The sequence below is a fragment of the Trachemys scripta genome, chromosome 2 (genome assembly GCF_013100865.1).
Source record: "Trachemys scripta elegans isolate TJP31775 chromosome 2, CAS_Tse_1.0, whole genome shotgun sequence".
Classification (NCBI taxonomy): Eukaryota; Metazoa; Chordata; order Testudines; family Emydidae; genus Trachemys; species Trachemys scripta.
The window spans coordinates 46390742-46534920 of NC_048299.1; the positions used below are offsets into that span (position 1 = coordinate 46390742).

General features: G+C 44.4%; 3 protein-coding genes across 6 annotated transcripts; 2 read left to right on the top strand and 1 right to left on the bottom strand.

The window, feature by feature from the left end:
• Positions 1-22795: 22795 nt before the first annotated feature.
• On the top strand, positions 22796-44819 carry ASB4 (ankyrin repeat and SOCS box containing 4). Its single transcript, XM_034759368.1, has 5 exons — positions 22796-23004; positions 27940-28239; positions 36116-36606; positions 38574-38687; positions 44261-44819. Exons 1-5 carry the CDS (start codon positions 22827-22829, stop codon positions 44447-44449), a joined length of 1272 nt encoding a protein of 423 aa, XP_034615259.1. The 5' UTR covers positions 22796-22826; the 3' UTR covers positions 44450-44819.
• Positions 44820-73626: 28807 nt separating this feature from the next.
• Positions 73627-85486, bottom strand: PDK4 (pyruvate dehydrogenase kinase 4). Of its 2 annotated transcripts, XM_034760487.1 has the most exons (11): positions 85260-85485; positions 83947-84088; positions 82633-82704; positions 81170-81354; positions 79673-79762; positions 79007-79084; positions 78162-78238; positions 77042-77140; positions 76647-76757; positions 75289-75402; positions 73629-74169 (listed from the first exon to the last, which is right to left on the bottom strand). In XM_034760487.1, exons 1-11 carry the CDS (start codon positions 85396-85398, stop codon positions 74029-74031), a joined length of 1248 nt encoding a protein of 415 aa, XP_034616378.1. In that variant the 5' UTR covers positions 85399-85485; the 3' UTR covers positions 73629-74028. The 2 variants fall into 2 exon arrangements, with proteins under 2 accessions (XP_034616379.1, XP_034616378.1); XM_034760488.1 differs by lacking the exon at positions 76647-76757 and having other exon boundaries at positions 73627-74169; positions 85260-85486.
• A 29282-nt stretch (positions 85487-114768) lies between these two features.
• On the top strand, positions 114769-131212 carry LOC117872232 (protein ANTAGONIST OF LIKE HETEROCHROMATIN PROTEIN 1-like). 3 transcript variants are annotated; one of them, XR_004644432.1, is made up of 3 exons: positions 114769-115371; positions 118750-118825; positions 129803-131212. XR_004644432.1 is itself a non-coding variant. In XM_034760491.1 (2 exons), the coding sequence occupies exon 2, from the start codon at positions 130098-130100 to the stop codon at positions 130884-130886; it is 789 nt and encodes a 262-aa protein (XP_034616382.1). In that variant the 5' UTR covers positions 118348-118825; positions 129803-130097; the 3' UTR covers positions 130887-131212. The 3 variants fall into 3 exon arrangements, 1 of the variants encoding a protein (XP_034616382.1); XR_004644433.1 differs by lacking the exon at positions 129803-131212 and adding an exon at positions 119617-120085; XM_034760491.1 differs by lacking the exon at positions 114769-115371 and having other exon boundaries at positions 118348-118825.
• Positions 131213-144179: the final 12967 nt, after the last annotated feature.

The window sequence follows — 144179 nt, forward strand, 5'->3', positions numbered from 1 at the left end:
TTGTCTTGGAGGAACTGGTTTGGGTGCTCTCCAGACTTGGACTATGTCTTGGTAACACCATACAGAGGGATCTTATAACTTTATATAGAATGTTGACACACATATTTTATCAGGACAATATTGACCAGTGAGTTATGAGTTTTCAAATGATACCTCACAAGGCACACTTGTACAAAGTTTATTATAATAGTGTGCAAGGGATGAAGAGAGGGGTACAGACCATCATAGTATGGAAATATAGTGCTTGGAAAAACTCAGAAAGGATTTTGCACAGATCAGAAAGAAATGTGCAGCATGATCACTCCATAGAGGAGACCAAGGATTTGAGATTCCATGGGTAGGGACATTCATCCCCTGAAAAATGTTTAGTGAAAATCAGTACAATGTACTTCATATCTTTTCAATCACCTTATCCTTGTGGGACAGCTTTATTACTAATAATTCCTGATCATATTGTACATTTACAACACAAGAAATAATTATTTAGAAAGGTTTTTATAATGTATCGTTTTACTAGTACAAAACAAAATCAGATAGAAGAGTATTGAGAAAATAATTAGAACATCATGTATCAGTAAAAACATGGTATGAGATTTAAAAAAACAACAAACTTCATAATATCACAAGTGACAGATGCAAAATAGTCCCTGGATTCACAAAATACTACAGTAAAAATGGGGAAAAGCAATATATATATGTCATGCCAAAAATATATCCCCAGGCTCAGACTTTTAGATATACACAATTCATTTATTAAACTTTGGATTCTTAAACAGGAAGGCTCACTAAGTTTGATTCCCAGCTTTCAACTGTCTAGATAACAAAGAGGACAGGTCACTGATATAGAGTGAACTGGATCACTTGGTAAACTAGGCACAAGCAAACAATATGCCTGTTAATACGGCCAAATGTAAATGTATACATCCAGGGACAAAGAGTGTAGGCCATACTTACATGATGGGGGACTTAATTCTGGGAAGTGGTGACTCTGAAAAAGATTTCAGAGTCATGATGGATAATTAGCTGAACATGAGATCCCAGTGTGACATGTGGCCAAAAGGGCTAATGCAATCCTTGGATGCATAAACAAGGAAATCTCAAGTAGGAATAAAGAGGCTATTTTATCTCAGTATTTGGCACTGATCTGACTGCTGCTGGAATACTGTGTCCAGTACTGTGCACATATTAAGAAGGATGTTTATAAATCGGACAGGGTCAGAGAAGAGCCATGAGATTGATTAAAGGATCAGAAAACAGGCCTAATAGTGATACACTCAAGGAGCTCCATCTATTTAGCTTCCAAAGAGAAGGTTAGTGGGTTACTTGATTAAAGTCTATAAGTACTTACATAGGGAACAAAAATATTTAATAATGAGCTCTTCAGTCTAGCTGTGAAAGGTATAACATGATCCAATGACTGGAAATTGAAGATCGACAAATTCAGGCTGGAAATAAGGTGTACATTTTAACAGTGATGGTAATTACCCATTGGAACAATTTACTGGTGGTCATTGATTCTCCATCATTAGTAATTACTAAATCAAGATTGGATGTTTTTCTAAAAGATAGACTCTAGGAATTATTTTGAGAACTTTTCACATGAAAAAAGGGGGAATCCACGAAGCAGAGTATGACTTTGAAAGCCAGTCTGCTTCCCACACCTCTCTACACAGAGCACAGCATGCTGCCCTTTGCTTGGGGTTTCATGGCAAAGGCATGATTTAGCCCTCTGCCAGCAAAGTCTGCTGCACTCTGTGGGGATGAGTTAGGGATTCACCGCCAGAGGAAGGGCAGGATGTGTTTCCATCACTGCCCTTCCTCAGGGTTCTACCAGAGGAGGGCAGCCTTAGTTTTCACCAGGTGTTCAATAGAAGTCCCACTGGCATCCTGGCCATGCCCCACTTCCTCCCCTGCCCCACACTTTTCAGGCTGTGCTGATGTCTTGTGGGCTCTTGATGGAGGGGAGCTGACAGTCATCACATGCTGCCACAACCTTTCTCTTGCAAGTTTTCTACCTCCAGGGATCATGTGCCCATGATGAACAGCAAGTCAGTGGCAGAACTAGGAACAGACTGAGAACTTCTGACTTATAAAGAGCAAAACATGGGATTGGGCCATGCTGCTTCCCTATGCAGCCAGTTAATACACTGGTCTGTAATTACCATTTTATTCTTTATAACTCCATCCAGAGGACTCCTTTTAAAACATAATGGCCTCATTTGATTGCAAGCTCTTTGACTAGGGTCTCTCACTTTGGACCGCCCACAGCTTCTGGCAATTACCAAGATGCAAATAATAAATAATAATCATTAGGCATAGGGGCTGAATTGATAATTAAAATGAGCAAGAGTTAAACTTCATTTAAAAATGTGCAGTGATTAAAATAAGGAAACATCCTTTAGCCTAAGGCAGTTGCAACAACTGAAATTCTAGAGATGATGGTTGTACAGTTTCTTCTACTGATCCACACCCCAGGAATTAGCTGGTTTTGTGAGGTAATTAACTCTTTTTCAGTGGCAGACTTTGTTGGCTTAGTAGCGGCAGATCAGATGGCATGGCTGATGAGCAAAAGATTTCTCTAATGTTGACTGGTGAAAGACCAAAAGGTACGTTCAGTTTGGTATTATTATTTTACCACTTTCATCACGAGCTTGATTAAGCTGTTATAAAAATGAGGAATTCAAAGATAATTTCTCAAGGAACTCTAAAATGGTGTGTATCATCCAGCTTACTAGATATTTAACTTTTTTATAGTTGTATATACTCATGGAAACAAGCATGTTTATAAAACAAAAGTTTCAATAAGCTTTTTGACTGCTGAATCATGGACTAGGAACCCATTGTGCTGGGTGCTGAACATACAGAGAAAAAACAATTGCCCCTGCCCCAAACAGCTTACAATCTACTGTATAAACTCGATCATAAGCCGGTTCATGTATAAGCCAACCCCCCCCCAAGATGGATAAGTAAAAATGGAAAATGTTTATGACCCATTCATAAGCTGACCCTATAATTCAGGAGTTGGCAAACTTTGGCTCCCGGCCATCAGGATAAGCTGCTGGCGGCTGAGATGGTTTGTTTACCTCAAGAGTCCGCAGGCACGGAGGTAAACCTAAGTAAACAAAGTGTCCCAGCGTGGCAGCTGCTTACCCTGATGGGCCGGGACTGCAACTGGTGGGGAAATTTTTTGGGGGGGCAGAAGCTGGGGGTCAGGGGAGTAACCCCTGTGACAATCCCCCACATGACCCCACCCCTAGCCTGGGACCCCCACACTCTCCCCATCCCATCCCTTCCCACCTTATCTGGGGAGGGCCAGGGGAGGATGTCTCTGGCCTGGCCGAAGCTGCTCCAGCAGGCTGGGCAGCATGGCCGCAGCCTGCTCTGGCAGGCCAGACCAGGCAGCATGGCCGCAGCCTGTTCCAGCAGGCTGGGCCGGGTGGCATGGCTGCAGCGTGCCAGCCCCGGAGCTGCAGCTGCTTTGGAAGCTGCGGGGAGAGCAGCCTGGCCAGAAGCTGAGAGACTCTGGCCCCACCTCTTCCCTTCTGGCCCTGCTCGCTGTGCTGCCTCTCCTTGCTTCCTCTGTTTGGGGGAGGGGCTGTGGCCCACCTCTCCCTCTTTATACCCGTTCATAAGCCGACACCCTTCTCTGGTGCTTCCGTTTTTTACTAAAAAAATTTGGCTTCTGAACGAGTATATACAGTAAGTAAGCTACTAAGCTTTTCATAGAATCATAGAATATTAGGGTTGGAAGAGACCTCAAGAGGTCATCTAGTCCAACCCCCTGCTTAAAGCAGGAGCAACACCAACTAAGTCATCCCAGCCAGGGCTTTGTCAAGCGGACCTTAAAAACCTCTAAGGATGGAGATTCCACCACCTCCCTAGGTAACTAATTCCAGTGCTTCACCACCCTCCTAGTGAAATAGTGTTTCCTAATATCCAACTTAGACCTTCCCCACTGCAACTTGAGACCATTGCTCTTTGTTCTGTCATCTGCCACCACTGACAACAGCCTAGATCCATCCTCTTTGGAACCCCCACTTCAGGTAGTTGAAGGCTGCTATCAAATCCCCCCTCACGCTTCTCTTCTGCAAACTAAACAAGCCCAGTTCCCTCAGCCTCTCCTCGTAAGTTATGTGCCCCAGCCCCCTGATCATTTTCATTGGCCTCCGCTGGAGTCTCGAAAACTGGACGCAATACTCCAGATGTGGCCTCACCAGTGCCGAATAGAGGGGAATAATCACTTCCCTCGATCTGCTGGCAATGTTCATACTAATGCAGCCCAATTTGTCATTAGCCATCTTGGCAACAAGGGCATACTGCTGACTCATATCCAGCTTCTCATCCACTGTAATCTCCAGGTCCTTTTCTGCAGAACTGCTGCTTCGCCAGTTGGTCCCCAGCCTGTAGTGGTGCATGGGATTCTTCCTTCCTAAGTACAGAACTCTGCACTTGTCCTTGTTGAACATCATCTGATTTCTTTTGGCCTAATCCTCCAATTTGTCTAGGTCACTCTGGACCCTATCCCTACCCTCCAGCATATCTACCTCTCCCCCAGCTTAGTGTCATCTGCCAACTTGCTGAGGGTGCAATCCATCCCATCATCCAGATCATTAATAAAGCTGTTGAACAAAACCGGCCCCAGGACCGACCCCTGGGGTACTCCGCTTGATACTGGCTCCCAATTAGACATCGAGACTTTGATCACTACCTGTTGAGCCTGACAATCTAGCCAGCTTTCTATCCACCTTATAGTCCATTCATCCAATCCATACTTTTTTTACTTGCTGGCAAGAATACTGTCCGTTTTCTATAGATTAGTATATGTATGATGTTACCCTATTAGCATACATGTCAATTTGTTGTCATGGCACCTTTGTGGTCAGACATTCTGTCTAGAACCTTCCGGATGCTGGTGGCAACTATGTTCTGTGGGTGGCTGATGTCAGTATTGTGGACAAAATTCCCCGTCTTGCATGCTACTTTCAGTTCCCTATAACTTATGAGTTAACTTAAATTTCTCTATGCCAAAAGTTATAGGCCTCAAGCCTCACGCCATCTGCTAAAGCCAAATCTTACAGGATAAAAGCCTGTAGGTTCCTTGCATTACTACTAAATATAATAAAACAGAATAACAAAGCAATTAATATAATACAGGTGTGCTGGCCCACTGGGCTACAGGCCCCCCCTTGATAGGGTGATTGCTAATGAACCCGATCACATAAATTTTAGGGCCTTACTATATGTTTAAAGCCTGTGCCTTACATACATTAGATGACTGATGGAAGCACCACCTGCCCAATCAAGATGTGGGTATAAATGCCTGTGGGGTGCAACAAAATTTAATGTGACCTTACACTCCAATTGACCATAAAAATATATCGATATTTGGTCATTGCCATACTGGCCACTCCCGATATATGTCACCCTATATATATACTTGGCTAACCAGGTAGGTTACCAATGATGAAGATGACGACGGATCCCATTGGTACCTTCCTTCTGGCCACACCGCGGTGTGTTCACTTCAAACATTACTTTTATACTGATGTACTGATCCCTTGTTAGAGCACCAGGCCATCAGTGAAATGTTTCACATTGGGAGGTATACCAGCAGAGGAGGTACATTGCTGTGATAGTTGTAGACATTATCTTTGAGGTGACCTACTGAGTGGAGCTGCCAAGTGACCAAATACATCCCCATCTGAATTGGCCCAGTTAAGGAGGTACCATAATGTAATCTTAGTTAAATAAGAGTCTTAATTAGGGTGTAGTGTCACAGACCCCATTTCTGAGCTGCCCTCAGTAGAGACCAGTGGTATTCCTCAATAAGGATTAGAGCAAGTGGCTCTTCCTGTTTCATTTTAAAACAATTTTAATACCACTATTTTGCAACTATATATATTTTTGATTAAATGTGGGGCTTTTTCAATTCATAATTATGCTATATATGTATACTGTATGCAGAAATGGATATATGACATATGGTTTTCATTATACCTTTGATATAAGTGTAGCCACCTCCCACCCTGGAGTTATTGATGAGAGGATGGGCCTTTCTTCCAGGTTAGTACAGGTGACATGGTTACATTTGTTAGCTGAGGGTTACACCTCTACCTGTTATACCCTTTTACAATATGTTCAGTTTTCATACATATTATGTTCCAATACATAGATATATACATTGATATCATTAATTCAGGCAATAAACTTAATACTGTTTGTTTTGATTTTTAATTTCCCCCAAGTTTGGTATACTGAGGATGAGATCATATGGCTTCAAGGAAGGCACCAATGTACCAAAGAGTGTCCTTGCATCAGAGCAACAAAAAGTGTCTCTTATATCGGGCTGCTGCCATTGACTCCAGTTACTTTAGCATTAAGAGTTCATCATTTGGAGGTTTACTACAAAATCTATTTTTCTTTGCTTTCTTCACATGGTTCAAAGGCTGGAGCTTGTGAGTTTGCCTCTTTGAACAAACTGCTAGGACCTCAAGACTGCTGCAGAGGAGGAACAATGCTGTCAGCATAGTGCTGTAAACTGGATTTGGGTCCTCTCTGAGGGTCTTGTCTTATTGCTGAGTACCTGCAAAGACATATCTCTCCCCTGGTACAGCAGACTGAGATTTGATATATAGCATTTACTAATTTAGCAATTTAGTTTCTTTTGCTATTCCTAAACAAAAACACCAACATATTTTACAAGGGCAAATTCACAAATAACAAATAGCTAAATGGTTAACAAGATTACTTTTCACTGGACATATGCACCCCCCCCCTTGTTGGGGTGATAACCCTGATGGTTATTTTAATACCAGGTTACATTAGCTATATTATGAGAACCAAGCAAAATATATGAGATTATAAAGCACTATAGCTATAATATAGCTATTAATCTTACATTAATAGGATGGTGGTTTGCTTAAGAAACTTTTGAATTGTAATTTGGAGTTTGCCAAACTGGCCACATTGCCTGACAAATTCCAAATCAAAGCTAATAATATATATATATGAGTTAGGTCCACATAAATTGTTCATTGAGACAAACATACCTATATCTTTGACTGATTTTTGCAAAGATTGAACCACCCCAGGTGCCATAGAAGGACAAACACCATGGTGGTTAGATTCTAATTTTACTACTGAAATGGTGGGGTACCACAAAGAAAAAATATTTTACTACTAATTGTGCAGAAAATTATTGTTGCAACAAAAACTTCCACAACATGTGAGGAGAAAAAAAATGGTTTAGTCATGTGACACAAAACATAAAAATAAATTCAAAAGATAAATAAGTTCAGAAGAAGTTTAAACAAGTAATTCCAACATACCACCAATGGATTAAACATTGTTATTTAGAGCAGGTCCAGGAATCCTCAGAGTTGAAATTATTAATTTGTTCTAGGTATATAGCTTGGTTTGCCTATAATACAAGTATGATTATTAAGCCAGGAACCTGCTTTTCTTGAATCTTTAGACCCTAGATTAAAACAGAAGTGGGTGGAAAAAAAGAATTAAAGTAGGCGCTAATATTTTTCAGGAAATATGAAGGCAAAACTGTAATTAGATTAATTCCATATTTTACATTGATGAATTAGGACCTATAATGATAAGCACGATTTATCTTGCAGGTAGCAAAGTTTGCTACATGTTGAAGAAGCTTCAGCACTTTCTTAAAATAATGTTTCCGCATAAAGCAAAAAGATTATATGTTGCTGGCTTTCTTTCTCGTATTGGGTAAGTCTGGAGTTGCAACTAACCTCATACCTATTTATGGAATAATAATACACAACTGATTAGTTAAATTTAGAAAGTATGTAGAATACAAACATGCAAGTAACAAGTACTGAATGCTTGAACTTGTTCTAAAGGCATAACCTTGCTTCCATTAGGTTTTAAAGGTTTTATTTACCTTGTACATGTACATTAGACATATTAGACATAACCTTTTTGTTTAAAAGGAATCTTCTTCACTCTCCGCCTCTACAATATCCAATTGCTTATTTCCTAAGATGAAAGTATCTGGCTTACTCAACTCCTCCTCTAGCACTGTCGCCGGAGGACTTCCCATATATGATTAGATGTTTAGGGGGTTTTAATTTTAATTATTTTGCTAAACTTCGAGTTAGGCAAAGCAAACAGCTTCTATTTCCCTTTTTTCTCCCAAGCACAGAGTACAAAAAAAGCACTTCTCCTTTTTAGCAACATGATAGCTGCTGGTCAAAGCCTCAACTATTTTTGCGGCTGAGGATTTCTTTGACATTACAAGTTAAAGGCACAGAAACTGTTGGCTTGGTGGATTACATGATATGGAATAAAGGCATGGTTACAAGGTCTTTATGACTTGTGGAGGAACAAATCTTTTGGTACCTTCTGGTAAGGGTTTTCCCTGGTTCCTTTAATATCTCTTAATCAACCATTTTTACATTATTATTTAATTTAGTCTTCTAGGATTTTAACACCCTGCTTAGGTGGAAGTTGGACTTACACTTACAGCTGTGCTCAGACAGTCCTGTTGCTTTTTATTTATTTATTTATTTTGAGTTATTACTCACCAACAAGCATTAGTTGGTACATTACTTTAGACGTATGATCATATGACGTATTAGACATATAAGACGTATGATTATATACTACCAGTCAGGGTGATTGAAAATAGCCTGGCTATGGTGATGTTGCATTCGAACAACATGCATGATCTTCTGTATTTGTATGTTATGTCTTTGGTCGACCACAGAATTCTCAGCAGACTACTTCACTTTTTTCAACTCCTACTTAAATAAGCTCAAGTACATTATATTTACTAACTTTATTCTAAATCTACATAAAAACACTAACACTACACACACATACATATATGTATAGGGATGTCCCTCCTTAAATAATTAACCCCTTGACTGGTTCAACAATTACTTAAACAAGTCCCAAGAAAACAGAGGGGAGGGGGTTCTGCTCCCTCTCTCTTCCCTCGATGGATTAACTCAGGTAAGCTGGCCCACCGGGCTACATCTTCCTCTCGTCCAAGTGCTTCAATATGATTTCCTTGAGAACCTGCTTCATGATTTTTCCAGGGACTGTGGTGAGGATGACTGGCCTGTAGTTCCCTAGATTCTCCTTCTTCCCTTTTTTAAAGGGACTATATTTGCCTTTTTCCAATTGTCCGGGGCCTTCCCCAATTGCCACGAGTTTTCAAAGATAATGGCCAATGGCTCTGCAATCACATCAGACAATTCCGTCAGCACCCTCGGGTGCATTAGATTTGGCCCCATGGACTTGTGCATGTCCAGCTTTTCTAAATAGTCCTTAACCTGTTCTTTCACCACTGAGGGCTGCTCACCTCCTCCCCATACTGTGTTGCCCAGTGCAGCAGTGTGGGAGCTGACCTTGTCTGTGAAGATGGAGGCAAAAAAATCATTGAGTACTTCAGCTTTTTCCACATCATCATTTAATATGTCTTGTGAAAAATAAACTGTTGCACTGTACAATCTTTATAGCTATTAGGCTGTTAATTGGCATCTATCAAAGATGTGCTACTAAAAGTTAGCATTCTCCATCTCTTGCACTTTAATCTTCAAATAAATGAACATTAGACATTCTTAAGATGCTGAAACTTCTCAAAAAGGAATATTTTCCAACCATGAAATGTTGGCCCATGTGTCCTACCCCTGTATCGGCCAGGGGAATGCCGAAGTCAGCCAAGGAGCTTGAACCTATGTGACATGACTTGGCCTCAGTCCCATTGTCCACATCACCAAGTCACCAGCACAGCTGGCCTCTTGCTGGCAAAGAAGTCAAGGACAGACTAGGCATAGGTTTTACTCTTACGCCCCTTTTCCCTCAGCAAGAGTGAATCTGGCCCCTTGTTTGAACAGTATAACATTTATTCTGCTTCCTCCCAATTAAGTTCCCTTCTTGTTAATGGGAGTTGTGCACACATATTAAGAAAACTGAGATGCCTAATATATATGTACAGAGAGAGAGGTAGAACAGTTGGGGCCAAACTTTTCTATGGGAAGCAGAGTTAAAGCAATATTACATGAGTTTAGATTATTTTAATTTATATTGTAGTGATTAGTATTTTGCACCCTAATAACTACCTTGAGCATGGCTCACTTCGGTTTTCCTCTGAATTGCAGGAATCTCTACAGTAGTAGAACTACATTGCTTTTGGGGACATTACAGTGCACAGTCTTTCCCTTCTAGTTGAATAGCAGAACTTTCACACTTGTACCAGTCTGTCTGTCCATAATCAACTCAGCTCAGCAATCAGATTGTTGTTTTCACATTTCATGAATATTTGGCAGTGTGCCACCCACTACTGTGGAAGAATGTTGAAATGTTTTCGTCCTGCCATTGTTACAGCCCTGTTGGGTTTCTCTAATTCTATCTGGCTACCTTCCAGCACTGCTCCATTTGATTCAAAATGTTTCAGCCTGGGTTTTAATCTAGATGGCACTCTCCTCTTACATTTCTGCTCTACCAAAGAGAGGCTATTCTGGCTCATTGCAAACTATCATTAATTCGTTTTTGAAATTGAAAGCACATCATCAAGTTTCTGTCCCTTGCTTTAGTGCAGATCCCTGCATTCGGATTAGCTACTAATCAGTATACTACTAGTATGCTGCATGGCTGTTGAGAAATAACCATACATTTATTATGCAAATTAGTACTCCTCAGACAATCAGAATACAGAGCTTTGCAACACAAACATGACCACACTACTGTAAATCATTTACAGTACAACTGTACTCCAATTGCCTCAGACAATTCAGTTTGGGCAAATTTATTTTATATTCCAGGATTTTTTTAAAAATGAATAGCTTCTTGTTGGTCACTCATATCCAGAATCAGCATGTTTCCCCATTTCTCTGGTCTCCTTCCATCTGGGTTTTTCCCCAGGCTAATTTCATGTACCTATCCTGTGTGCCTAATTTGCTTATGTCCCTGCTGGACTGCTCCACTCAGCCATGATCATCACTGGCATGAAGGAGAATGAGCCCTCCTCAGAGGGAAGGTGGTACAACTTATCAAGCAGAAAAAGAACACAAGGGGAGCAGAGAACTTAAAACCAGACCAAATGACTTGGGCTGTTAGGATCAGACACCAATGTCATATCAGAGAATCAAGCTTTAGATGAAAGGCATCTAAGTGCTTCTCTGCTCAGCTGGAGCTAAGAAAATCGGTCTTTATCTTCTGAGGCTCAAAGCATGTGCAACTTCCAGTCTAATCACTATGGCCCAAATCCTCAAAAGTATTTAGATGCTTAGGATGGGATCCATGAAGGGACTTAGGCATTGCATGCTGAAAGTCACAGCACCTAACTTTTAGGCACCTGGAAAATAACAGGAACAACACTATTCCACAAAGCTGAGTTAGGTGTCTAGGCCCCCTATACAATGAACAGGGAGAAACAGGCGCCTAAGAATGCAACCCACAAAGCCAGCTAGGCCTGGAGCTGTCTGAGTTAGCCAATGGGAGATGACAACTAGCGGGCTAAACACCACATCTCTTTCTGAGATAAGCACCTAAGTCATGTGCCTCCTTGCAGCCCAATCTCTGTTTAGCAATCCCTGAATGGGAACTACCCACCTGGAGTCAGGCAGCTCTGGTGCCTCTTGGGGGGAGAAAGTGGTGCAGATATAACTTTTAGCCCAGTGGTTAGAACACTTACCTAACATGTGGGAGACCCAGGTTCAATTCCCCCTGTCTGCCAGAGAGGGAAAAGGATTTGAAGAGGGGTCTCCTACCTCTCAGGTGAGTGCGCTAACCACTGAGCTATGGGATATTCTAATGGGGGGAAAGGGCCCTCCCTCGGTGTCTCCTGATGAAGCTAATAAATAATGAAAGAATGATTGGAGCAGGGGGACAGGAACGGGGGTCTCCACATAGAATCATAGAATATCAGGGTTGGAAGGGACCTCAGGAGGTCATCTAGTTCAACCCCGTGTTCAAAGCAGGACCAATCCCCAATTAAATCATCCCAGCTAGGGCTTTGTCAAGCCTGACCTTAAAAAAAATCTAAGGAAGGAGATTCCACCGCCTCCCTAGGTAACCCATTCCAGTGCTTTACCACCCTCCTAGTGAAAAAGTTTTTCCTAATATCCAACCTAAACCTCCCCCACTGCAACTTGAGAACATTACTCCTTGTTCTGTCATCTGCTACCACTGAGAACAGTCTAGATCCATCCTCTTTGGAACCCCCTTTCAGGTAGTTGAAAGCAGCTATCAAATCCCCCCTCATTCTTCTCTTCTACAGACTAAATAATTCCAGATCCCTCAGCCTCTCTTCATAAATCATCCCAGATGGGTGCCCCAGCCACTGGACTATAGAGTAAAAATAACATAAAAACAAGACAAAAAAAAAGGTAGTCAAAAAAGTTTTGGAAAATGTTTAGGTAACAGTTCTAAACTGAAAAAGCTATTTCTGTTGTGCCTGGTTGAGCCCTAATAAAGGCAAAGAAAATTCAGACTGCACAGGGTTGTGTTTTTCCAGTTCCTGCATTATTATTGCAATGGAAAGGCCAAGTCATGTGATCTTTATTCATTTTATTACTTAGTCAAAACTCCTGCTGACTTCTTTGAGAATAAGCCGGAGTGTGGACAGAGATAAAATTAGAATGAAAACTGAGTTAAGGTCCTGGAAGATTTGGCCCATGGAATATAGAAAAAATTAAAACAAAGTAACAACAAAACCTACATGTAGTTCCTTATGTAAAGAATTTCTTATGCTTCTGAAAAAGCTGTGATTGGTTACTATGGCAACTGACATGAAATGGAAATAAAATGCTTTTAATACATCAAGCTGACTTCTCCCCACAAATTTAGAAACTAATCAAAACAGGCTGGAGCAAATGTGTCCTTAAAATATGTACTTTTTAATATTCAAAAAAGGAAATACAAGCACAACCAGCATACAGAGAACTTTGTGTCATTAAAATGGTAAAATACATTGACATTTCAATCATCCAAAAATCAGAAAAGGCATTTTTAAAGGAATCTCTTTTAATAACCCTGACTTAACTTATGAAGAATTTAAGCTTTACATGGAAAAGGTTCCTTTCTGTTTTCCTGAAATTTGCCATAACTTTAAGTGCTCATGAAAGGCACCAGATTGACAGACCTGGACACTGAAATCCTCTCTGGGGAATCGAAGAATCAACTGAATTCAATGATTAATTGTAGTGTAGAGTATCAACTGATAGTCAATGCAAGTGCAATAGTTCACAGGTAAGCCTTGCCTCCAGTCCTCATGCAAAACTCCCATTTCTAGCAATTGTAATTTTTCCATGAGCAATGCAAGCAGGATTTGGCCTGCAGTACACCCTACTGAAACAGTATAGTGCCTAATACTACAAACTCTTATTCAGCTCAGCATTTGTCACATCATTACTTCATAGTATTTCTCACATGAGTAAGCATTTGCATGATTACATCCACAGAAAGTAGAACGGTAGTAATCTCAGTGAAAAGAATCCATTTAACTACAGGTGTAACCTAGGCAGGCAGTGGGACTGTTCTCTGTTAGGCTAGGGCTATACTACCCACCTGAATCGGCGGGTAGAAATCGATCTCTTGGGGATCAAATGATCGCGTCTCGTCGGGACGCGACAATCGATCCCCGAATCGACGCGCTTACTCCACCAGCAGAGGTAGGAGTAAGCGCCGTCGACGTGGAGCCGCGGAGGTCGATTTTGCTGCCGTCCTCACAGCGGGGTAAGTCGGCTCCGATACGTCGAATTCAGCTAGGCTATTCGCGTAGCTGAATTTGCGTATCTTAAATCGACCCCCCCCTGTAGTGAAGACCTGCCCTTAGGCATAACATGTCTATTTATTATTACTTCATCTTCTATCCTGTCCTCATCTTTTGGGGGTTTCTTTCACCTATTGCATCTTGTCATTATTCTAGACAGAGTTCTCTAGGGCAGGGACTATCTTGTTTACATGTTTGTAAATGCCTAGCATAATGCACATTATGCACCATTGACGGGGGCAGGGTCACCCAGGAGTAGGGTGACCAGACGTCCCATTTTTAAAGGGACAGTCTCATTTTTTGGGACTTTTTCTTATATAGCCACCTATTACCCCCCACCCCATCCCATTTTTTCACGGTTGCTATCTGGTCACCCTACCCAGGAGAGCAGTTTGCTCTGTCCCCCTCTCCCCCCATTTGAGAAGGCCCCCAAATTGAGTGGTGCTGCAATCTGGCACACTGGATCACAGTGCTACTCACTGAATTTTGGTCTGACAACAGAGGGGTTGCTGTGCCAAACCTGAGTGCCGCCATGGTAAGTTAAAGTAAGAGTGGTTCAGTTGTGTGTACCATGTGAAAAATTTCTGGGAAAGCCCCGTTTCTTATATATATTTATTAGGAAAAGTCTCTCATACACCGGTTCAATTTTTCATAAATGTAATTTTCACAGCCCAGACTAAAGTTCCTAGGAATAGCTGGTTATGAACTCCTCTTCCTCAGTCAAACTTTAAGACTCCTGTTTAAGACTTCTGTTGTGAAGGTTGGTGTAGTGAAGCCAGGCAGCTGGTGGTTGCACTTGGGAAAAGGGATGACTGAGACATTCCCTGTTGCAGGGTCCTTTAAAAAACAAGGAATTCTGTTCATCTTGTTACTATGAGAAGACACTTGTTTATGAAGAATCACCTTTTAATGGCTTCTCTCGAAATGGAGTCCTTTGCCTCATGTAAGTAGAACACGATGAAAGAGTTGTAAAAGAAGCTCCAACTCAGGAATGTCACATCACAAGTTCAATTGCAAGAACCCCATGATATTTTAAATAATGCAAAATGCTGTGGCAAAGCTGCAGAAAGGTGAGGGACTGCTCTTAACAGAACTATTCCATAGGTAAGATTTTTATGGAGCCTTCATGATACTGGCAGGAGTTTTTTGGTTCTTGCATTTATAAATCCAAAACTAAGTTATCCTCTAGCATATGGTAATGTCCATTGAAGCAAACATTCTCAATCAAGTTGAACCTAGAAGCTTCATTTCTAGGGTATATTGTTTATAACTGCTGTATTGCACAAAACAAACAACCCCTCCCCCCACCACCACCATTTTCTGCTTTGGAACATAAGGAAGAGATGTGGGTATTAAAATAAAGAATGAAAAACTGGTTGCTCTGCAGTATGTTTGATCTTGTTCTGTATATACCTCTAAGGGAAACAAACTATTCACTGTCTCAACTCCGGTTTAAAGAAGACAACTTATCTGTAAATTAATCATAATATTTCAACAGTTCTCATACCCAATAGCCTCTGGACATCTTAAAATAAATATGTAGCAGCAGAAAAGACTTAATTCTCTGGAGCAGAAGTTATATAGAAACACACCAAAAATAAAATGAAAACCAAACAAGCTTTAGCTAGGCCACTGCCAATCACTTCATGATTTGTCAGAGCTAGGAGGCAGATTCTCGGCACAGAACAAAGCAATAAACTGCCATTACAATATGGATCAGGGATAGCAGTGTCAGCACTCTCAATTTTATAATATACATGTGGCTTCATAATAAGCAGATGCAGTTTTTTAAGCAGACTCTTCAAGAGCTGAAAACTCAAAGGCAGTACTTGCTGAATAGGAATATCACTTCAGTTTGGCAACAGTTAGTGACTATATTTGATCCTGACACCGGTGCCAGATACAGAAAGAAAAGTTAAGCATGTGCATAAATGATAAAATGATTGGGGCCCCAACTTTTTTACTACTTTATTAGAATGAAGGAGAAAAATTAAACAGTGACAAAGAAGTGGAGGCTAACTCACTACTAGGCAAATATAGAGAACAAAAGAGAACTGAAGAAAATTATTCATTTCCACTTTTCCCCATTCAGACCTATTCTGCAACAGAGCTAACAACTTAACTACTTCACTCTGAAGTTTGCTTACGGCCAGAAACAAGTATATGTGAAGTGACACCTTGTTTGTCAAGGTATCGTCTCTGTATGTGTCTTAAGTTACATCCATGTCACAGGCTCTCCTGAGCCAGGGGAACATCTCACAAAGCAGGCTTGCCTTAATTTTAAAGTACTAAACTGATACTTAATTCAAAATGGCCACCTGGGCTTTAAATCCCATAACAAACAGTCTACTGGTCCACCAAAAAGTGGAGTCAAGTTTCTTGGCTTAAAATAGGGTAGATACTTCCTCCCCTCTCTCAGCTACATCCAGAGCTAGCCTGTAGGAGTGGCAGCCATCCCTTTTTATTTTGTCTGCTAGGCACTGACTGGCTTCCACCCTACCAGCCCTTCTAGCCACTGGAGGACCAATTCGTACAGGTGGCATCTCTATACAGCTCTTGGAGATTTGAACTTGCTGCTCTTTTTGTACAAAAGGACACCAGTTTGGGTGGTGTGCTCAGGCAGTAGGACCTTTAGCAAACACCTGTTACACCCTTCATAATCTATTGTACTGACAAAACCAAGTTTTTAGTTCTGTTACCATTACAGAATCATTGCAGCTATGGAAGAGTACAGTGGATTTTATTCTGTTTTGTGAATCGTTAGCAATATTTTAATTGTTTATAATTGCAATGTTGTATTTTTAAATGCATCAATCAGAAGATTGAAGAATCTTTCTTACTGGTGATGATGCAAGAGCCAGAAAGAACTCAGCATTCTTTTAAGGTTCCAGTAGAGAATTTAGTGTTTTCAGTCTGCAAAAATAGCCTTTTTACTTGCAAACAGAGTGGATTTGGTATGGAAGTAATTGAGAGAGAATAGATATGGAAGCCAATAATGCCATTTTGCTGATTTTATCTTCTCTTTAATTTCTGGCCCACATTACTGTAGTATCTGAGCATCTCACAGTCTTTAATGTATTTTTCCTCACAGCACCTCAGCATCTCTATTTTATAGATGGGGAAATGAGGCACAGAGAATCTAAGTGACTTGCCCAAAGGCACCCAGGAATTCTATGGAATTGAGTCTCAGTCCCCTGAGTCCAAGGCTATTGCCATTGGGCCATCCTTCCTTACCACCCACCTTTTGGACAGCATTGGTCTGAGGTGGGTCCCTCAGCAGAGAGCAGCTACTGCGCTTCTCTGAAATCTCCTGCTGGCAGACTTTTCTACCTTAGCTGCCCTTATATACTGGTTTACACTGGCTTACAGATCTAAATGTATCTCAAAAAGTACAGAGAGCCTAAATAATAAATATGATGAAATTTTAAGTGCATCTCCAGTATGAGAGCTGGAAAAAGCGCATTGCTGTATTTACATTTCATCTGATTTTCTCTTTGTATGCAATCCCTAAGCAGTTCACAAAGACCTTATCAACTGTCCATCTACTCTTTGACTATGCCACTCCATCAGATTTTGCACATATGAACAATCATAGCTGAAAATGAAAGGAGCTGTGGGCAAACAAAATCATCTCAGAAAGCTAAGAATCGGAATAACATACTTGGAGATAGATTACATAATCAAGAGCTATCTATTACATTAAATGTGGTGATTGAAGATCCTTTGTTCAGTACAACAGGATCATTTTAAGAATAGTCTATCTAGAAGGCTACAGTTTAAAACACCTCCCACACTGCTCTGATTATGTCACTCCCATTTCTTTGAGTTTCTTTAATGGCCTCCTGTCTGCTTCTGCATCAAGTGCAAACTCTTTGTCTTTACCTTCAGTGCTCCACACAACTGTGCATGTGCCCCTTGCTTCCCATTTCATTTTTAATTGGAGTGTATATGTACCCTAAGTGGCCTCCCTTTTGTCTTTGAAATCCCACTCCACAGCTCAGTACCTTCAGTTAATTTACTTACCCCTGCTAATTTCTATTCTGCTGCTCTCTACCCCTTCCTTCACCCTTGGTCAAAAAAAGACAAATAACAAAGACTCCCACTGACTTCAATGGGCTTTGGATCAGGCTGAATATAATCTTCTTAATTTGAAAAAAAAAAATGTCTAACATTCGGTTCCTGTTCCTTTTGAAATCAGTGACAAACTCCTATTGACTTCAATGGCAGTCAGATTGGGTTTCAAGGCCTGTGTTCAATTTTACCTTACTTGCAGTTGTCTTCTCTGTCTGTTCCCTCTCACCTTGGTCTGTTGTGATCATATATTATTAGATGTTTAATTTACACTGTAGCTCTTCAGGGTAGAGATCTGGTTTTCCTACAGAGTACAATGTATCTGTAAAATACCAGTAACACCTGCAGTGCTATGGATCCAATCCGTAATAATAATAATAAATAAAATAATAAAATAATAATAATGTTGGACTATTGTTTGGTGTCAGCATTTTCAAAATATTTGCAGCATTTGGGCTCATCTGACATCCGTCTTGACTTTCTAAAACAAACTGCCACCTTGTGGTACAATTTGAGACAAGTCTGTAGAAAATTAGATCTATAGAGATCTAGGATTTTTTGCCCAGTGGTCTTCAGAGTTTCACCTTTTCTTTCCAAAATAAAAAAATCCAAGATATACTACTCCACATTCGGAGATAAAGTTTTATTATGATTATTTGTCAATCCAAAACATAGGGCCATTTCTAACAAAACTTTACTCATACAAGTAAAATCACATTGAATCCTGTTGGATTACTCATACAACTAAAAATGTGTAGGACCAGGCCCACACACATAACATAACTTTATAATTAAGGCTACGATTATGTCATGGAAGTCACAGAATCCGTGACTTCCAGAGACCTCCCTGGCATTTTCTGCTTCAGCCCCAAGGGCTGCGGGACTCTGGAGCTGGCAGCCAACAGGGGCCCCAGAGGTCTCAGCTGCTGCAGGTGGCAGGGCTGCCCGTAGCTCCCAGTTTCTGTGGGTGTTCCTGCATCTACCAGCCGCTGGGCCCCGCAGCTCCAAGCCATAGCGGGTGGCGGGGTGACCACCGCAGCTCCGAGTCGTGATGGGGGGATCCTGGAGCCACAGCAGCACAGGGTGCTGGACCCCCTCCCCCTTCCCATTTTATCGGTTATTTTTAGTAAAAGGTCAGGTGTACTACCGGACAGGTCACGGGCTTCCTGAATTTTTGTTTATTGCCCGTAACCTGTCCGTGACTTTTACTAAAAATAACTGACAAAACCTTATCCTTACTTATAATTATATCTATTTTTTTCCTGCAAAGTCACCAGTGTTTTGAGACTGCTATATATTACAATCAGTTTCAAAGCTAGTGTCTGATTCTCATTAACACTAAGGTTCCAGATATTTATGCCCATTTTAATACCCTTTACAGTGCCAGAGTGATATAGGGTTTTAGCATTAATGAGAGTCAGACCCACAGAATAGATCTTTCAACGTCTCACTCACTAGGTTGCAAGACTCTGTATACAGCTCAGATCAGTGATTTATTTAAACTAGATGAAAAACTAGTGCTCCATATAAACACAAAAGCTTTGTTAAGGTGAAGTTATAGTTGCAGCCACCTAGTATTTTGAGTATATAGCATCTTTTGAGAACGTAGTAATTAATACAAATGTTAGGAACCCTGGAAATGCAGCAGATGTAACAGGGCCATCCACCAATGAGAATGAAAGAAGGATTTATACAAAAGACATCCTGATTGTATGAAAAGTCCTTCACTGAAACTAATCTCAAGTTAAAGCTAGGCCCAAACAACTACCATGAGCCCACACCAAAGAACTAGTTTTATCCTTCTGCCCATGTAGCAATGGTAGAGATCTGAGCAGTCCGTTGCCTCACTGGAGTATGTCTTATTATGTATTCTTTAGCAATTCTGCATGTGGTTTAGATTCAGAAGAGGTAGCAGTACTTGAACTGAACAATCAGAACTAAAAAAGATGGAGATATTCAGGGCCGGCTCTAGTGTTTTTGCCGCCCCATGCAGCAAAAAAACAAACAAACAAACAAACAAACAAAATGCTTCATTCTACAGCGGCAATTTGGCAGCAGGTCCTTGCTACACTCGTGCCTGGAGCCGGCCCTGGAGATATTATGACCCCTAGAGCATCCCAGTACCAGAGGCCAAGAGGCTCACTGGTATCTGATAATGAGTTTCAGTTGGCCTGACCAATTCAGTGTACTCCAATTCACAGGGGTTATGATCCGTATATAAAAGGTGTCATTCACTGTGTTTTTGGAAAACTATTAACTCACTTATCATTAATATTCCTGTGGGATGTATGTATGCAGTCTGTACTAAGAGCTGTGTATATACATTGGAATGACGACTAAAATGTGTTTAAGGCAGGCGTCTTGGGGAGTTGGTAAACAGGCCTGCCCTAGACAAAGGAATTTGTCTAGGGCACCAGCCCACTCATCAGGCAGTGACAATGAAGGTCAATTCACATAGAAGGTAAACAAAGGTATCAAGCTAACAAGTGGGAAAGGTGACAGCTTCCAGCAGGAAAGAGAAACTTTATCTGGACTATAAAGAAGGGGATCTGAACCTCAAGTGGCAAGCAATTGAATCACCTGATTATATATACAATGTTACTGTATTTAAAAGTTTATACTGGTGATTAATATCATAGTAAAAGGTATGCATTAACACTATATAAGGAATTATGCATACTCATGGATATTAGGCTTCACAGTCTGTATCCAAACAAAGGAGAAACAGGTCTCTTCCAGACAGGAGGGAAATGTCACAGATGGAATGTTACCTGTCTACTATGTAAATTAAATATGGTGGAATCAAAACCGTGGAAACCCAATTTACATACAGAGGGATGGGAAGCCCACAGGAAGAGAAAAAAAGCATGAAGTCATCCTGCCTCTTGAAACAAGGCCATTAAACTTTGGAAGATATAAGCATGGGTGACGGGTATCATAGGCTGGGGGAAGCTGTGCCTCTCCAAACACCCAGGCGTGGCTCCACCTACGCTCCACCCCCAGGCAGCCTCCTCCTGCTTCCCACTCTGTGGCTCTTCCCCTGCCTGTGCCATGGCCCCGGATTGGGGTGGGGCTGGTGCTGGGCTTGGTCCTGGGCCCACGGCGCACCGGGGTCTGGGGTTGTGCTGCCCATCTGGTGCTCCGGCGCTTGGGGGGGGCGCTTCAGGGCTGGGACCATGTCACCCGCCCACCCAGCGCTCTGGGGCTGGGGAGGCTGGGGCCACGCTGGGTGGGCTGGGGCCCAGCCCTGGAGCGCCCATCAATCATTTTGGAGCAGGTCCCTCGGCCTGCTCTGTATTTGCCCATGGTGTGAAAATGTCAAGTGGTTTTACAACTACAGTTTCAAAAGTAGCCACTTATCTTGGGTGCCCAACTTGAGACATCTTGGGTCTGATTTTTATTGCTGCTAACCACCTGCAGCTCCCATTGAATGTAGTTTGATTTGTGGGTACCAGGGACCCTTGAACTGAAGCAGTGGGCATTCAGCACCTCTGGAAAACCGTGTCCAAAGTGTTTCAAATTGAGCATTCGAAGGGTGAGTCACCCAAAATAAATGGCCATTTTTGAAACTGTGGCCCTCAACTGTGTGCATGGCAGACTGTGTACAATTCTAGGTTGTGTGTGTGAAACTATAGTGGGTAACGTTTTCCAATGCTATGCCATGAGGCTTTTGTACTGCAGTTCTGTGACAACGAAGGTTGGTGTGTCAAGAGCAGAGCTGGGCAGAAAATGGTAATTCTGGTTCCTGGAGGATTTTGAGATTTTGAAATCCAGGTTAAATACAATCACGAGTCTCTTCCCAGCTCTACTGGAATCCTGGCTCTCGGGCAGCCAGCTGGTAGGCTGCCCTGGAGCCAGGGAGCCTGAAAGTCCAGGCTGCTCAGGAACTGTGAGCCTAGAAGTTTGAGCTCTTAGGGCTTCCATACTCTTAGCTCCCCATCAGCCTGCCAGGCAAGCTGCCAAAAAGCCTGGAGCCTGGGCTGCCAAGGAGCTGGCTGGGGGACCTGGCAAGAAACCTGGCTGCTGTCCAGTGGAATTGTGTTGACATCAATGTAGTCACATGAAACATTTTCATTTTGACCAAAAAAAGTGTTGTCAATTTTTTTTCAATCCAGCTCCAGCAAAACGGCTAATATGGAAAGTGCTGTAATGGGTCTCGTTACTTGCAAACGATAAGACAAGCAAGTAGAGTTCTGGCAAGAACCTTGCTTATAATGAAGACTCACAGGTCTTGAACTCGGGTCTGTCGGCAGCTTTCATGTCCTGGTTGCCGTCTGGTGGCTTGCTAATCACTAGTGGGCTGAGTGGTTAATGGAACCTTGGCCCCAGCAAAGGCACTGCTCACAGAATCTTGACTGGAGGAGCGCCCAGTCCCACCTGTTATCTGACCATGCTTTGTAAGCTGGAAGGAGGCTCAGGAAGTTGTCTGTGCAATTGGGCAGATACTGACTGGCTGCTACCTTGGACCCTGCCTCCTTGCCTGACTCCTGAGCCCAGCTAGCCTGACTTGTCCCTAATTCCTGCTTTCTTGATACTTGACTCAACTCCTGATTTGGCTCATGCTCTGACCCTTGAGTTGACTTCTGACTCTGACTCCTGCTCCGACCACTAGGGCTGACCACCCAAGCCCTGGTCGTGATGCTTACTGCTTTCCCTGAGAAATGATACCAGAGTTAAGCACCTTTTAATTTAATTTTAATATTTTTTACACCGGATAAAAGTCTGATTAATGATACTTCTTCATATTGGTCTCATAGCCACGGCTGTCTGTGCTTGCTTTGACGGAACTCAGAGTATGGTGACATCCAAGATAGGCATTTCAATGTCTGAAATGCTCCTTAAATAGAACAAACAGATCAGCATGACTTAGTGATAAAATTACCTTCTGGTTTACAGGCTCTCCAGCATGCGACTGCACTATAGGGAACTCAGCACACCCCTCTGTGCATAATATAAACAAACACAGTTGAGAATAGACCCAGGTGAGACATATACAAAAGGAGAGAGCATGGAAGAAAGGATTACTCGGGCTGCAACTGCCAAGTTAATGAAAAAAGCTTTTCTTGAAGCTCTAAAATCAAATGACTACAAAACGCTGGAAGATATTTTGATACAAAAGCAAATAGATGTGGACACAGTGTTTGAAGTGGAAGATGAGAACCTGATTTTGGCATCATACAAACAAGGTAAAAGCAGCAGCAGCTGCTGCTGCATTTGCAAAACCTAAGCAAACTGGTCTTAGTAACTTACTTTTGCAGAAGCAATTGTCGTGTTTTATCCCTTCAAAATGTTACTGCTTACATTGATTCATGAGCTATGACCTACATAACCAGTCAAAGGTCTCTCGGCCTTATGCTTCTTAGAGAAGCCCCTGATGATCCCAAATATATTTATATGGAGATTAAAAACTAATGGGTTAATACTGCTCCCTCCTCTGTGGCCACGTAAGCCATCAAGACATGGTGTGCTACCGCTGCAGTATGCCTCCTATTTCAGAGGCTCCTTACATCTTATCTGGTGGTTTAGGTTGAGGGAAAGCCCACCACTATCCTCAGACCTGTAGGTTCACGAAAGCCTGGAGAAAGGATTCCTTTGCTCTTCCCCCCGCAGAGCACCCTAGAGCACAGCCAGAATATGTAAATATATTGGTATATATAAATTCCCTGTACATACCCAATCAATCCACATGAACAAGCCCACCCAGAAACCTATGTTGTTTCAAGCTTCCCATTTTCAGATTCTAGTAAAAATAGAGTATATTCCCCTTAGTTCAATCCCCAGGAAATGCCCTAGGTCTTGAATGTTATTTGATGGGAGATGTTTTCTTTTTCAAAATCATAGAATCGAGATGCCATAGTTTATTGTTAAATCAGAACAAGTAATCTATTGCCACCCTGGGAAAACAGTCAAAACAAACACTTCAGCCACAGAATCCTCTTCACGGGATGGAAAAAAATAAAAAAGCTCATAGCTAGGTACTGACCAATTTCCAACACATTTATATCTTAAAGCAATAAAGCAGGTTTTATGCTCAGCTAGCATCAAAGCATCCCAATATTTACTTTCTGCAAGATTTTCTCACATGAATCTAAGAAGCAAATCAGCCGCCTTTTTCAGGTATTAAGCACACATGGAAATAAACACCTTCAGTTCAATCTCTCAGCTAGTACAACAAATAACCTTTTTTTGTCCATGTTTGAAGGGCTAATAATTTCACCTTTGCTTATTTCCTGTGTATTCGATACATGGTTTTTGCTTCTCTGGTTTCAAAGAGACAATGGTGATGCACAATCAATATTTGTTTTACTTGGATGGGATCTGAACAATCTCACACAATGATGAATATAACTCCTTAAAATATTGTCTCTTGTATTGCTCTCAGACTAAAGAAAGTTCATGTGTTCCTACAAATTTAACCCATCTTATTTAAAATGTGCAAATTGAATGAAGACGGCCATAGATCTATCCCCTTTGGAGGGGTCTTTCCTCCCTCATGAGGCACATGCACCTGTCTCCCCAAATCACAACAATGCAATTATTCTCTTTGTTGCTTGAGGGCATTCCACTGACTCTAGGGGAAATCCTGTCTTTGTTGAACAGCCTGAATAACTAGGCTTTGATAAAGGGAGAACCAAGAGGGCAGAAAGAAACCATCCTCATGAAAGCCCTGATCCTACATCAGTCAACTCAATGGGAGCTTTGCCAGTAGCTTTGTAGGATCAGAATAGGATGATACTATATCCCCATGGCTGCTCTGTTTCTTCCCTTGAGGAGAATGGCTGGTGGATTCAGGTAGGACTAGTTTTCTCTGCCCAAACTCTTTCACTTTCCTGTTCCTGGACCACTCCTGGAAATTGCCCGTGCCCTGGGGCACAAGAAGCCTCTATGAAGCAAAACTATAAAAATGGTATAGTGGTGTTTAATGCTTGCTCTTGTGTATTTAGCAAGAGCTTCCATATCAAATTTGTACCATTTGTAGTTTACAAAGAAGAATTTTCGAGCTACCAACTCACAGGCTCAGCTTGGTAACTGAAAAATCAAAGCCGGGCTCTTTCTGTATGCCATAGCTCATTGGCAACAAGTCTGGAATCTGAATCTAGCTGGCCAACTTTGTAGTCGATGTATGAGTCAGGCAACTTGCTCTTCTGCATCTATATAGGCTGTGCCATACTGGTAGTAATAAAAGCTTGTATTTCTCCACAAAATAAATTGCTACATCTTGGAAGCAGATAGCCATAGTATTAGAATGCTGCATTCACAGCTACTTTTACGACTAACATTTAAATGAAAATCAAGCATTTTATAGAGTTTTTTTAAAAACTACATTACCAAACAAAGCATATGATAGATATGTACTTGCCAATTTAATTATGAGGAGAGTGAATTACACCCACTGAAAGAGGAAAACAACAAACATTACAAGAACAAGTTATATACTACCTGTTCCTATTTTTTCTCTCTAAAATAGTATATACGTCTAATGCAACTATGTTAATGTTACATTAGGGATGAACATTTAATGTCATGTATGCTAGGAAGTGCAGAAATGAAGTTTCCAATTACCTTGATCCCAATGTACGTTCTGAATATTTTTGGGGTATGCATTTTATGCCAATGCAGTATTAAGCCTATGGATTTATCCACCATGCGGGGAGGAGAATGGCCGGGGTATGTGTGTTATGGGAGGGGGAAAGCCAGAAATAGAAAATTTTATATATGTTCAATGCAGTTCAATCTTACATATCGCATTTCCTGAATTTTAACTGAAACTTATCTTTGTCTCAATGTACATTTTTGTACTTAGAACGGGTATTGGTTAGAGAACAGGACACAAAGTTTGTAACTCTGCTGCTCCTGCTCCAGATTATTTTCTTTTACTTTTATATAGTTTATTAAAATCACGACTTCTGAGACTATGTGCAATCATCAAGAACCAGGCATGTTTTGGGTACAATAGGGGGATGCTGGTGGGGAACACACTAAGTTCACTACAGACGCTGTGCCGTGTGGAGAAGATAAAATAGTTGTGCACGTTTCTAAGTTCTGCTTTTTTAATGTGGGTGCTGTCGTGTCCTGCTTAGTGCTGGCCAGTAGGTTTGGCCTAATTAGGGTGACCAGATATCAAGAGTGAAAAATCAGGACAGGAGTGTGGGGTAAGAGGGGACAATATAAAAAAAAGCCCCAAATGTCAGGACTGTCCCTATAAAATCGGGACATCTGGTCACCCTTGTGCAGACTGGCAAAAATGACACAATATTCGATCTAGCGCCATTCTAATTTTGGTGGCTTGATGATCGCTGTGATTAGGAGAATCCACCTCAGAACAGTAGTGATGACTGGTGATCAGGCCACTGTGTGCAAGAGCACCACCTTCTGGTCAGAGAAAAACTGGGAGAGTGAGACGGGAATCAGGAGCAGCAGCAGCCACCCTGCTCCTTCACCCTCCAGGCCCAGAAGGAAAATGTCAGCGATGGCCATGATGCTGTTTTCAAGTGTAATGGGTTCTGTAATGTGAGCCTGTGTTTCAAAGAAAAAAATACCACTGTTGCAAGATATTGCTACAGGGTAAAATGTCGAGGGAAGAGGGGGTATCAGCAAAATTGCCAGAAAGAACAGTGAACATTTTTGGAACCAAATTTCATGCAAAAATGTCATTGCCATTACACGGACCTACACCTGCGAAGGGTAGCAGGTGACAGTAAGTCTGTAATACTGCTGTAGCTACATTGCAAGGGGGCAACCATGCAACATGCATCATGAGCCCTTCCACAGGAAGGCAGACCCCAAACCTTGATGTGAAATCCTGAGTTCTCCTACCCAAGGAACAACATGATGTGCTACCTGTTGAGTCAGAGGTCTAACTTGAGTAGAGTACTGCATTAGAACCTAGGGGTGCGATACTCAGCTCTCATTAGACATGCTCATGATAGTGTAGTGTGCTAAAAATGGTAGTGTAGTCACAGTAGCATGGGCTAGCCAACCTGAGTACAAACCCACCAGAACCCCCCCGAGTAGGTACTTGCCGGTGCTGCCTCTTGCTGATTCCCATACTACCCCAGCTACACTACTATTTTTAAAAAGCAACAGAGGGTCCTGTGGCACCTTTAAGACTAACAGAAGTATTGGGAGCATAAACTTTCGTGGGTAAGAACCTCACTTCTTCAGCCTTGCATCTGAAGAAGTGAGGTTCTTACCCACGAAAGCTTATGCTCCCAGTACTTCTGTTAGTCTCAAAGGTGCCACAGGACCCTCTGTTGCATTTATTTAAATGTATTCTAAACTTCCATAATAATCTGACACGGGTGTAATGTGTTAATAGATACCTTGGCACCTCAGTATCAATGTCACTTAGTGTCAATTTTAAGCTAATGAACCTTTATCAGTGTAATTCTGGGGGGTAGAGGGGGGAGTTATTCAAGATTTATCTAATCTGTATGGAAGGGTCTGACAAGGTTGCAATGGTGAGTGGGGGTATATGAGGATTGAGAGTCGAATACCCCAGTCCTCCTCTCATTTCGACACCTACTTTTACATNGCCTTGCATCTGAAGAAGTGAGGTTCTTACCCACGAAAGCTTATGCTCCCAATACTTCTGTTAGTCTTAAAGGTGCCACAGGACCCTCTGTTGCTTTTTACAGATTCAGACTAACACGGCTACCCCTCTGATACTACTATTTTTAGCTCACTAGCTCAAGGAGAGTTAGTGCATGTCCAACATGAGCAGGGAAGCACACCACCAACTCCTAGTGTAGATGTAGCCTGAGTGCAGCTTTTTATTCAAATGTAGCATTTGCTCAGCTCTTACCAGATCAAAGATCCTATTTTCTTTTTAATCAGTCTTGGAGGTTGCAGGAATTCAAAACTACCCTTTGAGTTCAGTTACATGGCAATTCATCTGTTCAAAAATCAATCCATTCAGCCTGCATGCTGGCAGTGCTTAATGAAAGTAAGGTTATTACTCCAGAGCACTTTGCATACACTAGACCCTAACTGATTAAATTACATTAAGATAAATTAAAGCTGAACTCCAACACCCTCCCACCCTCCTCCAATTAGTCTAATTTAAAGGCTCATCTGGAAGATTCTTATTCAAGTCTGGTAATGCATCTTCAATTTTACAGGATATTGGCTGCCTAGTTATAAGTTAAAATCATCTTGGGCCACTGGACTGCACATATCAGCCCTGTATGGATACCTGGAGAGCCTCATGGTACTGTTAAATCACAAAGCGGCCATCAACTACAAGCCAAATGGGAAAGCTGCTATCCACGTGGCATGTGACGTGGCAAACGTTGAGTGTCTCACGATCCTTTGCAACCACGGAGCGAACGTTAACTGCTTTTCACTGAGCGGCCACGCACCCTTACACTTCTGTACAACAAAGGCCTCTGTGCCTTGTGCCCAGCAGCTCATTTGGAGAGGTAAGTCAGACTATAACTTAGGCAGACAAGTACCTCTGAGGTTTAGCAGGAGTTTAAGGGTCTGTATTATTCTGTTAAGAAGCAAATAATCCTATTTCATGCTTTTATAGCCCCCTAGTGCTTCACAAACAATGCGTATAGAGCCCCACTGAAACACAGCCAACTAGGAGGAGGGCAGCAGCCCAGCTGCAGTTTGGAGAGCAGGAAATTTCAATCCAGGGCACCAGGGCAAACCCTTCCTCATGCCAAAAGTGGTCTTTAATGTCCACACAGAGTAGGCAAGGCCTCAGCTGTAAAAATAAATGCACACAGTCATAATGTGCACTGGTGTTTGTATCTTTGTGTTTTTCATTTGAGTTCAGTCCCCCCCCGGCAAAAGCCTACAGCTTTGTCTTTGTCCTGAAGTTACAAGAAGCGTGTGCGTGTAGGTGGGGGGTAATTCCCATTGACTTCAATGGAAGCAGGATAAGCCCTTAAAATAACTGCAAAGGAAGAAAATAAAATCAATATTACTTACAACCCCCCACCCCAAGCTATCTTCAAAGAACATTATTAAGTTGCTAAGTCAAATACTCAAAAATTAGCTTTATTTACTGCAGACTCTGGGTCTGGGTCCAGGCTCTGAAGACAATTATTGCTTTCTGTCATGGGGTCTCTCACCACACTGGTGCCTCCTGCTGGCCATTTCGGGAATTAGCTCTGGTCAGCAGGTGTGCCCTCCAGTGGTGGTGGCTCTCCCATTCTCATCTCTGCCTACAGACCCACTACAGCTCCAGTCTCACTGCCTCTGCTTCGTGGCACAGCCCTCCGGCCATGTCACACTCCAGGTTCCCCCCTTCTGGGGAGGGGGTGGGGGGGTAAAGAGACTTCTTTCGCAACATTCTAGCCGCTTCTCACAGCAGCTCGGCAATCGATAGCCTGGCCCACCCACTACTCTGGGTCCCAGCCCAGGGATGCTGTAAACAACAGCTTTCCACTACCCCTCCTTTCTTTCTCCACCAGTCTGTCTCAATTCCCTGGGCCACTTCCCTGCAGCTCCAGCACCTTTGGCTCCTGCACCCTCTTCCCAGGGCCTCAGGCCTGCAAGCCCTAGCAACCGTATTCACAGAGCGAGCCAGCCAGCCCCTTCCCTAGGGCTTCCAGCAGCAGACTCCCTTGCTCTGAGCTGCAGCTTCCTTTTATATGGGCCAGCTGGGCCCTGATTGGTTGGTCCAGCAGCTGCCCTAATTGGCTGCAGCCCAGGGCCGGCTCCAGGGTTTTGGCCGCCCCAAACAAAAAAAAAGAAAAAAAAAAAGCCGCGATCGGGATCGCGATCTGCAGCGGCAATTCGACGGGAGGTCCTTCGCTGCAAGCAGGAGTGAGGGACAGTCCGCCGAATTGCCACCGAACAGCTGGACGTGCCGCCCCTCTCAGAAGTGGCCGCCCCAAGCACCTGCTTAGTAAGCTGGTGCCTTGAGCCGGCCCTGCTGCAGCCACTGCCCTAATTGGCTGTTTTCTTGCAGCCCTCCAGGCTGGGTTTTAACCCTATCAGGGCCAGTGCAGGGCAGATGCCCCATCACACTTTTCTTCTGGGCTTTTCTATGGCACTCATCAGTATAGTATCTGAGCACTTCACAAACACTAATGAATTTATTTTCACAATACCACTGTGAGATGAGCTGGTTTCATTATCCCCATTTTACAGATGGAGAATAGAGGGGCAGAGAGGCTAAGGTCAAAAGTGTCGACTAATTTTGGCCAATTTGAGACTGATTTTTCAGAGTATTTAGCACTGCATAGCACTTTCTATGTTCAAACCACAGCTCCCATTGACTTCAATTGCAGCTGTGATTACTCAGCATTTCTGAAAATCAGACCCTAGGGTATCAAGTCAGGCATCTTGAAAATGAGGGACACCCAATTTGTGACTGTGTATGAAAAGTTTGATGCAAGTGATTTCCCTTGTATCACATAGGAACCCTGTGACAGAGGCAGGGATAAAATCCAGTTCTCCAAAGCAGTATTCAACTGCCTTAACCATGAAACCATGCTTTGTCTTCCTGCAGTCCCTTGCATGCCTTCTGTCATGTCCAGGTCATGGGTGACCAGACCTACTAGTTGGAAGCAGAATCTGCAGTCACGAGACAGGACTCCTGGGTTGGGATACCAGGAGGTCAGAAGCAGGAGACAAACTGGAGATCAGAACCACAAGTTGGGAACCAAAGTCTAGGTTGGGACAGGCTACCAGCGGGTCAGAAGCAGGAGACAAACTGAAGGTCAGCAACCACAGGTCAAGTTGGGTTGGAATGCCAGGAAATTGAGCCGGGGAGTGGGTAGTACAAGCCACACAGCCCAGAGCAGGGTGAAACCTAATTGTTCAGATGGCTTCCTGTTCCTGATGCTGGCTAATCAGCTGCTTTGAGACTCTGCCAATTGCACCTCAGGATGGGTCTCAGGTAGGCTATTGCTAATAGGCTGCTAGGTGGAGGATTGGCACAGGGCTATACCCATGAACCTTGCAGGCTTGGGTTTAAGACTCCTGAATGATGGTATTTTCTGCAACAAACAAAGTAAGGGTACTGCAAATAACACTTTCTTCATTTCCCACCTCTGATGCATCCTCTAGAGTAGGCCCATCCTGTGCACTAAATGAAGCAGGGGTCCCATTCATAAAAAACAAAAAGTAATAATGCAATTAAAGTCTGTATTGTAATGCATATGCACAGACAACCTGAATTCTGCCATTACTTAACTTTTGAGTGTTTGACTTTGCAACCGTAATAATGTTTTTAATGTTGTTTTCTGTGTGTAATTTCCTAGGTTTTTTAAAAAAGCAACTGGAAAAACAGATATGCCATCATACTGACACCCGCATGGGTCATCAGCAGGGTTGAAACCTTTAGATGCGTTACATAGAACTCTGCCACTTGAGTTAACAGAGTAATTGATAGCAGTAGTAGATTGTTATCCTCCTTGTGGACCAGCACTAGCGGGGAATGAGACACTTTGCCAGAGGGTTTCACAGATATTTGCTGACAGCAGAGAAATAGTAAGATTTCAGAGATCTCGGGTTCCATTCCAATTCCTGGAGGGAATTGTGCTCTACTGGGCACAGACTATTATGCCCATTCCCCCAAACATGGCCCTTTCTACCCCTTCCTCTCCAATCTGTTCCTATCCCAGTCCTGTCTCATCCCCATGCCTGGCTTCTCATCCCACTCCCATTCTCCTCACTTAGCCATTTCCAATCTCTACTCCTCAGGCTTCTCATCCTAGTTCCAGTCTCTTTGCCCAGTAAATCCCCCCTCGTCCCCAGGAATTCCCATCCCAGTCTCACCCCCCCCCCCCCCCCCCCCCCCCCCCCCCCCCAGCACTCCCCCCCCCCCCCCCCCCCCCCCCCCCACCCAATCTGGGTAACCTTAGTAACCATTCCCAGTTGCTCCCCATCTGTCATCTCCTTGCACCCAGTTTCTCTCCACCCCACAGCCTCCAGTATCCCTCCCTAGGCTCCTCATCCAATCTCAATTCCCTCCAGTGACTCCTTGTCCCCATCTCTTTGCAGAGCAGTCCCATTTCTCTCGTCACACTGCTTCCTCATCAGATTTCCCCCACTTCCTTCCCACTGCCCTACTCATTCATAATCCCAGTCTCCTTGCCCAGCCAGTCCCAGTATGCTCTCTTCCTCCTCATCCATTCTCAATCTCTTTCACAGCCAGGGTTTCCCTGTTCTCTTCTGTTGTCTCCCTGACCAACCAGTCCTGATTTCTTCTGTTTCCCCCTGGCTCTCCTAGTCCAGCCAGTCCCAGTCTCTTCTCCCACTACCCTCAGTCTCCCTACCTCTTCAGACTCCATGTACTAAGCAACTTCCCCCACCCTACCACCTGTTTTGGCTCTTGTCGCCTCTGCATTTGATTTAGGCAGCTTCCTCCCTGCAGTCTGGGACCAGCAGAGGGTGCGGGTGAGGGACAGGCTACCTGCTCTCAGTTCTGGTGCCTGGACCCAGATCAACCATGGCTTGGAGCAGCCAGAAACTGCAATTTCAGGGAAAACCCTGCTCAGCTCCTTGCAGCCACAGTCTGGAGCATGCTCACTGCAGGTGGAGTCTTCAGGGAATTAAGCTGCAAGTCTCTATTGAGCATGTGCAAACTGTGATTTTTAAAAAAATGTATAACTTGGCCAAAGTTGGGCCAGTTTTCACAAGGATGGCAAAAGACCCACACTGACACAAAGGCCACCCTCCTTGCCAAATGTAAAGTCCTTGCTCCAAAGCATAGGGATGCTAGAGCTGCTAAAAGAAAAGGTAATTAGAGCCGTATATTTTTCCTTAGCTTTGTACTTGGAAATAGCTAAACCATTCTGGCTGAAATTTTTCAAAAAACATTAACCTGGGACAAACACTCAGCATGGGAAATTTCAGCCCAAATGCTTAAAGCATGGCAACTGAAAACAGGGTCTTATAATGGAAAGAGCTGGGTAATCTCAATACTAGGCAGTGCTATCAGTCCCACCTATTGTCAGAATCATGGCAAATGCAAGTGCTTTGGTTTCATTTGCTACATATGTCATTACTGCAGACCTTTCCTTAGCCTGAGTTCTCAGAGCCAGCATATGCCTTGTGGGCAAAGCAATCTATGATCCCAAATAAATTACCACACTACTTTCCTTCGGCCAGAAGATACCTGTTATTTTGTTTAGTAGAAAAGAAAATTAACGCCATCAATTTTATTCTGCCTGAAGCAAATAATCCTGACAGCAGGAGTTAGTTTCGCTACCATAGGAAAGCATAAAAAGTCAAATGTGCTCTTGCAAATGCAGTGTAAGATGCATCTAAATGAAAGTATGTATTCTAAAGCCTTCCTCCTCACACTTATCACTAACATAATAATACCTTACAATTACAGAGCCTCCTTTCATCCAAAAGCACTTTACAAACTTAAACGCCTATGCAAACTCAATATCGGGACTCCACACAAAATGGAACCACCTCTGGGGTGAAACATGGCAGCTGATTAATAGAACAGCAACAACCCAAGCTCGGTGTGACTAAAACTGAGCTCTTCATCTTTCTCTGTTTCCCCCTTTTCTGTTAATGTTAGCAAACCTCCTGTCCCTCAGCCTGATGAGCCAGACCTAATTTTTCATACTGCTTTCTCCTCACCCTTCTTAATGCTGGCACAAAATCAGGAATCAGCCCACTGTAGACATAGCTATGTAGGGGCTTCTATAGGACTGAGCATCAGGAAATCTATGATGTTTGCACTTACCCTCTTCTGTGCTCCTCATTCTGCTGAGTTTGATTCCCCTCCATTCTAGGAAGTGGAATCTGTCAACTCGTTTTATAAACAGTGTTTAATTTTGCTTCTGCAATGGCTTGCAATTACTTGGGGGCAGACTATTTGTCAGTAGGATGGAGTGAGATGGTCAGAGATTCAGCCACAGTAATCAGGATATAAAGACACCCCCCTAATGATTTTGGCAGAAACAACATAAATAGCAAGACAGACTTTATGCTTCTTTTCCTTTGGCCATCATTCAGAAGCTGCAGACACTGATTGCTCAGTAGATGGTGCTGTTGTTTCAGCAGGAATATTAATTTAGCACCGAATGCTGCAGTTATACCAACCCCATTACCAGCTTGAAAAAAGGGTCTGATCCTCAGCTGCTGCCCTAAGTGGAGCTACACTGATTTACACCACCTGAGGGTCTGGTTCAAAATGCTTTTCCTCCTGGACTCCCTATTCATGAGATGCATGCAGCAATCACTGTCAGGTGTGTTGATTTGTGAGGGGCTTTCTACTGGCATTAGAAGTCAAAAGTATCCCCTTTTCTTCACTGCCTAATTTATAGTAGAAAGAATTTCAGATACAGATTTGGACCTGAAACGAAATGAACCCAAAACATAAAAATAGGCCCGAGCTGGGAAGGTTGCATCTGGATCCAAATATAGATTTTTTAAAAACTCACGGGCTTTTGCTCTATGGTGGAGGCATGGGAAACTCAGAGGCCATTGCCGCGGACCATCTCCACATGGAACACGTATCCTTCCAAACAGCTTCCCAGTCTCTTTGAAAGGTTGGCTCCTAAGGGGGCCACTGACTGTGCCCCCTCTTCTGTACCTGCCATATATTCTGCTCCAGGGGAGGATGTGAGTTACTGCGGACTTTGCTGGTGGTAATTTCCAACAAATTTTTGGAAATTTGCATGGCCCTGACTCTGCTCCTGAGTAGACCTGGTCGGGAACTTTTCAACACAACCAAAACTTTATGTGGGAATATACCAGTTTCAACTAAACTTTCATTGGGAAAGTTTCTTAGATCCAGGATGGAATTCCTGGGCAGAGGAGACCCCAGAATAGTAAATAACCTGATGGTTTGGGCATTCCTGTGGGATGTAGAAAACCACATTCAAGCCCCGGCTTTGCCTGATTCAGACCAGGGATTTGAATCTCCATCTCACACAGCCTGGTTGACTACCTCAACCAATGGATTATTGGCTATTCTGGGGCAGATTGGCTATTCTCCCAATCTCTCCTATTGGAGCTGTTCTACTTCATATAAATAATTAAATATTCATTGGGCAGAAAGCCAAAGAATGACGATAGCCCAGTGGTTGGGGTGCTCATCTGGGAAGTGGGTGACCAAGGTTTAAGTCACTGTTCTGCCTCATTCTCCTACCACCAAGGTGAGTGCCCTAACCATCAGTTATTGATAAAGCTGTGAGTTTGTCACGGATGTCATGGATTCCATGACTTTCCGTGACCTCCATGACTTCTGCAGTGGTTGGTATGCCTGGCTCAGGGGCAGCTTAGGCAACCTTTGCACCAATCGCTGCTGCTGCTGGAACAGTCTCGGGCCACCATGCACCCCCCCCCCCCAGCAGCAGAGTTTGGATGTGGGAAGGAGCAGAGGGTTGGGGCACAGGACAGGGGTTACCTGGGGGGCTCCCCAGAGGTGGCGACATCCCCCTCGCTCAGCTGCTAGGCAAAGGCAAGGCCAGGCAGCTCTGCAGCCAGGAGGCTATTTTAGTCTATTCCAGTCTTATGGTTGGAGCCACCAGGTGGCGATCTCATTTAGTCTTACAATTTCTTTTTCTTACCATACTAGTAGTGTCCAGTCTTTGAAGAAATGCTGTATTGTTGTTAGTTATGCTTTGAAATTTCTGTTTGGGGAGCTGTGGCAAGCAGTAAGGCAGTTTGCTCTGTGCCTTAAATCCTCTAACTAGAGTCAATTCTTGGAGACAGAGTTGCTCTCTAAGAACTGGGCAATGATTCTTATGCTGAGGTTCCTGAAAGGGGGGATTGCCTGCATGCTGTTTGTGACCACCTCTGTTCAAGAACTTATGTATATAGTGTAAAATGAACAAGCTGAACTAAGAATATACCCAGACTCTCATTTCTCTTCCAATGGGAAGCCAATCTGCAAGGCCTCTGCAACTTGACTGAGAGGTGACAATTCTGATCTATTCATATTCTGATCCTCTGCCAGTTAACATGGTATTTGAGCAGGAGAGCCACTGCTCTCTTGACACATTTTTCTCCTTTCTGCAGCATGCTGTGGAGGAGATCATGTGGCCTTCTGGGAGGAACTTCTGAGCTAGACAGGCAAACAAGTGATATGTGTGCTATAAATACTTAGAGAGACAGCCCAGATGAGATGTATGGATCTCTAGAAAGAAAGAGATTTTTGTGTTTGCTTTTTTGTGGTGATGGGTGACCTTATGAAAACCTAGATAGAGATGTATGCATAGAGAGAAGAGACTAAGAGGTGGGGAAAGAGGATATAATAAATGGAGCTTTGGTTACAGAACAGAGCCATCATGTACAGTATCTTTGTGAAACTGGCTTAGAAAAACAATGTGTATTTGCGCAATTGTCTCCCTTGATTCTTCTTCTTAACAGGAGCAAATGTGAACATCACAACAAACAATCAGGATGAAGAGACTCCCCTGCACAGAGCTGTACGTTTTGGCATCCCTGAACTGGTGGCATTTTACGTGGACCAAGGAGCAAATGTTGATGCTGTCAATGCCCACATGGAAACTCCACTGGCCTGTGCAGCTTACTGGGCCCTTCGCTTTAAAGAGCAGGTGTACAGCATAGAACACCACCTAATCTGTAGGATGCTGATAGACTATAAAGCTGAAGTTAATTCTCGTGATGAAGATTTCAAATCACCACTCCACAAGGCTGCCTGGAACTGTGACCATGTGCTGATGCACGTACTGCTTGAGGCTGGGGCTGAAGCAAACCTGATGGACATCAATGGCTGTGCCCCCATACAGTATGTTCTGAAAGTGACATCCGTGCGGCCAGCGGCCCAGCCTGAAATCTGCTACCAACTTTTACTGAATCATGGAGCAGCTAGAATATATCCTCCACAGTTCCACAAGGTGAAGGATGTATATGGTGTAATGGTGCTATTCTAGAGTAAAGTTAGAGTGAAGAGATGATATTTTGATCTGGGTTAGTTTTTAGGGACCGATTCAAAGTTCAGATTTGAGTTCAAATAAGGTTAGGGTTTGAATCAGGATTTGATGGTGCCAAAACCTTGTGACCTGTTCTTGTGAGACTTTGGCCCAAAATGACACAAATCTTGCAAGATCAGCTGTTCTCATGAGATTTGCCCCTTCTCGTTGTTCCAAGAGAGCTGCTACTAATGCCAGAAATAGACCCCTTTTGGTTTTGGAGCCAACCAGAAACCAAAACTGTAAGTGTTGGTTCAAATCTAAGGATTCAGATCTTCCCTCATTTCAGATATACAGATATGCCTTAGTCAAATCCCAATTACTGGGCTCAATACAGGGGGAACCAGGTGACATTTAATGGTTTGTGATATATAAAGAAGGCTAGACAAGGTGATCTACCAGTCCCTTCTGGCCTTGAAATCCATGAATTTATGATGAATCATTTACCCCTGAAATTTGAAGGCATCACATTTGAGTTTTAGTCCTCTTCTAACATGCAGTATGAATAGGAAAAGCCAAGGAAGAGGGTTGACTAGAGAGTGTGGGGAGGAAGATCAAAATATCCCCCAAAGAATTTCTTGAGGTCTGCAAAATCCAGAGCCCTCATCAATATAGAGATATATGTCATTACTCCAGGCGAGGAGAGGGCTTTCTGTACTGAGTATGGAATATAATATGAACCTGTCGATGCTAGCACCTACGGTGTTTTCACCACTGTTTGAGGAATTTCATATGTCAAGACCAGCTTGTTTTCATAGTATAGACTGGGCCTTCCCTTGACAGAGTATTGCGTAGAGGACTGGGAGTCAGGCCTCCTGTGTTTTATTTTTGTCTCTGCCACTGACCTGCTGTGCAGGGACGGCTCCAGGCACCAGTGCAGGAAGCAGATGCTTGGGGCGGCCAATAGAGAGGGGTGGCATGTCCTGGTCTTTGGCGGTAATTCGGCAGCGGGTCCCTCAGTCCCTCTCAGAGGGAAGGACCAGCTGCCGAACTGCTGCCGAAGAATTAAGTGGTGCGGTAGAGCTGCCGCCCAAGTGCCGCCGATAGCAGCTTTATCTTTTTTTTTTTTCTTCACCACTTGGGGCGGCAAAAAAGCTGGAGCCGGCCCTGTGCTGTGTGATGGTGTGTCAAGTCTCCATGCCATAGTTTAACCACCTGTAAAATACGTAATGTGACATTTTAGCTCATAAGGGTGCTCGGAGGCATACATTATTAATGCCTGCACAAGGCTGTGCGGAACGGTAAGCATCCAATAAATGCAAAGTGGTATTGCATGAATGTGAGCAAGGGCAGGATTTGGTCCACTCTCAATTAACAAGCCATATTAGAGTCAGAACTGTGTCCAGGGCTCTTGCATGATTTAAAAGCTTGACTACCTATTTATAACAGTGTTATTTTCCTTCCTTTGTTTTACAGTGTTAGTCAGGGCAGGACTTTTGTTCATATTCACGGACCTGTTCTCTGCTCAGGCATGCATGAAACTCCTGTGATTAACATTCATCAAACTTATGCCCTATGTGGGGGAAGGGGAGTGGGGGAATTGTTAGTACATTTGTGACTGACAGCCTTTAGAAACGAGGGCGAAGATTGCTGCCATTCATGAAGGTACACTCTAACCCAGATGTGGCCTAATGGATAAGGCAGTGGGGTAGGAACTGTGAGAACTCTTTTCTATTCCTTACTGTGGCACTGATCTGCTGTGTGACCGGGGGCAAGTAATTCATCTCTTTTTCCTCTCCCACCTTCAGTCTGCCCTGTCTCTTTAGATTGTAAATGGCCATCTCTTACTATGTCCTTGAACAGTGCCCAGCGCAACAGGGCACAGATCTCAGCTGCAGCTGGTAGGTGCCAGTGAAATTTAAAGAATCATAATGTCTGCTTCCCTCTTGCAGGTGTTGCAGGCCTGTCATTCCCACCCAAAAGCCATTGAGGTGGTCATTAACTCATACGAACACGTCAAGTCAACATCAAAGTGGAGAGCAGCTATACCCAATGACGTCTTTGAGGTAATCTTTTAAAGAGCTTCCACTTGTGTTTGCAATGTTTGCCTCCCTAACATTTCTACCCATCACAGAGAAGTGATTGTAATTACAGATAATGCTTTGGAAAGCCTAATCCAAGAGGACAGGACGAGTATTTTATAAAATGGCTTGCACACAGAAACAGGAAACAGAGAATGCAGTGCCGGTTCTAAGCAGTAGCCCTGAGAATTTCAGAGCTATATGGAATATTCAGGTCTACATTGCAACTTTAAGTGACAGTTCATTTTTGAACAGGGTATCGGAGGAGCACACAGCAGGAAAAATAGAGATACTTGACATTTTTCACGTGGAAAGTTTTCTCACAGAAAAATACTGTATGGTCATCAATGATTTTTTTTCTTTGTCAGAAAATATATGTTCTGAGCCCCAAAAAACTGATTTTCCATTAAGAAATATTAAAAACCCATTTTCATTTCAAACCAGCATTTTAAAATGAAATGAGAAGTTTTGTTTCATTTGGACATAAAAAGTCACCATGTTTCTGATTTTCAGTTCAAAATAAGTAAACAAAAGGATTTGCCGCATCAACATGTCTCTTTGAAATGACAGATTTTCAGTTTTGACATTTCTGAGTCAGAACTTTTCAGAATTTTTCATTCTATTAATTTCTTTTTTTGATATTTGAACTTCCTATTCAGATTTGGACCAGAAGCTAATTTCAAAATGTCAAAATTTCCTGTGGGATGGAAATTCCATTTTCGGAACTTTTCTAAGTAACAGTCCCTAGAGGAACTCTGGCTGAGCCAGGCACAGTTTCTCCAGGGCATGGGAGCTCCATTATCCTTTAACTCAGTCTAGCATGTGTTGATCGTGCCCCAGTTCATCTCTGCTGGCTAGGATGGAGGGAAGCAGACGGCTGTTTGGAAACTTTGGAAAGTTTAGTGCCATTGCTGCTGCTAGGTGCATGCAGTCTTTGCTGTCAAGGAGAGCAAGGATTGTGACTGTGGCTGACCTGTCTGCAGGGCCCTCAGTGAGTAGATTTCTAACATCAGTGAATAGTATAAAAATGCCATGTTGCATCTATGTGACACTGCATGTTTTTGAGCCCTGTTATGGTATTTCTAGCAATTTGGTCATAGCTCCAGAAGGAAATTCATGACATGTATAGACATCCATGACTAAGGCTGCTGAATGAAAACAGAAGGGGCCTAGGCTTGGGGTAATTTAGGTGAAAAAATTCAGCATAGACATACCCTGAGTCTCCTCTGAAATCAGGAATAACTCCACTGAAGTCAATGGAGGAATATCAATGTGAAGCTGGTATAAATGGGATGAATATTGTAATAGAATGAAGAACAGGAGTACTTGTGGCACCTTAGAGACTAACAAATTTATTAGAGCATAAGCTTTCGTGGACTACAGCCCACTTCTTCGGATGCATCCGAAGAATGCTTTGTTAGTCTCTAAGGTGCCACAAGTACTCCTGTTCTTCTTTTTGCGGATACAGACTAACACGGCTGTTACTCTGAAACCTGTAATAGAATGAGCAACTGTATTATACTATTCTGCCACGAGGTGGCACTGTGTGCAAAATACTTTATTTAAAGGTAATCCTAGCCATACCTGGCAGTGCATTACAGGATCTTATGATGAACATATCTGGTGTGGATAAGCAAGCTCTTTAGCCAGTCCATATCTAGTACAGAAGTACATGAAATGGTGTTAGCAGTGGGATTAAGAACAGAACCAAAAGGAAAACAGCAACAAAGCTTGCAGATAGAGGGAACAAAGGTTGCAGGATCTCATCAACATGCCACTCTTCAATGCCCTGGAGAACTTCAGCTTTGACAAACTTTCAGAATAGACAGACTGGAAGCAGTATTTTGCAAGATTTCACGTTGCTACCATGCTCCACAAGGAAACTAATGAGTATCTTCTTTAATTTATGCTGTGGGGAAGCAAGCAGAGCATATCTTTAAATCCTTCTACTTTACTGATGACAGTCACAAAGATGACTATGAAAGGGTTCTGGCTATGTTTGATTCATACTTTATATCTCAGAGAACTATGAAGGAGCACGTTTTCACCAGGAAATTCAAGGACCAGGGGAAAATGGTGAACGTTTTATTGCAGCTCTGCATGCATTGGTTGAAAACTGATTTTGGGAAAGCAAAACATGAAAATACTAGAGACAGTCTTTCACAGATGCTACAATGAAGAGCGATCCAACTCTAGCCACAGCTATTCAAATAGCAAAGCAGCCTGAACTGGTGAGGCAGCAACAATATGGGTAACTTGCTAAACTTGACAAATAAGACACTAAGTTGGAAGCTGTGAACAGATGCAGCAGGAGTGCTAAAAGTCGTTACCATAAGACCCCTGATGAAAAGAGCGAGAATTCTCAGGCTAAGAGGGACAAATTCCAGCCTACATGCACAAGGTGTGGAAAAAGTCATATCCTAAGAGATGATGCATGTCCAGCCAGAGACAGATGGTGTATTAAATGCAAGAAGTATGGACATTTTACAGCTGTTTGCCACACCAAAGCAGTCAGACAACCAAGAGCCATTGTTTCTGGGATCTATCACGTGTGAAGACATAGAGCCTTCCAGGAAAGTGAAATTGAATATTCATGGCAAGATTATTGATTTTAAAATTGACTCAGGAGTTGACATCACAGTTAGCTCAGAAGGGATTTACAATCACCTTCAACCCCTCCAAGGGCTGACGTCATCTGACACAGCTTTCACTAGCCCTGAGGTATTCTGAATTGCATGGGCCAGTTCACTACAGAAACAACTTACAACGACAGAAGCTATGCATTCAGAGTGCATGTGTTCAAAAGATCGAAGACCAACAACTTCCCCAGCCACAGCGTGGCAGCCATGATGAGCCTAATGAGAAAGGTGGAAGATTTGGATGGAGGATTTGATGATCCTGAACTTTTGAAAGGAGACCCAGCACAAATCCATTTAAGAGGCAATCTGAACTATACAGTGTACAAACACCTCTACCAGAGAGACCTTGGAAGAGACTAGTTACAGATCCATGCAAATTCAGAGGACATAATTACCTGTTCATTGGGAATTGTTTTCCCAGCTATATAGAAATTTTGTACTTGAAAGACATAATATTTGGGGTCGGGAAGGAATTTTCCTCCAGGGTAGATTGGTTGAGGCCCTGGAGGTTTTTCGCCTTCCTCCGCAGCATGGGGCAGGGATCGCTAGCAGGAGGGTTCTCTGCCAATTGAAGTCAATAAAACACAGGGTTTGGGGACTTCAACAGCAGAGTCAAGGGAAGGGGTAGGGACGGTTTTGTGGCCTGCAGCATGCAGGGGGTCAGACCAGATGATCATAATGGTCCCTTCTGACCTTAGAGTCTATGAGTTACAGTGTTATTGAGAAACTGAAGTGCATGGTTGCTCACATCAGTATTCCAGAACAACAAATGATGGGTGATGGACCACAATTCATTGCAGCAGCATTTAAGACATTCCAAATGAAATAGGATTTTGATCATATTATTAGAAGCCCACATTACCCACGACGGAATGGAGAGGCCAAGAGTGCTGTCCAAGCAGCCAAGAGAATCCTACAGTAGGAAGATCCAGTCCTTGCTCTTCTGAGCATAGGCATAATTTGACTTCTACATTTGGGTGTGGGGGGGGGGGGCGGGGCTGGGGTCAGCTCCATATGGCAGGGCCCGGAAAGGGAGTGCCACCTCCACTCCCTGACTCCTCTTAGCAGGCCACCTAGCCTGTCTGGGTTGGGCGGGGGGCACAACCAAAAATTCTAACTCAAAAGGGGAGTCAGGGGCTCAGCTCAAAAACTTTGAAAACTACTGAAAGTAGGGTGCATGCAGGGGGTAGCTAGGGGCTGTGTGCAGTGAGGGGTTTAGCTCAGGGTGCAGGGAGGGGCTGTGTGCTGGGAGGGCCCCCTTGTGGTTGCTGTTCCCTGAGGGCCCTGTCAACCCCAGAGCATGGTTCTGCCCCACCTCCGGGCAGATCTTACCCACTGCATGGGCAGTCAAAGGGGGCTGGGAGTCAAAGGGGGCTGGACACCAGCAGTAGGCGATGGGGGAGCAACATGGCTGCCTGCTCCATGGCACCAGCCAGAGAAGCAGCCGCCCTGCACTGCCCAGCTCTGGTTTCCTGCCTCCGACCTGACCATGGTGTGGGGTGTCAGGGAGGGGAAGCAGAAGAGGGGTGTGTGTGTGTGTGTGTGTGTGTAGCTGCCCCTGGGCCTGCCCCACTCTGGTTAAGGCACTGCAGTTTGGGGGGACAATGCCCTCACCAGGCCTCCCCCAAATGCCGCTCATGCTTCAAGTTACAGATCTATACCAATAGTGGCTACTGGATATAGTCCAGCACAACTCCTGATGGGAAGACAACTCAGAATTACTGGTCCTATTTTGGAAAAGAACCTATCTCCATAGTGGCCAGAAAGAGAGTAGCCAAATCGGATAAAAAGGTTCAGTGAGTTTATGAACACTTTTACAACAGACGTCACTCAGCTAGAGAACTGCCGGATCTAGAACATGGTGATTGTGTTTATGTCAAATTGGATGGAGAAAAAGGATGGACAACTCCAGGTGCTGTAAAGAGAAAGAATTCAGCATCCAGATCAAATGCGATCAAGTCCAGTGGTGAAGAGTTCAACAGAAGTCATTGACATCTACAATTTGTTCCTCAGAAAGAACAATCAACAGAGCAAACTCTACAAAAGGCAGATACAGAACAAGAAGAAGACTCAAGACAGTCGTTGCAACTAATGGCCAGCCAGATGACCAAGCTGTTACATGTTTGGGTCACGTAATTAGAAAACCAGCATGATATTGAGACACTTAACAGACTGATAGGTACTGAACTTCAAAGATAATGTGATAGTGTAAATACTGTAAATGGTAGGACAGTAGATCTTAAAGGGGGAGATGTAATGGAATGTCAAACTGTATTATACTGTTCTGCCTCTAGGTGGCACTGTGCATAAAAATACTTTATTTAAAGCTAATCTTATTAAAGCCATACCTGGCAGTGCATTAAAGGATTTTATGATGAACACATCTGGTGTATATGAGCAAGCTCTTTAGCCAGGCCATATCTGGTACCAAAATGCATGACAAATATCAGACCCAAAGATACTTTCAGCTGTTCTTAAACTCAGGTAACCCTGAAAGTCTGAGCCAGATGTAACAGTCTCACTTTGGGTATGTCTGCATTTCAATCATGCTAGTTTGGGTACTAGTAGTAATGAAGCCGCACAGTATGGGCTTCAACATGGGTTGTACAAGCATACCTGGAACCCGGAGTAATTATTGCAGCGGCTGGTCCGCGATAAAGTCTGTGCTGCCGCAGCTTCACTGCTACCAGTATTTGAGCTAGATTAAAGCTAGTTTAGGTGTGTCTACACAAGTTGGAATCATGCCCCTGATGTGGTGTAGACACACACTTAGATGCCACTGCTCGGTAAAATGAATATGTCATTGCTGCAAAATGTATCATAGAACCTGAGATGGTTATAAGTGTTTTTCCAGATTTGCCCAGTTTAATGGGAGACAGGGTCTTATTGACCTAAATACATTTTGTTTTGTCTTTGCAGAGGCACAGAGATTTCTACGACTCTCTGTTCACCGTGTGCAGTAATTCACCACGGTCGCTCCTGCATTTATCTAGATGTGCTATTAGACGAATATTGTTCAAAAGATGCCACAAAGGAGTCCCTTCACTTTCCATTCCACCTCCGTTGAAGAAGTACTTGCTTTTAGAACCAGAAGGAATCATTTATTAAGTCTTAGCAAAGCAGACGGATAGTACCTGCAGTCTCTGGGTCTGCACACATGTGGAGGGAATTACCATCAGGGAGTTTTTACTAGGGAAAGTCGAAGTTCTTGACAAAATTCTTATGCAAAGAAGGATCTGGTTTCATAAATACCAATGCCGAACTGCTCTCTCCATTATATGTACTGATCCTTTGTTCAATCTAGTTTTAAATTAACTGAACCAAGTGTGACTTCCACCACTTCACTTCGGTAATGATTCCACTGTCTATTAGGTATCACTGTTGAGAATGTTTTCCAGATATCCAAAACAAACTGCCCTTGATATTGTTTCAATTTAGTTTTTTCAACCATCATCTCAGGAAGAACAAAACAGGATCGTGTCAGAAAAATATCTTTCTCATCAGAGTCAGCTACATCTTTCTCCAGAAAAAGAAAAAGATCAAAGGGCTTTGAATGAGGCCCATAGACTGAGTTCTGTATTTTAAGTTGTTTTCCTATGGATTGCCACTGAATTGGATGTTAGTTTATTATATGCTGCATTGCATCATATCATATAATGTTTTGTCATTCACTGTAATTACATCATTGTGCAAGTGGAGCAAAGAAGAGATTAGCAGTGTTTACGTTCATATCTGTGTGTGATGAAATTCCTACTTGTGTGCGTAACGTGTATCAGTCAGTAAACTTGCACGCTGCTGAAGAGTTCACCATCACTGCTGAACTGCATCATATGGTAACTGTGGAAGGTCACCATTTCAGCTCAGCCCACAGCTCATAAATTCAGGTCCTAGAGAAGAATCTGGAGAAATTGCTGAGCTGATGGTACTGCAGATCTTTTAACTAGCTGTATCTCTTGTTTGTCCACATCAGGCCAGATCCTGCATGGTACCGAAGAAGAGTACCTGGTAAAAAAAACACAGGTAAAAAGAGTAGGTGTGGGGCACAGAGAACCTGATTCTGAGGTAATGAGTGACGCTGTATCCTGCCTAATAGCAGAAAAAAGGCATAGGAGGGGAATGCATAGCAAAGTGTCCTTTTAGTATGATGAGAATCATGCATAAGCCCATGTCTCCTCAGAGAATGGTGAGAGAGAGCAGCCATATAGGGGGCTTGAGTCTTAGCACCACATAGGATTTGTCTACACTGCAATTAAAAACCAGCGGCTGACCTGTGCCCGCTGACTCAGGCTTACTGGGTTAGGACTGGTTCATTGTAGGGTAGATGTTCAGGCTGGGGCTGGAGCCCAGGCTGTAGGACCCTCTGAGGAGGGAAGCCCCAGAGCACAGGCTGCAACCCGAGCCTGAATGTGTATACCTCAGCTAAACAGCCCCACAGCCTGAGCCAGCTGTCATGGGCCAGCTGTGGGTGTTTAACTGCAGTGCAGACCTACCTCAGTGTGCCTTACTATGCCTAGCACTTCAATTCAGATGCACCCCTGAAGAGCAACAGCTTACCACAGCCTGCTGTGCACCGATGACAAGAACGTACTGGATCAACCCTGAAAAGTAAAGCAGAATGATTACAGCACGCCTGGCTCCTTCTTATTTAGCCTGAGTAATAGGAGTTGCATTTCAGTCAGAGAGGTGGTATGGTCTGAGAGGTGAGGTGCCTCCATTTTATTACTGGCTCTGCTACTGAGGTTTTGTCTAATCCTGGTCTGGTCACTTATCTCCCCTATGCTTCAGTTTCTCAATCAATATAAAAGGGGCAACAATCCCTCACTCACCGGGTGTGATAGGTTATGCCCCTTAGGAAGCCACCTGATGTGCTGAGATACCACTGAGTCTACCAGCATGGGCCTCCTTTAACCTGTCTTGCTGAGCCAGGCTATTAAAGCCTCCTCCAGCACACACACAGGCAGGGCCACACCCAGCTTCAGATCAGCTCTGAGAAATCTCAGTTTAAGGGACTTGTTCCAGCACTCTGGTGCTCACTCCTTTTAAGGGGTACAAACCCAAAGGTTTTATGAAATTTGCCTCCTCCCACAATGTGGAGAAAGGTGTGCACACTTCTTGTCCCCCCAGTTAGAAATTACAGAAACTGGGTTTAATAATAAGCAAAACAAATTTTATTAACTCTAAAAGGCAGATTTTAAGTGTTAAAAGGGGTAACAAACAGAACAAAGCAGATTACTAAGCAAATGAAATCAAACACGCAAACTAAGCTAGTTTCACTAAAGAAATCGGTTACAAATAGTATTTTTCACCCTAGATATTGTTGCAGGCACTTTGTAAAGTTTCTGTGGTTCAGAGTTCCAGTTATATTCCTTTTCAGTCTGGACCCCGTCTCAGTCTGGACTCCCCCCTTGCGTTCCCTTCAGGTGACTTTTGCAGTCTTTCTTCTTAGGCAGACAGCCATGGAGAGGAGGAGACCTGTTGGCCTTCCGCCCCACCCTTAAATAGGATTTACATAAGGCGGAAATCCTTTGTTTCCCAAACTTGACCGCCCCCTTCCCTTACAGTGGAAAATTATAAGAAGTCCCAGGCAATGTTTTATTATCAGGTGACAAGACCACCTGACTCTAGTATCACAGCCAGGGCTGGCTCCAGGCACCAGCTTACCAAGCAGGTGCTTGGGGCAGCCACTTTGGAGAGGGGCGGCACGTCCAGCTGTTCGGCGTCAATTTGGCGGACGGTCCCTCACTCCTGCTTGGAGCGAAGGACCTCCCGCTGAATTGCCGCTGCAGATCGCGATCGCAGCTTTTTTTTGTTTGTTTGTTTTTTTTGTTTGGCTGCTTGGGGCGGCCAAAACCCTGGAGCTGGCCCTGATCACAGCATCCATGAGTCCGTGGCAGCATGGAGTGTCCATAGGAAGGCCAAGCTTTCCACAGTCCATTGTCCTCACTGATGGGCCATCTGCCCTGTCTGGCTTTTCCATTGTTGTACCTGAAGTGTTAGCAGTGGGTGTCACCTAAAGTAGCATAGTTGAAATACACATACATAGTCAATTCCTAACTTTGTTAAACAGGCATACAAATTGGATAATTGCATTCAGTAAATCATAACCTTTCCAATGATATCTCACATGAGCCATCTATAGTATATCTCAGTTATGTCATATTCATATGATCAGCATATTTTCATAAAGAATATGGAATACCATGTCACACTGGGGTGTTGTGAGGCTGAATTAATTCATGTTGATGCAATGCTTTAAGTTCCTTCATGAAAAGCACTACCTACAAGAAATATAAAGGATTTGCTCTGTGCGTGCGCTGAGTCATTCTCTGCAGGAAGCTAGATGAATGGACTGAGATGAATCTCTCATCCCCTGGGATGATGGGGGAGCCCGTAGGGCAGAAGGAGCCCATAGAATATATGTTAGAGTATGGCCATATTATAATCTGACCTGCACATACTTCTTTATCTATTTTGTGCTCTTCAATCTGTCAGGTTCATACTAATTACTTTAGACTCAGCAAAAGGGACTGTGCTAAGAGAGGCCTGGGCTCAGAACAGGACTGGGAGCTGGAGACTCCGAGGATCTGATTGCAGCACTGAGTCTGATGCCTTGTTTTGTGGAGGTGGTGGTGATTGTTGTGTGTATTGTAGCTGACTTCTTCACGGTAGAGCCCAGAGTATGCTAGGTGTTTTCCAGACATATGAGAAAGGCCAGTCTGCTTGATTTCTCTGCCTCACTTTACTTGTCTTAAAATGGAGATAGCAACACTTGCAGGGATGAGTGGAGCAGTTAATATTTAGAAAACCCTTTGACGATTGAAAGCACTGTATGGAAGGGCTAAGTATTATCATTATGTTATTATTAAAGCAGTTTGACTTAACAACTGACCTACCTTGAAAGTTTTCCTATAGTATAGTTCCCACCTTCCAGATTCCTGAATTGTATTTTTAAACCAATCTTTACTATAGCCAAATTTAAAAATGAAGCAATAATAATCATAACTAGATCTCATAAAGCACTTTTCATCAGTAGATAAAAGGAGGCCAGCATCATTATCCCCATTTTACAGATGGGAAAATAGAGGCCCGGGGCATCGATGTGATTTGCTCAAGGTCATCAGCAGGCCATTGACAGAGCTGGGACTATAACCCGGGCCTGCTGAATGTCAGTCCAGTGCTCTAGCCACTAGGCTTACCTGATTTACTTTTGTTTCAACTTGCTGTGAATTAAGTCAGAGAATGTGCACTGTGATAGGAAAGAACACTGTTTTGTTTATATTTAGCTAGACAAGAACTCAGCTTGTTATTTAACATTGTCTGGTTCGGGCAGACACTTTTAAAGAATAACACTGACGATTAAAAAACAACAACATTTCCCTTGTGAATAAAATGGGGCATGTAGTGTACTGAGTGTTTACAGGGCCCCCTACTTACTGAAACTAAGCAAGGATTCTTGAAAGATCTCAGTGATATTGAACTTTATTAATGTTTTCATAGACATGGCCGGGAATGGCGAACCGCGGCCACTGGGGGCTGCGAGTGGCTGTACCTGCGGACGCTCAGGTAAACAAAGCATCTCGCGGCCCGCCACCCTGAACAAGCCGCGAACCAAGTTTGGGAACCCCTGCACTAAGGCCTACTCTACACTAGCACTCTAAGTCGATGTAAGTTATGCTAATTAAGTTACATAAGTAATGTAACTTAAGTCAATGTAGCTTACATCGACTTAAAGTGGTGTCTACCCTGCTCTGTCGATGGGAGACGCTCTCCTGTTGACGTAGCTTCCGCCTCTTGTTGAGGTGGATTCATTAAAATGATGGTAGAGTGCTCTCTCATTGACTTATCACGTCTTCACTAGACCCACTAAATCGATGCCGCTGCATCGATCGCAGTGGCGCCAATTTAGCCCATAGGGTAGACAAGATTTGCAATTTTTTTTGTCAGTAGCTGGTTCTGTTTATTTAGCATCAGAATAATCCATTTGATATGGTCCCAGCTTGAAGCAATCAGCTGAGCTTTGCACAGAGGAATTTGAAAGACACCCTGGAAAAGGTTAGGTTGTCTAAAAAATAATATCTTTTATAGGAAACGTATCTGTGTCAAAGGGGGATCAGAGAAAGGCTCTGCAACCAGAGCAGGGTGAGGTAAGACTGTCTTCTAAATGAATTAATTTATAAATCTGATGGCTGTGTGAGCCTTTGTAGTCAGTAGAAGACAGAATGAGATCACTGATTTTATTTGAACTGCGCTGGTTAAGGAGGTGTGATACTGCATCTGGAAGAGGGAGGTCTAAGGGAGAACAATAGGGTTTTTTATGACCTGTCATAGTTAGGACTCCCTTGCTGAGAGAGAAGAAAAAAGGCTGTCACCACTGTTCCTAAATTCCCTCCTATCCTCCCCCTTTGCAGTGCGCACACTTGTTTTTTATTCTGTGGGCACCCAGCCTCACTTCCAAGCTTTGTACCAAGCAGGTGCCAGATTATAGCCATTGTGGGATCTGACAGAGAGCACAGCGGGATCAGGCTGATTATAATGATAGGAATTTGCAAGCTGTTAAAAACACCGAGGAACATCAGTATCCCAGAAAAGCCGAATGATACACTTGGACTGCATTTTTTGTTTTAAGGGAGCCCAACAGTAAACGAACCTAGTTATTTGTTAACTTGAGAAATTCCAGCATTTCTTTTTGCTGTCTCCTTCTCTCCTCCCACATGCTTAATGGAAACCCCCAAGTGAGACACCTGGTGGGTACCTGGAATTGGTTCATTATTTATTTAGCTGAGAAGATACATTTATTGTTGATTCTAAGTGACTGCAAGTCCCTGGCCCTTGCAAACTATCAAACAACTCCCAGAATTGTTTTTTTATATATACTTTTAAAAATTGGATGGCTTTGGATTGGTGGTACTAGGAGACAAAGCCTGCCCCTTTTAGGTGGTGAGTTCAAATCCAGTCATGGTCAATAATGACAAAAATTTATTTTCAGGGCTCTTTGAAGCTTATGTAAAATCAGTTGCTTTTTTTCTGTCATGTTCCCAGCAAAGAGGTAGCCACATTACAATAATCTCCACCATACAACCTAACTATATCTAAAGATGGAATGGGCATGGAGATAGAACTAGCCGCTGCATTTCTAGGATGTGGCCACATCCACCAGGAATTGGATGTCATCACAAATTCATTTGCAACAGGCCACTCATGGTAACAATTTTCCATCATCGTTATTATTGAGAGCTGCATGTTAAGAATTGCACACCGGAAGCCATTTGCAGTGTGTAACAACAGCAACTTCATTGAACTCACTAATATATAGACAATGTTGCACGTTCCAATGGGCCAACAGCCATAAGAACATAAGAACAGCTATACAGGGTCAGACCAAAGGTCCATCTAGTCCAGTATCCTGTCTTCCAACAGTGGCCTGTGCCAGATGCTTCAGAGGGAATGAACAGAACACGTAATCATCAAGTGATCCATCCCCTATCGCCAATTCCCAGTTTCTGGCAAACAGAAACTAGGGACACCATCCCTGCCCATCCTGGCTAATAGCCTTTGATGGACCTATCCTCCATGGATTTGTCTAGTTCTTTTTTGAACCCTGTTATAGTTTTGGCCTTCACAACATCCTCTGGCAAAGAGTTCCAGAGATTATGAGAAGGAGTAAATAACACTTCCTTATTTATGTTCTCCACACCAGTCATGATCTGATGGACCGCAATCATATTCCTCCTTACTCGTCTCTTTTCCAAGCTGAAAAGTTCCAGTCTTATTAATCTCTCCTCATACGGAAGCTGTTCCATATCCCTAATCATTTTCTTTGTTTTTTTTTTTCTGAACCATTTCCAGCATTCTTTCTATTAATGATCTACATATATATGGACATTTCCTTTTCAGAGCATTTTTATAACATCTATTGACTCAGGCCCTGCTTTTCTACTGACTGTGAGCAGACAACTGGACCTATATTGAGCCCCATTGACTTAACCACGTGATACATGTCAGTAGAGAAGGGGTTCTCTTAGGACAAAGTCAGTCTAGTTGTGTTCTGTACCGTGTGTTTCTCTAAAGTCTTTATTTTAAAGTCTTAGCTGATCAGCACTTAGATCCTATGGAGATGACCCTGAGCTAGATACTTGGGTGAGCAATACAACATTTTAAGCAGCATTATGGATAGCATTGCTGGCCTAGTGCCAGCTGTGACACCTTCCCATGAGCAGAAGCCAGAGACTGCAAAGCACCAGCAGGAATCCTGGAAAGGGCTCCTCTAGGCAGCCAAATAGAAACCTTTGGTAAATCCCTGCTAATTCTCTTGACTATCCAGCCACACATTTCTTCAAGCGTTTGCAGGTCATCCTTGAAGCAGGCTATTCATCCCTCATGAAACTCTGTGATGTCACTGGGCTGAAATGAGTAAACATAGAAGGTTGAATTCTCTGCTGATTCCCATGGTATGCAGCACCATTGACTTCAGAGGGATTGTTCAGGGTCTATGCGAGCAAATGTTTCAGCCCCGACTGAGTAGATTTCCCCTCTTCACATAAAGTTCCTCTTTGTAAGGATGGAGGGATGCTTGTGTGCACTTTTTTTCCTGCTGCTGCTCAGGAGGACAACAGGGCTGGGTACATTGTGTAAATAAACAATTTACATTAAGAAAATATCTGACTCCATGTCACTGATTTCTCATGTAGATGGAAACCACCCAGCCAGACCCCTAGCTTGGCTACTGCTTGGCCAGCGGGGAAGCACTGTAGAGAGTGTGCTGGAAGATAAAGGATTGAGTGGTGATGTTTAACGTGCAGCTTTTTAACTTCAGATTTTGATTTTCTGCCATCATCTATTTTGTTAGTGCTCAGTTGAGAAGCCAGCTGGTGGTTAAGTGTCTCCTGGAAGAATTGTATTTTAAGGAGGGACTTGGAAGAAAAGATGAAATCACGGCTTTCCAGGTCAGGGAACAGGTCGCAAATATAGGGTCCTGCCCCATACTTCTACCACACATTTAGGCATGGGCAACTGGAGACTTGAGTAGGAAACTAATTTTCTTTCTGCCTTCAACATCAACGCTGGGGCAACTGACTGCATCCTTCCACACTTGCTTATATGAGATCATCAGTTCTCTTACTTTCCTGTGCTAGAATGGTCTAGCCAGCCACAGGTTTTATTGAAACCTCAAGTTAACTGGTCTGAGGAGGAACTTATGCTGATCTCAAAAGACAGCAACGTTTAGCTTTTCTGGAGTTGTGCGGCAGGCACACACTTTGGCTCTTCTGTGGTAGGAAAGCTGGCAGAGGCTTGACTTTAAGTTGTATGGCAGAGTTAGCACAACTGAAATTATCTCAGCAGCCCAGCGCAGTTATATTTTAAGCATTTGCTTTGCCACCATTATTTCAAATCACTTAAAGACTTTGACAAGAGATTTTGCTTGTGGGACCAAGTGTTTGTAAATTAAACACATACCACATCAGCCTCTAAAATGGGATGAGAGATTGAAACAGTCCCATATATGATGGCCAGGGCCAGCTCCAGCACCAGCTTAACAAGCAGGTGCTTGGGGCGGCCAAGGGAGAGGGGCGGCACCTGCGGCAATTCGGGGGCGGCAGGTCCCTCACTCCCTCTAGGAGCGAAGGACCTGCCGCTGAATTGCCACCGCCGATCGCGACTTTTTTTGTTTTTTTCCCCCCCAATTGCCGCTGCCGATTGCGAATTTTTTTTTTTTTTTGCTTGGGGTGGCAGAAATGCTGGAGCTGGCCGATGATGGCTTTGTGTGGCATACACGATCGGTAGAGCTCTGCCAAATCAGAGAGACACTAGCCTTTCAACATGTTGCAGGGTCTGCAAGGCCCCCGGTGGGACACTGCTGCTTTTTTGAAGTGTTGCAAAGTGCAGACAGTCTGGGCACAGCAGTATTTCCATTTACGTTCACGTTATGGAAGTGGATTCTCCCTGGACTCACTAGAGTTTGCTCTACAGCTAAATAACAGAACAGAATGTGCTATTAGCAGAGCTGTTGAAGCCTGGCTAGAGTCTGACACCTTAACCTCTCTGAGAATTATATTAAGGTGCTGGATAGATCTACCGCCGTCTCTATTTGTAGAACCGCAGGGATTTCTGGTACAGACAAGTGGGTCACAAAAGATTGCTGTATACAGTAAATGTCAGACTAAATTGGCTTACTAGCTGCTCAGAAATTTGTTTGTGACTATTTCCAAATGCGACTCAAGCTTTGTACCATCCAGAGGGTTCCAATGCCCTATTTGATTTTAATCCATTGTTAATGTTGTAACAACAGACATTTTTTGTGTTGCTCCTTACACTGTAGGGGCAGTGTATTCAGTGCTGCTGAATTAGAATTACAGCTTTTAAAACAAGGACAGGAGTGTATGTTATTATGGTGCTGATACCACTGATGAACTTCCATGCGCTGTATTTAAAGCTCGAACTAACGGGGGGTGTTGATATGAGCCCTTTGCTAGGTGCTGGAATACTGATGCAGTTGAACCCTTGCAACAATGTAACTGACATGGGTTAGACGATTTGCATTGCTATTACTATCAATTTAGATTATTTTAACAACAAAATACCTTAAAATAGGAAGCTACATTGTCTGAAAATATCAGTAAAGAATTTTTTTTTAAGTTTATTTGAATCCAGATATATTTGACCGAGAAAGCTTTTCTGTTCCAATTCCATCAGATCTCACAACTGGTGAAATCAGACACACAATGGGGAAAAGACAAAACTGTAAATATGCAGCTCCTATGATTTTAGCAGCAACAAGCAGAAATTTACTTTAGCAATAACATTATAAATTACAGCAGAGAGTCCTGTGGCACCTTTAAGACTAACAGATGTATTGGAGCATAAGTTTTCGTGGGTGAATACCCATTTCGTCAGATGAATGTCATTATAAATTACATCACACCTTTTTTTCCCATGAGAGTGCCACAGCACTTTGTAACTGATATGCATGCAGGTAGCACTTCACACATTACAGAAATCCAGCCCCTCCAGGTGCAGGGCAGCACCCAGGCAGACAACAGTACAGCAACTGGGGAAAGATTAAATAGTGGCCAAGGAGAGCAGGGCAAATCCCTTCTCTAACAAAAAGTACCCGTAAGACTTTCAACCTCCATGCAGAGCAGAACTGACCTTGGTTTTTAAGGTATCATCTGTGAGACGCACTTGCACTAAACTCTATTGAGTTAAATGTATCTATGAGGGATGAGTCAACCCAGGCATGTTTCAAACCTGTTGTTTCCTGGAGTTTGAGGGGCAAGCTGAACTGCGGTAAATGTGTACAATCCCAGTGAAGTCAAGGGAGTTGTGCTGCTTATGTCAGTGGTGTATTTGGACCTAGGTATTTTGAATCTAGAAATGGGATCAAATGTAACTGTGGATCCCATCAACTTTGAACTGTGAATTGTTTGAAATCTGGACTCTAATTTGTGGTTTGGGCCCATCTCTGTGTTAGACCAGCCTTGCCATATCTCTCCTGCCATGTTTTAACACGGAATGGTTTGTTCGTTCTTTCTTTCTTCTCACCCTCCCTGGTTTAAAGCCCTTTTGATCTTGCTGCACAGGTGGGAGTTTATTCCAGTTTAAAATCATCTGCAATTTAGGTTTCCCTCAATAAATTATGCAACCACATGCACACATGCTCAATATGCAAACGAAATCCAAGACTATCCCCTATAAACCAATCAAGCTACTTTTACAGGCTGAGAAGGAAGTAGGCAGTACATAATTGTATTTATTTCTATTTTTAAATATGTGGGAGGTGCTTGAATACTACATTCCTGGTGGCCATATAAGTACATAGATAGATACATAGGATTAGATCATATTCATATTACATTAGATTAACAAAAGATGGAATACTGAATGTCCTGTAATATCCATCAAGGCATATAGGTTTTTGGTGCAATCAGGCTTGTAGCATTAGAGATCTGGCAAATGCACAGCATTCCTTTCTGCTAGGTAGTTATATACATAATCCAGTTGCCTTCATTATTACTCCCGCCCCTCCCCCCACTCTATTTTAGAGTCGAAATTAACTGTGTGGTTTAACAAATCAGTATTTATATACACCTCTACCCTGATATAACGCAACCCGATATAACACAAATTCGGATATAACGCTGTAAAGCAGTGCTCCGGGGAGGGTGGGGGTGCACACTCCGGTGGATCAAAGCAAGTTTGATATAACGCGGTTTCACCTATAACGCGGTAAGATTTTTTGGCTTCTGAGGACAGTGTTATATCGAGGTAGAGGTGTATCTATCTAGATCTATATTTATAATTATAGATATAGATATATACACACACTATATATAGTATTATAAATTGTATTATATATATAATAACACAGGTTTTCCATAAAAGGTGCCTAGACTTAGGCTTGGTCTACACTAACCCCCCAAATTGAACTAAGGTACGCAACTTCAGCTACGTGAATAACGTAGCTGAAGTTCGAAGTACCTTAGTTCGATCTTACCTCGGTCCACACGCGGCAGGCAGGCTCCCCCGTCGACTCCGCGGTACTCCTTTTGTCTAGCTGGAGTACCGCAGTCGACGGCGAGCACTTCCGGGTTCGACTTATCGCGTCCAGACAAGACGCGATAAGTCGAACCCAGAAGTTCGATTGCCAGCCGCCGAACTAGAGGCTGGGTATAGACGTACCCTAAGGGTCTACCCTGAAATGTAAGTGTGCAACTCACACTGAAATCAACAGGCCAGGGCTCACTGAAGATACACTGATATAAATATGGAATAAAGTTATTGATATCAATGGAGTTGCACAAGATTCACACCTGTGTCGTTGAGAACTAAATATGTCCCACTGATATCACTGAGAGTTGTACATGTAGAAACAGAGAGAGAATTTGGTTCTTGGTCTGGAAGGGAAAAATATTTATTTTATATAAGGAGCCACCATGAAGTTTGGGGAAGGAATTTCTCTATGGAGTTCCCATATGTCAGGTCAAAGTAAATTCTTGAATTAATTATGAAAATGAAAATTGCCTCATGCATTATTCCCCTTTTTATTTCTATTTATTGTTGGAAGTCAGCTATAACAATGTTGGAATATTATTTCAATTTTATTTTCTGAATGTATTATAAGGTACGACAGTTATGAGTTCAGCCGAAATAGATATCTATCACTCAGTAGGTCCTTTTATTTTGTATCCTTTAATATTGTCAGTGTGTTTGATCTATTAATTGCATCAAAGGACAGAAAATGACCAAAGCCTTACACGGGCGGCAAGGCTGTACTGGTTTCCATGCATTGTCATATACTATTTGAGATATTGTAAAGTTGAAAAAACAATGGTTAATTTGTTTTAAAAAGTGTAAATGAATTTGATCAACTGTGTTCACAACAAAATAGGGAAAACTCCATGTTTCTAAGGATTTGATTTGTTACTGAGTGTTTGGACAGAAGAGGGCAGCACATGATGACTTCTAAGTGATGCACCTGATTCTGTTAGCATTTGGAGTCACATAGCAGTAGATTCCTTTAACAGTATGTATGCATGCTGTAATGGAAACAAGCAGGAATGTAATTATTGTAAAATGCTATTTCTCTAGCTTTTTCCAGTCTGAATGCTCAGAGCGTTTAATACATGTTTGTGAAGTGCATGGAATAGCAAAATGCCACAAGGGGCTAATTTTATGATTTATTACTAATCATTTTTTCTAAAAGTGAAAAACTGATAGACCTGGATTGAGCCACACATGGTGCAAACTACAATCCACATCTCTGATGATTCACTTTACTCCCAACCTATTCCACTACTGGACCTTTTCAGTCTTTCCCTGGCTCCTTGTCCCTCTCACACTCAGACCAAATTCCCCTGCTGCCAACTCCCAGTCCCAATCTCCCCATCCCACTCTGTTCCCTGTGCCCCACTCCCATCCCTGTTTCTTGTCCCCTTTGTATTCAAGTCAGGCAGCTTCCTCTCCTATGCTGCCTGGGCACCAGTAGGGAGAGCATTGTGAACACAAGAGAGACAGTCTCCCTGCTCAGTACCACGGCAACCCAAGTAGCAATTGCAGGGAAATCCCTGCTCAGCCCCTGCAACACTGGGTTGGAGCGTGCTCAGTGCAGATGGAATCTTTTGGGGAATTTAGCTGCCAAACTCTGATGAGTCTGTACTGAGCATACACAAACTGAGATTTTTCAAAGGCTTATAACTTGGTCAAATATCAGCATTTTTTCCCCCATGGGAATAGCCAAAGGCTCATCCTGACAAGAGGATGACCCACCTGTCAAATTTCAAGTCCTTACTCCAAAGCATGGAGGCAGTAGAGCTTCTCAGTAAAATGGTTGTAAGAATTTATTTAACACAGACAAAAAACCCTCCATGTTTTCTCCTAATCTCATTCTCATAAATAGCTGGACCATTTTAGTTGAAACAAACAAATAAAACCAAAAAAAGTCCTCAACCTGAGGTTCTCACAGGGCATGGAAAACTTCAGTCTCAACAGTTAAAGTTTGGCAAAGTTATAAGAAGCTGAAAACAGGGTCTTATAATGGGAAGTATCAGGTGACCTTAACTTTAGGCAGGTAAAAGCTCCAGCTCCACCTATAACTACAGAGTTGCAGTATAAATGTGAATTTGCCATCCCACCCCAGTGCTTCTCAAGCTGTCAATCCCTACTGTTCCACCTCCCACCTTTGGTGGTTTAGCTATAGACCTGTTTACATTTTATCCAATTACTATCCCCTTGTCCCTAACACATCCTCTTCAGACCTTGTGTAATGGCCAGCATCCTTCTGAGTGAAGAGGACGTGGATGATGACTCCTTTTGAAGTCAATCAGTCTAGCTAAAGGGACTGTTAGGAGTTCATCAACTAAAGGCATTATTGTTGAGTGACACTAAGCACACATCCTCCTCACAGATCATGGGACAAGCCCCTTACATCTTCAGCCCTCCCAGCTCCTACCATCCTGAGGAGTGAGAGACTAGAGCCAAGGCTCATACACACATTTCCCACCTGTGGTCACTGAGCCCAGGTCTCCACAGTAGGTGGAAAGAAATTCTTCTTGCTAGAAGCGTGTACTGGACACACAGGTATAGCTTTATTTAAAGTGAAAAAGTCACAAGTGGACAGCCCAGAATAGTTAAAGCTCTTGCAATTGTAACCCTTCTGCCAGGTGGAGCCAGCAGCAACAAGGGCCGGGTTCAGTATCTAGGGGTTCCTTTTCAACAATAGAACACAAAACCATCTTGAGCCCCCACCCAGTGACCTGGGACAATTACACACCACTCCTGTGCACCTCTAAGAGGCAATAGACTCGCAAGCACAGACTTTGAGTGTAGCAAAACCTTTTAATAAAAGGAGGGAATTAACTCAGCATTAATTTGGGAAAACACCACAATTAGGGTTCATAAACACAAACCATGAGCAAAAGACCCACCCCCAAGTAAGCTGGGCAGTGTCCTTTTCCCCTCAGGGTCTTAAGTCCAACAACCCAAAAGTCCCTTTAACGTGCCCATTCCTTCTCTGTACCCCACTCACAGTTGCTGTCCTTGGCCAGTGCAGCCCCAGAGTTCAGAGGCTCATCCACAGAGTTCACCTCCCACCCTGTGTGGAAGGCGGGGGTAAGGAGGGGGAAGGAGGCACTTTACATGCTGCACTGCTCGGGTACTCGCTTATCGCCCCAACGGCCAATTGCCACACCTCTGCAGGGCTCAGTTCTGGCCCTCTCCACCAGCTTCTCTGCTGGCCGCTTGCTGCACCTCTCCACCAGCTGCCCTGCTAGCTGCTCGCCACACCTCTCCACCAGCTGCCTGGTTGGCCACTCACCAAGATGTCTTCAGGGAGCTCTCAATGATTTCAGCTATTAGTAGTGGAGCCTATCTGCTGGTGCACACTAGACAGTCTCTTGCAATAGACAACACAAAGTCCTATAGCACCTTATAGACTTACATAAGTATTGGAGCATAAGCTTTCATGGGTGAATACCCACTTCATCAGACACATATAGAATAGAGACACTATCCCAAAGTAGATCTAATACTTAGACCTAGATATCAGCAATGTTAACTCTGCAGTATGTAACAAGACTCTCAATTGAGTCTAAATTAGCTCTTTTATTACATAAGTGAGTGAATACCACCTATCTCAACTCATTGAGATTTGGAACCCATGTCCCCTGCCTAGTGAGGGCTGCTCAGTTGAGGATGAGTCCCTCCATTGGGGGTATGCCAGGTACAGTTATGCTGCCCTCAGTTCACACAACAAGAATAACAACCCTTTATTACTCCTGCCCCAATAACAAGGAGACTGGGAATCCAACACCAGCCACAAGTGATCATTTGGGCAAGCAATCCCATCATGCTGAGCACCTAGGCAGGGTGGGTATGTCCATGCAAACGAGATCAGCTTCCGAAATCTTTTTCCACATCTCACCACTAGGTGTCAGGGGAGAGCTCATTCAGACTCTGCTTACACAGTTACACAATAATCAATGGGTTCCTTAAATGGCAGGCTGCGTGGCAGGATTTTTTTTCCTTTTTGGACAAATGTTTAACCCTTCTGCCAGGTGGAATTAGCAGCAACAAAGGCCGGATTCAATATCTAGGGGTTTTCTCCTAACAATACAAAACAGAACCAGCTTGGCTCCCACCCATGAATGCCTCAAAGGCAGTACTTCCCCACTCACAAGCACTGCGTCTGTGTATAACAAAATAATTTTTTTATTAAAAGAGAAAGATAACCCAGCATTAATTTGGGAAAACACCACAACCATGATTCAAAAGCATGTAACCATAAGCAACCAATCCCCACACCCCCTGCAGTACATTGGACAATGTCATTTGCCTTGTGGTGTGAAAGTGCAACAAACAAATGTCCCTTTAACATGCCACTCCCCTTCCCCTCTACTGCACCCTACTCACAGTTGGTTGTCCTTAGTGAAGAGCCCAAGTTCACATGGGTCCAACTCCCATCCCTGAAAAAGGCACATGTAGGGGGCATTGATCAATATCTCTGCTGCTACTGCCGCCACCGGCTTATTAATGCTGTCACTGTTATTTCTATCATCTCTGTCCACTCACTGCTACCATCCTCTCCACTGCTGCTCATCTCTGCCACTAGCCACTTCTGTGATATCATATTCTGAGGTTCTCCCCATTAGCCTATCTTTCTGCAATTTTACTTAGTAACAGGGAACCTCTATGCTACTGCCTCTTTGTTATCTTTCAGTGCAACACTCTCCTATACCAGGTCTAAAGCATAGTCCCTAAACCTCAGCTCTAGTAATCACTGAACAGAAACAAGGACTCTCAACTGAGTTAAAAGAGCTCTGTCCTTAAACACCATAGAGAAAGCCTCAAATAGTATCTAAAACTCTTTAGACAAAGACCACACCACTCATCTTGAGTAGGATTTGGCATCCCTACACCCTGCTCAGCAAGTTAGGTTCAATTTAGAGTGACACCCTCAATCAGGGCATGCTAAGCAGTTCTGCTGCCTTTTACTCATACATTAAGGATAACAACATTTAATAACCCCTGCACTCAATATGAAAGTGAATTGCAACCCAAAACCTGCCAAAATTGATCACTTTGGCAAAGCAGGTCTGTCTGCTGAACACCTAGGCAGACCAGGTGTGTCTATGTCAATACAATCTGCTCCTGAAGTCGTTTCTCCCAATGCATCACTCGATGTCAGGGGAGAGCGCATTCAGACCCTGCTTACAGATGTTTTCCATTATGTACTGATCTCTGTATCAGCAACAATCAGAATAAATAGCTCCTAGAAAAAGCAAGCTGGATTCAAAGTGACTTGGATTTGAACTTTGAAGCAGTTCCTGAAATAGGCTCAGGGTGGTGAGGAGTGACACAGAATGACTAATCCTCCCAGCTTCTGGCTTGTCTCACATAAACATGTTTTTAAGTTCTCTGTACAGCTGGCATTGGAACACGCTGTACTTTGTTTCACCCCCAAAGTCGCGAGAATGTAAAAACAATGCCAGCTGTTGTTTTCCAGCTGGGTGTCTAAGGACGCACATTTATCAAGCACAATTCTACGAAAGATGATGGAATGCTTTAAACAAAAGAAAACATCAAAGGGTTCAGCAGCTAGCAATGGAACAACAACCCTCTGTTATTTCTATGTTTGTGATCATTTACACCTTATTTACAGCATTATTTTGTTTCCTTTTAGCCAATGCTGGCTGCAGATCTTCCCTTTCCTAAAACTAGTCCATTCATTTCAAAGTGTCTGGAGATAAACAGACTATGGGAGGCAGGCTTAGTTTTTTAGGCTTGCAGCCTCAAACAGCTGGAATCATCTTCCTGCTTCATTGAAATAGGCTGACACATTGTTAGGTTTTAGCAAACTCTTAATTCTTTATTTTAAAAAAGCCTTGACTGTCAGAAATGAATGGAAGCTGTGACCAATCACTGTTGCCTGCTGATACAAGGCCCAATCCTCTTGTCTCCATGTGCAGGCAAAACTCCTATTGCATTCAACGGAAGCTCTTCCGGCATCTGGACAGAAGGGTCAGACCTTTGGATGGAAATGTTCTGCAGAGTTGTGCTTACCCCACAGAGTTGGGCTCCAGATCTGGACTGAAACTTTCTCAAAGTTGAGGGTTGTTTAATGCTCCACGGTTGGTTTAACTTATTATAGAACTAAAGGCTACTCAAGAAGTTCAGTCCCAGATCTTAACTCTCCTCCTTCAAATTTCCCCTCAAGACCCACCTCTGTCACAAAGCCTGTAAAACATGAACCAGTTATTAGTGATTAGGTTGAGGGGCATAAGAGGATAGCTGGCACTTACTCTATAATATTTTCAAATGCGATTGTGTATGCGTGGATAAACATGTTTCTATATAATAGAATATATAATATGTTTATAATATGTAAATATGTTTCTATATAATATATAGAATATCTGAACATATTTCACTGTACCTCTCTTTTCCCCATCTACGTCACTAGAATGTAAGCTCCTTGGGAAGGGACTGTGCCATCTTATATGTTAGTGCAGCGTCTGGTGCAATGGGACCCCAGTCCTGATTAGGGTCTCTTGGTGATAATGTAAAGTAAGGCCTGGGCTACACTAGAAAATTAGGTCAGTTTAACTACATCGGTCAGGGGTGTGAAAAATCTACTCCCTTGAATGGTGTTGTTAAAATGACCTAAGCTGGGTGTAGACAGTGCTAGGTTGACAGAAGACTTCCTCCGTCAACCTAGTTACTGCCTCTCTGGGAGGTGGCTTACATATGCTGATGGGAGATGCCCTCCAGTCGGCATAGGTAGTGTCTACATTGAAGTGTTACGGCGCCTCCTCTGCAGCTGTGCCGCTGTAGTGTTTTAAGTGTAGACAAGCCCTAAATGTTAACTAATGACTATTGTCTCCTTGGAACCTTCCAAAAAATATATATCCTCTTAGTCTCAATGAGCTGCCCTGGACCAAAGCCCACTGAAATCAATGGTCGTCTTTCCATTGATGTGAGTGGGCATTGGATAAGGCCCTAAAAATTAGCTAATAATTATCACTGCTCTATTATTTTTTATCATATATTTCTTAATATATCAGTCACACTTTACATTAACGTTCCATTTCTAATAGTTCATAAAGGGTTAATAAATTATTACTGTAGCTATAAGCATGTTACAGACATGAGTAATGTGTGTTACATGTGATTATAAGCACAGCAGCAGTAGGTGTTATATAGATGATTATAGGTCGTGGTTATATGCAATCTATTGATTTTATAAAAACTGACAACAATTGGGTAACCATTTATTAAAACATCTATTAACATCTTTATAAATGTTTATAAATGGAACCTCGATATAAAATGTGACCAATATATCTTTACTCTATTAGCAGGAGTTTCCCTTTAAAAAATACATGATTTTGCTAACAGAAACATTTCTTTTAGCCTTTCCTGGGCAGGTAGCTTTGTCTGAGTGTCCTGTCTGAACACATGAAATGAAGATATGCCCCTCTGAAGGACTAAGCTGTTCAAGAAGGAATGTCCCCTGAAAAATCTATTGTCTCCTCACAATAGATGCTGCAGTTCTTGTAAAGAAATAGGAGTCTCTGCAATCCCTTTATGCTCTGTCCAACTGTGATGGTGGTAAATAAAGATTTAAAGTCAAGACACATTCTCTCTCCTGAACATCAATTCTCTGGGGTGAAGAATAAACATCTACTGCAGAGCAGAGGAGGTGGCAAGGACAACTCTCTGGATAAGGGCAGAAAACAGACCCTATGGCCATCCCTGAATACTAATATCTATAATATAATTTCCTAAGTCTATCTGAAACAATTTCTGATCCCCCAGTGAATATTTTTGCTGTTTTTCTAGCTGCTTTGGTATGGATGGTGTCATTCAATGACAGGCAGCAGACTCGAGATGTGCAGTACAATCTCAGATCGTTTGCTGAAGTAAACTGATAATCCAGTGGCCTTGAAAAACCATACCTCAGCTGTCATACTCCTACCACTCAGCCACATAGGATATGCCTCATAATGTATATAGGACAGTAGCAGTGGTGGAAAGAGGAACAAGTAGAGGGACAAAGAGGAAAGACAGAACTCATGGAGTGAACTGGACCCAATATGTGATTTTTGTGCACTTCAGTATATGATGTGGCATTCCAGTGTGCAAAGCTCCAGATGTACTGGGTCAGATATTCACAATTAAGCATGAATAATTGTACATGTCTAGGGCCTGATGTAAAGCTTCTTGAAAGCAATGGAAAGACCCCCAGTGACTTCAGTGGACTTTGGATCAGGCCTCTGATGAATACATGCAAATCTCCAGTATGTGTGCCGCTCCAGTATTGTGCACATGCCTGGCCAACCATGTTCCTAGCTGCCAATGTACATGTACACGTACCTGCTAGTGCCTGCAGTGGTATAAGCCACCCTAAAACAGGGGAGGCAGGCTGGGCCATGGTTGGCCCTTATGTGTCAACCTGCAGAGTTGACCAGTGGTGCAGGGTAGTACATGCTGCACCATCCCAAAGGTGTTGCACTGTGTCTGTGCTACCTATGAGTTCTGACAGGCATTGTCTCCCCACACTGCCTCCCAGAGTGCCCCATGAGGCAATGAGGCTCTTAACCATCCCCAAAGTAGACCAGTGCACTCATGGTACGATCTGTGCCATAGTTCTGTCTTTAAGCATGGGATTGTCTTTCAATTAAAAATTACCTTCTCAGAGCACATTGCTGGCTGTGCTCCATGTCACACATCCTTGCTGACTGAGCCAGAGAAAGGCCATTCCTTTTATTACTCTGTTTATAGGCTCATATTTTTTAAAGAACAGCTGGCAGCACTGGGGGCTGTATCTCTGACAGAAAAGGCATAATCACAACCATAAACATTCACTTGGGGGCATAACTGGGCCTCAGATGGCCCAGGGTTTCATTCCTGGTTCTGCAACTGGACTGCTGGGTGACCTTCAGCAAGTTATTTAAATCGCTCTGTGCCTCAGTTTTTCTGTCTGTAAAACGGGGATAATGATACTGCCCTCCTTGGTAAAGCAATTTGAGATCTATGGATGAAAAGTGCTACCGGGGAGCTAGGTATTATTATCATTAATTAAAATTCCAAAGGAGCAGTTTGTCACCCCTTATTTCCCTGTGTGGCTAATGACATTTCAAATAATTTTAAATTATTTGTTTTCAAGCTCTCTGCTCTCCCTGCATTACCCACGCATCCCAATGGGGCACAATCATGTCATAAATTAAAGCCCCTGAGCTGCTTTAACTTATGAACCTTCCCCCCAGCTACCAATGGGATGCTCTGCCCATAGTAGTGGAAGGGCAGAGCGCTCTGGCTACTCTCCCCCCCTCCCATTTCTGATATGCTTCCATTCACTTCTTTGTGCCAAAGATTAAAGGTTGAGGACACGGCCTATACTTTGACTTTAGCAAAGCTTTTGATACGTTCTCCCACAGTATTCTTGCCAGCAACTTAAAGAAGTATGGATTGGATGAATGGACTATAAGGTGGATAGAAAGCTGGCTAGATCGTCGTTTAGTGATCAATGACTCGATGTCTAGCTGGCTGCAGGTATCAAGTGGAGTGCTCCAGGGGTCAGTCCTAGGGCCGGTTTTGTTCAACATCTTCATGAATGATCTGGATGGTGGGATGGATTGCACCCTCAGCAAGTTCACAGATGACACTAAACTGCGGGGAGAGGTAGATATGCTGGAGAGTAGGGATAGGGTCCAGAGTGACCTAGAAAAATTAGAGGATTGGGCCAAAAGAAATCTGATGAGGTTCAACAAGGACAAGTGCAGAGTCCTGCACTTAGGATGGAAGAATCCCATGCACTGCTACAGGCTGGGGACCAACTAGCTAAGCCGCAGTTTTGCAGAAAAGGACCTGGGGATTACAGTGAATGAGAAGCTAGATATGAGTCATCAGTGTGTCCTTGTTGTCAAGAAGGCTAATGGCATATTGGGCTGCATTAGTATGAGCATTGCCAACAGATCGAGGGAAGTGATTATTCCCCTCTATTCGGCACTGGTGAGGCCACATCTGGAGTATTGCATCCAGGTTTGAGCCCCCCACTACAGACAGGATGTGGACAAATTAGAGAGAGTTCAGAGGAGGGCAACGAAAATGATTAGGGGGTTGAAGCACATGACTTATGAGGAGAGACTGAGGGAACTGGGCTTATTTAGTCTGCAGAAGAGAAGAGTGAGAGGGGATTTGATAGCAGCCTTCAACTATATGAAGGGGGGTTCCAAAGAGGATGGAGCTTGGTTGTTCTCAGTGGTGGTAGATGACAGACCAAGGAGCAATTGTCTCAAGTTGCAGTGGTTGGATATTAGGAAAAACTATTTCACTAGGTGGGTGGTGAAGCACTGGAATGGGTTACTTAGGGAAGTGGTGGAATCTCCATTCTTAGAGGTTTTTAAGGCCTGGCTTGACAAAGCCCTGGCTGGGATGATTAGTTGGGGTTGGGCCTGCTTTGAGCAGGGGGTTGGACTAGATAACCTCCTGAAGTCTCTTCCAAACCTAATCTTCTATGATTCTATGATAATTCTTTGGGCACTGTTTTGGTTCCCATTATAAGCCACCAGAATGGCATAAAGGGATCTGAGTGAGGGATGGATTTTGCCCCATTGTGGAGATTTTCCCTGTAAAATGCATATATTTGCAGAAATCAATTGCACTGTTAGGAAGTCTCAGATATTATTTCAAAGACATTAGAAAAAGTGGCTTGAGCTTCAGGAAGTTTGAGAGAGTAAAAGGCAAATGCAAAGGTTCTCACACAAAAAAGGAGTTTTTCCTTGTTCCATTTTTTTTTTACAAGGAACCGAAAGAGAGAGAGAAAAAGACCGGGAATCACACACCATTGAGTCCTCCTTTTGCTCTGATCAAACTGATTGAGAGTTTTATTGAAAACAGACTCAGGCAGCACTTGGAGAATTATAACCATTATTGCTGCTGTAAGGGAAATTCTCACCTCTCTAGCCTGGTAGGGATTGTAAAGTATTAGATAAAGATGACATGATTTGCTGCTGGGCTATTCCTTGAGCTTTTGATAAGGTTCTTTGTAAGACTATTAAGGAAAATATATTGGAACAGGGTAAGGGACAACGTCTCATGTATTAAACACTGGCTAAGCAAAAGGAAAGAGAATAGTAGTGAACAACAACTAAGCAGACTCAAGAGAGGTTAATAGGAAGGTGTGGCCCTAGCAATAGTAATGGGACCAATGTTCACATTTTTATTCATGATTTGGAGGAACAAACAAACGGTGAGTTGGCATGGTTTGCTGATGGCGTCGAGATGCTAACTGTGCCAGGCCCTTATGTGAGTGCAAAAGGATGGAATGGCCAGGAGGGTGCAGAGACTGCTTCAGCAAAGCACTTCAGCACATGCTTATCTCTAAGAATGTCAATAATCCCCTGGGCTTCAATGGCGCCTCTGACATGTTGCTGGATTAGGAGCGTGGTGCACCCCTAGAGAGTGGGGAAGAGGTTAAGACAGTGTCCTGTTCCCCAGTGCACCAGCTCATAGAGCCCCCATGAGGCAGTGGATTTTTAGATTGCTGTTCACAGCATCTCTCTACCTGTGTTCCAGAGGGATGCAGTGTGCAATTGCAAAATGCTGATAGAATCACTTTGTTAATAATGTTTCAATAACATTAACAACAGTGAAATGAGGAACTGAGATGAGTTTATGTCCAGCCATCCTGATTTTGGACAGTTTGCCTCACCACTTAAATATGATTGATAGGTTTTTATATTTACTTCATATTTTTATTAAGGGAAAAGACAGAATATTCCTAGAAAACTAACAGTCTAGTCTGCCTATTAAAATATGCATCTATGCAGCTGTTAAAAACAGATCACTTGTCTCATTGGCCCAGAACTAAAAGGGATATTGCTGCTTATCAGGCAATAATGTATATTTATCAAGGGCTAAATCCTGCCCCAGACTTGTGTAGTTGGGCTTGGTGTAGGTGTTAATATATGTGTGTGTCAGGAATCCTACCCCAAACCGTGGAGTGGCAGCAAAGTTGCTCTCCTGCCACTATAGCAACCATGAAGTTGCACTAGTTGATGCTGCTGCCAACTTTGTTCTGCAGAGGGCAAGGGTGGAGGCTCCACTATCCCCGCCTCCGAAACCAGGGATTCTGGGGCCAGCCCATTGATCTTGGCTCTATGACACACAGGATGTTTGGATCCCTCTCCATAGACTCCAGAAATCCTGCCTCCCCCTGCTACACAGAAGAACTACACCACTTCTGCTGCATCTAAGGCTCTTGAGGATTGGGGTAAGATTTAGAGTTCACATTGTTTAATACTACCTTGTGGCTTACAATCCACATTATTCACATCATCATCATCTGGCTTAGAAAATTAGTCTTGCACATGCACAAACTTTCTTCTCCACTCTTGCCAATTTCTTTGCATGCCACAAAGGTAGTTAATTAGGACCTTATCCAGCAAGGCTGAGTACCCCTTGTTAATGTACATTCAGCAGTTTGAAAGCATAAAGGCTTACGTAATAATACAGTTCCAAAGCTTTTTGCAGATTAAGGCTGGAATTTTCAGAGGCACAAAGGGCAGCTAGTTGCCTGACTCCCATTTGTGCCTTTGAAAAACTCCCTTTAAATACTTACCTCACCCACTGCTTCTCCCAGTTCAAGTTGTTTTTTAGCTCAGCAGTGATTGAAATCAGTGAACATTATGGGTAGGTTTGCACTCTGTTTTAAAAACAATAGCTTCTGAAAAATTCAGCATTGGTTGGAGATAATTTATTCTCTAGCTTTCAGAAGCCTTCCTCCTTTTTGTAGCACACAAGAAGAAAACCATGTTTTTTCTTAAAACCATCTTCAAGTGTTTAAAAACATTTACATGCCATTCTCTTCTGGGCTGAGAGCCAAGTTTCAAGAACAAGTTTTAATGGAAACTACACAGCTTGACAATAAGGACCATTAGTGGAAATACAGACACGACTAGTGGTGGAGCATATGTGCTATGAAATTTATATTTAAATGAATGGTATTGGGTCAAATCTCTAAGGTTATGAAAACCAAACTTTTGGAATTGAAAATTCAGACCAATCGAAATATTTTAATGTAAATATTATTAATTTAATGGAAACAATGTTTTTACCCCAACACTGTGTTCGTAAACTTGGTATTTTTCATCATGTAAGATTATAGAAAGTAGTAAGTCAGTGATATAGGAAGTAGAAAGTATACTAGATAACGGATTCTCAGTTTTTTTCCCCATAGAATGAACCCCATTTTAATAGAAAGATCGTCTCATGGCTAACTCCCTTTTCATTCAAGATTGGGTACATTACCGCCCCTCTCAGATGCTATAACAGACCATTCCTTTGGCAACTACAATAATTGCTCACATGGAAAAGTAATATTAAGAAAAAAATGTAACATCTCTTACATGCCACATTGCATTGAAAACTGGATAGGGAACTAGCACCAGAAGATGATGGCTTTCCATACATCACAAGCTATTATGTTTGATTTTTAAAATTAACCTGGTCAATGTTTTTTAAATCAATAATTATATTGTACAAACATAACATTTTCCCCAGAAGAGTGAGAGTAAAGTGATAATTGATAAACAGCAACATTGGAGGACATATTCAAAATATGCTCTTGCTATTTTCTTCAGTTATTTTAAGAAAAATCCCAGTTTTTCCTTCTACTATTGTTCCCCCTCAGACTCATGTAGTGCACTGATTATTAGATCATTCAGTAAATGCTAGTTTTGATGCATCTTTCCACTTTCTCTTGGCAGTTACGATAAAGAGGTCACTTTTGTTTTTTAAACACGTGGCTATACCAATCAGCAAGATGCTTGATTCTACAAGTATTATGGATAAGGATAGTTGAGTATCAACACCTGGGTTGTTAGTAATATCCCAGTAGAATTGTACTCTCCCATCTGTCTCCTCTTGCCCCACACCTGGATTGCAAGGTCTTTGGGGAAGAAATGACCATTGTTATTTATACAGTTCCTAACAGCATAGGGTCCTAGTCCATAGGTTTTATATTTACTCATTTGGCACTACAAATTTATTACTAATAGGGTGGTGGCATTGCTATTCTTTATTCCCAACCACTGCATTACTTAAAAAACCCAAAAGTATATTAGAGAAACAAGGTGGGTGAGGTAATATTTTTAATTGGCTCAACTACTGTTGGTAAGAGAGACCAGCTTTCAAGCTTACACAGAGCTCATCTTCAGGTCTGGGAAATGCACTTCGAGTAGCATAGCTAAATGCAAGGTGGAACACATTGTTTCATGGAGATGGTTAACACAGATTCCAAGGGATCACTCAAGGTAAGGTGGCCTATTAACACCTCTCCAGTCACAGTGAGGAAAGGGAGGGGAGGGGTGATGGGAGGTTAAGTGGGTTATAGATTGTTGTAATAAGTCATTCCGTTCATGAGTTTTAGTTATCTAGCAAAGTTATGAATTTAAGCTCACAGGCTTGTCTTTTGAAGGTGTTGTGCAGCTTTCCTTGGGGGGGGGGGGGGGGAGAAAAAAAAAAAGTCCTAGGATGACATGTAAGCATTAGCTGTACTTTAATAAATAAATAAATAAATAAATCACAGCATCCTTGTGGCAAGTAGGAGGCAAGGCAGCCAAAAGTTTTTTTTTTTTTTTTAAAATACGGAAGTGGTTCATGCTATGAAGGACTTTGGGAATGCCCCATATAAAGAGCTCTGGAAAACACCTGGAGGACTGGTTTTAAGTGACCCAGGAGAGAAGGAAGGGTGCATCAGTCAAGGCTTATATTGACTTCCAGGTTGAGATTATCTTTTATAATGTGTTTTAGGCTCACTGTGTTTAGATCAGACCATAAGGAAAACATTTAAAATTGGCAGGTGTGTAAATGATGCTCAAATTGCAAAGAGTTACCTTATTAACTGCAAGTGTCTGTGCACTTTCAGTCCTTAGTGAAACAGTGTTTTCTTTTTAATGAGTTTAATCCTCCCTACCCAGTCTGCTGAAATATTAAAAAAAAAAAAAAAAAGCTAAGTGCTGACAGAGCAAGATATTCTTACACTGAAACAATGGCTTACAGTTTAGTGGATATTAGGGTTGATATTCTGCAAAGCTCACTTTACAACTTTGACAAATGGAGGTTCTACAACCCACATAAACAAAGCTACGCCCTGAGCAGACCCATCGCAATAATGAAGTGAAAGAACAAGTCAGTTTAAAAAAATATTTATTACAAAATTATATAACACTTATGTACAGTACAAGGCTTAAAATCAGAAGCCTTATCTTCAAAACAAACTTCAAAAACAGCTAAAAGATTCTAGTGCAAAGTAGTGAAGCCCTCAAGTAGTTAAATACAAAAGAGACTCCTTGTGGAGTGCTGATATGGTATGCGTATTGATATCCACCTATGGCACTGAGTGTGTTTTGAATATAGAGTTGGTACTAAAGAGTCACTTAGCATTAGGAAGTTGCCCTATAATTCAATATAGGGGCTTAAAGATAATGCTGTCCAGAATACTTACACCTGCAAGTATTATTAGCATTGTTCACAGCAGCATAAAAGTGTGCATGATGTTTTGAAAATAAAGGCACTCTTCTCCAGGGGAGGGACATGAGGTTATATACTAAATAGCATGAGAGCACAAATCATGCTCAGGCATTAATGAGCCTAGAGAAAGAGCCAAAATTTATGTTTACTTGAAATGAGAGACTATGTCTAGGTGCACTTCATGACCTTGTCTAGCATTCAAGATCTATAAGCTACTGAAGCACTGACACATAATGAAGATGACCTTTTTCATCCCTATATATATATATATATATATATATATATATATATATATATATATATATATATTTTAAGATTAAAGATATTTGATTCTAAAGAGTTGATAAGGAAGAGAAATGTATTCAGTCAGCCCATTTTATAATTTGTTTAAACTATCAGATCATCTTTGGAAATGCCAGATCATGCAAGGCGATAAACTAAATTATTCACCAACTTTTATGCAGTGTATTAAATCATTTTGCTCAGTAGTTAAACTTAAGTAGTTTCAGTGCTAAGTTTTTCAAACACCAGTTTCTATAAAAACAAAATGAAACATTTGTAAGACTCTACAAGTTCTCAAGGTCAACATGACAGTCTACACCAAAAGAGCTACAAAAACATTAAACATCTTTTGAAAGTGGAACATCTCTGTGAAATGTTACTACACATATGGACTAAATCTATACTAATGGAATAAAAAACCCCCCATACAGTACAGTTATACACAGTACCAGTTAAAACTCATTCTGCTGAACAAGGTAGTATAACAGTCTACTATTGCTTGGATTAAGAATTAAATTAAATCTGATGTCCACAGAAAGAATGTTTAGTGGCTCTCTCTGTGTTTCTAGCCAAGATGATCTGCATTACAAAAAAAAAAAAAAACAACAAAAAAAAAAAACACAACCAACCACACAACTGAGCATGGATGCTAGTTGTTCATGTGAAGTACTGGATTCTCCATACGTGGGCTCCTTTGAAAAATCCAAGCCTATACATTTGGCACAGCTCTTACAGTTCAAAGATGTGGACTACATGCATCATTAAAACAACAAGGAGTCTGGTGGCACCTTAAAGACTGTTAGTCTTTAAGGTGCCACCAGACTCCTTGTTGTTTTTGTAGATACAGACTAACACGGCTACCCCCTGATACTTGACTACATGCATCATTGTTTGTCACAGTCAAGTGCATTCCCTAAGATACATACACGTAGCCTTCTCCAAGTTACCTTGAACACAACTTGCTTGTTTTTTAAAAACCAAAAAACAATTCCTGAAAATGGCACCAATCTTCTACCCATTCAGGGCAAGAAATAAAGATTATCTAAGCAAGCTATTTTTGGAATAAAAGTTGTTTAACATTTACCATTGGGAAATACAGGGAGAAAAATGGGACTTTCTAATGTCATAAGATACTTAGCCATGTGTGGGGTCAAGCAACCTGCCACACCTTAAGGTTCCTATCCTGCTGCTGCCTGGTCATGTTAAAGTAGATCTGAAAAGGACGATATTGTACACCGGTATATGCACCTAACTGCAGAGTTCTGTAATATGGTGACACTCTAGTGACTGTTCTGGGAGAAAAATAGGTACTTAACTGACATTTGTCAGCATTTAGAGGTTCAAGAGTAAAACATGGTTCAGAAACTGTATACATCTATTACATCAAATCTCAGATCATGTACCTGAAAAACTGAAGTATTAATCTGAACTTCTTATATGCCTTTTTTGGTAAGGGCAACATTGAAAGATATACACATCTTTAGGTTCACTTTGTACTGAACTGCACAGGCCAAATCATGCAGTCTAGACAGGGCTGGCCTTAGGGAAAATGGCACCTGGGGCCAACTTGTATTTTGGTGCCTCTGGCCCCCGCTGCCTCCCCATTCACTCCCCCATTGTCCCTGGCCCCCGCTGCCTCCCCATTGCCCCTACTGCCTCCCCTCACATTGCCCAGAGCTCCTTTCTGCAGACTTGCACCCCAGGCCCAGCCTGCTCCTTGTAGGGTGACCAGATAGTAAGTATGAAAAAAAAAAAAAAAATCCAGGACAGTGTGTGTGGGGGAGGGTAATAGGTACCTATATAAGAAAAATCCCCAAATATTGGGATTGTCCCTATAAAACCGGGACATCTGGTCACCCTAGCTCCTTGCCTCTTGACCACAGCAGCTGGAGAGCAGTGGCTGCTGGTTAGGTGCCCAGGTCTGAAGGCAATGCCAACACCAGCAGCAATGCAGAAGTAAGGGTGGGATGGTATAATATTGCCACCCTTACTTCTGTGTTGCTGCTGGCAGCGCTGCCTTCAGAGCTGGGTGGCTGGAGAGCAGCAGCTGCTGACCAGCAGGCCAGAGGTGCTGGGGCTATGAACTGCCCAGTTGAGAGGTGCTGGAGCTCAGTGGAAGAAAGCTCTGGAACAAATTAAGCACTGATGGCGCCCCAATGACCACGGCGCCCAGGGCAGGTGCCCATGTTGCCCACCCATAACGCCAGCCCTGGTCTAGACTATAACCTCCAGATCTGCAGCATGATCTTTCCTTCCCTTATTCCAAGGGACTGACAGTCCTATTCCAGGACCTGTTGGAAGGAACTGTAGAGTAATGCCCTCAAACATTAGTCCTGACAGAAGGGAATCAAACTGTCTCTTCAAACTCGACATTTCTTTCACACAGCTGCACTTTGCCTCACCAAGTTTTTTGGTTTACTTGGGATACACCAATCATCTGCCTCTGTAGCCATTTGATAACGCTTAAAGGCAGACTTGTTGAACACAGGGAGCTTTTCTATTGATTCTGTTGAAAGAGCCTAAAAGCAAACAAAAAATACAGGAATTACTTATTCAACAATCTCTTAAGTCACTGTTCCACGACAATAAGAGTTCTAAATATACCATTTAAAAAATAAAAATCAAAGCAATATAGATGTAACAATAAGTTTTAGAGACCTGAGCCACTGATACTACAGTTACATAGAAAACCACACGCTTGGATTAATAGTCAGTTGAATGTTAGTCTTTTGCATCTGTAATAGACCACAGTAGTGTGCTCTGTTGTGCTTATGTTTGCCATGGAGAGTTTGGACAGGAGAAAGATGTGCTGTAATTAAGTGTCAAGTCATGTTGCGGTCAGATTTTACAGGCCATGAATCTGTTTGTGTTCTGCATGATATGATTTCTTTGGGGTGATTTAAAATCAAGATAATCCTGGCTATAGCAGGACAACCCCTTTCTCACAAGGCCTAAAGCAGCATTTGTACGTCTCACCTCATTTTACAGATAGAATATGATTCTACGATGAATAGATAGGTTGGGATGGTATTAATAAAAAGTTACTGTGAAGTGGCACACACACACACACACACACACACCTATTTTATAGCTTGTGCTTAGATACTTAAAATACAGTTACGTTTCGTAACGCAGTCAGCGCAAGTACCTCTCAGAAATAGATGCAAAGATTACCAAAAACCTTTGTCTTTATAGTTACCTGCAGAAACCTGGTGTGTGTAGTAGACTGGACCCTTATTTAATGAAGAATCTGACATAATTTGAAGTATTTAACTTACCCAGAATTCAGCATCTGTACAATAGTTGTTGAACAGGTAAGTTACTGGTAACAACTATTTATATTTCCTTTTAAGGCTGGATGTCTCACTGCTGAAGACAATGATCAGCGAAGACTGAAGATCTGCTACTTGAATCTTTGTACTTTTGGCACCTCAATTCTAACCAGCACCCCTAGTCCATAAGTTTCTAGTGTGTGTGTGTGTGTGTGTGTGTCCCTCAAATACCAGTGTAAATTGGACCAGCTGAAAAGGCCAAGTTAGACCTTCAGTCACTTTTGCATAGAACCACACTTTAATGTCAATTACCTGGGATAAGTGTACCCATCAGCAATATTACTTTCATGTAACAAAAGCACATACCTTCAGGTAGATAACAGCATCTGTTCCATAGCCTGGTACAGAATATAGATTCAAGTCTCCTTGAAAGTATTTAGCATATAGACGAGAAATTGGCAAGCCATACCCAAAACCAGCCTAGAAATAAATAAAGTACAATACATCAAAATTTCTTCCATTTCCAGAGAGCATTATGACTGTTCAAGGGAGATAGTTTAGATCCCTGAACATCTCCATTACCGCAGAGCTTCTCTCCCTCCCCCCCAAAAATGTTAACAAGGAAGTCTCATTTAGAACACTGGAACTTTATGAAAAAGTTAGTCTCATCCTCAATCATAAAACATGTTGAAAGATCTTTCAGTTCAAGTCTTCAACTGGAGAATTGTATATTTTACACCTCTCACTTTTACATACTGTAGTTAAGTTTCCCCAGCCATGCCTTCTCTTTTTAACCAGAATGGGGCAGAAGCAGAGAGCTGGAAAGATGGCAAAGAAACTTGTGTTCTAAGCTTGTCTCCTAAAGGGCCCCAATTTGGGGTAGGAATGTTAAGAGTACAACTGAGGGAAGAGAACCAAGATGCAGAATGGCTGGCTATGTAGCTTCAGAGAAAAAGCGAAGGGAACCCTTGCAATGGCCTCTACTCTGTTCCGCCTGGCAGCAAACTGTTGGCTGAGCTGTGGTCAACAAAACCCATCAGGATATTATTATGGGGCGGAATGAGGATAGGGAGCAGAGATCACTGAAATATTGCTCCTTCCTTCAAGCTACGGCTCTTGAGAGGAGAGGGATTCTAGCATAGAGATGTCCACAGGTTGTTAGACAACCAACATGTCTCTGTTTTTGACCCAAAAGTCATTAGAAACGCATCCCAGTTAGTCTCAAGCATTGCTGGGAGAACCTAACATTCTTAAAACAAACACATAGCCCAATTTGAATGGTATTCCCAAAGGCTATTAACATAGGCTTGGGGCACACAGAGGGAGCAGAAGCCACTGAAAGACTGCCCCCTGTAACATGTAGTTGCTTTGTCCACCATTTTTCCACCAAACAGAGGTCATTCTTCACTTTGGAGGAGGGGGGAGAGGGAATCTAAATGTGCAAGAAAACAGGGGGTTGGGGTTTTTTTAAATGGAAAGGACATGAGACATTAAAAAGTTGCCTAAAGTGGAGATCAGAGAGACTTTTAAAGGTACAAATGAAGAAAAATGCCGACACCTTAGAATGCCACTGGTCACAATAAAAAATACACGCTTTGTTGGAATGGGAAGTTCAATTCGCCTGTGACTATCTTACAAAGCAGGGAGAGACTGAGGCGATTCCAGGCACTTTACTCTATCTTGCAGTGTTCCTTTATAAGATTACTATAGATTTCAGATCTTACCAAAGGAGCATTACGAGAGTCATCCATCACTGGTCTCGGTGCTGTGGAATACATGTAGCTAAACAGGAGATTGATTTTCCTCAATGGAACACCACCTCCTGTGTCAGATATCTGATTAAAAAATTAGTCAACTATAAGTCTGTTCTAGAAATAGCACTGAACATTAGCAACTGAACCCATCCACCAGTAACCCATCAGTTATTCCTGATTAGATACCACAAAAGCTTAGATTTCTGATAAATAACCTGTCTAAAGTAATCTTCAGCTGAAGATGCAACAGTAGATATAACTGTAGGACAAAGTTAATAAGTCAGCAAGCTTTTCTATTGCTATTTGTTGTGGAATATTCAGTCTTTATTTAATTTATGGGATATTGCAGTCAAGTAATAGATTACCTTAATAGTCAGGTCTTCATTTCCTAGAACGACAGTCACTTTAACTGGAGAAAGGGAAGAATTGTTCTCCTGATGTTCAACTGTTGCCCTCATGGCATTCTATGGAAATTAAGGTAATCATCATCAGAAGAGTTTGGCTCAATTAACTGTATGTCACTATTGCAGCACCACAGATAGTAAGTTCCGGTGTGGTTCCGTCCTCCTCCCACCTCCCTCTTCCAAGTGCACAGCAGGTCTTTATTAGAAAGAGTTGACTAAACATCCCCCCCACACACACACTCATTCCCCAATTGATTGGTCTTTGGGGAATGTTCTTAGCAATTTAGTATAGTGGGACTGAAGGAAAAATTGCATCTGAAGTGACTCCCAAAGATGACATTTTATTTGGGGTTGAATTATTGGAAAGGGCACTTCAATATACATATCAGAAAATAAGCTGTACCTGCCCAACGTGAAGATTAGACATAAATTTGAAAAAGAAAGCTGTAGTCAGATTCCAAGAGAACAGTCATGCCCAGGTCACTGGAGTCCTAGGTGCTTTACCCCAAACAAGCCACACACCACCTCTTCAATCTCATTACCTCTTGGTATATTTTTGTTGCTACCACATTCTCTTTTCTTTCAAGAGCACATATATGCTATATTCCCTACCTTACAGATATTGCGATTTTATTTCTTCCTCACCAATCTTGTATTTGACATAAACTAACTAAAATGTTTAGACAGGAATGCATGCTCCTTTGATGCTTCCCATTCCTCTCTCTTTGCATATCCTTCTGTGCATCACAAGTTTGACAGATACCATGAGGCCCTTCTTACTTCACTGACAAAAAGGGAAACTCCGGAATTCATAAGACCAAGCTTAATAAAGGGAAGAATATCCCCCTCCACCCGCACAACCCCCCTTTCCAACACTCCACTACATCTGAACCCCAAGTCATTCCTATCTGCTGCCACCATCCATTCTTCTAGTTATAGTTCCTCTATGGGCTTTATCTCCCTCATGATTTTAGGCAAGACAAAACTAAAAACAAAAGTGGTTAAAAGACTGAAATACATTAGTTCACACTCACAGAACTGGGGAATGACATGCTCATAACAGAAACATGGGTTTACAAACCTTGAAGAGCTCAAACAGTATATGGAAGAGATGGGAAGGAACATAAACAATGTGAATGGGTTGTCCTGGCGCTCTTCCTAGAGGGGGGGGGAGGGGGAGGAAAAAAAAAAAAAAATTTCCCCCGTTTTAAGGCTTTTCTTTTGTTGGTTTTGCTTCCCAAATCAGCTCTACTGTAAGCAAATGATGTCATGCTATAGTAAATAAGGAAATGAGTGGAAAAGTCTTATTTTTCCCCAAGCGCACATCATATACCAATTTGTACACAATGCATTATTTCATGAACACCACTGAGTTGTCTTTAAGTGACTGTGCACATCATTCAGTTTTTAGCATTCCTATGGAGCAGGCAAGAATTAACTGCCCAGAAGTAGACACACACAGAGTGTGGAGATTAGAACTCAGCAGTTCCTGGATTCTAGTCCTGCATCCACTTTCTAAGTGTAAAGAGAGCTTATTCCTTGCCATCATATGCCAGTGCTTGTGCTTTTTAATATAGTGACAGGTCAAGTATGTTCTCTGCAACATTTGCAAGAACCACACCTCAAAAAAGAATGTTCATATTTGAGAGTCAGATAGCCTGGAACCAAAATGCAGAAATCAGTTCTTGGAATCCAACAACTGATGTGAAAAAGGCAACTTGGAGGAGCTTAAAGAAGTGGAAGGGAGCAAACATGAGATTAGCCATCTGGTAAATAAGCTTCAAGAGGAAGCCATGTATGGACTACTCTGACAAAAGCACTAAGAAGAGATTGAGTGAAAGGGTCTCCTTTAAGAGCTAGAGAAGTCAATTCAGCTATTGATAAGGATTATTAGTCTGCAAATAAGAGATTAAGCCATTATCTTACCATTCAGTTGAAGAAGACTTAACTCTGGAGAAGCTAAGTAATACTGGTCACAGAGTCTCCGGGAACTTTCAAAAGCATCTGCAATATTTTTTAATTTTACAAAAGTAAGTGTATGCCGTAGTAAAGCAAAATGATGTTATACTATAGCAATTTATTTTCTTTGGCAACATATCACTTCATACTACATTCATATCTGGTGTGTTGTAAATGTAAACACGCATGTTTTAACATTAATATTTATAACAGATATGCATCATGTGATGAATGCAGTAAGAGTTAAGACTAAATATGCAAGTTTAGCAGCATTGCTAGGTTTTACAGCATAATTTGAGAGTTTTGTAGAACAGATGCCTAGAGAGTGAAAGGCAGAAGTTTGCCACCACACACAGCTGGTGTTGATTTGCCATGAACTGCTCCCACCTCATCTACCACTCATTAACATTTGATCAATTAGGTCTTAAATTACTTCTAGATGGATTCTTCTGCTATTTTGCACCCTCTTTAAAACCAGGAGATCAACTAGTCTACAGCTGATATAACTGTCAGGCACTTAAAAGAAGTCATTTTCAGCACTCCACATAAGTACATCTTTTGTCTGCATGTACAAGTACTTGCAGTCAGTGCTAACCATGAAGAGAGAGCCTATTGATTTAACAATGTACATACCATTCACCACTCCCACCACATCACAGCATGGATCAATGCTCCCAATGTGCTGTTGGTGACCTGAGTTGGTACTGTCATCAAAAAGAAGCGCTGTTTAAGATGAAATATAATATTGGTTTATTTCAGGTAAGCAACAAAATTATGAAAAAATGTGTCAGTTCACATTCACATACTCTGATCAGGAAAATATTCCTTTTATTTTTTGCAAGCAATAATTTCAGATACTGGAGATTTTTTTCAAGCCTCCTCCCCCCCCCCCCAAAAAAAAAAAAAAAAAATCCAATGGGAAAAATAGTCTAGATTTTCAAGAGTCAAGGACAGGGAGGGCTTGGTGCCGAGAGAACTGCTGCTTATTTCAAAGACACAAACTGTGCTATTTTTTTTTTTTTTTAAACTAGTGGATCAACATCTAAAGCAGGGGTTCTCAACAAAATTTTTGGTAGCCTCAGAGTGCTGCCACCAACTCTTGCTGGTGGCCACTTTGACAATTTTTCCTAAAATACTTAATTAACTTTGGGGGGAGGGGGAAATAAAGATGCACATATACATGTCCAAATCATTGTAATTTATTTATGTAAAGCGTTTTTTTGCAGCCTCAATAATGTACAGTTGTCGCTATTCTTTACTGGACCTAAACAGAATATAAATATAAATAAGGTGCTTTGCACATTCTTGTCTTTGTTATTTCTATTGCTTATTAGTTGCCTTGTTTGTTTGTTTAAGACTTGCTAGCCAGTAAGTCTGCTTCTGTGAAAAGTAATTGAATGTTTGTTAATATCAATTTTCACAGCAGACTTACCCAGCCCTGGCAAGCCAGGGAACAAATTGAGCCCTGGATGGGGAGGTGGATAGGGAGACAGTGGGGACCAGGAGGGGATAGATGGGGGGGGCCACAGAGGTAGTGGGGACCAGGGTGATGTAGTGGGGTGGTAAGCCGAGGGCCGACTCCCACAGCCGGGGTCCAGAGTTGGAGCCTGAAGCCCCATGACAGGAGTCTGCCACCGCCACCCCAGGGTGGAAGTCCGAGCTTCACAACTCCTGGGAAGGTGGGGAACTCACTGGCTGCCTGCTCATCTGGCATTTGTGGCTCCAGAGGGGGGCAGGACCCAACTTTTGCTGGTGGCCCTGGGGCAGGGGCCATTGCTCTGCTCCCCGCCACACCCCCAGTTACTGCCCAGGAGGCTGTGGCCACAAGAAAAGCCCATAGTGGCCGCATGTGAGAAACGCTGAAAAGTCTATTCATAGGCGAGGATATCACTAGATTTCCACACAAGCCGTTTCATTAGTTTAGAGTTAACATTGATGTTTCAAATTAAGATAAAACTTATATAAATATTCTGGTATTCTTCTAGCTCATATCTGCAGTTACAAATACTAAAACACTAGTGACACATGAAGTCACCTGAGACACTCCTCTAACAGTCATAAGAAACTTTTACTTTAACATGTTCCACAACACGTACAATACATTTTCTCAAGGGAAAAGTGAAGACTTACTGTGTTGGTTTATTAGCATCCGGATGGATATACGATTCATGTAAAATCGATCCAAGAAGTATTGAATATTTTGATTGTTGACTAGGTCCACTCCAAAGGTGTCTTGGTATTCAATTACTCCTTGCGCCATTATAGGAACAACATCATGGTGTCTATTTCGGACTATAACAAGTGTATCTATAAAGCTAGATAATCACAAGACACATTCAGATAAATATTTAAGACGGCACATGGGTAAGTTTCAAACAAGAAATTCTCTGTAGCAGCATCTTAAGTTTTGGTGCAAAGAAACCCTAATTTAGTGAAAGTGCTTATATTAAAAAAAAAAAAAAGTTTATGACAAGTGCAATTGTGTTTTAAGGCAACCTCATAGCATAACCTTCAAAAGGAAGGACCTCATCACTAACCTAAACAGAAGATCTCACTTTTTAAATACAGGTCCTGAGTCACCAGTGCATTACTTCAGTTTTACATCAGAGTAACTGGATGGTGAATCAGGCTCATAAAAAGTCAGTTCTCTATGATTTCCACTTTGAAGGGTTTGTTTACACAAGCAACACAGCTGTGACACTGCAGCGCTTCAGATACTACCTATGCTGATGGGAGGGATTCTCCCATAATGTAGGTAATCCACCTCCCTGAGAAGCAGTAGCTAGGTTGATGGAAGAATTCTACACCTCTCTACAACAAGTGTTAGGTTAGTATACCTATGTTTCTGGGCATGGATTTTTCACTCTTTGATAGACCTAGCTATACCAATGTAAATTCCTAGTGTAGACCCGTCCAAAGTCATTCTTTTCCTAGGGGCATATAAATAAACTTCTGGCGAAGGTAGAGTGGCAAGCGAAATTGCCTGACTTTGTCAAAAGCACTTACAATCTACATGCAACACTCTCTCTCTCCACCCGTCCTTAAGTTTTCCCATGTCTAGCCACTTCTAGGTCTTAATCATATACACAATATTTTCTTCTGAGGGGGCTTTTTGGCCCATAGGTGAAGTGAAAGAATACACTGGAATATTAGTAATATCAAATGTCTAGGTCTATTTGTTCATCAGAACCTGAGTTGAATTAAAACAAAACCAAAATCAGTACTCCAACCTGCAATAGAACTTTAACTGAAATGGGATGTCCCAGAGTATTTTTGTTTAAGTTTTTTCCCCCTCTCATGCCAGTTAAAATACTATTACACTTGTTGGCCCTGAAAACAAGATCTGTTGAGATATCAAAATTTGTCAGCTTTATTGCATTGGCTTGGTCAGTTTCAACATGTCACGTTTATTTAAAAAAAAATGCTGCAAGCCAATGTAGCTGCAACATGGTTAGCACTTAATATACCTTATACTGAAACCACAAGTCCAGTCTCTAGGTCTTTCAACTATGCTGGTAACCCAGCATAGTCAGTCATTGTAAGCAGAATGTGTTATGGAAAATGGGAAGGAAGATGAAAAATGAAATGCTTACTCAGATAAAACCCTGTGGTCCTCTGGGTTTTTTTGATGGAACTCAACTAGCTCCATTAGACTCTGAACGTACCTAGAAAAGATTGTCCACAAAAAACCAAAAGGCTGCTTATTTAACTGTTTGTTAAAAATATTAAAGTAGCAGAAAAAGTTCTCCCCAAAAAATTACTATTTAACAAGTAAATAAGTGCCATAGCTCTAAGATTCTACTGAAAATTAACTTTTGTGTAGTTCCATGCTTATAGTCAAAGACTCCCCTCCCACCCCCGATGCCAGCCAGCCCTACAAATTCTACATAAAATCCGAAAGTGAAGCAGTGTTTGTTTTGGCTCATCCACTGCCTACAGTAATAGAGATTATACAGGCTAAATTTCACAATGTCAAAGAGAAATTTAATATCTGCAATTGAAACTCTGTTAATAATTTTGTTGATGTGAGAGCCAGAATAGGATCCACTTCACTCTCCTATTGTTATGCTAATTCTAGAGAGCCGAAAGAATTCGAAAAACCAACTTATTTTTGTCACTAAGAGACTTGCTTAGATTTGTTCGATAGTGTAGTCAAGTCATTTAATTAAAGAAGTGCCAGTTTGAACATTATTTTACAAGTTCATAATCTCATTTTATTATTATTACTTGTAACATTTTTCACTACTGTCTGGTTTGTACACCAAGGCATTAGTAATGACAGATTTTCTTGGCTTTATTGAAGTTAAATACAGGAATAGTGGTTGAACAGTCTAAAATCTTCCACACTGTATTTTGTCTCAATGCTCCCTTTGACAAATTGGTACACACACACACACACACACACACAAGCAGCTAGCAAAAGGACCTAGAGACTTACTATATATTGCCTTAAGTATCAGAGAGGTAGCCGTGTTAGTCTGAATCTGTAAAAAGCAACAGAGGGTCCTCTGGCACCTTTAAGACTAACAGAAGTATTGGAGCATAAGCTTTCGTGGGTAAAGTGCCTTAGGCTACTTCAATATAGGGATATGCAGATGGTCAGGATTTCATTTATTTTGCTTAAGAGTCTACATGATATTTTTCAAGACATCTTGTGCAGTGTTGTAAAAACAAGTTATGGCTGTTTACAATTCTGTTGAATGGGACTGTGCTTTCCAGGATGTTTAAGAGATCATACAGATTCGTGAACGGGTAAAGTCATATTTGAAGTGCCTTTCATCTTACTTTGTTGCCCTCTGATCACATACTTTGCTATTATCTTCTCTTACTCCAAGGATATCTGATATAGAGTTGTCACCTCTATCATATTCTGTATTAAGGACGTAAACAAAAGCCTTTGCACTTACCAGCTTTTTACCAGCTGTACTGATGGAGTGCTCAGTAACTGATCAGGAAGCAGGTCAATTTCTCTCAGGATATTTGCTAGCCTCACAGGAAGTTCTTGCCTCAGAAATGCAAAAGAGGTTCTTTCACATCCATTACTTGAACCTATAAAATAAGAACGGTTAAGTCTTTTTTTTTTAAATGTATTCAACATAGAAGTGTGAGCAGGTTTCTTTCAGACTCCCTCAAATACCCGCATCACATTATTGCAGATGCACAAGAGCATAAATATGTAACAACCTATCAAGGATGCTATATTGGCTATTTCTTCTGCACATATACCAACAACTCTTTACTCTAGATGTTTTCTAGATGACTGCAGTGGATACCTAGTTCAGCAAGAAACAGATGTCTGTAGAATGACATCTAGTTAAAGACATATTTTGCATTTCAGGTTCAAGCAGGGGGATTCCCTCTTCATTACCTATGGGAGCCAAGGTAGCCTACATAACCAGTGTACACTTACGGGCCATCTGCCAAGCTCTCCCCCTGGTAAATCTGAACACATCACTGAACATAACTTATCAACTTTAGCAGCTGTGAAAGTCAGATCTGCAGAACAAAGCACTGGTATTGTGACTTACATAAAAATCACATATGTTCTGTTCACATGCACTACAGTTTAAAACATACAGACGGTTGAGCTATTTAAGGTGATCCCCATCAACAATACTAATGTATAAGATAATTTTTTGCATATTTTTAGATTCAACTTTAATTGAAACAGCCATAGGCTCTTTCAGCTTCACTGCAGACTTCCCAACAGCACAGGTTTCCGTTTACTACCCCAGTCAGAGAACAGCACCTCTAAGGGGTGCAGCACTCCCGTGGCGTCGGGCAATGTCAGCAGCCATACATACGAACAAATTCCTGATCTGAGACTCATTCATTCGTGGTATTAACGGATTTGTACAGCGGTAGATAGCTGCTGCCAAACTGTTCCTCTCTGCTGACTTCATAGCCCGTGGAGCAGCCAGAGGTGGGTCCCGTCCCCCACGCTGTTTATAATGGGAACATCTCGGATGCTCACTACGAGAGCAGCGTCCCAGACCCAAAGCGGAGGAGCGCGGGGGCCTGCAAGCAATCCCTAGCCAGGGTCTGGGGCAGGGGCTTCAGGAAGCCACGTGGCTCTAGACCGGGGGAGGGGGGCACCTGAGCCTGACACACCCCAGGAAGGAGCGGCCGGCCAGTGGCAGCGCGCTGGAGCCAGTCACGGGAGCCTGAGGCGGGTAGGAGAGCGCCCCCCACCCCATGCCGGGCACCCCCCGGCCCGTACCGAAGTCCAGGAACTGTTTGATGGAGAGCGGGGAGGGCGAGTAGCGGGAGAAGCGCTCCACCTCGCGTGGCACGCGGCTGCTAACCCCGCCCGCCGCCAGAGGGGCGGCGCTGCGCAGGGCGACCCGCGCGGCTCTCATCGCTGCGCGCGGCAGGTACAGTGACGGGACTGGCTCTCGGACGCTCGCGCCACTGTAGCTCTTCGACTCCTGAAGCTGCCTCTCATGTGCGGCGCTATTTACCGCCCACAGACCGACCTCCCGCGGGGCGGGGCCACGGCCGGGGGCGTGTCTCCAGGCAAACCGCGCCCAACAGAACCATCCCTGGGCCGGAACGAGACAGGCCAAGGGTTCTCGCCAGTACCATTGTCCGGCGGGGGGGAGGGGTTGTGCTATCCTTCATCCCAAGAGAGCCCAGCGGGCGCTGGGGAAAGAGTCCAGAGAAGGCGAAACAGGGGCGACGGGGGTGGCTTGCAGGTGGGGCGGAGGGGCGTGGCCTCTGCTCTGCCTAGATGCCGCTCCAGTGTCCTTGTTTACGAGGCAAATCAATGTCAAACCCCCTCCTTCCTCCCGCGGAGTGAGTCCTTCCAGGGGTCCAGCTCACCGCTCGCCTCATTGGCTGTTCCGGCCGAGCTTGGCCTTCTAGAGCGAGCCAATCGGCGGAGCTAGACCCACGCCTGTCTTGGGCCCCACCGCGGAGTAAACAGCTCGACTCCACCCCCATTCCCGAGGGCGGGGCCGGAGCTGCTCTTCTTAGGATTCTGAGAACGGGGGCGGGGCGGGGAGGAATCTTTGCCAGCTGCTGCAGGGCGTGGCACGGCTGTGCTGTTGCTCAGGGAGTCACCTGCAGGGCCGGCTTTAGGAAGTGCGGGGCCCGATTCCAACAGTTTCGATGGGGCCCTGACAGGGATGACTGAAAAAAAAAAAAAAAAAAACATGTAAAAAAACCATGTGGGGCTTGTACTCACCGGGCTGTGCTCCTAGTCTTTGGCAGTGGGTCCTTTGCTCGCTCCAGGTCTTTGGTGGCACTGAAGGACCTGCCGCCAAAGTGCTGCTAAAGACCTGGAGTGAGTGAAGGACCCGCCGCCAAAGTGCTGCCAAAGACCCAGAACGCTGCCGGGTGAGTAAAAATTAAAAAGGCGCCTCTAGCCAGGGAAGGGCTTCTCTGCCACTTGTCCCCCACTCTGGGCAGCCCTGCCAGTGGGCATGGGGCCCTCTTAGGCGCAGGGCCCGATTTGAGGGAATTGGTGGAATTCCCTAAATTGGCCCTGGTCACCTGGTTCTTAGGGTGGGTGTTTACATGGCGTGCAGCACAATGGGGTGCTGCTGACCCCTGCCTGAGGTCCCCGGGGCGCTGCTGCAATGCAATCACAATACTAGCAAACTTAGCATTAACATTGATGGTCTGGTGTGCCTCCCTGCCCCGAAGCCGGAGTGGGGCCATCTCTCCCCATTTCCCTGTCTCTCACAGTACTTGCTGCTGTTTTTCTTACAGCCCCAGAGCCCTGTGGAGTTCATTTAGAAACAGTTGTTAGCCCTTAAAAAAAGAACAGGAGTACTTGTGGCACCTTAGAGACTAACAAATTTATTTGAGCATAAGCTTTCATGGGCTACAGCCCACTTTTTCAGATGCATAGAATGGAACATATAGTAAGGAGAGATACACCTCTACCCCGATATAATGTGATCCGATATAATACGAATTCGGATATACCGCGGTAAAACAGTGCTCGGGGGGGGGGGGGGGGGGGGGAGGGCAGGGCTATGCACTCCAGCAGATCAAAGCAAGTTTGATATAACACGGTTTCACCTATAACAGAGTAAGATTTTTTGGCTCCCGAGGACAGCGTTATATTGAGGTAGAGAGATATATACACATACAGAACGTGAACAGGTGCAAGTAGCCAAACCAACTCTAAGACTAATTAATTAAGATGAGCTATTATTAGCAGGAGAAAAAAAACTTTTGTAGTGATAATCAAGATGACTCTTTTCACACAGTTGACAAGAGGTGTGAGGATACTTAACATGGGGAAATAGATTCAATCTGTGTAATGACTCAGCCATTCCCAGTCTCTATTCAAGCCTAAATTAATGGTATCTAGTTTGCATATTAATTCAAGTTCAGCAGTTTCTCATTGGAGTCTGTTTTTGAAGCTTTTCTTTGCCACCTTTAAGTCTGTTATTGAGTGACCAGAGAGGTTGAAGTGTTCTCCTACTGGTTTTTGAATGTTATGATTCCTGATGTCAGATTTGTGTCCATTTATTCTTTTGTCTAGAGACTGTCCAGTTTGGCCAATGTACATGGCAGGGGGGCATTGCTGGTATGTGATGGCATATATCACATTGATAGATGTGCAGGTGAACGAGCCCCTGATGGCGTGGCTGATGTGATTAGGTCCTATGATGGTGTCACTTGATTAGATATGTGGACAGAGTTGGCATCGGGCTTTGTTGCGAGGATAGGTTCCTGGGTTAGTGTTTCTGTTGTGTGGTTGCTGGTGAGTATTTGCTTCAGGTTGGGGTGGCTGTCTATAAGCAAGGACTGGTCTGTCTCCCAAGATCTGTGAGAGTGAGGGATCATCTTTCAGGAGAGGTTGTAGATCTTTGATGATGCACTGGAGAGGTTTTAGTTGGGGGCTGAAGGTGACGGCTAGTGGCATTCTGTTATTTTCTTTGTTGGGCCTGTCCTGTAGTAGGTGACTTCCGGATACTCTTCTGGCTCTGTCAATCTGTTTTTTCACTTAAGCTGGTGGGTATTGTAGTTTTAAGAATGCTTGCTAGAGATCTTGTAGGTGTTTGTCTCTGTCTGAGGGATTGGAGAAAATGCGGTTGAGGCTTTAGAAAATGTGACTCCTAAAGACTCACATAGAATCATAGACTTTAAGGTCAGAAGGGACCATTATGATCGTCTAGTCTGACCTCCTGCACAACGCAGGCCACAGACTCTTACCCACCCATTCCTGTATCAAACCCCTAACCTATATCTGAGCTACTGAAGTCCTCAAATTGTGGTTTAAAGACTTCAAGGAGCAAAGAATCCTCCAGCAAGTGACCCGTGCCCCACACTGCAGAGGAAGGCGAAAACCCCCCAGGCCTCTGCCAATCTGCCCTAGGAGGAAAATTCCTTCCCAACCCCAAATATGGCGATCAGCTAAACCCTAAGCATGTGGGCAAGACTCACCAGCCAGACGCCCAGGAAAGAATTCTCTGTAGTAACTCAGATCCCATCACAGGCCAATGGGCATATTTACAGCTAATAGCCTAATTTTGGCAATTAATTGATCTTTGACTATCCCATCATACCATCCCCTCCATAAACTTATCAAGCTTAGTCTTGAAGCCAGTGTAAACTGAGTCAGGATGAGCTCTACCCTGACATCTGGTGGTGAATTGTGGCAAATTGTGGAAAAGAACTTCAGGGGCTGATCTTGTTTGTATAGGCACACCCACCCCACCTAGCATGAGCCCAAATGGTCACTTCGGCTGCTGTGGGATCTCCAGTTTCTCTGTTATTGGGGCATGAAGAATAAAGTGTTGTTACCCTGATTATGTGAATCAAGGACAATGAAACTGTTTTATGACAAAGGGACTCACCATCAACTAAGTAGCACTCGCTAGACAAGGGACATGGGTTCCAAAACCCAGTGAATTGGGAGAGGCTGGGAGCAGGTATTTGTACCTGATGGTGAGGGCCTGAAATATCAATTGCTCCTTCTTGGAATATTAAAGCTAACTTTAATTCTATTAGGAGTCTAATTACAGGCTGCTAAGCTGAATTCACTTTGGGCCAATGGTGCACCAGCACTGAGGCTCCCCTGCTACAAGCTGAAATCACTGAGTGCTGTAGGGGTTCCTGAAGCTATGTTGCTGAGCAGCTAGCAGAGCAGTTTGTGGGATGACTGGAGTGGCTTGCGGGACAGCTGGTGGAGTGGAGCAGCTGGTGGAGTGGCTCGCGGTGAAGACTGCAGCAGAACCCCATGGAGAGGAAGGGCAGTCAGCCTCGGACCATGTAAGGTGACCCTTAACATCACTGCCCCCCCCCCTTACCTCCAGAGGTAAAACTCTGCAGATAAACTTTTGAACTCTGGGGATGCACTGATCAGGGATGGAGACTTTTGGGACTTTGGGTGATTTTTTGGGTTGCTGGACTTTAGACCCTGAGGGATAAAGGATACTGCCAGACTTACTTGGGGGGGTGGGTCTTTTGCTCATGGTTTGTGTTATGAATCCTGTTTGTGGTGTTTCCCCAACATAATGCTGCATTGTTTCCCTCCTTTATTAAAAGCATTTTGCTACACTCAGACTCTGTGCTTGCAAGAGGGGAAGTATTGCCTCTTAGAGGCGCCTGGGGGGTGGTATGTAATTGTCCCAGGTCACTGGGTGGGGGCTCAAGCCGGTTTTGCATTGTGTTATTGAAACGGAAGCCCTAGATACTGAACCCGGCCCTTGTTGCTGCCAACTCAGACAGGCAGAAAAGTTACATCAGATATGTCTTTTGCCCCCCGTGCTCCACTTGGAAAGCTGTTCCAGAACTTCATTCCTCTAATTGTTAGAAACCTTCATCTAATTTCAAGTCTAAACTTCCTGGTGGCTAGTTTATATCCATTTGTTCTTGTGTCTACATTGGTACTGAGCTTAAATAATTCCTCTCCTTCCCTGGTATTTATTCCTATGATCTATTTATAGAGAGCAATCATATCTCCCCTCAGCCTTCTTTTGGTTAGGCTAAACAAGCCAAGCTCTTTGAGTCTCCTTTCATAAGACAGGTTTTTCATTTCTCGGATCATCCTAGTAGCCCTTCTCTGTACCTGTTTCAGTTTTTTCATCCTTCTTAAAGATGGGAGACCAGAACTGCACACAGTATTGCAGATGAGATCTCACCAGTGCCTTGTATAATGGTACTAACACCTCCTTATCTCCACTGGAAATACCTCGTCTGATGCATCCCAAGACCTCATTAGTTTTTTTCATGGCCATATCACATTGGTGGCTCATAGTCATCCTGTGATCAACCAATACTCCAAGGTCCTTCTCCTCCTCTGTTACTTCCAATTGATGCGTCCCCAGCTTATAACAAAAAATTCTTGTTATTAATCCCTAAATGCATGACCTTGCACTTTTCACTATTAAATTTCACCCTATTACTATTACTCCAGTTTACAAGGTCATCCAGATCTTCCTGTATGATATCCTGGTCCTTCTCTGTATTGGCAATACCTCCCAGCTTTGTCATCCGCAAACTTTATTAGCACATTCCCACTTTTTGTGCCAAGGTCAGTACTAAAAAGATTAAATAAGACTGGTCCCAAAACCGATCCCTGAGGAACTCCACTAGTAACCTCCCTCCAGCCTGACAGTTGACCTTTCAGTACGACCCATTGTTGTCTCCCCTTTAACCAGTTCCTTATCCACCTTTCAATTTTCATATTGATCCCCGTCTTTTCCAATTTAGCTAATAATTTCCCATGTGGAACTGTATCAAATACCTTACTGAAATCGAGGTAAATTAGATCCACTGCGTTTCCTTTGTCTAAAAAAATCTGTTGCCTTCTCAAAGAAGGTGATCAGGTTGGTTTGGCATGATCTACCTTTTGTAAAAGAATGATGTTAAAGAAAAGACTCCAAACTATTAATTCTTTTTTAATCTTGCAATTTGTGAACACTTGGGATTGGTGATGCTAATATAAATGGCAGCCCTTGACCCAAAGCAATTACAGTCTAAAAAAATCAAAAATGTAGGAGGGGAGAACAAGGCACCAAAAATAATAGGATGCTACAGCACAGACTAATTGGGTGTGCAATTCTCAACCAATTATTAGCTGTAAATTCCACTTGCCACCTGCATAACCATTCTTATTTGGCAGTTTTCTGTACGAGGCTGTTTCCTACACTGCTAAATCCAAAAAGCTGGGGCCATTGCAGATTAAGGAAGAAGCAGTTGCTTTATAAGGGCTGGCTTGCCTCCTTTTGTAGGTAATTTAAGGTTCCAGCTGTCCTGCTAATGCTGTGGGATGTGGGTATGGGATTAACTCGGAATAGGAGGCTGGTGAGGTATTCAACTTCTCCCTTTGTGTTGGGCTGTAATTGTCATGTAGTACTGGGAATGAATATTAACAGAGGAGATCAGGATGTTCTTTGCACAGATCCTAAGTGCACTCAATGTTTCTGACACTGACTGATGATGGGATTTGGAGCTTTTCACCTCTGGTCACTTAGGTGGCGTCCTGGGTTGATAATGACCAAAGCCCAGATCCACAGAAGTATTTAGGCTCCTAACTTCCACTGATTGCAGTGGAAGCTAGGATCCTAAATGACTTTGTGGATCTGGGCCCAACTGTCTAAAGACAACTGTTTGACCCTGTGGTAGTTTGGTTCCTAGTGGCCTTCACCTTGTGATCCTTGTTTGTCTCTAGAGAGGAGCTAGGGAATGATGGACTGAGGTACTCTCTCACCTTCAGCTGGTCTCCTCTTGTCACAGCTAGGGCTGGGAAAAGTGCTCTACCTGCTTTGTGGAGAGAGGACTTCAGTCACCAGTACTATTTGGCATTTTCACAAGCCCTGAAGTCACTCGAATAAAAGCAAATGGAAAAAAAGACTGCATAATGAACAAGGAGTGCAATTGAAATGTGGTGCTAATAATTCCAGCCAGGGTGATATCCTAAATGTTGGTCATTAACAGCAGGCCCAACTGCCACTAAAAACTATGCTATAAAGAGATGTAATCTCCATCCACCTGTATAACTCTAATCAATATTATTTATATTTTCATATGGAAAGGAGGATAGGGCCCTTAACCAAACTGTTTGAAAATGTAGTTTAACGTATAGAACAAAACACTCTGTACTTAAATTTCTTCTGGTGCTTTATCCCAACATTTTCTCTTCCTAGGTCTTATTTCTTTTATCCCTTTTTATTCTTCCACTTGCAGTGCACTTGCAATTTGCTTGTTTTACCTCTCCATATCCCCCTCTCCTACTCTGTCCTTGCTGCACTCACTCAACCTAACAGAAGTGAAATTCTATCACAGAAGTAGCTGTGTGGAAATTATATAGCAAAAACAAGGACATTTAACAGGACTGGTTTAATCTTAAATTAAAAATAAATTAGTCTAATGCTCTTGCCAGCAGACTGTATTTTAATTGAAAGTTGTTTTGAGTTTCATTTCATTTAAATGTTATTTAATCTACCTGCCAGGCATGGATAGCTGTCATGCAGACGATAAAAAACCAAAGCATCTCAAATTGGGAAGCACTTAAAAAAATATGTCCCTGCTGATTGTAGTGATCAGGGCCGGCGGCCGACACCAGGCACCAGCCCATCAAGCCGGTGCTTGGGGCGGCCAAGGGGAAGGGGCGGCACGACGGACTGTTCGGCAGCAATTTGGTGGCGGGTCCCTCTTGGAGGGAAGCACCTGCTGCCGAATTCCCGCCGAAGAAGAAAGCGGCGCGGTGGAGCTGCCGCCGGAATGCGGCCGATCGCAATTGCAGTCGCGGCTCTTTTTTTTTTTTTTTTTTTTTTTTCTCTGCCGCTTGGGGTGGCAAAAACCCTGGAGCCAGTCCTGGTAGTGATCAATTGAGAACATGGAAAGGTCCTCAAGAGTGACCACTTTCAAAATCAAGTTTACAACCTGGTTAACAGGGCTGGCATTAGACTTGCTGGGGCCAAGGGCAAAAACTAAGGAATGGGCCCCCACCCTGCCTCCCTTATCTGTTTACACATGGGATTTCTGCAATGTTTTTGAAGCCAAAGTCCAAGACCCTCCATGCGGGGCTGAAGCCCAACCCCCCACCCCGTGGCATAGGGCCTTGGGCAATTTCCCTGCTTGGTACCCCTAAAGTCAGCCCTGCTTGTTAATGAGTTCATTTATGGTGGGAAGTTTCCCTGTCTGAATTCTCCAGCTCTAATCCCCTACACACAGCATTTTTATAATTTGCCTGGCTACTTCCATTGCTTAATACAAATACCATCTATATCCTTAAAAAGAGTAGTCTTTTATTACACACTGAGTTTTAAATAGGAAAAATCTACAGGGTGTAGCCCCTTTTGTTCATATTTTTATCATCACTCAAATGCATTTTGTACTCCAGTAATTTTCACTGCATTCCACTGACCATTAAGCAGTGAGTGGGTAAACAAAAGTCTTATGGGTTCTATTTTACTCTTGGTATACTGGTACAGCATAATTGTTGAAGGGAGAATATCAAGAGTGCTACCCTCCCCCAACTAATAAAGGGCTAAGGCCCCAGGAACACACAGACCTAGATGTTTTTGAAAACCAAAAGGCAAACTTCTGTAATAGGCTACGGTGAGTACCAGCTACGCACAAGTATAATCCAACAATGAAAAGAGCTTTATTCCAATAATTGCTTCTGGAAAGAAATATATTCTCCTTAATATTGCGACACTGTCTGTTTATTTTTACTAACTGTAACTGTTTGTATGACTGTTTATAACTGGGGACATTACAGCATGTGTTGAGTAATGTAACTTTGTGGTCTTGTGAACATTACTGGTGGCATTTTCTGGTAGCAATTGTTAGGGATATTCTGAATATTTAGGGTGACCAGATGTCCCATTTTTAAAGGGACAGTCCTGTTTTTTGGGACTTTCTTATAAAGGCACCTATTACCTCCCACCCCCTGTCCTGTTTTTTTCACGGTTGCTATCTGGTCACCCTATGAATATTGGACTAGCAATTAATTAGTACCCACAAACCTAGGAATTTGGCTGGATTCATTGTCAATCAGATCCCATCTGGAGGAAAAGAATGGATTGCAGATACCAGTACTTAAAATGGAACCCACTTTAAGTATGACTCAGCAACTTCTCATAACCACAGTGTTTGTTCCTGCTTTGGCTCCCTACTTACTCTCTTCCTTTGCCCCCTTCTGACCCCAGCACTACATGGCCCACCAGCGCCTGTCCACCATCCATAATATCAGAAAACTGCACTCTGCCTAGTACTGAAGCACAATATCAGATTTTAAACACTGGGATTCATCACATCTATTCATTGTCAATATTTCAATTTTCTCTTCTGAATAGGGTTGTCAACTTTTTAATATTTAAAAACTGGACACTCCTGCAGGAGTCCTGGAACCTCCCCTGCTCCACCTCTTCCCCCCAGGCCTTACCCCTGCCCCATCTCTTCCCCCTGAGACCCTGCCCCGTTCGCTCCTCTTTCACCTTCCCCCAGTTGCTCACTGAGTTTCCCCTCTCCCCCCTCCCTGTGTAGGTCAGGAGGGACTTGCCTGCAGAGCCAGGGCTGGGAGCTGCAGCCATCCAATGCAGATAGGAGGTGGCCCTGGCTGAGTAGGGGCTGGCACAGGTGATGACTTGTTGCCTCTCTTCCTCTCCTGCTTGCAGTAACCAGACTTTGGGTATCTGGTCAGTAGATCTGACCAGACACCAAAAGGCCCCCTTTTCGACTGGACTTTCTGGTCAAAACCAGACACCTGGCCACCATACTTGTGAAACATTACTGCATCCCTGCTCCAACTGGGTGTTGTGAAAGGAAGCTATAAGGCTTTCAATTGTTCAGTCACAGTAGTGTTTTCTTGGGTTTCCTCATGGTGTTCTTAGCTTTGCTTCGGTTTTGCTCTTTAACACAACATTTAAAATCCCTTTGCTCTCTACCACAACACCGAGAAAAGCGCTTCTTGTTCTCCTGTATCAATCCCTGTCATAAATAAGGATAGTCCCTTTCTACAAGGATACCAGGAAGTCCTGAATCTAAGTAGAAGGAATGGCCTTTTTGTCTAAAGCACAGGATTAGGAGTCAGGAGAGGAGAGTTCTATTTGTGACTCTCTGACTTCTTGTGCAAATACAGGCAAGTCAGTTAATCTCTGAGGCACTGTTTCTATTTGTGAAATTGACATAATATTGACCCGATATTATAAGGGTAACAAGAGACTTAATTTCAGAATGTTTTTGAAGCACTTTGATATTCTCTGATAGAAAGCAAAATAGAAGTAGAAAGTATCATTAATGAGGGACATATCTTTCTACTCTCTTCTTTCTGTCTCCCCATAAAGTTAAAGTACTGACGTACAATGGTAAGAACTTTGTCAGGTTCTTAAGATAGTCCACAGTTCAGCTAAATTAAGTTTAGTAGGCGAAAGGTTGCATGGAACTACATACAAAGACTTTCCATTGCTCCTTTGACTGTGCATTTGAATGAAGTTTAGTAGGGGAAAGGTCACAAATAACTGCATTAGATATTGCACAACATCCTCCTCACTTCTCATATTTCGCAGAAGTCAGAGTACAGTAGCTGGATCATTTTACTGCTGCATGAATACACGAGACAACAAGCCAGATGGAAAAAATCTGTCTAGTGCTATAATAATCTTTCAGTAATGTAGATACCAACTGTCCAGTCATAAACAGGAGACTCCCTTTCTTTTGCTTCCCTGCCCCCAGTATTCTGATTTAATGTTTTGTCTCCTGTTTTTAACTCCTTTAAAATTACATTTTAAAAAGGTGAAAGGGATAGACAATGAATGACTGCATATAAAATGTTTCTAGATCTTTTGATAAGGGTAGCCAGACATCAGGTAAGCTATAAACGTCTCAAGGTGAGTGTTGGAGATAATGGGAGGAGAGGAAAAACTACAAGGCTTTTATCAATGCTCTTGAAGAAAAAGCATAGGAACCCAACTGTGAAAGAAAGGTGCCTTCAACAAATACACCTTGAGGAAGAGCCTGTCACTAGAGGATGGATCTTCAGCTCGGAAGACTGTTTACTGTGCACAGCGGGACAGTCATCTTCAACCTCAGAAGTTCCACTGTGATCAAGAATGCTGCTGCAGAGAAAACAGAGGTGATGTGTGATGAGGGCAACCTTAAGCAGCCTGGTGGGAAGATTTGTTTCCAGAGACTCAGCTAGCTGTCTCGGAACTGCTGAGGTAGCCTAGCTGAGGCAGAGGAAACAAAGAAAGAGCAGGATCAGCAGTGTATGAGCAGTGAGGCCAGGGGAAGCAGCAGTGTAGCATAGTTTTTTGTCAAGTAATTACAAACGTCTATTCCACTGTGTGTATGCATGCCTCGTGCACCATTGTCAAAGAACTGTTTCCTTCAGTAATACCTGTCGGAATGGCTTGAGTGCCATGTGGGAGGAGCCACTGGACTGATGACGAGGGGCAACTAAGGAATAACAGGGTCGGAGGAGGTTGACAAGGAGGTCTTGCAACTTCATGGGGCCACAGATAGGGTGTGCATATATGAAAAGGTGTAGGGAAAAGTGCAGCCAGAACCTCAACAGGAGGTTCTGGAGGAGCTGGAATAGGGGCTGTAACCTGGCACATTCCAGATAGGGGTGCGCCAGGGTCTCCCTCACGCTGCAAAATGGACAGGCGATGAGGATGAACTGTGCCAGGTACATGCCCCACGGCTCCATGATATCCCCAGCATGTCTCCAGGCCAATTGTCAGAGCCACGTGGACCTTCCGCCTGCCTGCGGTGTGGGGGGGCCTGCTGAGAGCAGCCCTCAGCCTGTGTCCTCACCCACTACGCCTCCCATACAGGACAGGTGGAGGGTCTGCTGCTGCCCGTGTGGCTCTTACCATGGCTGGACTGCGGCTCTGAAGTGCCCCACTGCCCCAGCCAGAGCTGGGTTGGGGAGAGGCATGTGGGCAGCTGTGGTGAGCTGGCGCAGAGTCGCAGACCCTCCACCTGGGCTGGGCTGGGCAGGGGCCGGGAGCTGGGCTAGCCACCCCAAGCCTAGGTTTCACCTGCCACCCATGGGGTTGCACTGATCATACCCTCCAGTTCAACGGCCAGTTCCCCCATTGGATCTCAACCTTGGGCTAACCATGTGAATGGGGCCCCCCTTTGAACCTGTCACATCTTGCTCTCTACCCTGCCTCTCTAAGAAAGTGGTGTTTCTGGCTGCAGTAACCTCAGCAAGGAGAGTGGATGAACGAGAGCCTTGGTCTCAGCATCTCCTTACATGGTTTTCCACAAGGATAAAATTTACCTATATCCATAGCCTAAATTCTTGACAAAGGTGGTCTCCAGTTTCCATATAAACCCGACAATTTATTTGCTAATGTCTTCCCAAAGCCTCACTCGCACACAGAGGCACGAAAGCTTAATTCAATGGATATGAGGAGAGCATTGGCCTTCTACATTGACCTCATCAGACCATTTTGATCTCCCCCACAGTTACTTGTTGCAGTTGTGTACGGGGTAAAGGGTATACTGGTTTCCACTCAGGATTTCCTCTTGCATGTGGTTGTGCTATTGCTGAGCTAATGTTACGCCACCCCCAAGAGTATTAACTCATTCATCTAGAGTGCAAGTGGTGTCAGCAGCTTTCCTAGAGCACGTTCCTATTCGACATTTGTAAGGCAAGAACCTGGTCATCAGTTCACACTTTTGATGCTCGTTATGCAATTTCTAGTCAGTCCAGGAACTATGCCAGTTTTTAATGGATTGTTCTTCAATTACTGTTCTGGGCCCACCTCCACGTTAATCTGTTCATGAATCACCTACAGTGGAATGAACATGTGCAGTCACTTGAAGAAACAAAATGATTATCTACCTTTCCGTAACTGTTGTTCTTTGAGATGTGTTGCACATGTCCTTTCCATGACCTGCCCTTCTTCCCATCTCTATCAGAGTCTATCTGGTAAGATGGAATTGGGGTGAGGGTGGGGGCGCAGGGACCCTCTTATACTGGTACACAGTAGCGTGCAGCAACTGAGGGTGCTCAAACCACCCTGATGGGTACTGCTGAGGAAAAATGTTCTCCAGTAACGGTGCACAAGGCACACACGCACCTACAGCAGAATGGAAATGTGCAACACACCTTGAAGAACAGCAGTTATGAAAAGGCAGGTAACTGTTTTTTGTGTACAAGAGCTCCCATTACTCTGTACAGCATTGCTGTGAAGATTGGTACTTGAGAGATGCTGTTCAGGGCCAAACTATGCTTCAGCAGTGGCAGAGTTAGGGCATATTTTTCTGGAGGAATTTGGGAAGGGAGGTAGTAAACCAGGATTTGTTTTGGACCATGCCAATGGGTGGATGCCTCCCACCCCCTGTCTCCCCACAGCCAGGGGTGGTTCTGCAGCAACCTGTCTCAGTTTCCCCCTTGAAGGAACTTCTTCAATAACTACAGACAGGTTTTTTTGTTCAATATTGCCCCCTTTTCCCAGCGTTTAATTTTATCAATATAAGACCAAACAAAACTCAGCCCTGGGACTTTTCTTCTCCCCCCAGAATCTGCTCTCTGAGCCAGGCCACTCTCAGCCCTACCAGACTGGAGTCTTTTCTTACTCCTATGGAATGTGCTCTCCCTGTCAGTCAGCCTTCTTCAGCTCTCTGGCTCTAGCTTTTAGGTTCGAACCCACCCCTTAGTCTAGGGTCTCCTGCAAGAACTCTTCCACTGTCTATGCTACTGCTTCCTCTCTACTTTTTTCTTACTGAGCCTGAACCTCCCCCAGATTATAACCTCCCTCTACCCCAGCTTCCTGCATAAGGGAATCATCTCATTCCAGCTCAGGTGTGCCTATTAAGTAACTAGGGTTGCTGGCCCCAGGTCTCTAGCCATTAAAGCCAGAAATCTAAAGAGCACAATACTCTGAGAAGCAGCAGTTCTAGCATTGTCTAGAATGATCAAATTTCCTGATAATTGAATGGTTTCATGGGCATGCTCATGTAGAGCACATTAAGGAAATCCAATCTTGAGTGGACAAATGCATGAATAACTGTGGCAATAAGTATCTGCATAATAGTTCCAATCAAGCCAAGCACGGCTGGAAACAAATCTCTTTTGACCACAAGAAATATCAGGAGCAATCAGGCTGGAAGCCTTGCAGAAGCTTCACCTAGTGCAAATTATAGCAGACTCACAATAGGGCATAAGTGGTGCATAGGCCTTGCCCTGGACCTTGGAACAGGGGTGAATTTCACTCCAACTGCAGGGCCCTTTTCACGTTGAAGCCAGTGGGAGTTTGATCATTCAATGCAATGCAACAAGCCCAGCCATAATAACTGCAGTTATATATGCATATGAAGCAGTTTGTTCATGAAAAGGCCTGATGAAGAACCAGTACAAGAAAATTGTTGCTACCCTAACATTAAAGTTGTTTGCTATTGCATCTGTCTGCTGACACTCATACTCCAGTAATTTTGTTTCAGATGACTAACAGGTATCTAATTATGAGTAAATCATCAACAGCATTGTTGACAGAACATTCTCAGATCCTGAGAACTGCACATATATAAGGGAAAGGTTGCATTAATTATGGAACTAGTTCTGTCTTGGTGTGTACTGCATTCAGTTTTAGCAAGATACACAAAGTCTTATTATGCAAGACTGATCCTTTGTGCAATTTTCCTCATATTCTTTATTGCTTTATACATACATGCAGTCAGGAGGGCTTATTGTGTTGGTATTTTCAACAAGTTTTTTTCAATACATTGACAAATGACACAGATCAATGTAGCCGTCACCAAATAACTCCCCTTTTTGAAGACTTCATAAAATAATTTGTACTAGGATGATATTTAGCATACAAGATTTCAGTCCAAATGCATTGTTTAAAAAAAACAAAAACAAAAAAACAGTATTTTATTTTTTTCTAATTTACTGTAAGTTAGATATGAGCAGCTTTTTAGATGTATAGGTATAGATGCTGTGGTGTGTGGGGGGATGTATATGTATTTCACAAATATACAATGGTTAATTTATATTTGGAAAAGAGATTTAAAAAGCACGAAGGAAGTGAGATTTTCTGCACTAAAATGTCTGTTGGGGGAGGGATGAGGGGAAGGCAATGTGTGTGAAAATACATTGTGGAAAAAAAAATTGACAATTTTTAGTTCCCTGCTATTTGGAAAGGAATACAAATGTACAAACAATCAGTCACATGCTTTCAAAAAGCTGGCATTGCACTTACTAAATGATGTGGCAAGTATCAGAGGGGTAGCCGTGTTAGTCTGAATCTGTAAAAAGCAACAGAGGGTCCTGTGGCACCTTTGAGACTAACAGAAGTACTGGGAGCATAAGCTTTCGTGGGTAAGAACCTCACTTCTTCAGATGCAAGTCTGAACCTCACTTCTTCACTTGCATCTGAAGAAGTGAGGTTCTTACCCACGAAAGCTTATGCTCCCAGTACTTCTGTTAGTCTCAAAGGTGCCACAGGACCCTCTGTTGCTTTAAATGATGTGGGCCTGCCCCTGCCAGGGGGACCCTACCCATACCACATGGCTCTGCATGCATGGTATCCATGAGGTCACACCACAGGGGGGGTGAGGCCATCTTTAAGAGCTCATTGCCCTGCCCTCAACGGTGTGACCTTGCAGGTACAAAATGGCATGTTCTTAAAAATGGCATCCCCTATCTGATATGGCCCAGTACCGGATGGGGAACAAATCACCTCAAAAGAGGATTGTCCGTTCCAGAAATGGATGATTGGCCTCTCTAGACCTACTAGGCCTAGTGCCTACAAGGCCTACCTTCTGAAGCACCTAGTGTTTGCTTCTGAGATATAGTATGCTGAGCACATTACTGGCACCCTAGGGGTTTGAGGTACAGAGTAGCCTCAATAATTACACAGATCTTGTGCCAAATATCTAAAAGCCTTAGAGTAGAGAAGGCTCACAGAGAACATCTAATTATACTGGAAAAGGACCAATTCACTCTTGCTGAGTAATAATTTGATTTGATTTAGTAACCTGTGAAGTGGTTCACTTAAAATGATGAACTTTAAGGGAGTTATAAAGAGTGTGATTATCGATACCTACTGTAGCTGACCTTTATGTGCTGAAAAGATCATGAAATAGTCAAGACAGAAAAATTACAACCTCTTTTTCTTATTCTCTTTAATGGCCTGCAGTTGGAAAAATTGGATCTATTGAGCTCCAGTTAAAAGTTAAGGCACCCAGATAAAGTAAGTTTACCACCTGCAAGTTAAAGCTTTTCAAATGTGTTATTTATCAACCTTAAAGGCTAAACCTTTTTACTCAAGGGCAGCCTGACTCACCAGCCTTAACTGAACCTGAATCCCCGCACATTCTTTTCCACCCATTGCCTACCCCTCCCATTAACTTCCCCTGTGTTGTTTAAGGCTCTTTTGTAAAAATGCTGAAATATAGCTGAAGCCTCCAGTTTTCAAAGGCACAAACAGGAGTCACGTGACCAACTTTCATTAATTTGCAGTAGGAATAGCTAGCTAACTGCCTTTCATGCCTTTGGATATCTCCCCAATATCCAGTGCACCTAGGAAGTATGCATGGGCAGAACAACATATGTTGCTTCCTACAGCATCATCTAATTTGCACTGGTATTAAATGGCTTGCAAGACATTGTTACCTTTCCAGCACACCCAGTTCGGGTATGTCATAACTATAAAGGGAAGGGTAATAGCTGTCCTGTGTACAGTACTATAAATCCCTCCTGGCCAGAGACTCCAAAATCCTTTTCCCTGTAAAGGGTTAAGAAGCTCAGGTAACCTGGCTGGCATCTGACCTAAAGGACCAATAAGGGGACAAGATACTTTCAAATCTTGGGGGGGGAAGGCTTTTGTTTGTGTTCTTTGTTTGGGAGTGTGTTCGTTCTCAGGGAATGAGAGGGACCAGACATCAATCCAGGTTCTCCACATCTTTCTAAACAAGCCTCTCCTATTTCAAACTTGTAAGTAAATAGCCAGGCAAGGCGTGTTAGTTTTCCTTTGTTTTCTCAACTTGTAAATGTACCTTTTACTAGAGTGTTTATCTTTGTTTGCTGTACTTTGAACCTGAGACTAGAGGGGAGTCCTCTGAGCTCTTTAAGTTTGATTACCCTGTAAGGTTAATTTCCATACTGATTTTACAGAGATGATTTTTACCTTTTTCTTTAATTAAAAGCCTTCTTTTTAAGAACCTGATTGATTTTTCCTTGTTCAAGATCCAAGGGGTGGATCCTGACTCACCAGGAGTTGGTGGGAGGAAGGAGGGGGAATGGTTAATTTCTCCCTGTTGTAGATCCCAAGGGGGGTTGGAACTGATTCACCAGGAGTTGGTGGGAGGAAGGAGGGGAATGGTTAATTTCCCCTTGTTTTAAATCCAAGGGGTTGGATTTGTTTTCACCAGGGATTTGGTGAAGGTTTTTCAAGGTTTCCCAGGGAGGGAATCCATTGAAAATGGTGGCAGCCGAACCAGAGCTAAGCTGGTAATTAAGCTTAGAAGTTTTTCACGCAGGCCCCTACATTTGTACCCTAAAGTTCAAAGTGGGGATCTCAGTCCTGACAGGGTATTACATCCATATATAGTAGTTAACATTCTGAACACATCGCCTTTGCAAGTGTCCTTTTAACTTTCTTTAAAACCTCGTCACACTAGTCCCACAGACGTCAGCATATTGATTACCACAGTGTTCGAGAACTGACATTAGAACACTGTCACTCATCAGCTTGACTAGGGACCAAAAATGTCAAAGCATGCCATTGAGTATATCCCTTCAGCCCTGTTCACAGCCTGCTCCTATTAGTGCTATAACCTGGGAAACACTACAGAGGAGAAGGGGCACAGCCAGGAAAAACATTATTTTTCATTATTTAAATAGTACCCTAGAAAATTTCTACCAATCATGGTAGTTAAGTTATACAAGTTTCAACTGGTGTGGAAAATTATAATTCTATTCCGTTTTATTCAGGTTCTTATACCACCCTCTTCACCACAGTACATAAGTGCATTCCAGGAGTGCATTACTTCATTCCTACCAGTAAAAGAAACAATACTTTGGTTTAAGAAGGCTGTCTGGTTACAATATTTACCACTGGTCACAGAGTCCTGAAGGAAAGAACCACAGGTATCCAAACCCAGTAGAACCCACTCAACAAGCACAGATGATACACAAGATACTGTAAACCAGAGCCTGGTCTCTGAGTAGGGTTGTTGTTGAATTCCACCCCAGGAGAAGTAAATGTTCGAGGCCTGACACTCAAGGATGTATACACAGAGAAACAAGGAATGGCTAGTCTAAAATATATGTGTATACCAAAGTAGAAGGATCATGCCTATTTGAAATCTAGGAAGTAGTGGATGGCATCCACTAGAACTAAAGGTCTGCCCCCTCATGTGAAGGAAGGACCAGAGGACCTAGGACACAACGCAGGATGGGCAACAACAAATGTGGGTGGGTGGGGGAGGTCAGAGGTTCAAAACAAGGATACCAGAGGGGGATACCGAGTGAAGAACCCTGGACACAGCTCACAACTTTGCAAAGGAATCAATGGATGCCACCCACCTTTGCCTGGATGTGAGAGATAACCAGGGAACGGAAGGAGGCCCCATAGTTGCCGAGAACCTTCCTGTGGAACTGCCTGCTCCTGGACTGATGAATGGCCATCTTGGGTAACAGCAGAAGGAGGTCGACAAGGAGATCCCACAACTTGTGGGGCCACTGACGGAATGTGTAAGTGAAAAGATATGGAGAAAAGTGCAGCCAGAACCTCAGCTGGAGGCTCATGAGGAGCTGAAAGACAGGCTGAAATCTGTTGCACTCCAAATAGATAAGTGCCAGGATCTCCCTCTTGCCGCAGAAAGGGCTAGCGTTGGGGGCATCTGTGAACCCTGCCAGCCATGCTCATGGCTCTGTGAAAGAGGTGCCAGTTAATATCCTTGGCAGGCTGTACAGCTAGCATGGAATAAGAGACCGGTCTACTGGGGGTCCTTACGCTCCCTGGGTAGCTGGGGAAAGGTCATCACAGACAGCCTTAAGACTGAAGTCCTCTCTTTGGGCCAGATTCTGCAATCCTTGTTCATGCTGAGTTGAATACAGGAAAAGCTTTATCTGGCATGTTGGGGGAATGGAGGGTGTTGGTTAGTCAAAAATCCCAGTTAACTAAGAGTTATACTTACCAATGGAGGGAGGGAGTTTGGGTGTGGGAGGGGGCTGGGGGTTGGAGTGTGGGAGGGGTTTCAGGGTGCTGGATCCAGGCGGCGCTCATCTTGGGATCCCTGCAAGCAGCGACATGTCCCTGCTGCTCCTAGGTGGAGGCGCAGCCAGGCAGCTCTGCACACTGCCTCTACCTGCAGGCACCGTCCCCACAGTTCCCATTGGCCACGATTCCCAGTCAACGGGAGCTGTGGAGCCAGCGCTCAGGGTGGGGGCAGCACACGGAGTCTCCATGGCCATTCCTCCACCGGGGACATGTCACCGCTTGGGGGGAGCCGCCTGAGGTGAGCGCCGCCCAGATCAGAAATCAGAGATATCAGAGTTGCCAGTTTCTAGCAGGGCCGCCCAGAGGATTCAGGGGGACTGGGGTCTTCGGCAGCAGGGGGCCCCCGCCGCCGAAGACTCGGCACTTAGGCGGCAGGTCCCGGTGCAGATGGACCCCCCGCCGCGGGTCTTCGGGACACTTCGGCGGCAAGTCCCGGAGTGGAAGGACCCCCTGCCGCCAAATTGCCGCCGAAGACCCGGAGCGGAAGAAGCTCCGGGGACCTGGGCCCCATGACTCCAGGGGTCCTGAAAAACACTCGTGGGGGCCCCTGCGGGGCCCGGGGCAAATTGCCCCACTTGCCCCCGCCCGGGCGACCCTGGTTTCTAGAGCTTTCCATTTGGTAAGGTGCTGATAACACAGCATTTATTCTATATGAATAATCCTATTGCCCTAAATGCTGGGAGTCAAGGTTACTCAGAATGACCAAAGGATGGCAGAATCACTACAGCATGGGCACTAATAGTGCAAGTTTCCTCATATAGTCCCAACTTGTAGGGGTCACATCCATGTGATGACAGTAGTTTAATTTCCATGCCCATTCAATCATGGTAGCTCTGCTGAACTTGCCAGCAAGGGTGAAAATTAGTCCCTTTTGTATTGGTGGTTACAGGGCTGTGGATACAAGGCCACCTGTTTACTGCAATCTGAACCAAGAGTATCAAAGCATTTCACTTAGGACATTGTACAGCTGTCAGGTGGTAACTTTAGATCACAACAGTTCTGGGTTGGATTTGAAGCAATGACATCCCAGAATTACAAATCCCTTAACCATTTTCCTGAGTCATCCAGTCCCGTATTTTGTTTATACAAAGTACTGAAAAGAAAAGTCTAAAAATAAGTCATTTACTTAAATGTATTTTAGTAACAAATGACTTCCATTAAAATTTGGTGATGGGAAATGTTAATGGAATAGCAATCAAAACGGTTAAATAGAAATGTCGGGTTACTTACTGCAAGGATAATTATCCTATCCATGGTACATTGGAGAGTAAATTAGTTTAAGCAAACAGTTGATATTTAAGGTTTGTACGTGAGCTATTGTTGGAGAGGAAAGCCTCAGGGTTAATTTGATTTTCTTTTATTTTGAACATTTTACTAAAACAGCACAGCAAACAGGTGAGAATGGGAGCCTCTCTCTGCCAGCTTATCTTCAGTCAGGCAGAATAAATCCCCACTAATTGTAAATAGATATGCTTGTGTTAGGCTGAAAATTTAATAAAGCAGAATGTCATGGTGCTTTACAGACAGACAAAGTGAGGAGAAAGTTCAGTGAAAAGAATGCAAAAAGTGAAAGAAAAATACTGGCTCTTGAGTTAAATGCCCAGATCTTCAAAGGCATTGAGGCACCTACCTCCCACTGAAATAAGTGTGTTAGATGCCTAAATACTGTTCGGGATCTGGGTCTTGGTGTTCTGAGCCCAGATTTCTAATGCAAAGACCTAGTCTACGCTACAAAGTAGGTTGATGTAAGCCACCATGTGTTGACCTAATTGTGCATGTATCTACACTCAGATTTGTCACCCACTGATGGAAGCACCCTGTGATTGTGATGAAAGTCGCACCACCTCTCCAAACAACAATGAGCCATGGTCAATGTACTGTGGTGCGGTGTGAGAGTAGGCACTGCGTGACTGATGTTGACCTTAACAATCCTCCAGCAGCTAACCCACAATGCCCAACACTGACTGCTCTAGTCACACTAGTGAACTCCACGGCCAGGGGTCATGGCGACTGGAAGCCACCTCCCCCTTAAAAAAAAAAACCCATGTATTTTTGAAATACCTTTTCCTGATTGCCAAGCTTGGTGAGCACACCTAGCATCACTCCCTGATTATGCGCACTGCCCTGCTGACCCTGCTGCTTACATGCTCTGGGTGTGCTCCTGGCTGGAGTTGACAGAAGGCATTGGATCTCCTGGGCTTGGGGGGAGAAGAGGCTGTGCCGGCAGAGTTACGGAGCAATGGTAGAAATATGGAGATCTAAGAGCAGATTGCAGGGGGAAATGCAGATGAAGGGGTACAACAGAGATCCACAACAGTGCTGCATGAAAGCAAAGGAGCTGCAGCAGGCATACCACGAGGCCAGGGAGGCCAACAGTCGATCTGGTGCTGAGCCGTAGACCTGCTGCTTTAACAAGGAGCTGCATGTCACACTTGGCAGAGAGACACCCCTACTCCATAACCCCCCAGAATACAGTGGTTACCTCCACAGACCCTGAGACGCAGATCCCTGTATGAACATTGAGGAGGAAGAGGAGGATGGGGGACACATTACCTGGGGGTCACCTACACCACAAGCTGGGACCTGTTTGAGACTCCTCTGCAGTCTAGCCAGTCCTGACAGCTGAGCATAGGTGAACCCGATACAGGGGAAGGAACCTTAGGTACGTGTGTGAATACATTTTCCATTACAATGTTTAAATGTACAGATGGTGCCCGACCCCAATTTAGCAGGACACAAGTATTGACTTCATTATTTTACTCATATTGGGGTAGCGGTACAACAGACAGAGGTGGAGCTATCTGCTTTTCATTCCCCTATCAGATTAATGGGGGGGAGGGAGAATGGGGGAACGCAGAGCAGTTTATGTGCACGGGGATGTCCCTTGAATCCTGCAAAGAGATTATAATGAAACTTTAATGCAATCCTCCCACAAAGGTTTCTAGGGATGGCAGGCTTATTTCTTCCTCCACCATAGGAAGAAATATGCCTTCCTCCTCATGTCAGTCCATGATGACTTTGGCAGGCACCATTGCAGTCCAAAGCTAGTGGTATATGGGCCGGGAGGCTTTGGGATGTCAGCTGCAACTGTGCTCTCTGTGCTTCTGATATCTCACTTCAGGAGTGAGATATCAGCTTAAATCACCACTGCCTGTGGAAAATACTGCCAGTACTCGGTGCCATTGCCCTAGAAATGTTATCATTTCATTCAGCTGAACAATTCCCTTTTCAATCCTACATCTGCCTTCTACATCCCTGCTGAGTCACACTCACCGTGGCTGGGATGGGAGAGTAGTGCTGGGCAGAGACACTCCAAAGCTAAAGTGTCAATAAACACATCTTGTTTAAAATTTGGGGGGAGCAAAGGAAGGGAGTTCTGAAACTTAACTCTTTCTTTCTGTTGTGACTATAAATACAAGGCCTCTGTGTTTTATCTGTAGCTGCTGCCTTTGTGGCCTTAAGGAAGTGGTCACCAACCCATTGATCATGATCGACTGGTTGATCCTGGAGCCTCTGCCAGTCAATCGCAATCTTCAGGCCACTAAAAGTCTGGTGGCTCAGCAGGCCTCAGGCAGGCTGCCTGCATGCCCTGGCCCCATGCCGTTCCCGGAAGCAGCCGTCTGCTGGCACATCCCTGTGGCCCCTGGGGGGAGAGGTGGTTCCCAGCCAATGGGAGCTGCAGGGACAGTGCTGGGGACAGGAGCAGTGTACGGACACCTGCTGCCCCGCTCCCCCTGCAGGGGCCGCAGAGACATGCCAGCAGCCAGCCGCTTCTGGGAGCAGCGTGGGGCCAGGCCAGTCAGGCAGTCTGCCTGAGCTCCACTGCGCTGCCACCTGGGAGACATCTGTGGTAAGCACCTCCTTGCCGGAGCCTGCACCTCTCACCCCCTCCCACACCTTAACCCCATACCCCAGCCTGGAGCCCCTTTCTGCACCCACACTCCCTCCCAGAGTTTGCACCCCTCATTCCTGCACCCCAACCCCTTGCCCCAGGCTCAACCAATGCACACCCCACAGTTGAGAATGTTACACTGACTTGTGACAATCCCTGAAGAATTTTGGATCTATAAACCATAAATGACACTAATAAATAGAAAAAAGTCATGAAATGTCCAGTGGATTCTATGAGATTAGTTGCAGTGTGACCATATGAGCCCTGCACCTAAAGACCCTCCCAGAACTTGCACCCCTCACTCCTGCCCCCCCACCCCCTGCCCCAGGCTCAGCCCGGAGCTCCCTCCCACACTCCGAACCCCTCGACCTCAGCCCAGAACCTGCACCCTCTCCCACACCCCAACCCCCTGTAAGTGAGGGTGGGGGAGAGCGAGCAACAGAAGGAGGGGGGAATGGAGTGGGTGGGGCGGAGCCTTGGGGAAGGGGCGGGGTAGATCCTAGGGTCATTTTTAAAAGTGATCTTGTGCGTGGAAAAAGGTTGGAGACCACTGCCTTAAGACGTCCCCCTTCTACAGCTTCAGAATGACCTGATCACGGTGAGGAGAAAAGAGGACACGGGAGGATATGCTCTCAGAGATCCTGCAAGCCAGTGCTGCACTGGACCATGAACAGAGGGCCTGGTGGGTGAATATTTCAAACACTATGGAGAAAGGCCCAGGAGCCCCATCAGGAAAAGGAGGGAGATGCATCAGGACAAAATGTGGCTTCTCTGGCCCAAACAGATACTGCACACTCTTGTGGACCTATAGGTTCAACAAGCATGGGCTTGCCTCCCTTTACAGTCAATGGAGAACTACCTCACGCCCAGCCCCCAACATTCCCCGTGGCATCTGGGGCATCATCCCTACCCCTCCCACTCCATGTCAGGGAACAGGAAGGACAAGCATAGCTTCACATACACTGACCTGCAAGTTATATAGTTATACCAGTACGACCTATAGCATGGATGCAGTTATACCAGTATAAAGATGCCTTATACCACTGTATAAGAGCTAGGCATTATTATTATAGCTTATTCCTCTTACCATAAAGGAATAAGCTCTACCAGTATAACCACATTTATATTGGTATAACTACATCCACAGTAGATTACTTATTACACTGGTATAGTCATAATGGTACAACTTTTGGGTATAGACACAGCCTTTGGCTAATGAGAAATGGTGAGTACATATTAGATACACGTTTAGGGCCTGATCCTTCACTTGTAGGTGCTTAAGAAATGCAGAATAAGACCCTACTGTAAATAGTGAATGAATAACTAATAAACCCCAGCTTCCTATGGAATTTATCTTGCTCCTCAGGATGCTGAGGAGTATCATTCATTACCAAGGCTATGATTTAGTCACAAATATTTTGAGTAAAAATCTTGGATAGGTTATGGGCAATAAATGAAAATTCATGGCCCATGACCTGTTCATGACTTGTACTAGATACCCAGGACTAAATCTTATCTAGGGGGTGGGGGTGGCACTGCTCCGGGGGATGAGAATGCGGTAGCACCAGCTGCTGGAGCCACCAAGGCCAGCGGAACCAACTGCCGGGGGCCACTGAGCAGTGGCTGCCCCTGGGGCTGCCCACCTACCGCTGCTCCTGGGACCGCTGCTCAGGCAGTCCCTGGGGCCAGCCTCACAGGCCGCTGCTCGGACCTGCCTTGTTATTCTTGTTATACCAAGCAGCAGCTGGTGCGGCTGGCTGCGGAGCCACTCCAGCAGCAGCCGGTGTGGTTGTCCTTGGGACCAGCTGCTTGGGCAGCCTTGAGGTCAGCCATGCTGGCCACTGCAGAAGTCATGGAAGTCGTGGAAAGTCACAGAATCAGTGACTTCCACGTCCTCCGTGACAGATACAGAGCCCTATTCATTACACATAGTTGTTAGCATTTAGTGGAATTTGCGTCTAGAGACTAAAGGTTAAGTTAGTGCTAGAACCTGAAGTCTCTCTGAGCAGCGTCAGCTGGTGCTGCCTCCAAATTCAGGGCGGGTCCACAATCGTGTCCTAAGCTCCCTGTTATAAAGCTACCTTTTGGAGGGTTTTTTCACTTGACTACTTTATCTAGCTTAAATATGATACTTTGAATACAAGTTCTATACCAAAGAGCAAATGTTCTTACATAGTGTCAGTAAAATCAGTTTATTTGTTTTGTTAAACTATCAAACTACTCCCACTTCAATCTTTGTATCTCATTTTCTTAGGAAGGTGGGGAAAAGCAAATTTTTAAAGAAACTCTTCTGCATGCGTTTTGATTTTCCTCTAAGCTGCTTCTCTTGAAAAGAAATAATTAAAATACTTGAATTGTTTTTGATTGAAAATAAGGTCTCTGGAACAAGGAACCATAATGTAATAAAATGTAACATCCTTGTGGGGGGAAAATGCCAAAGAAAATGACCACAGTAGCAATTATCTTCAAAAAGGGGAACTACACAAAAATGAGGAAACTAGTTAAAACAGAAATAAAAAGGAACAGTCACAAGGGTGAAGTGCCTGGAAACTGTATAGAGACTATTTAAAAACACCATAATAGAGGCTCAAACTAAATGTCTACCCCCAAGTAAATAAGAATAATAATACAAAAAAACACAGAACAAGCCACCACAGCTAGAAAGCAGAGTAAAAGAGGCGGTAGAGGCAAAAAGGCATCCTATAGCAATCAGAAGTCAAATCCTAGTGAGGAAAATAGAAAGGAGAACAAACTCTGGCATGTCAAGGGCAGAGGCAGATAAGGGCCAGTGGGGCTCTGGGCCAGAGCAAGTGGGGGCTCTTCCCTACCCCTTCCGCATGCAGTTCCCTCTCCGCACAGCGCTCCTGCTGAGGCACGGGGGCTTGCCCTGCTCTGCCCAGCGCTCCTGCCAGGGAGCAGGGTCAGGGCGCGTGGGCTTGTAGGAGCGGGGCAGGTGGAGAGGGGCAAGTCCCTGTGTCCTGACCCTGCTCCCCACAGGAGGGCTGGGTGAGCGGGGTTGGGGCCCCTGAGCATGGGCCCCATTGGCCCGATGGCTAATCTGCCACTGGTCAAGGGTAAAAGGAAAACAAGGCAGGCTAAGAAAGAATTTGAAGGGTAACTAGCTGAAGACAGAAAAACTAAGAGCAAAATTTTTTAAAGTACATCAGAAGCAGGAATCTTGCCAGTCAGTCAGTGGGCCCACTGGATGATCAAGGTGCTAAAGGAACACTCGGGGAAGGCAAGTAATTTTTTTGCATCAGGTCTTCACTGTAAACAATGTCGGGGGAGATCCCTACACTTGAGCCATTCTTTTTAGGTGACAATTCTGAGAAACTGTCCCTGCCTGAGGTATCGGTAGAGAAGGTTTTGGAACATATTGATAAATTAAACAGTAATAAGTCACCAGGACCACACTGTATTCACCCAAGAGTTCTGAAGGAACTAAAATATGAAATTGCAATACAATTAACTCTGGTATGTAGTCTATCACTTAAAATCAGACTCTGTACCAGATGATTGGAGAATAGCTAACTTAACAGTTATTTTTAAAAGAGGCTCCAGAGACAATCATGGAAATTATGGTCTGGGAAACCTAACTTCAGTACCAGGCAAATTGGATGAAACTATAGTAAAGAACAAAAAATTATCAGACCATAGATAAACACAATATGTTGGGGAAGAGTCAACATAGGTTTTGTAAAGGGAAATCATGCCTCACCAATCTATTAGAATTCTTTGAGGGGGCGGAGCGGGGTCAAACACGTGGACAAAAGTGATCCGGTGGATATAGCATACTTGCATTTTCAGAAAGTCTTTGACAAGTCCCTCACCAAAGGCTCTTAAGCAAAGTAAGCAGTCATGGGATAAGAGGGAATATCCTCTCATGGTTCAAAAACTAATTAAAAAGACAGGAAACAAAGGGTAGGAATAAAAGGTCAGTTTTCACAATGGACAGAAGTAAATAATGGAGTCCCCCAAGGCAGCACCGTATTATTGCCTAGGCCAACAAGGCTTAGGCCTAGGGCGGCAAATTTCCAGGGGCGGAAGCTCCCTTCCGCGCCCCGCCCCCCTGCTCCAGCTCACCTCCACCTCCTCTGCAAGCGCGGTGCCGCGTCCTGTTTCTCTCTCTTCCCAGCGCTTGCGCCATGAAACAGCTGTTTTGCGGGGCAGGGAAGGAGGGGGAACGCCACGCGCTGGGGGAAGAGGCGGTGCCGGCGGTGGGGATTTGGGGAAGGGATCCAATAGGGGAAGGGAGGGGGCAGAATTGGGGCGGGGACTTTGGGGAGGGGGTTGGAATGGGAGCGGGAAAAAGGGCGGAGTCGGGGCGGGGCCAGGGCGGCAATTATTTCCCGGCCTAGGGGCGGCAAAATTATTAATCTGCCACTGCCCCAAGGAGTTGTACTGGGACCTGCGCTATTCCACATATCGATAAATGATCTAGAAAAAGGGGGTGAACAGTGTGGTGGCAAAATTTGCAAACGATACAAAATTACTCAAGATAGTTAAGTACAAAGTTGACTGTGAAAAGCTACAAAGGGGTCTCACAAAACTGGGTGACTGGGTGACAAAATAGCAGATGCAGATGAAATTCAGTGTTGAAAAGTGCAAAATAATCCACATTGGAAAACAATCCCAACCACACATACAAAATGATGGGGTCTAAATTAACTGTTACCACTCAAGAAAGATCTTGAAGTCATTGTGGATATTTCTCTAAAAACATCCACTCAGTGTGCAGCCACAGTGAAAAAAAAAGTTAACAATCTTAAGAGCCATTAGGAAATGGATAGATAATAAAACAGAAAGGTAGGCACACACCTTGAATACTGAATGCAGTTCTGGTCACCCCATCTGAAATATCATCTATATTAGAATTGGAAAAGGTGCAGAGAAGAGCAACAAAAATGGTTAGGAATATCGAACAGTTTACATATGAGGAGAGATCAAAAAGACTGACACTTTTCGGTTTAGAAAATAGATGACTAAGGGGAATATGATAGAGGTCAATAAAACCACGAATGATATGGAGAAAGTGAATAGGGGCGTATTATTTACCCCCTCAGGTAACACAAGCATGTGGGGTGACTGAATGACCTTAATAGACAGCCGGTTTAAAACATACATAAAGAAATACTTAACACAATGCACAGACAACCTGTGGAACTCATTGTCAGGGGATGCCAAGAGGCCAAAATTATAACTGGGTTAAAAAAAAAATAGATGAGTTCATGAGGGTAGGTCCATCAATGGCTATTAGCCAAGATGGTCAGGGATGCAACTCCATGTTCTGAGTGTCCCTAAACCTCCAACTGCCAGAAGCTGTTGGGATGACACTCAAAATTGCCCTGTTTTATTCATTTCCTCTGGAGGATCTGGCACTGGTCCCTGTGAGAAGACAGGTTAATGGACTCAATGAACCATTGGTCTGACCTAGTTTAGCAATGCCTGCATTCTTAAGGAAGCCTCTAGTAGCACATTTGCATTTTAATTTTGTCCTCATTTCTGCTAATAGATTTTATCTGGTGAAATAAATAGGGGCAAATAGTACATAAATGGGCATCACTTTGGCAGATGTTGGGGCGTTTTGTTGGGGGGGGGAATTAATAATGGTAATAAAAACTTGTGAGTAGAAGGAGAAAAAGGTAATAGGAAAAAGCAAGGTGAAAATGGACAATTTCCACCCATCTACTCTTCCTCGCTTCCCTTTCACCTTTTTCCATCATCTGACATTCCATTTTGCCTAATCTCTCTGCTCCTTCTCTACTGCCCTTTCCTCTCTATTTTCAGAGATTTTAGAGTTCCAGCATTAGTCACTTTTATAATTGGGAGAAATCAGATCCAGTGATTTAGCCCTTTATAGAACTTTCTGAATTCTATAATTCAAACATTCTTCTGCTTTAAAAGGTTTTGTGCTATTTGAGAGTGAGAGCGCTCAGGAAAAAGTGAGAGGGAAAAGGAATAGTTATTTTTACCTTTTAAGCAGATACCGTCTTCCTTACCAACCCAACAAAAATAGTTTTCCACAACAGAATTCTATTTATTTTTTTTACAAAATCTTTAAAAAAGGGTTTGGGTCCAGAATATACAAATTCTATATCTAATCTGAGTGCAGAATTGTGGCAATTGCATATGCAATAGTCCGCTGGACGTTGTAGTCATTTGCATGTTCAAGTAATGAGAATGAGCCGGTTAACTGTGAAAGTTGTGCCTGCAATTAGGCTCAAATATGCATGCGGATCTTAAAATCTTTTAAAAACTTAAAATAGAAGTTTTGTGAAACCTCAAATTTTTCTAGAGTCTCACATTCCTGTTCCTAGTGGTTGGTGTACAATATACTCAGAGGGAATTTGGCACCAGAAAATGTGGGACAGTTGCTAGGACAATTTGTTTTTATGCACTTTTATCTGTGAAGTAACGGATGTGACCTCCATTAAGGTTCCAGAACATTCATCACCAGCCACGGCACTTTGAATGTAGCGATCTGAGATGCCAGGTCACTCCATTTTAAAATGATGGTTTTCTAAACATATTTGTTTAACATCACTCTACCAAGAATAGTTGCTTGTCTCAGTGTTCATATGCTATTTAGTATTTTATGTTGTTCTTCCCCTTCTCCTTTCTTGGCACATAAAACATGCCACAGATAAGCTGACATGTGAGGTCACTAGACTGATGCAGCCAATGCTACTCATGTTGATTTTAGAATACATCAGTTGTTCACCTTCCAACAATTCATTCAATTTTTTCCCGTCTTGGATCACACAGAGGATCCTGCCATTTGGTTACTTCCGTATAAGCAGAGCAGTATTTTGTTCAAGACATGCCTGCTGTGTTCTTCAAGCCTCAGCCTTGATATACAATCATGGGACACCACACTAGAACTCTCCAATGGAGAACTCCAGATGAGACAGAGCCTGGGACCCCGTCATGGAAACAGGTTCACTAGGACAATCTAGATTGAACCCCACCTGCGAAGGGCAGAATCACTTTCTTGTTTTAGGCTCTATGACAATGCAGTTATCCATTTTTCCTTCAAGTTTTATTTGTTTTGTTCCTTAAATGATAATGTTATGTTGTGTTCTTTTGAAAAAACACTGAGCATTTTATTAATTATTTGATGCTGGCTGTTCTGGTATATCCATATGCCATCCACAGACAATAATATGCAGCAAAATTCTAGTTTCTGATGTAGAAGGATTTTGGATTGAAATCAATGTCGGAGATATGGATGATTAGCAATGAAACACAGAGACTCATCTATAGGCACTAGGACTACTCTGGCTCAGGTAGGTAAAGATCAAAAGTTGTTATTATCTGAGGGTTGGTTGGTGACTAACACAAAATAAATTGATCAGCACCATTAAAAAAAAATTCTTAACAGTCAGCACCTTAGATGGCGGTTTCAAAGAAACTAAGTATTTAAAGAATGAACTACCACAGAGAGTGCACAACCCTCTGACCAATCGAGGTGGTCTTATCACTAGGGAAATTCTCTAGTCTCCACTATGTTTTTCTAATCTTTATTCTGAATAATAATAATAAAAAAGCCACTCCACCCTGAGATGAACGCTGCAGACCCTGAGCATGCTCAGCTGCAAGGCCCAAAATTTCTCAAATGGTGCCCTGGGAAAGAGCCAAGTATGTGTGTGTGTGTGGATCAGCAGAATCACAGCTCTGAGGTAAATGACAACAGGAAGCATATGCAAGATTGGTGGCTATTGAGCATGTGGAGTAAGGGGTAACAGAGAGGTCAGTTAACTGAGCAGCTAGCCAGTCATAGCCCACTCATACCGGTCATAACTTGTTTTAGAGTTCAGAGCTGTCAATTGTAATTCTGAGGTAACGGTTGGTTCTGAGCATGCATGAATGGGGAAATTGCTAAAGGGTAGTGTCGCGGGGTATGCACACTCCATCCCCCTTTGGAGCGGATTGAGGGCGTGATGGCCCCACAGTTAAAGTCCATCAGCCTGTCTTTGGGCTCAAGACAGTACAGCCTAATGGCCAGAGGCAATATGGCTTCTCTCATGTTCAGGGCTAGGCAGCCTAATGGCCAGAGCCAATTCAGCTGCCCTTGGGTTCAGGGCTGTGCAGCCTACTGACCAGATTCAGGGGCCACCACCTGGGGGGTGATGATTGGGGTGGGAGGGCCTAGACACTCCCTACTCCACTGGGTCCAGGCACAGGGCCCTGAGTGAGTATGTTTGCCACCAAGTCAGCAGGAATACTGCTGCCACATGCTGACCTTTCCTGGGGGTTTATGGCTATCCTCACCACCACCCAGGTCACTTCCTACCCTGTCTCCTGAAGCAGTGGTCGGTATGCTGTCAGGATCTCCAGGGTCCTTGGCACAGGTAGCTCCCTGGAACTCTGATTCCAATCGGATGGCTGTAGGCAACTGGGCTCCAGTCTGGTTCTCAGGGGCTGCAATGGCTCCTGGGCTGGAGCCTCCTCAACACATCCTGCCTCCTCAGTGGTCAGCCTAGACTGACCTAGACTACTCCCTTTTATACTGAAGCAGCAGTTGGAGCATGCTCAGCATGGCCGGTGGGGCAAGACTTCCTCTGCCCGTAGTGTGGGGTTAACCCCTTCTTGCCCAGTGCAAGGTATGCACACCCCTCGCAGGTATATAAGGAAGTCACAATAGGACAGTATAAAAGGCCAGCAGGCAGTTTCTTAGGCCATGTCTACATTAGCAAACTTGCAGCAGCACAGCTGTACTGATGCAGCTGCGCAGGTATAAGATCACTGGTGTAGCTGCTCTATGCTGATGGGAGAAAACTCTCCTGTCGACATAATAAAACCACTCAACGAGCTACGGTAACTATGTCAGCGGGAAAAGTTCTCCCACCAACATAGCATTGTGTAGAGGTGTTTTTTTCATGCCCCTGAGTGACACAAGTTTTGCTGACATAAGTGGTACTGTAGACATGGCCTTAGTCAAATCAGAGCGAGAGACACACACGATCGGAAGAAGATGGAAGCCAGCAAAGGAAGCCAAAGAGGAGCTGCTAGAGAGAAGTTAGAAAAGCTGCTGCAGAGAAAATGAGACGAAAACTGGAGCGGAACAAGACTGACTGACCAGGAGCTGAGCAGCAACAGTGATCAAAAGAAAAATACCAAAGAATTTATAAGGCAGCACCCATGATTTTAAAGGGATGCCAACAGATTTGTAAAGTAAGCTTGCCAGTTTTAATTTTTATTGTAGTATAGTTTAGCATAGTATTTAATATGTGTATGTGTAACACCGACAGACCCGGTCATCGGTGGGTGAGCTCGAACCTGGGGCCTCTGGAGCTTAATACATGAGCCTCTACAGCATGAGCTAAAAGCCAACTGACCTGTAGTTAAGGCTGTAGAGCAGACTCATTAATTTCTCTCTCTCTCTCTCTCTCTGTGGTCTTAGTGCCATTAGATGGGACAGAACACCACACCCAGCAGGTGTGTGGGTTATGTACTTCCCCTAGCTGAGGAAGCGCATCCCAAGCTTCAGAGACTTCCCAGTTGAAATCCAGGACGAGCCCCCACTTGTAACGCTGACAGATCCCGATCACCAGTGGGTGGGATTGAACCTGGGATTTTTGGAGTTTAGTGTATGATCCTGTACCGCATGAGCTAAAAGCCAACTTGTAGAGCAGACTCATTAATCTTTCTCTCTCTCTAAGTGGTCTCAGTGCCACTAGAGGGGACAGAACATCAAAACCAGGAAGTGTGTGGGTTACATATGCTTGAAGTGTGTGTGTGTGAATTCATATTTTATTTATGAACATTTTAAAGCAAATTTAAGAACTGCTGTCAGCAATTTGTTGCAAACTGGCCACTTGTAACTAAGTGTTTTGCTTAGAATCATTTAAACTATATGCTATTTTATTTTGAATGTGCTTTAATTTGCAACAAGAGATTGTGTTTCAGGGATTTTGTGCTTTGTTTAGGATTTTTAAATTATGGTGTATTAGGGATTATAAATTACATTAATGAAAGATACTTTGTTTTGGAAAGAATACTGCCTGTGTCAATTACTTTATCAGAAGGTTATATCCATATTCTTTAGTGTTTCCTTAACAACCATGGAAATTTTTACTTCGGGAAGGACAGATTAAGGGGTAATAGAAAGATTAATAGTGGCATCCCATAATCCATTTTTGGGTGTAACAGTCTCTCCAGTTCAGGGGTGAACCAGATGTACTACTACTGCATGTCTGCTCTGTGGACAATGTAGTCAGTTTTCAAGGCTACCAATTTGGCACTTTTCATAAATAATAATTTTACCTGACCTTTCTTTCTCCCAGACAAAAACAAAAACAAAACATCAATAAAACAAAACAAAAGCAAACATTTGTGATAACGACCCATAGTTCTTCCGGGTTGCTAAATATGCAGGGTCGGTAGAACAATGAACAAGATACTGTATCATTATCTACTCTCCAAACAAACAAGCCGTGACTAGCTGGACTAAATATAGACATAATTAGAGTCTGGATTACATCTGCTGGTAGACATAAAGGCACAAAAAAATACCATCTCACCCAAATGGAAAATACTTAGCATAACAAAGGAATAGACATCACATAACATAGATCAGGCAAACCAATCCATTTACACCAGATGCATGTTGGTTATTATTGTTTATTTACATACTCTCTCTCTCTCTCTCTCTCTTTTTTAAGCTATAAACAATAGGACTACATGGCTTTCATTTTTCATCTAATGGACAATGCCCAGCCTCCATTCTGCAACTGACCAGTGAGTAAAAAAGGAAAAAGTTATTTATAGTGCCATGGCTTTCCAGATTCATGGGGAATGTTCCTTTTTTGAATTCACTGAAAGATGTAAGTACTAATACAAATAATATGACATTTTCATTCATACACAATGGCGCCACAATCCATAACCCATAACGACTCTCCTGCATGACTCTTCAGCAATTTTGTGGGTCATTGGGTTCCTCTGTGTTTGTTACAATACTAGTCTGCATGTGCATGTGACAAAGTGTACATATGTAGTGCTAGCTGTGTTTTGGTATCCAAGCAGAAAGAAATTAAAGGAAAACCTATACATGTCCACACTCAGAAAATATATCTATGATCCATGATGATATTTATGATCCAAAAAACATTGGTGTTAGGTCTAATTCAATCCTTATGGTTTTGACAGGGTCCCTTTAATAACTATTGGTGAACATTTTGTTTCCCTTTAATGTAGAAAAAATTCCACGTACTCTTAAATTCTATAGTATTTTTCCATAAGAGACTGGAAATTAATAGGTTTAATATGGTTCTATAGAAATTACTCTATAAACCTATCAGTCAAAATTTTCATCTTGGGTAAATCAGCATCACTCTGTTGAAATTAGGAGGACGTAACTAATTGAGCATATTAACATTGAATCTTAATATGTCTGAATCTGTATACAGGATCCTCAAAGTACAAATGGAGGACAAGATTTTCAAAAATATTTAATAATCATGCATGCTTCAATTTTTGAGTGGACAACTTGAAAAAAAAATCTTAAAAGTGTTTTCATTTTTCCTCAGTACTTTTTGAAAATCAGGACCCAAGCTCAAATTGGACACCCAAGTACTGAGGCAACCCAAATCACTACACACTTTTGAAAATCTTGGCCACAGAAACTGCTACAAAAGAGTGATGTGTTCTGTTTCCTCCTCCACACCCCCCTATAAAAAAACCATGCTTCTCTTCGTTCAAAGTTACTCTTGCAATGGGGAAAAACTTGATGTGCATTCAACAAGTATGGTTTACATGGTCATTAGGAGGCACATATGTTGTAGCTGATCTCTGTAACTAGTGAATACTGGTGTGATGTTATTAACATAACCTGTGACTGTATAGATCATTGGTGCAAGCACTGTTATATACTTGCAGCAAATATTGTACAAAGGTTGTTGTGTAAGGTGTCTATGGAAAGGTTATGATTTGCTGATTATGATTATACTATCAGTATGGGTAAATCATTTTTGACTTGATTTGAACCTACAGTTTATTCTATCACTGCTACAAGTCTGAACCAAGAACTTGGCCAATACTGTATGTAATTGATTCCATTTAACCAATTCTAGCTCTCATCTATATCTTTTTCCTTTATGAATAAACCTTTAGATTTTAACTCTAAATAATTGGCAACAGCGTGATTTGTGGGTAAGATCTAATTTGTATATTGACCTGGGTCTGGGGCTTAGTCCTTTGGGATTGGGAGAACCTTTTTCTTTTACTGGGGTATTGGTTTTCATAACCATTCATCCCTATAACAAGTGGCACTGGTGGTGATACTGGGAAACTGGAGTGTCTAAGGGCAGGGCCGGCTCTGGCTTTTTTGCCGCCCTAGGCAAAAAACTTACCCACAAATCACGCTGTTGCCAATTATTTAGAGTTAAAATCTAAAGGTTTATTCATAAAGGAAAAAGATATAGATGAGAGCTAGAATTGGTTAAATGGAATCAATTACATACAGTATTGGCCAAGTTCTTGGTTCAGACTTTTTTGCCGCCCTAGGCAAAAAAGCCACCCGCCGCCCCCCCACCCCCGCCAGCGCGGCAGGGGAGGGTGCCGAGCAATCCCCCACCAGCCGGAGCGCCGGGGGGAGGGCGGCGAGACCCCAGCGGCTGGGGCTCTTCGCTCTCCCCGGTGGCCAGAGCGCCAGGGGGAAGGCGGAGAGCCCCCAGCGGCCAGAGCGCCGGGAGGAGGGCGGAGAGCCCAGCCGGGGCTCTCCACTCTCCCTGGCGGCCAGAGCGCCGGGAGGAGGGTGGAGAGCCCCCGGTGGCCAGAGCGCCGGGAGGAGGGCGGAGAGCCTGGCCGAGGTTCTCCGCTCTCCCTGGCAGCCAGAGCGCTGGGGGGAGGGCAGCGAGCCCGGCCGGGGCTCTCCGCTCTCCCTGGCGGCCAGAGTGCCGACGGAAGGGCGGAGAGCCCCTGGCGGCAGGAGCGCCACGGGGAGGGCGGCGAGCCCAGTCGCGGCCCCGCTCTCGGGCCGGAGCACCCCGCCGCGCCGCCCCCCCTCCAGGCGCCACCCCAAGCACATGCTTGGTGGGCTGGTGCCTGGAGCCGGCCCTGTCTAAGGGAATTGCTTGTGTGACTTGTGGTTAGCCAGTGGGGTAAAACTGAAGTCCCCTCTGTTTGGCTGGTTTGGTTTGCCTTGATGTGCAAAGGAACCACAGCCTTGGGTTGTAACTGCCTTGCTCTGAGCAATTTGTCCTGAATTGACACTCTCAGTTGGGTCCCACCAAAGGCAGCATCGTTACAGTTGGATTTTTATTATTTTTAATAAAGAAAAAAATTGAGATTCGGTATTCAGTTATTTAGTTTCTCAGGCGTCATTGTGTTTAAAAAGAATGGGCCCAAAGAAAGATTTAGTACAATCAGAGTTATTTTGTCTAGTTAGAGATTTTGAAATGGGATTATGCATCATTACAAAGTATCCATACTGGCCACAATCTTGCATCTTGTTCCATACAGGCAAACTGCCATGTCTTTATGCTGCATGGGTAAGATCTGTGCATATGGAGCAGAGTGTATGATCAGGGACATTGTTTGTGGTTTTTACTGTTCCACTCAATTACCCTGATGAATTATTTGTCAAGTTGCCTTGTGTTACACCTAAAGATCCTGAGTTTGTTTTAATTTTTACTCATTTTCAATGTTTATATTTTGCAACGAGTGTCTTCCAGTTTTATTTTTTTTAAATCATTTTTAGAGTTAATTTGAATTGTAACAGCAGATATTTGAGCAATAAACAGAAATAAAATAGATTTTTTAAAAAGAAAGAAGAAAACCTTGGAAGATGTTTAAAATAGCCTCATATCCTTTTTTGCATGACACTGAATATCATCACATACACAAACGCAGCTTACCATATTGCTGATATGCAAGAAGTGAGAGCTCAAAGAGGAAGAGGTACAGGGCTATAATTACAATGGAGAGCAGAGATGGCAAATAGGATGAATTCTACTGGATGTCCTCTAAAAGAATATTGCCATTTCCTGATTTTTTTTTTTTTGCAGGGTTTGCTTTTAAAAACTGATGCTTGTAAAATTTATGTCTCTCTCTCTCTCTCTGTGTGTGTTGGCTTTGGTTTAAAATGAAAACTGGACTCCTTAGTTACAGCCCATATAAGAGTCAAAATATTGTAGAATGGACTAAATCGCAAGCCTCTTTGCTTCTCTACAATCAGGCTCCCCAGCAGGTTTCTGACCATCAGCTGGCTTGGCTGAGTACAAAAAGGAATGTGGAGTGGCTCCATGGATACTGCACAGATGGCTGTTGTGGATCCACTCAGGCTGGAGGTGGTACACAGACCACAATCAGACAATGAAATCTGCAAAAAAAAATGGCTATTCTTTCAACATGTTACTGTACAATGCATCTTTTAAATTTCACAAATATAATAAACTCACCACCCTGCTTTGTCCTTGAAGTTTAAGACCATCGATATGCAGCACATGGTCCCAATTCTCTTCTGCTCTGCAAGTTGAGTGGGTCAGAGGCCCAATGCCAGAGCGAAAGATAAACCAGAATCATAAGCCAGAGGCGGAGCCAGGGATCAGTACCAGAGAGACAGAAGTCGAATGTCAGAACCAGAGGGTCAATCAGAGTCATAAGCCAGAGCCAAGGATAGGGTTACCAACCCTCCCGCTTTCGCCGGGAGTCTCCTGGAATCACACTCTATCTTCTGGAGACTACTTTAGCCAAACCGGGAGATTTGGGGTGCTAACCGTCTGGCACGGCAGCGGAGCTAAGGCAGGCTCCCTTACTTGCCTTGGCTCTGTGCCACTCCCGGAAGTGGCCAGCACTGTCCCTGTGGCCCCTGTGGGGTGGGGGCTAGGGGGTTTCCGCGTTCTGCTCCAATCCCAAGCACTGAATCCGCAGTTCCCATTGGCTAGGAATGGTGACCAATGGGAGCTGCGGGGGTGGTGCCTGAGGACAGCAGCGCATGGAGACCCCCTGGCCCCTCCACCTAGGAGCCACTGCCAGAGTGATGTGCCAGTTGCTTTCAGGAGCCGCCTGAGGTAAGTGCCAATCCCCTGACCCCACTCCTGTACTCCAACCCCCTGCCCCAGCCCAGAGCCCACACCCAAACTTCCTCCCAGATCCCGACCCCTCACACCCTCCTGCACCTAAAGTCCCTCCCAGAGCCTGCACCCCACACCCCCGCCCACACCGCAACTCCCAGCCCCAGCCCAGAGCCCACACCCAAACTTCCTCCCAGATCCCGACCCCTCACACCCTCCTGCACCTAAAGTCCCTCCCAGAGCCTGCACCCCACACCCCAATCCCCTGACCCAGCCCAGAGCCCACACCCAAAGTCCCTCCCCGAGCCTGTGCCCCGCACCCTCTCCCACACCCCAACCCCCTGCCCCAGCCTAGAGCCCGTACCTCGCACCCAAAGTCCCACCCAGAGCCCACACCCTGCACCTCCTCCTGCACCCCAGCCCAAAGTCCGCACCCAAACTCCCTCCCAGAGCCCAAACCCATGCCCCAGCCTGGTAAAAGTGAGTGAGGGTGGTGGAGAGTGAGCGACGGAGGGAGGGGGGATGGAATGAGCAGGGATGGGGCCTCGGAGAAGGGGTGGGACCTGGGCATGGCCTCGGGGCAGGGGCGGGGCAAGTGTCTTTGGGTTTGCGCGATTAGACAGTTGGCAACCCTAGCTAAGGATCAAAGCAATAAGTCTAAAGCTGGAGGGGAACAGCACATGGAGCAGAGCGGGAGCAGAGGCTGGAAAGAGGCACTGGAACAAAGCAGGAGCAGCTGTAGGCAGGGTACACAGTAAGCAGTCACTGATCTGCTGTAGAGGCCACGTTTATAAGCCAGTCTGGGGCGGTGGCCACTCTACTAGTTCCAAGGCAGTGCAGGGCTGGTTGCCTAGCAGCAAAAGTAATCAGGGAGCAGGCCAGCAGCTAGTCCTAAATGGTATGGTCCCTGACATCAATTGCTATAAGATGTCTGGATATAATTCTTTTTAATAATAAAGATAGAATCTAATGAAGGTTTAAGTATATCTAGAGCATCATAACATGAATCAAAACACAAGAAATATTAAAACTGACCTTTAGCAAGTTGAAAAAAATGCACAGATATCAATGGAGCCAAGAAAAAAATAAATGCATTATAGTATAATTATATGATGTTTCTGAGCTACCTGCTCTTCTACCACCACATACACATAACGGGCTCCAAAGCTGCTGCTTCAAAACTGAACATGAAGACTTGACACACCCTCAAAACAGAAAGCAAGCATTGGTGCAGCCTTGCAACAATCTAATGGAAAAAAACAGTAGAGAGATAGCAAAGTGAGGGTGCGTCCAGAACACTCTTACATCGGACCATTACAGGTGGAAGCACAGGTGAACACAAGTGTAAGCAGAGTCAGGATGAGCTCTACCCTGACATCTGGTGGTGAATTATGGTGAGTGTGGAAAAGAACTCCAGGGGCTGATCTTGTTTGCATAGGCACACCCACTCGCCTGGCATGAAACAACAGCAACTCAAAGTGGTTACTTTGGCTGGTGTGGGATCCCCAGTTTCTTTGTTATTGGGGCAGGAAGAATAAAGTTTTGTTACCCTGATTCTGTGAATCAAGGGCAGTGAACCTGTTGTATGACAGAAGGACTGAGTGAGTCCTTCACCATTACCTAAGTAGCACTTGCTTGACAAGGGGCATGGGTTACAAAACCCAGTGAATAGAGAGAGGATGGGGACAGGTATTTGTACCTGAGGGTATGGGCCCCTCTCTGAGGGGTTGAAACACCAATTGCACTACCTCCTCTCTCCACTGTTTAATATCAGAGCTCAGTGGTTTGATTCCATTAGAAGTCTAGTTACAGACTGCTGAACTGAATTCACTTTGGGCCAATGGTGCACTAGCACTGGGGCTCCCCTACTATGAGCTGAAATCACAAAAGAGCTGAGATCACTGAGGCTGTGTTAACTAGTGGGGGAGCCTGAAGCTATAATGCTAAGTGGCTGGTGGAGCAGCTAGCAGAGTGGAGCCTTGAGGGACAGTTGGAGTGGAGCTGAGCGACTCACAGGTCGGTGAGTGGAGTGGAGTGGAGCGGCTGGAGGAGCAGCTAGCAGAGCAGAGCAGAGCGGAGCCTTGTGGGAGTGGCCCAAGGGACGGCTGAAGTGGAGCAGAGCTGAGCGGCTCACAGGTTGGTGAGCAGAGTGGAGCAGCTGCCAGAGCAGTTCGTGGGATGGCGGGAGCAGCTCACGGGACAGCTGGTGGAGTGGAGCGGCTCGTGGTGAAGGCTGTGGCGGAACCCCGTCGGCCTCGGATCACGTAAGGTGCCCCTTAACGCCCTGTGTGCCCCCCCCCTGAACTCTGGGGCTGCACTGACCAGGGACAGAGACTTTGGGGGGTTGTTGGACTTTTGGGACTTTGGTGATCCTTGGGTTGCTGGTTTCAAGAACCCAAGGGAAAGGACACAGCCCAACTTGCTGGGGTGGGGTTTTTTTGTGCTCATGGTTTGTGTTATGAATCCTGTTTGTGGTGTTTTTTCCAATTTAATGCTGATGTCGTTTACCTCATGTTATTAAACATTTTGTTGTTACACTCAGACTCCGTGCTTGCGAGAGGGGAAGTATTGCCTCTTAGAGGCACCCAGGAGGTGGTATGTAATTGTCCCAGGTCACTGGGTGGGGGCTCGAGCCAGTTTTGCATTGCGTTATTGAAGCGGAACCCCTAGATACAGAACCCGGCCCTTGTTGCTGCCAACTTAGATGGGCAGAAGGGTTACACAAGGAAAATGTAATACACTGATGCAGACATTTTTGCACTAAAATTACAATATGGCAGCTCTGCTAAAGTACCTGCAGTTGCATTCTGGTGATCTCCAGTTTATTTTTATTATTGTCAGGACATGACACTTAGAAATAAAGGTTACCTGTTGTGATGGCATGGAATTTTTTAAAAATACAGATCATCATACCCAAGAGGGAACAATTTTTGTTAGCAAAATATTGCAGCTAGATGGCTAAATAAATGACAGTTCATGACGCTAATACAGGCTATGCATTGTGTATCTATTCTCCTTTTTTACATCTTCTGTTCCCTCTATCCTACAACTTCTCTCTTTTCATCTGTTTTCTTTTTTCTTTTCCTCTTTTTATTCCCTCCTTGTGTCTTTCCTAGGGTTACCATATTTCCACAAGCAAAAAAGAGGACACTGGGGGGGGAGGAGGAGCCCCGCTCTAGCCCCGCCCCTGCCCCACCCCCATCCACTCCCTCCCACTTCCCACCCCCTGACTGCCCCCCTCAGAACTCCCAACCCCCCCCCCGCTCCTTGTCCCCTGACTGCCCCCTCCTGAGAACACCCTACAACCCTACCTGTCCCCTGACTGCCCCGACCCTTATCCACACCCCCACCCCATATTCACACCCCCACCCCCAGACAGACCCCCAGGGACTCCCATGCCCTATCCAACTGCTCCCTGCCCCCGACAGGACCCCCAGAACTCCTGACCCATCCAACCCCTTCTGCTACCTGCCTGCGTCGACCCCTTTCCACACCCCTGCCGGAGCCGGGCCGGGTCCAGGCTGGGGGTGCTGGGGCCCGAGCGGGCCGGGTCCGGGCTGGGGGTGCTGGGGCCCGAGCCGGGCCAGGTCTGGGCTGGGGGTGCTGGGGCCCGAGCCGGGCCAGGTCCGGGCTGGGGGTGCTGGGGCCCGAGCCGGGCCGGGTCCGGGCTGGGGGTGCTGGGGCCCGAGTCGGGCCGGAGCCGCTGGGGCAGCCGGGCGCCGCTCAGCCAGGGCCGCACCTCCCCGGAGCTCTCCTCCTCGCGCCCCCCCGCCCCAGCTTACCTGCTGCTGCCTCCCACTTGCCCCTGCTTCTTTTCAGACTTCCTGCAAAGATCTGATTCGCGGGAAGCAGGGGAAGGGGAGGAGCAGGTGGGCGGAGCGTTCAGGGGAGGGGAGGAGGGGGAAGACAGCTGCGGGGCCGGACAGCGTGGTAAGGCTGCAGGATATGGGGGGAGCTGGGAAGGGGCTTTGGGTGCCCAGCGGCGCTTGGCCGCCGCTTTCTATCTATAAATAGCTGACCGGGGGGAAATCCCGGACCTTTTTAGATTTTTAAAAATCCCCCCCAGACGGCTATTTATAGACTGAAAAGCTGGACATGTCCGGGGAAATCCAGACATATGGTAGCCCTAGCTGTCTTTCACCAACATGTTAATTTGCTTATGGTTTTCCATTGGTAAAATCAAAAGCAGAATTTGGCTCCATATTTTTAATAAGCCAGAGCAGCACCCCCTTTCTTTTGAGACTTTCCTTTCTCCCTTATTATCTGTTGCGTCTTCCCTTGTATGTTGACCCTAATTTCCCCTTAATGATTCTCTCTCCTTGTTTACCTCTTTTTGTCCCTGTCTGAATGACAGATCTAAGTCCACCACCAAGCAGATGTGGTGGGAGGAGATGACCTTGTCAAAGAGCATCTGCCCTGGGACACCTGCAGTACTTTATAGGCATTCCAAGCACCAATATTGACATTCATAGATTAATATTTTTCTACAGATTTTTATAGTTACTTGAAGAATTCTCAACACTTCCATGGCTGTTTTTAAATACAAATACTTTAACTGAAGATAGTAACCCATGAAATATCATCTCACAAAATCTATGGAAGTATTTAATAATATAGTGAATTGTTACACTGCCATCTAGTGGTAGTATGCCACAATAGCTAGGCAATTATATTCTATCATATTTATTTTTATTCTTGTGTGTGTACTAATGAAGTAATACTTATTAGTGAAAATAAGACTGCCCTGCTGTCTTTCCTGTCAAACTTACAGCTCATGGACTTGACAGAAGGATCTGAATGGTAATTATTTAACAAGGGGAATGGTATTTTGTCCTTTCCTTGTATTTATTAAATCAATTACTTTATATTAACAAAGACAACTCCGTTCCTAGTAAATATCAGAATTAACAAAGATTATATGTAACTTTTCACATGTAATGAGAAGGTGGACTAAATAAAAGGAGCCAAAAAATTGGACAACTATTTGCTGCTAGCAGAGCATCAAACTAGACAGTAGAACAAAACACGGAGATAGACAAATAATATGAAAACAAACACTTATTTTAGTGAAATATCAAGTAGGAATTTTTTTTCTTACAAACAAACCCCAACCAGGAATTTCAGTGCATAAATGAGAATGCAAATGCATAAAAGTTAAGAAATTAAAAATGATTGTTTCCTCTGACTCTACTACTGAGACACATTGCACCATACAGACTGTATTAAAGCAATAATATAATTATAAATACAGCTCTGAAGTGCCAAACATCACATAAGTATAACAGGGGCAAATTACGGTTGCTATGGGAAAATTTCTGATTTTTCTGATAGTTTGCATTTAAATCCTCAAACTCAGCATTGCACTGATATACCTGTAGCAGTACATGATAAATTGGTTTGAAGGTGTTTACAGTGTGCACTATATAGCTTCTGAGCAAAATACTGTTCCCAGTGAAAATGTAAATTTTGCCATTGACTTCAATGTGATCAGGATCTGAACTTATATAGACATAGGCCTCAAACCTGGAATTCATTGCGCTGAGGTGGACTGTTGTTGCCCACACATCATCCTATGAACTTCACTGGGGGTCTGTGAAGGTACAAAAGGCCACCCATGTGCAAGAAGCTGCAGGATCAGGTCCACGGTCCTTTCCATATATAAAAAAATAAGATGTAAATTGTAAAATAATTCCAAATAATCTCGGCATGTGCAGTTCATAGTAGTGAAAGTTTCCTTCCTTTGTAATAGGTAGAGATGCATGCTTTATGAAAATAGGACAAATACTGTAAGACGGTTGAGTAAAAAAAGTAGGACATTTGGCTGTCTGACTGTAGGATAGGCAGAGCAGATAAGCTTGCTATAAAATAGAATAATTCTATTGAAAGCAAAAGATCTGGTCACCCTAGTAATGAACCATATTTACTGGAAAGAGATTTATGCAGATCCTTTATGCACTTAATCATAGTTACTATTAGCTGTTTCTGTTATCCCTAGCTGAAAAACACAAGTAATCAGTGATGTAGATAGGCATATATTCATCCCTCTAGTGTTCAGAAGTGACAAAAAGATAGACTGTGGTGTGTGACTTGCTACCTTTCACCAGCTATTCCAACCACAGTTATCCTTAACTCTGCCCTGTAGCGATGCCAGGAAGGGGGGAGGGGGAAACAACCAAAAAACCCTAATGTGCCTTTCAAAGTCAGTTTACTCTAATTAGAGATTGCAAATGTAACACCGACAGACCCCCTGGTCATCAGCGGGTGGGATTGAACCTGGGGCCTCTGCAGCTTAGGGCATGAGCCTCTACTGTGTAAGCTAAAAGTCATATGGCTGTTAGCTAAGGCTATAGAGCAGACTCATTAATCTCTCTCTCTAAGGGCTTGTCTACACTGGCAAGTTTTGTCGACGACACTAATGTTGACAAGGAAAAATCGACAAAAGCAAAATCGCCAACACGTGTCTATATTTGCTCCCCCTGTTGATAGATTGTGTCCACATTTGAGAGCAATGGAATGTGGGTATGTATCCCACAGTGCCTGGTGGCACCCTCCATTGCTAGGTGTTGTAGGAATGCGGAACTGGAGCGCGGCACATCCTGGGATGTGCAAAATGTACTGTCATGCACCGCTTTGTGTCCCACCCCTCCAATGGTTTCTGGCTTCCTTTCACGCCATTTTCCCAACTGTCATTCTTTTGTAGAGCGTGCCAGCATCTGCAGTGAGAGAGGATGGATCCCGCACTTCTCTCCTATGTGCTGTTAGCTGTCATGAGGACATCGCACATGGCAGCACAGTTACTCACAAAGTTAACAGAGGATGAATCGCAGGCACCTGAGTGTGATATGGACAGCAGCAACTTATCAGTGCTTTGTGCATTCACTGAGCAGCTGCATACGGTAGACCGTTGCTTTTGGGCTAGGGAAACAAGCACTGATTGGTGGGATCGCATTGTCATGCAGGTGTGGGATGACGACCAGTGGGCATAGAACTTTAGGATGCGTAAAGCAACCTTCATGGGGCTATGTGCTGAGCTGTCCCCCAACCTGTGGCACAAGGACACCAGATCAAGAGCTGCCCTTTCGGTAGAGAAGCGTGTTGCAATCGCTGTGTGGAAGCTGGCAAATCCAGACTGCTACTGGTCATTTGCTAATCAATTTGGAGTGGGGAAGTCCACTGTTGGGGCTGTATTATTCCAAGTGTGCAAAGCAAATCACATCCTGATGCGGAGGACCGTGATTCTGGGAAATGTGCATGAAATAGTGGATGGCTTTGCAGAGATGGGTTACCCTAACTGTCGCGGGGCAATTGATGGCACACACATTCCAATTTTAGCACCAGACCACCTTGCCTCTGAATACATCAATAGGAAGGGATACTTCTCCATGGTGTTGCAGGCACTTGTGGATCATCAGGGGTGTTTCATGGACATCAACGTAGGCTGGTCTGGAAAGGTGCATGACACACGCATCTTCAGGAACAGTGGCCGGTACAGAAAGCTGCAGGCGGGGACTTTCTTTCCAGACCACAAGATCACAGTTGGGGATGTGGAAGTGCCCATAGTAATCCTGGGAGACCCGACTTACCCCTTACAGCCCTGGCTCATGAAACCTTACACAGGGCACCTGGACAGCAGCAAGGAGCGTTTTGACAACAGGCTGAGCAGGTGTCGCATGGTAGTCGAATGTGCCTTTGGCCATTTGAAAGCTTGCTGGAGATGTCTCACTGGCAGGCTAGACCTTACCGAGGATCATATTCCTGTGGTCATAGCCACGTGCTGCACTTAGCATAATCTGTGTGAATCTACGGGTGAAATGTTTGCTTGGGTGTGGAGCACTGAGGCAGAGCCTTAGCTGCACAGTTTGAACAGCCAGATGCTAGGGCTGTCAGAGGAGCCCAGAGGGCTGCTATTAACATCAGAGGGGCTTTGAGGAACCACTTTGACAATGAGGGGCAGTAACACGTCTGCTTTGGAGTTTCTTCTCTGGTGCATCCATGTACAATTTTGGGGCCCAAGATCCATGCAACACAATGCTTTAGAAGCCTGTTTCCGAGAGTGAATTGATTGCTATACGCTTTTGTAGAACACAGAATAAAAACACGTACCATTAAATATCTTAGCCTTTATTTATTGTTAAAAAGGGTAAAACCTCACAACTGTGTGTAGCTCCAGCTATCATTGTGCAAGCTATGAGAGGAGGTGGAGTGATGAGGAAACTCAGGAGTGCCAAAACTAGGTGTCTTTTTCTAAAAAAGAAAGATTGCAGTGTGTACGCAATCACTGTTTTGTCGCCAAAAGGCAGTTTTTGGCGACAAAACTTGCCAGTTTAGACAAGCCCTAAGTTGTCTCAGTGCCACTAGATGGGACAGACCACCACACCTAGGAGGTGTGTGAGTTACATATTTCCCCTAGCTGAGGAAGCGCATCCCAAGCTTCAAAGTCTTCCCAGTTGAAATCCTGGACGAGCCCCCACTTGTAACGCCGACAGACCCCGGTCGTCAGGATCAAATCTCGGACCTCGGTGCATGAGCCTCTACCGCATGAGCTAAAAGCCAACTGGCTGTTAGCTAAGGCTGTAGAGCAGACTCATTAATCTCTCTCAGTGGTCTTGGTGCCCCTAGAGGGGACAGAACACCACACCCAGGAGGTGTGTCGGTTACATAAACACTAAAATCCCTTAATCATTATCCTATGGATATCGCATGACATCCGTACAAGGCAAAGTCTTGGCTGGGGGTTTTAACTGTGCATTTCCATACCTTAACATGTCTGGATTTCTTTTAAGTAATCTTAACTCTGAATGTTCTGGGTTTGTGATGCTTGGTTTAGGATAATTACAACATCCCTGCAATTATTTTTACCCTTAAATTACTGATACATACTCTTAATCTTAACTCCATTTTAATGTACTCTTATCTTGGAATAATAATAATGCTGCTGCTGTTGGCTAGTAAGAATTCAAATTTTTACTGCTCATTTTGTAGCTGCACAGCATGTTGAGAATCAGTCCAATAATTATAACTCCTAATAATTAGCAACTGTTCCTGTCTGCTTTATCTGGGGCATTTACACTATTTGCCTCCTCTGCCAGCTGCAGTGACAGGAAGTCAAGAAAGACACACAGGGCCTACAAGCTGCTGGCCGGCAATTATATATAATAAGGTGCTACAGAAAGCACAGCACAGCAGGTGCAGCCCAAGAAGGAAGATGCTAGGGTTGGCACAGAGATGGGAAGGAAATCTGGGATATGAACTGGTGGCATACAAAGCTTGACCCAGAAAAATATGTAGTGCCAAGGAGGAATAAAACCTTTACCTATCAAAAAGCTGCAACTTAGACAAACAGGCTGTGGGGAGTAAGTGATTGGAAGTGAATCCCAGAAACCATCTTCTATAAAAGGTATTTACATAGTCTTTTAAAACAAGCAGTTACATTTGTATAGTTCCTTTCAGCCTGAAGGATCCCAAGCACTTCACATGCCCTCACACCACTGAAACACAGCCCAGTGCAAACTAGATGGCAATAGGCATCTAACAGGGTGCAGGGAGTGAATTCCTTATTGAAGTTCCAGGTGGCTGAGGGCACAAGCCCACACACATCTGAATGCCCCTCCCCCAGCCTAAAGGAAGGAGCTACTGGACCCAGGGCTCAAGCAAATTTGGGGGGCAACAAATATTGAAAACGGGCACAGGAGTGAGGGTCAGAGGGTCAAAAGCAGGGAGCCAGAAAGTGACACTGAGCAGAGAACCCCAGATAGTGTCCACTGCTCCTCAAAGGTGTCCAGGGAGCCAGTGGACGCAGACCAGAAGAACTCTGTCCAGACACATGATCTATGGGGCCTATTTCTGTTCCTCCCTCAGTCGCAGAGCACCTCCCTGTCCAGCATCCTCCTTCTTGTATGGTGGATGGACACCCTGACCAATGCCAGGAGGAGGTTGATGAGGAGGTCTTGCAACTTCATGGGGCCACAGATGGAGTTTACATATATTAGGAGACGTGGGGAAAAGTGCAGCCAGAACTGAAGGAGACGATTCTGGAAGAGCCGGAAAAGGGGCTGCAAACTGGCACATTCTATAAAAATGTGCACCAGGGTCTCCCTCACACCACAGAAGTAGTCAGTGTCCAGAAGGGGTGGGGAGGGTGAATCATGCCAAGTACATGCCCATGCTCACAGCTCCGTGAAGGAACCGCCAACTAATATCCCCAGCAGGCCGTGGGACCAGGGTGGAATACAGGCTGGCCTACTGGAGCTCCTCACCCTACACAGGTAGTAGGAGGTCCCAGCACTTGCTGTTGGGATGGGACACAAGGGTGAGGAAATGAAAGGTATGGAGTATGAACGTGAACAGCTGTGTCCTACGCATGATTTGGAAACGAACTGGCTGCAGGTCATGCAGCTGGCTTGGGTTATGCTGGGGAGTGTCCATGGGGGCTCGCAGAGCAGGGGCCCAATGACAAGGTACAGAGGGCCAGGGGCAGGCAGGGAGCACCCTCCTACAGAACCCGCTCATTAAGGCCTGAGAGGAGGGTGATCGGGAGGGGTGGGCAGCCTTGAATATGCACTGGGGAACATGATGGGTGGGGAACCCCATGCACTGGCCAAGCACCAGGGATCCACCCAGTCCCCCCACTCGTAGTCCAGGAGGTCTATGATCCTGGTGGTATCTGCCAGGACCAACCTCCTGTATACGGAAGACTCCGTCACCTGTACACCAAGGTGGGGGGTTGTGTGACAGGGGCTTGGTGAAGAGATCTTCCCCCTTGGCACCCACCATAGACCTGGTCACTGAGACCAGCTTCCAGGTCTGGAGGAGGTCCTGGTAGAAGACTGGCAGCTAAGAGAGGTCTTGCGGAAGATCCCTTGAATGGAGTTAAGAGCTCCAGTTGTATCAGAGCCCTCAGAGGTGGCAGAGGAAGGCGTGTGCCAGCATGCTCCATGCCAGACTACCTGCACCATAAAGGAGTCTCTGCAGGGCCTGGAGGCGGAAGACCTGGACCTGACTGCAGAGGCAAAGCAGGCCCTGTCCCCTCTCCTCCAAGGGATGATTCAGAACCGCTGCGGATACTAATGCAGTCCCAGCCAAAAGAACTCCAGAGTTAACCTTCGGAAGCAGGCCAGGGTATCCACGGCATTGAGCCGGTGCCAGAGCATGGACAGGACCAGCTGGTTAAGCTCCAGCATGGGTGCTGCAACTAAAGGTGTGGGGGGTGCTGCAGCACCCCCTGGCTTGAAGTGGTTTCCATCATATACAGAGTTTACAGTTTGGTTCAGTGGCTCTCAGCACCCCCACTCTACAAATTGTTCCAGCACCTCTGAGCTCCAGTGCCCTCTCCCACAGGGAAAGGCACCAGAGCAGTTCTGTCCACCTCCGAAACCACTTAGCCACCCTGCCCTCCAAATCATGCCAGTTCTCTGGTGGGAAGAGATGGGTGGCGGAAAGGTAAATGCCCAGATGGAGCAGCAGACCTGTGCTCCACCAGATGGTCTAGAACATAGGTGGGAGGGACCTGCCTCCCAACTGTCCCAGACCAACAGGCCAGAACTCTTGACCCAGTTGACCCAGGCAGAGGAGGCCCCCAGCCATGTCAGGTCACCCCAGTCCTGGACCATGAGGAGCACATTGTCAGCATACTCTGACCACCCGGAACTCTGGCTTGTGAAGCACCAACTCCATCAACCTCCTGTGGAGGAGACAGAGGAAGGGCTCAATGGCCAGAGTATACAATTGGCCTGACAGCAGGCAGCCTTGATGCCCCCCCTCAACTGAAGATGATGGGTTTGGTCAGGGTCTAGTTGAGCTTGACCAAATACTCTGCAGAGGTGTACAGCACCTGGAGAAAGCCCACAAAATGGGGCCAGAAGCCAAATGCACACAGAGTGCCTGGGAGATAGCATTCAACATGTTGGACCACAGGTTTCTCCTGGTCCAGGGACAGGAGGGTGAATCCCTATACCCAAATAAAAGAAGGTCCTGGACTAGATAAAGATTATCAAAGATGGTTCAGCCCAGGACAGTGTAGGTCTGGGTGGGATGGACTAGGTCCACCAGCATGGACCACAGCTGCAGCAAGATGGCCTTCACTACAACCTTGTAGTTTGTGCTGAGGAGCAAGACAGGAGGCCAGTTCTGAAGGTCACAGTGGTCCCCCATCTTGGGTAGCAGAGCGAGCATGGTCTGCCTGCATGACGAAGGAACACCCCACTCCCTAAGGACTCAGCCCAGATGATGGTGAGGTCCTGGCCCAGGATGTCCCAGAATGTGTGATAGAACTCCATGGTCAGCCCATTGATGCCTGGGGATTTATTAGTGGGCATCAGATGGAGGGCTTCCGAGAATGCAGCCAGAGTGAGAGGCAACTCCAGCTGGTCCCAGTCACCCGCGCTGACCATCGGGAGTCCATTTCAGAACACTCCACAGACATTGGTCAGATCTGGGGAGAAGAGGCTGATGTAGAAGGCCCTGGCCCTTCCCCATCTCTCTACTGGATCTGTAAGGGGAGGTGCCATCACCCACCTGGAGGCAGGTGACATACTTCTATGCCCTAGAGAAAAAGAGGGGGGCCAAGAAGAAGCCAGAACTATGATCCAGCTCCTGAAAGAGGCAGATGCAGGATTGAACAAAGGCACCCCGAGCCTGGAGCTCCTCCTACTTATCCCAGCATGCTCCACAGAGGGACAGATATCCAGGGCTGGTGGCCAGATGCCCCTCCAGCAACAAGACCGCCTGCTCCAGCTGTCCTATCACCACCTCCCTCTTCCAGCTGTTCCCCTGTGTGTAGTCATGGCAGAAGAGCCAGGCGTTAAGCTTACCCACATCCCAACACCACTGCGCTGAGGGAAAGGCATGCCTCTGTCCTTGCCAGGCCAACCAGAACTCTTGGAAAGACACCATGAAGCCCACATCCCCCAACATGCTATTAAAATGCCAATAGGCAACCCCAGCCTCTCTAAGGTGGGACATCCGTAGTAGCTGGGCACCTCTTGGTCCCTAAGTGGTCCCACTTGTATAGGGTGATATTGAAATTCCCACCCAGGACAAGGCACTTGCGAGGATCCAAGGAGCCGAGGAAGGTTGACGCTGTCTGAAAGAAGAGCACCTGCTCTGGGCCTGGTATCGGGGCACAGATGTTGAAGAGGTTCAGTGTCAGCTCCTCTACACAGGTCCAGAAAGTGCAGCAGGTGACCCAGTATGACCTTGGCAAACCCAAGTACCTCCGGCCATAGGTTGGGGGAGAACAGCATGGCCACCCTGCCTGAAAAAGCAGTGAGGTGGCAGGAGCACACCCTGTCCCCCCACTCCAGCTGCCTTCGGTGGTTGGGTCCATGTGGGTCTCCTGCAGGAAGGCCGCATGGGTCTACTCCCCCTCCCAAAGGAAGAAGAGCACCTGGTACCTGCGGAGACCCACCCTACAGCCGCAGGTGTTCTAGGTGGAAATGGTGACCAGCTTCATCACAGGGAAAGAGGAAGATCCCTGTGGCCAGGAGTGCCACCAGCTCTCGTTGGGACCTGCAGCAATCAGGGCGTCATGGAAGCTACAGGCCCACTGGTAGGCTATGGCATCCTGCCTCCTAGTCCCCCTACCCTCCTCCAAAATGGCCCTCATGGCCCAGAGAACAAAGTAGAAATCCCCCCTGCTCCCAGCACTGGAAAGCAAACTGCACCTTACTCTTGGAGCCAGGGGTGTCCATTAGGAAGCAGCACAGCTTGACCCATAGCACCTGGGGAGACCGGGGTCAGAGACTCTGGGTCATCTTCTGGTTATGTCCCTGAAATGGCCCCATGGCCTGTGGAGACAGGCAAGCAGGAGGCAGAACTGCAGCATGATGCCTGTTTTTCTAGTATTGTGCAGCCTATCTCAGTCCTGGGCACAAGAGGCAGTGGCAGGGGGAGAACAGCAGCTCTAAGTGGACTGGGAGAGGGAAATACAAAATCACTTCCCAGGGGATTGTCAGAGTGTGACAAAGTTCCTCCTCTATCTTGGTGGGTCCTGCACTTATTGGCAGATTTTCTTGCCTCAGAGATTCACCATGTGGGTTGGAGAACAGCCCAGAGACCTTCCCCTCTGGAAGAGTGCACAGTCCAAGGCAATTGGGAGGTTTGGGGGGGGAACCCGGGCCTGCCCTCTACTCCAGGTTCCAGCGCAGGGTCCTGTGGACTGCAGCTGTCTATAGTACCTCCTGTAACAGCTGCATGACAGCTACAACTCCCTGGGCTACTTCCCCACAGCCTCCTCCAAACACCTTCCTTATTCTTACCACAGGACCTTCCTCCTGGTGTCTGATAACACTTGTGCTCCTCAGTCCTCCAGCAGTACACCCTCTCAGCTCCTTGCATCTCCTGCTCCTTGCACTCACACCACAAACTGGTGTGAGCTCCTTTTAAAACCCAGGTGCCCTGATTAGCCTGCCTTAAGTGATTCTAGCAGCTTCTTCTTAATTCACTCCAGGTGTCCTAATTAGCCTGCCTGCCTTAACTGGTTCTAGCAGGTTCCTGATGACCCTAGTGCAGCCCCTGCTCTGGTCACTCAGGGAACAGAAAACTACTCATCCAGTGACCAGTATATTTGCCCTCTACCAGACTCCTGTACCCCACTGGTCTGGGTCTGTCACAAGAAGGGAAACAGAACAACCCTGGAGGTATCAGTAGCATGCAAAGTGGAAGAGGAAAAGGGAAGGAGTGGGAGTAGTGGCAGGGATGGGAACAGAATTGGGACCAAGGGCCTCAGCAGGTGGGCTGAGACTATAACAGGGTTCAAAAAAGAGCTAGATAAGTTCCTGGAGGATAGGTCCATCAATGGCTATTAGCCAGGATGGGCAGGGATGGTGTCTCTAGCCTCTGTTTGCCAGAAGCTGGGAATGGGCAACAGGGGATGGATAACTTGATGATTACCTGTCCTTTTCATTCCCTCTGGGGCACCTGGCACTGGCCACTGTTGGAAGACAGGATACTGGGATAGATGGACCTTAGCTCTGACCCAGAATGGCTGTTCTTATATTCTTATGGCCACCAGGGTGCAGCACCACTTGACCAGGCACAGGTGTCAAGGAGGTGGATGTGGGAAGGGGGCCCTCTATGATGCCAGACCTGGGTGCCACAATAGGCTGTGCGGCCTCAGTGGCGGATTAGCCATTGGGCCAATAGGGCCCGTGCCCAGGGTTCCTGACCAACCCAGAACCCCTGCATCCTGATCCCACTCTCCAGCAGCAGCGCCGGGCAGGGGGACAGAGCTTCTCCAGTCTTGGGGCCTCAGGGCGTTGTGGGGGGGGGGTCAGAAAGGAGCAAATGGGTTGCAGGGTGCAGTGTGGAGGGGTGGAATGGGGGGGACCCTAAGTGGAACAGGACAGATCCTGGGGAAGTGGTAGAAAGGGGTGGAATGGAGGCGGGACTACAGGAGGGGGGAGGGGCTCCAGGAAACTTTAATCTGCCTCTGGGTGGCCTCGAAATGGGTGCCATCTGTGGCCGGGCAGTCAGATGAGCCCAGGAGTGCCTCAAGTGCGAGAGCAGGGGCAGTGGTCTGGGGAAAGGGAGAGAGAGGAGGAAGGGATGATGCAACAAAGTCATTGCCCAGACCGAGGCCCGCTAGGCCTAGGGCCTCGATCTTCTCAAAGACATTGTAGAAGTTCCAACCTGCCACCATGGGATCCTCCCTGTCAGTGACCAGAGCGACATCCACCTTGGCGCTGAAAGAGGGCACGGATGACAAAGGAGAAGGGCAACTCCCTTTGATGCCTTCTCAGAAGGGACACCTGGAGGGAGGGTGGCATCACCGCCCTCGTCTGCCATGGCCTTCTCAGCAGGCTCCACCCACTGGACCATGGCAGGGGGCACAGTGGCAGACTTGACAGCAGTAGTCCCCTTATGGTCTTCCAGGGAGCCTCCTCCCCTTCTATGCAAACAAATGGTGAACAGGGAGAGCCCTCCAGCATAGAGCAGCTGGGGGAAGGCAAGTCTAGGGGAGGGAAGGGGGCACATGTGCTTGCAAACAAAAGTCACTGCTCACCTCTGCTGATAAAGTCCCAGATGGAAGCAGTGTAAAGGCGAGTGGTTAGGCTGAGGAGTGGAGACAGTCCCAGATGGTGTTTGGGGATGGTAGAGGGGGTAGTGGGGTGGTGTGGATGGACTGGGGGGAGGGCTTCATGCTGCTCCCCCCTTAGAGACAGCAGTGACCACTGCAGGCCCAGGAGGTAACAGAGATGATAAAGTTACTCAGTCCAGCAGCAGCAGCTCCTCTTACTCAATGTCAGCAGCGGGCTCCAGGGCCAGCACAACCCATTAGGTGACCTAGGCAGTCGCCTCGGGCACTAACATTTAGGGGGTGGCGGCCAGATCTTCGGCTGCCCCGGTCGTTGTCGGTATCTCAGGGGCGGGACCCTCCGCCGCCTCTGTCGGGGGCGGCATTTTGGGAGTGGGACCTTCCGCCGCCTAGGGCGGCAAAAAAGCTGGCCGCGATCCTGGCGGGCTCCCAGCCAGTGAGGCAGGGTGACTGCAGGAGTGAGTCCCTGTTGGGAATCCAGGGATAGGTAGCTGGCAAACCTGCACTCTGATCACTTAGGAGCTAATTAGTGCACCAGGAGAAGCTGATTGGGGTTAATGATGCAATCAGGCTGGGTAGGGTAAGAGCTCAATTGGCCCTATTAGCCCAGGGCTGATAAGAGGCACAGAAAGGAACTGCAAAGAGGAGAGAGTGAGGAACAGGGTTAGTTGCTCAGAGTAGGGAGGCTGCTGTTCCCTTCAGGTCCTATTTAGCGGGCCTAAACCTTGACGAACACTGTTAATAGGAGGGAGCATGGGGGAGTGTGGTGATATTGGTGAGGGGGTGTGAAATAAAACTTCACTGAGCTCGCACCTGGAGAACACTGTGAAGTTTCTGTGGGGAAGAAGATAGGGGCAGAGCAGGGCCCCTATTACGAAGTAGTATTGTCAAAGTTGTAGTGGGTGCTCATGCCTACTCTGCAACTGGCTGGGGGAGGAGAGTGGGGGGAGAGAAAAAATGGAGCAAGCTCACTGTGGGGTGAGTCTTTTTTTCTTTTCTTCCAGTTTCAGCACTGATAAGTCCACTTATGGGGTGGAGTGCAGAAACTGACTGTGCATAGCACATTGGTCAGTAGAAGGTGGTGTGGGGAATAGTAAGGATTTACTCCCTGATGATTTATCTTGTTAAAGTGCTATTGGACTTTAATATCAATGCACAGCTGACGAGACCTCAGTTTTCAGGATTTCATCCAATTCTATACTCGGTTAACTGCATGGAACACTTCTCAGGCAGACGAAGTCCTGAGATTTGAAACAGATTCCAAGGGAATCACATCTTAAAACTTAAAATGAGGCTTACATTTCTCAAGATACAACCATATATTTATAATAACAATGATTTTTTTAATTGGATCTTAAAATTAGGCTTCTAATCCATTTTTAAGAACATAAATAATTTTTAGATGTGGTTCACACCAAACAGCCATTTATTTATTTTATTTAAACTTGTATTGTCATAGTTTGAGAGGGTTGCATTGACATATCATTTGTTTGGGTTCCTTTACGAAGATGATTACTGTATTTAGGACCTTGGTATATCAGTAGTCCTAGTCTAGTATTTATTTTTTAATTTAAATAGAAAAAGTTGCCTGTTCACAACTCTATGTGCTGACAGTTATTTGGAATCTTAGGCTTTGTCTGTACTACAGACCTGGCACCGGCACAGCTGTACCACTGCAGCTGCCTGCAGTGCTGTAAGATCTCTCGTGTAGCCACTCTATGCTGGCAGGAGAGAGCTCTCCTGCTGGTATAATTAAGCCACCTCTAATGAGCAGCGGTAGCTATGTCAGCAGGAGAGTGTCTCCAACTGACATAGCACTGTCCATGCCACCACTTTTGTTGGGCAGGGAAGTGTTGGGGTTTTTTTCCCCCCACAACCCTGACTGACAAAAGTGCTAGTGTAGACAAAGCCTTAATCCATACAAAAATAACCACCTAACACCATGTGCTCTCACACAACAAAATTCAATTCACTTAACCAACCAGTAACTCAAAGCAATAAAACAACCCCCACCCCATACCCTGTCTGGAGAATTATTTTCTCTCTCTTCTATGAAGCTTAAGCTGTCACGTTTCTTTGCTATGTGCTTTCATCTTGTTTGCATTAGTGTCATACAGATAACCAGACTAAGCATTGCTGCTTAACCACATCCAGTATACTGAATTAAGGAAAAAACAAAAATTATTTGAACTTGAAGGAACTGGAGCCCAAATCACACAGCCTACAAAACAAACCATGGACAAGAACGAGGCTACAAAATGCAATTGCTGAGGGGGATTAGGTTGGGCTTCTATCCTGAGATCACTGGTCCAAATCTGCCCTCCCCCATTGATTCATACAGTTTAAAATTGTTGGCATTTGGTAGCCAGTCCTAGCAGACAAGTATCCACATCATAAAGCCCCCCACTGTAATTAGCACTAGTTGGTGGTCGCAGTAGAAAGGGAATGAACTTAATGGGCATGGGGTGCAGACTACTAGTTCACTCCTAGAGATGGTCACTCCAGTTCATAGCAGTGGCATAATGTGAGGAAGAATACAAGTTCTGTATCTGCCCTAAGGACAAACTCCAGAACTGACTATCCATCACCTTCCATGAGTACTAAATTCAAGAGTTTAAAAAATGTGATTAGATAAGACATGGCATGCTAAACACAATCAGTAGAGTTTGGGATACATTCAGGCCCACAGCAGGGCCCCCTTTGCACCACTCTGGGCCTGTAGATCCAGGCCAGGTATAGGTATTTAACCTGCATACCTGCCTATTTGGGGTTACCTAAGTGTATCCCTTTTTACCACATGTACTACCTTTTTTAAATGAGGTACCTTATTCTGTTTGTCCAACAACACATAATAGGCTTTTCTGGACTATTTTAGTAAATATGAGATTTTTAACAATTTAGATCTAACTTCAAGCAGCAGGAAGTAATTGCTATTTTAGTTCTGTGTTCATTATTATTTAACATTTATATTATGGTAGCAGCAGGGTCTTTCACTCACATCTGGGGCCCTAATGTGCTAGTTGCTCTACAGATAGGCAGATCAGTTCGCTACCCTGAAGGGTTTACAGCCTCAAATAGGGCAAGTTAAACACATTTAAATCACAGTCACAATAAATGGTCAGAGTTGGGTTTGATAGGATTTAGTTTGTTACCCTTTATAAAAGGCTATAAGAGTGGGTCCCAACGGCCTCTGACTCAGCACTAGGGACCCCTGCTCCAGGGAAACAGGCTCCATGTTATCCCCTGCCCCAGCGGCATGGGCTGGGAGAATTCCCCCACTCTCTTCCTTTCAAATTGCATTGCGCTGGGGGGCCTCCTCCTCCTCCTCCACCCCCTGCCTGCTCACCAGCCCCTCCCCCACACAGTTTGCCACCCTCCCAGTCTCACATGGTTCCCATCTTGCTCACAGTTCACTGTTCTCCCCCCTTCATCTTCTGTGGTCCCCTTCCCCTTGCAGTTCACTGCTCCTCCCTGCCTCAGGCGATCCTCTTCCCCTCACAGTCTGCTCCTCACCCTCCCATGTTGCAGGGGAAAAGTGTGTTACATACCCCCCCCATGCTCTTTTTCTGTTTGCTATGTACCTCCCCTGTCCCTCCCAGGCCCCCGCTTTTGCTGTTTGTTTGCCTGCTTCCACTGCTCAGCCCGACTACCCTTTGCTGTCTGTTTACCTGCCTTCCTTAGCCCACCCAAGCCCCCAACTCCCTGCCCCCCAAAAATGGGCTGGCAGAGCTCTCAAGGTGGAGTCATCCATAGGAGCAGAGAGACTTACCCACCTCTGGCAGGTGCTGGGGTCCCAGGGAAGAAGGTGAGGCAACTTTGGAAACCCCTAGACACAAGTAGTGTAATCAGACACTGCTCTTTTCAGTTTGACTCTCCATATTTTTTCTTCTCCTTTGATTGGCTATTGTTCCCACTCCTCCTTCAGTCTCCCTAATGCAGCCATATAATATAGGGCATACACCCAGGCTCAGATCTCTTATCTGACACCACTTATTTGGCATGTGGGACTCCCACAGTGTAGCCACCTGAGACCCTGAAACTAGTGCCTCAGACCTCTTGAGCCCTATAGTCATTTACAGGTGCTCCCCTAGTGTTCCATGGAAGCTGTGGTGACTCTGGGTTTCTAGTTTAACCCAGTTGGTGATACCATGGCAGTAAAGCAAGGTACACAGACTTAGCAAAGGAATCTCTGAAGCCCAATTGCTTTACAGTTAAAAGCACTCAAAAGTTACAGATCTTTGAAAAATAACAAAAGTCCTGAGATGTGCCCTCCCTAGTCTGATCTGATCACTTCTGTGAGTCTGAGCTTTGTCAGCATTCAGGTTGGGCAGTTCCTATCCTCTCTCTCTCCTCCATGTCTAGCTTACATGTGGCAATGGCTCGCTCCCCTCCTCCCCCTGCCATCAGAGCTGTATTTGTCTCCTTTTTCCATGTGCTCAGCTGAAGAACCCCAGCCCCAACCCCCATCTCCCTCCCCCATGTCAGGCTTGCCCCTCCTGTGGGCCTCTATGTAAAAAAACATTGTTCCATGGAGGGGCAGTACTAGTTGAGAGACCCTGTCTGGAATGCAATAGAAAGACATGCCTCCAAGCTGAGGACACTTGTTAAAAAAAAGTGTGTTAATTAAATTTGTGACTGAACGACCTGGGAAAGAATTGTATGTCTTCTGCTCCATAGATTTACTTGCATTCTGCCATATATTTCATGTTATGACAGTCTTTGATGACGAGCCAGCATATGTTGCAGATTTGACAAAACACAAAGAAGGTACCAATATGAGATTTCTAAAGATGGCTACAGCACTCAACCCAAGTTTTAAGATTCTGAAGTGCCTTCCAAAATCTGAGAGGGACTTGGTATGAACATGTCAGAAGTCTTAAAAGAGCAAAACTCTGATGTAGAAACTACAGAACCTGAACCACCAAAAAAATCAGCCTTCTGTTGGTAGCATCTGACTCAGATGATGAAAATGATCATGCGTTGGTCCGCACTGCTTTGGATCACTATTGAGCAGAATCCATCATCAGCATGGACACATGTCCTC

What these genes read in the sequence shown, in the direction of transcription:
- LOC117872232 (XM_034760491.1), top strand. Translation starts at nt 130,098, where the DNA reads ATGCGTAAAGCAACCTTCATGGGGCTATGTGCTGAGCTGTCCCCCAAC.
- ASB4 (XM_034759368.1), top strand. Translation starts at nt 22,827, where the DNA reads ATGGAAGAAAGGATTACTCGGGCTGCAACTGCCAAGTTAATGAAAAAA. An exon ending in CCAGCAGCTCATTTGGAGAG is followed by an intron (nt 28,240 to 36,115) that starts GTAAGTCAGACT and finishes TCTTCTTAACAG; the next exon opens with GAGCAAATGTGAACATCACA. An exon ending in ATCCTCCACAGTTCCACAAG is followed by an intron (nt 36,607 to 38,573) that starts GTGAAGGATGTA and finishes TCCCTCTTGCAG; the next exon opens with GTGTTGCAGGCCTGTCATTC.
- PDK4 (XM_034760487.1), bottom strand. Translation starts at nt 85,398, where the DNA reads ATGAGAGCCGCGCGGGTCGCCCTGCGCAGCGCCGCCCCTCTGGCGGCG. An exon ending in TGTGGTGGGAGTGGTGAATG is followed by an intron (nt 79,085 to 79,672) that starts GTATGTACATTG and finishes AAAATATTGCAG; the next exon opens with ATGCTTTTGAAAGTTCCCGG. An exon ending in AAGTCTTCTTCAACTGAATG is followed by an intron (nt 78,239 to 79,006) that starts GTAAGATAATGG and finishes CCCCCCCTCTAG; the next exon opens with GAAGAGCGCCAGGACAACCC.